The 125536-nt window shown below is 35.8% G+C and overlaps 4 protein-coding genes, 2 long non-coding RNA genes and 1 pseudogene across 14 annotated transcripts; 5 read left to right on the forward strand and 2 right to left on the reverse strand.

Annotated features, from left to right (window-relative positions):
• Positions 1-9612: 9612 nt before the first annotated feature.
• LOC113311073 lies at positions 9613-14973 on the forward strand (annotated as a pseudogene).
• A 10775-nt stretch (positions 14974-25748) lies between these two features.
• On the forward strand, positions 25749-30523 carry LOC113308850. The gene is made up of 3 exons (XR_003340132.1): positions 25749-26302; positions 28946-29105; positions 30275-30523. It is a non-coding gene; the product is annotated as an uncharacterized LOC113308850 (long non-coding RNA).
• Positions 30524-41128: 10605 nt separating this feature from the next.
• LOC113313755 (nucleoside diphosphate kinase-like) lies at positions 41129-42323 on the forward strand. Its single transcript, XM_026562545.1, has 4 exons — positions 41129-41189; positions 41337-41539; positions 41651-41915; positions 42087-42323. Exons 2-4 carry the CDS (start codon positions 41338-41340, stop codon positions 42295-42297), a joined length of 678 nt encoding a protein of 225 aa, XP_026418330.1. The 5' UTR covers positions 41129-41189; position 41337; the 3' UTR covers positions 42298-42323.
• A 625-nt stretch (positions 42324-42948) lies between these two features.
• Positions 42949-44939, reverse strand: LOC113313758. Of its 4 annotated transcripts, none has more exons than XR_003342020.1 (4): positions 44335-44935; positions 44014-44225; positions 43588-43735; positions 42949-43433 (listed from the first exon to the last, which is right to left on the reverse strand). XR_003342020.1 is itself a non-coding variant. In XM_026562548.1 (2 exons), exons 1-2 carry the CDS (start codon positions 44425-44427, stop codon positions 44112-44114), a joined length of 207 nt encoding a protein of 68 aa, XP_026418333.1. In that variant the 5' UTR covers positions 44428-44939; the 3' UTR covers positions 43773-44111. The 4 variants fall into 4 exon arrangements, 1 of the variants encoding a protein (XP_026418333.1); XR_003342021.1 differs by having other exon boundaries at positions 42949-43458; XR_003342019.1 differs by having other exon boundaries at positions 42949-43735.
• Positions 44096-47038, reverse strand: LOC113313756 (14 kDa zinc-binding protein-like). Of its 2 annotated transcripts, XM_026562547.1 has the most exons (6): positions 46898-47038; positions 46643-46759; positions 46278-46425; positions 45650-45767; positions 45454-45546; positions 44096-44225 (listed from the first exon to the last, which is right to left on the reverse strand). In XM_026562547.1, the coding sequence occupies exons 1-5, from the start codon at positions 46930-46932 to the stop codon at positions 45479-45481; spliced, it is 486 nt and encodes a 161-aa protein (XP_026418332.1). In that variant the 5' UTR covers positions 46933-47038; the 3' UTR covers positions 44096-44225; positions 45454-45478. The 2 variants fall into 2 exon arrangements, with proteins under 2 accessions (XP_026418332.1, XP_026418331.1); XM_026562546.1 differs by lacking the exon at positions 44096-44225 and having other exon boundaries at positions 44974-45546.
• Positions 47039-50818: 3780 nt separating this feature from the next.
• On the forward strand, positions 50819-55566 carry LOC113307770. 3 transcript variants are annotated; one of them, XR_003339317.1, is made up of 4 exons: positions 50819-51128; positions 53354-53526; positions 54680-54756; positions 55022-55566. It is a non-coding gene; the product is annotated as an uncharacterized LOC113307770 (long non-coding RNA). The 3 variants fall into 3 exon arrangements; XR_003339316.1 differs by lacking the exon at positions 53354-53526; XR_003339315.1 differs by lacking the exons at positions 53354-53526; positions 54680-54756.
• A 62679-nt stretch (positions 55567-118245) lies between these two features.
• On the forward strand, positions 118246-124032 carry LOC113314184. Of its 3 annotated transcripts, XM_026562954.1 has the most exons (10): positions 118246-118377; positions 118728-118765; positions 118880-119813; positions 119948-119978; positions 120704-121017; positions 121138-121274; positions 121716-121839; positions 121986-122364; positions 123394-123477; positions 123608-124032. In XM_026562954.1, coding segments are annotated over exons 1-4 (1005 nt in total). In that variant the 5' UTR covers positions 118246-118346; the 3' UTR covers positions 119950-119978; positions 120704-121017; positions 121138-121274; positions 121716-121839; positions 121986-122364; positions 123394-123477; positions 123608-124032. The 3 variants fall into 3 exon arrangements, with proteins under 3 accessions (XP_026418739.1, XP_026418738.1, XP_026418740.1); XM_026562953.1 differs by having other exon boundaries at positions 118880-119978; XM_026562955.1 differs by lacking the exons at positions 118246-118377; positions 118728-118765 and having other exon boundaries at positions 119715-119813.
• Positions 124033-125536: the final 1504 nt, after the last annotated feature.

Here is a 125536-nt window from a genome sequence, read left to right on the forward strand (position 1 = left end):
AATAATATAAAATTAAGGAAAGGAGTGTGGGGCGTGACCATTGGCAAACCGTCCATGCCTTGGTCCCAACCGGCCCCACAACCACGGTTCCTTATTATTTTATTATTATTATTATTATTATTATTATTATTATTATTATTATTATTATTATTATTGAAAACGTACCTCTGAGGGCTTTTATTAAAAATAGGGAAAAGAGTAACATTACAAGAAAAGTGTTGGTAACCTAGCTACAAGTTGGGCACCAACACCCTTTTGAATAACAATACCTAAACGATGAAAAAGAAAGCTGCCAGTGCCACAATTTGCGTCATTGTGAGAGAGACAGTTCTTTAACCTCTTTATAAAAGCCACAGTGTCCTCACTTAGTTCACCTAATGCAGTGAAAGCAAGGATATGAACGCCATAGCCATGAGACTCGCACTTCTCTAAATATTTGCTGCGTTTACGGAGAATCGCCCTAAAGAGAGCTTGACCCGGAGTGAAAGAACGAGTATCCCCAGTGAAGAGAGAAACGCTTGTGACGTCAAAGCATGTATCTCTGCCGTTTTCCTAGTTGTGTACCAATATGTCGGACGGTCTCAAAGCAGCATTCTCATCATAAAGAAAACCTAAGGCGACTTCTTTACGTGATGCGACACCGGCTTTGATACATATATCCATAAAAACGTCACGTACCAGATCGTGCCGGAATTTGAGTCCAACGTCGCTAGTACAATGTAGGGCATGGTCTCCAAATATGTCAATCACCTTATTACAACTTGAAAAATGACTGCCTTCGGGAAACAGCGGGATGCCAAGGCGGTAGATAAGAACACTTCTGAACTGACGGGGTCCAAGGGTTTGGTTCAAACCATCAATGGGTATGGCAAGTAAATAATCTTGGGCGTGCTTAAGCTTGTTACACTGCCATAACACACTGTCACGTACACTCAAATGAAAGGTTGTGGGTATCCGTTTCTTCACTGCTTCGAAGTATAAAACAGCCATAGAGTGCATAGAATGAGGGGTTGTATCTTCAAAGCTCTGTGAGGAAGAGGTAAGACCACAAACTTGGATGTAGGCTGCTAAGGCTTGCCGGTATGTTGGGATTGAGCTGGTATTAGAGGTGTCCTTCAGTATGACATCTTGTATGGTCCGAGTTTGAAACTGTGAAGCCAAGTAGCAGTAATTGCTGGTGTCATGCATCGTATACACGCCAAGACCTCCGTCTTTGATTGGAAGGGTAGCAATGCGGTATTGCAATGGACCAAAACCTGCCCCATCTGCAGTAATAAGTTGTCGCAAATACTGAAAGAGGTGATCTTCAAAGTGAGTCATAGCTTGCTGCAATGCTAAGGGGTTTGTTGTGCGCATAGTAAAGTATAATCTTGAGACCCTAGTACAATTGCGCAATAATAATAGTTCGCTTTGCGGATACTTGAGCTTCTTGACGACTGACATGAGGTTGATGGTTTTAGTAACTCTCTGCATCACCATTTCCTTGCAAAATTGTAAATCTAGGCTGACTGGACCACCTAAGAGTTTGACACCAGTTGAGGGGCGACCAATATTGTCCGGAAAAACGCCTGGAATTAAGCTCCGTGGGTCTGGTGTAGGCCAAAATAACTCGGTTTTGGTGATGTTGAGGTACCAAGCATGACGCATACAACTTACAACTAATTTTTTATGAATTCTGGTGTAGGCCATTTTTATTCTTATTATGATGTTTTTGTGTTTGTTTAGGTGTTTTTGGATAAATACACTTGTGTGGAAAAAGTTGCTCGAAAAGTGTTATTTGGACTCCAGGAGAAAATTACTAATGGCACCCTAGAAATGCACCGGAGGCACCCTAGAAATGCACCAGAGGCGTCCCACAAATGTGTTGGAAACACCCCAGAAAAAGTGTTAAAGGCACCCTAAAAATTGATAAAGGCACCCAGCTGACGGATAAGGGGCACCTTCATCCCCTTCGTTTGAATTAAATTTTTGGCAGGAAATTGTGACAGTTTGCTGCATAAATGTATGGACCATATTTGGAGAGATTTTTTCGGAGATTTTCAAAAGTATTGATTGGGAATGATTTGACACACCGAAATAGGATTGGTAACTGATTTTTGATCGACAAAATAGAAGATCTTCGTATATATTTGAGTCAACAGGGAAAGAATAATATCTCGAGAATATCTCGGATATTTGATGTTATCTGCAAGTTAATGCAGTATACGGAAGATAAAATCTCCTGGGATTCATATCTATCATTTTAGGGAAGTTTTGAAAGCTTTTGACAACTCTTCTACGCGTGGAAATAAAGAGAAATTACTGGGGATATTCTTTATTAACTGTGAGAATATTTGAGTATTAACTCGAGATATATTTAGCATGTTGAGTATAAAAGAAGTGCTTGGGGGGTCAGAGAAGTCGGGTCGAGAGTTGGGAGAAGAGAAGAAGAGCGTTGCAGATGAAGAAAAATTAATTCCATTTTCACCATTGTAAACACTTTTTGAGCAAATAAAAATTCTTTTGAGAGTGTCTATAAAATGAGGTGCTAAACCCAAACACTGGGACGATGGATAAAGCTGTGTTTCATCCATGTGGTAATTAAAATTAATTCTTTTATAATTATTTGCATAGAATTTAATTGTTTTATGAATTCTATTAATTATTTATTATTTAGTCTGATGTGGCATGCTTAGTTTTAATTACTTTTTATGCGTCATTCTTACAACTTACAACTAATGTTTTATGAATTCTATTATTGGAAAAGAATTAGAGTCACAATTTCTTTTGTTTGAGCCATTATTGCCTATAATTAAATTTTGAACCACTTGAATATGAAAAACAGCTGAATCCTTAGTCCCACTATCTCGCACTAGTGTTAATAATATTTTTGTATAAAAATTATTTATTTATTATTTAAAAAAAACTTTAATCTCTACAAGTCCGAGTGAACGACAACCTATTTATTACATCGAAAAATCTTGATTATGCAGCAATCAAAGAGAGCACGTCTACTAATTTCAAGAAAGCAACAAAGTTGAACAAAGATAAGAAGAACAAAAATAAGAAGAGGAAAAATCGTCAATCTCCACTGCAAGAGGATCCACAAAAAGGTAACATTAAAACTCAGACTTCGTATGTTACTAAACATTGTTGTTATTATGGTAATAAAGGGCATGTGGAATGAGGATGTAATATTCGTAAGATAAAAGATACACTTTCTTTTGTATTAAGAGAATTGGCTAAGTTTGCTCCCCGAAAGAACTCAGATCGAGATTGTCCAAAGTTTAGGCAAAAGAATTATTATAATGATAGTTCAAATTAGAATTATTATAATGATAGTTCAAATTTTGCCTATCACTCGACAAGGCCATCTCATAAAAGACCCGAATATATAAAGAGAGATGACTTTGTAAATGCTAAGACAAGATCTGATGTTCCAAATCGGAGTAAAAGTTGTTTCGCAAATTATTCAAAAGGAAATCTTCATAATGGTATGAAGGAGAAAGCTGCTCCTGCGAAACCCGACTCTAAATGGGTCCCAAAGTCCTCCATAGCCAAGAAGGGACCAAAAGTTAGTCACAAGAATTACTCTCAGCTGTTAATTGTTGGCGACAATAATTACAAGAGTTTTCTTGAAAGACTAAAGAAAGACATCATGTTTGATATCTTGTACTAGTAAATGTTGTGATAATGACACTCTTCATCACAAGTCAAAGAAGAAAAACAAGAGATGGAACAAGAGAAAACAAACCAAGCAAGAGGTCAAGAATGATGATTCTGTCTTGGTCACTCATGACGAATAAGACAAGGTTAAACTCAACACAACCTAGTTATGTTATAATGTGCATGCTCACCTTGGTGCTCAATCTTTTGAAAGGTGAGGAAGCAGATGAAACTGAGAACACGATCTTTCGGTTATTATATGACTAATTAACATTTTTAGGGAAATTTCTTTTCTTCTATACTCATGCTTTATCTATATATATTTGAGATTTTGATAGAAACAGTAATTTTGAGTTTATGATGTTGACATCTACTGATAATATATGTTTATCTCTTGTTTTTACGGTTAAAACGATCCAAAAATCACTGAATTCGGACATCGTATGAAAAAGTTATATCAAAAACAGTTTAGTGTTGTGATCCGTCACAAGTAACCCTTGGGAACCGATCCTAGTACCATGTCCTAGTGAGGGAACCGATCCTAGTACCATGTCCTAGTGTGGGAACCGATCCTAGTGATAGGTCCATAAGAAGGAGAGTAAAACTGTTTTGCACATAACTTCTTCGTCCGAACTCGGAATGACCTCATTCTTTTTATGTTGGTTTAGAAATTCAATAACCTACAAGATGAAGGTAATTGAAATACTTTATTTTATGTTTAATTTTTATGGTGTATTGCAAATTGATTTATGGGATGTTTGATTTCGATTTTATTACCTTAATATTCGATCTCATAATGTGTGAACCCTTATGGTTAGGGTGACTTTTTGGTTTAGCAGGATTAAGTTCTAGCCCATGTTGGTAGGCTTTATCAAAGGATCATTAGGGTTTCTGATTGAAACAATATGTGAAAAAGTAAAAATATGTGAAAAAGTCACAATATGTTGAATCGTTTGGTTTAGTATAAAAGCATATGTGTTTCAGGGTTTTTAACTTTTGCTTGTAATAGTGAAAAACCGGTTTTCAACCTTTCTTTGGTAAAGGTTGGTTATTGTCATTGTTTTGTTTTGCATAAGGATGACAACATAATAATACTTAGATACCAATTCTCCCTGGAAAAATATGCAAACATATTGGAGAAAAGGATGCGAAATTTGAGGTAACGAGTTTGTTAGTTAATTGTTTTACTTTTGAAGAAAAGCATGATTTTATTTCATATCCTTATTGCTTTTGCTTAACAAAATTTCGGTAATTGATTTTTTATTCCATTATTTGTGTATAGATGTATGTGTGATTCAATTGATTCCGGTTAAGAAAAACTATTATTATCTTGCTTTATTGTTTGATAATTGTTTAGGCTTACAAATTTTCGGTGCAATTGCGGTGCTTTATTGTCTATGTTGTTTCAATTGCTTCTGGTTGAGGTGAATAATTATACAAGTTGATTTAATTAGTTTGTATAAATTATTTATGGTTTAATGAAAGAAAAGGTTTTGGTATTGATTGGTACCAATAAGGGAAAGGACATTGGTGCTTAAACGTTTATCTAAGGAAAGAGTAAAATCATAGACTATAGGGGAGTAGCATATCATATGATGCTTGTGGTTATATGGACTACAAGGGAATAACAAATACGTGTGGATTGAAAATTTACCTATCTTACCTTTAGGGGGAGTATTAGCTTTGTTATTATAATGTCAACAACGACATTTATGGATTGAATGTATACAAGTTATTGTGCTGGTGAATTCGGAAATTAAGCGTATGTGTAATGAATTCTTGTAATTTATTTATCCATACGATGTAAGAGTTTTGTCACTAAAATTAACAAAGGGGGAGATTGTTAGAGCATATCTCGGTTGAACCCACCAAGCGTTGGTATGTCAAGTTGGTTTCCATATTTTAGTGAGCCAAAACTCATTTAAAAAGTCGCTTAATTATGTACTAGAGTCAACTTCGTATAGGTTAGCTCGAAACTATCAGGATATGAGACATTACAAGTACTGCAAATACTTGAAGAAGTGGAGAAGTAAGGAGCTACAACGACAACATCATCCTTCCACTTGAGGTTAGTGATATTTGACTTGAACTGTTTCATTCCCTAACATATCTTTCAAGTCGTGCATACTGAAAACATAACTGAGAAGCATGAATGATTATACTCTAGTTAGACATATTATTAAGGAATACACTACGAGGTTTATTGCTTAACCATTAAACTTTGTATATAAGACCTCGACATAATCGTTTGAATGCTATTCTGATTATGTATGGGTATAAGGTGAAGATTTCATCCTAGGAAATAATGTTTTACATTTGTTTAAAGGAAGTAAATTCATGAGCTTGTTTTGTGAATCGAAAGGGAAATCACTAGGCTTTGTTGGTATTGTTATTCATTGCATATATTTTGAACTACCAATATGTGTGATTAGTATAACCGTTCATGACTTGTTTATGTTCTTGGTAAAACTATTTGCAAAGGCCTGACTTTTGTATTGGTATGATTTTTATTAGTGAAACCGATCTTAAGTAATCACCTGAAATAGTATGATCGATTGAGTGTTATTGGTATGACCAACTCTAGGCAAAGGGGAACCGATCCTAGTAAGAGGTGCAAACGATCACAAGGGGGATCGATCCTTGTATGAGGTGCATCAAGTTTTTAGTAGAAAGGGGAACCGATCTTATGGACATGTGCAACACGTTTTTAGGCAAAGGGGAACCGATCAAATGTGCACCAAATACAAGTAATTACCATAAGTATGAGGGGAACCGATCCTAGTGCCTAGTCAACCAAACTTTTTGGAAAGCTTGTGTGACTATGCACAGTACCTACATGTAGGTAGAACCAAAACTTATTTTGGTAGAACCGTGAAACCCATGTTTGGTGATTGAGTGTTCTTGATCAATCACGTAGTTCTTGAAAGTCTGATGAGCCAATTCTAAACTTCTTTGGAAGTGTGGCAGATCGGTTTCAAGATTATAAGTATGAAAGAGGACTTACCAAGTAAAGATGTCGACATACTTTGAACATGTGCAGTAACACTTATCTTTAATTGTTCAAAGATATTCCTTAGTAGCTAAAGGAAAATCCCGGATCGAAAAATAAGTTGAGAATCTTTTAATTAAGGTTTTTAATTTTATTTTTGGAAATTAAAAAATTAGTAATGTGCATTTACTAGTTGGAGATTTTGTAAGAGATTTTCGGTCAATGTTTGGACAAAGCATTTCCAGGAATTATGGATACCGGATTTGGAATATATTGCATATCTTGAGAATATTTTCGGTTTTGGAAATTCCTTGGTGTCCAAATGAAACGCACCAAATACTAAACCTTCTTAGCTGATAGGATTACAACCTAATAAAACATCAAATCTAGATCATTGATTTCAAGAGCCATAACTACATAAGCTAACCCCCAAGAAAAAACTCATACACTCTGATACTTTAAATATAAAAATCTCTCAGGTGATATAAATATAATAATGTGTTGTTTTACAGAATCATAAAAGAAATATAAAATAAAAGATATGCAAAATGCATATATTTGATAAAGCTTTAAGCAACGTAAACGAATATCTTCGAGCGCACAATTTCTTCTGGTATCTGAAATCTGAAGTGGGAACGAGTGAGCACATCATCCCAAAGGGGTGCTCAATGGAAACATATAACCCTCATGTAATCACCAACATGCATCACGATTCTTCTAAAGAAAATATTGTAAACAAATTTACAAACAACATAGAGCAGAAGATTGCTTAAACTCACTTCCCAAGAGATTTGCGTCCATAATGGCAATATCCGTGAAAGATCCACCACCGGATGGATCTATGAGAAAATAATTAAACAACTTAAACATATGTTATCCCAACCTCGTCTCACTCAATAGAGAAGAAGATGCTAGGAATAACTCTATTCTCAAATGATAGTAGGAATCCAGGTACCGTAAGATATCAACGTGGATTGCATTATAGCAATGATCAGTATATTTATATTACCTGGCTAAATTGGGGCCTATAGCTAGATGACAAAAAAGGTCATTACAAATAACCTTCACACCACCCCTCATCAAAATAATTACCTAAGTACATATTTTACCCCTGATTAATTAACATTAGTTAATCATATTAGGGGTCAATTGTATTTTGGACGTGATATTAACTAATGTTAGAGAGTTCTTCAAAACATCAAACATTTATATCTTTTTTCGTAAACAGTACTAAGAATCGGTTTACGTTCATGCACTTGTAAACCGATTCTGGATTGGTGTTTCCAAATTAACAGAGGACATACATAATCGGTTAACGTTGTTATATGTATAATCCGATTTTACTATCAGGTTTTACATATTACATATGTAAACTTATTGTTTCCTTTCATACAATTTTTTTTCCATTCATTCCATTATTATTGTAGGATGCATTTAGCACATGCATCAAGGCTTTGAACCCCTAGACGACCCTAGTGGACGAGTTATAGTCTCATGAGAGTTTACATAGAGGTCTACCTACAAAACCTATACAAAAAATTCTAAAGCCATCAATCTTCCTACAAATACAATACACGATCCATGTAGTCCGGGTCATCCTCCAGGATTTTTTCTACCAAGAAGTGATAGCTTGCATCGAATGCGAATGCTTCCCCCTTTTCCTCCAAGTAGCGCGCTTTCACGACTTCGTGCTACAAAAACACAAAAACAAACTAACATTTGTTAGTGGTGTTTCATTGGAAGATAAAACAACATGGGTTACGTAAAACAAACCACAAAAATACTTAAAAATTGTTCAATGGACAAGTTGAAGGGGCGAGTGTTAAAAATCCGAGGTTGGATAGCCAAATAAGCAAGTATCGCATTTTCTATGACTAGGTGCCTATCATGGACTTGTTGAACACTTCTTCCATTAGGATTCCAAAATTCTTGGCTAAATTTGTTGTGTACCCTAGCCCAAAAGGTTACAAAATCCACCCTTACGGAGGACTGACGTCTAACTTGATTTTCCGCGTATCATGCTTTGGTGATTACCAAATCTTTGTTTGAATCAAATGATGCCATTTCTTGTATGTGAAGGTATGAAATGAGTAGTTGTGGAGTATATGGAGTGATGGGGAATAAAATGATCAATTTTGGGACAAATGGGGTCCAAGGGTGAGGTCACTATTTATATAGAAAGTCCCTAACGACTATTTTTTTTTTGAAAAAAATGAAATAATTTGGCATAATCGGTCTTCTAGAAGGTATATATAACCCGGTTGAATCTTAATGCCACCAGGAATCAGTCTTTTTTGTGACCAACATAAACCGACTAAAGACATGTAAAAAACATGAATTTTCACCGAAACTAATCGATTTATATATATATTCATATGTGACCCAATTCTAGCTTGAAAAATATACAGGAAAAATAGCTTGAACAATCAGTTTATATATATTCATATGTGACCCGATTCTAACTTGAAAAACATACAGGAAAAATAGATTGAACAATCGATTTATATATATATTCATGTGACCCGATTCTAGCTTGAAAAACATACAAGAAAAATAGCTTGCACAATCGGTTTATGTTGCCATATCGAGTAGACCGATTGTTGTAACACATAACTATAATTAAAACTTCAAGTGTATTAAGTTGAACAAACCTTAAAAGAGTGTTAAGAACTTAAAAGAGTTGAACAGAGATCATCCAAAATACAAACCTTAAAAGAGTGTAAAGAACTTAAAACAACCACAAGTCTTATAAACCTAAACTTTTAATATCTAAAACTTAAACATAAAAACTTAAAGTGCAGGAACACCAGCATCAGCACCAACATCAACACCGGCATCAACAGCAGCTACACCATGGGGATTAGACAAATGTATGGCTCAAACCAGGTTTCAAATTAAATACTCCGGTAAATAGTAATTTGTGGAGTGCCGTACTGCCCTCGTGGGCTTGCGCAGAAAATAAATTAAAAAAACAGAACCGAAAAGAAAAAGAATGTTAAACATACGATGAGTGATCGAAGCAAACCCAGAAAACCGAAAAAACAAGGGCGATCTTCTTTTTCTTCTCCATCATCTTCTTCCTCTTTCTCTTCTCTTCTTCCATTATCTTCATCATCTTCAGATGGAGAAAACTTAACCCTAAAGAACTCATCATTCTTGATATATCAATTAAATTCAAAAATGGGTAGAAAATCTCCTTGTCTTAAACCAACCCTAGTCACAATTCTTACCTTTGTAGCCTTATATGCATTCTTCAATACTTTTCTTACACCTATACAATCCCTTATCATTTGAATCATCATCTAATTCACCTTTCTCAATCTTGTCTTCCTCTTCTTCATTTAATTCTCCTCCTCCTGTTAAAGTTTATTCATACGATCTACCCAGAAAATTCAATTATGGTGTTGTTGAGAGTTATCTTAAAGCTCGTGATCCGTCCATTTCAATTCCTTTTGATGATGTTTCAAATCTTAAGTATCCAGGGAATCAACATTCTGCGGAATGGTGGTTGTTCTCTGATTTGATTAAGGAAGATCGGTATGGTTCTACGATTGTTAGGGTTTTGGATCCAGAAGATGCTGATTTGTTTTATGTAGCATTCTTTTCGTCTTTGAGTCTGGTTGCCAATCCAATTAGACCAGTTAGTGGTGTGAATGTGAATAGTAATGTCGGTGGTAGTGTTTACATTGATGAAGAAATGCAACAAAGTTTGATGGAATGGTTAGAAGAACAGATTTATTGGAAGAGGAATAATGGGTGGGATCATGTTTTTATATGTCAAGATCCAAATGCACTCTATAAAGTTATTGATAGGATTAAGAATGGGATTTTGTTAGTTTCAGATTTTGGAAGATTAACAAGGGATCAGGCTTCTTTGGTTAAAGATGTTATTTTACCTTATTCTCATCGGATTAATCCTTTTAAAGGTGAAACTGGTGTGGAGGGGAGGAATTCATTGCTCTTCTTCATGGGAAATCGGTATCGAAAGGAGGTAAACTGCTCTTCTTTTGACATTTGTTTTAGATGTTGCTGTTTATTTTTGAATTTAGGAAATTTAAGCTGTATTAGGCATTCCAGATTTCTGTTGGGGAATGGAAAGTTAACTTGAAACATTTGACAGCTAGAGGCGAACCAATTAAGCAACAAACTCTCTGAACAATTATAGTTTTTACAAACCTGTATTTGAAAAAAAATAATGTTTTTAGCTGTTTATTAGAGCTGCATTTGTTATTATTGTGGTTGTCTGGGCATGAAAAATGTGATATAGACTGAATGGATTCGTTCTGCAACCTATAATGTCATGCCAGTCACAGTCTTTCTATCTTGTATTAGCTTATATGTGTTGGTTTTCTTCTGGAATGGAAATAGAAAGAAAGTAGTATTCTGTTCATCGGAGAATGATATCCCGAGTTTCAACATACCAATGATCCTTGTGAAGTTGAAGTTTGTAAAATTGCTGTCTGTCGTAAACATGCCGAAGGTCTTGTGTGATGTACCAATTTAGACTGTCACATCCTTTTATACACCTTTCTTCTCTCTGGGGTAAATCTCTTATATTACTATGCTTTTTGTGCTACCATAGGTCTTACTTCCTTAGGAATTATATAATTGATTAATTTCTCAAAAGCCAAGCAATCATGTTCCTCTGTGTGATATTACGTTGAAACTGTGTCTTAGATGAGTATAAGGTGGCGAAATGTGTACATCCTGTTGGCACCTTTGCGTGTATAGGAAGCCCGTTCATTCATACTTGCAAATAACTTTGTGGAATTTCTTAAAAATGAAATGTATGCAATATATTCAGAAATAGCAAGAAAATAGTCGGAAGCTTCATTTCATGTATCACTTGTAAGAGCAGTCCTTCATCGTGGGGACTTACTGGTGTTGCATAGCATAGACCGCATAGTTATGTACATGCATGGTCTCTGTGATTCTTTACCAGCTGTTCACTTTGGTTTTATTTTCCTTTAGCTTTGGATATGTGATAAGCTTCTAGTATGCCATATTCAATATATGTATTTATTACACAAAATTTATGGACCACGTCTGTCTAGTTTATTTGTTATTGTAGATATTAATTATCTATGTGGACTAGTTTTCCGTAGACATATGTCTTCACAAGTGAACACTCGCGAATAATGACTTGCTTTATTAAATGGCCCTGGATGTCTTGATCCTCAACTGTTCAAATTATTTTTTTTGTAGAAGAATTTGTGATGTAGGTGTCCTGAGGTTGGATCTCTTTCATCTTTTAAAAGCATAGTTGTTAGAAATAGTGGAAGTTTGAATTACACGTTTTTTTGCTAGTACAGAACAATTACTTTGCTAGTGGCAAGGTTAGTGGAAGTATGTTTGGCCTCAATTATTTGGCAACAATGTGTGTATAGTAAATTTAATTGTAATTGCATCACTAGGAACATTCTTGTTATTTTACGGCTTTCTTGTGTATCTATCTTCCTCTATTTCTTTTTTTATTATTTCTTTTTTGCAATTTCACATTGTCTTTGGATCCATTTTCTTTGTCCGATCTCATTACCTGCGTTGGTACAGCTTCATTTATAAGTACGCCTTTCTGTGAAACAAACTTCTGATAGGGGTGTCGCTCTTGCTAAGCCTCATTGTAGTAGGGCTGCAGTCAGCATTATGTTAGCTAGTAATTGAGTTCTGTATGAAACTTGAAGAGAGGAGATATGTTTGAATTATCGCAAGCTTGGTGTCATGAACAACGCTCTTTCTGTTGTTTATTGTATGCCTGATCACTTTGCACGGCTGATCTGCACCTAACAGCCAAACAGGGAGCAATTTCTTCCTAGTAGTTCATTGAGTAATGGGCTTCTGTCACATGAATCCTCCTGGTTGGCATTCATTCTCAGGCCTCTTGCAGCATATAGGGTTTCTCACACTTTTTTCTGATGGATATTTAGAATGCATACAGTCATATTCATCTGCCGAAACTCATTTCTTTTAGGAATACTATCATTGCAGCTTTATTTTGTTGATTGACAGAGTTCGTACAGAGCTTCTTTGCGTGCTATGATATATACATATATATTGCCTCTTGAATATGCATAGCATAGGATCACATTTTGATCAAATGGAGTTATTGACATTTATTTGAATCCTGTTTTTAGAAACTGTTAGTCAGTTGACATAACTGAGTAGTAGCAAAGCATTATACTCTCTAGTCATGGGTGTTATATTTCGTACATTTAAAAAACTGCTAATGCTTATTTTATTTTAGGGTGGCAAAGTTCGTGACCTCCTTTTCCAAGTGCTTGAAAGTGAGGAAGATGTCATTATAAAACATGGTGCACAGTCCAGGGAAAGTCGACGTATGGCAACACAAGGGATGCATTCTTCAAAGTTCTGCTTACATCCTGCTGGAGATACACCCTCAGCCTGCAGACTGTTTGATGCCATAGTCAGCTTGTGCATTCCAGTGATTGTCAGTGACCAGATTGAGTTGCCCTTTGAAGATGCGATAGACTACTAAAAAATTGCTATCTTTGTAGACTCGGACACTGCAGTAAAACCAGGTCATCTAACTAAAATGTTAAGAAAAATAAGAACCGAGAAGATTCTGGAATACCAGCGAGAGCTTAAAGAGGTGAGCAGTTTTTTCATAGTTCTGGTTTGTTTATTGATGAATTATAATATGTCGGGGCATGCGTTATGTGTTAGTCCATTTTTCATAGTCACTAAAAGTTATTATAATCTTTAGCTCATAGTCACTAAAAGTTATTATAATCTTTAGCTGTTGCTACAATGACTTAAACTCGTTAATACCATCGCATATGCCATTTAAAATGTTGTCCTACCTTTTTGGAGTACCTTATATCATTAATTCTCGGACACTATGCTGTTAATACCGGCATTAGACTCATATGCACTTGGTTCACTTCATGCTCCTCAGCTTTGCAGTAGTTCTTATATTGATCACTTATTAATGTCGGTAACAGCATTGTTCATGTTCATAGCTTCAAAATATCATTAAACGTTTTTTAGGTGACCAAGTAACTCTAATCCTTGAGAGTCCGAGACATAGAAAGCCTGGGGCATTTTCGGTTCAAATAAATCCATGTTGTTGTTTAGAGCAAGGAAATAGATGTTGGTGGGCTTTACACTGGTGATTTGGCGACGGTCGCGAGGTAGTGGTTGTAGTTATGAAGATGGTGGTAATGTCTGTCCAGTCTCATTTCAGTTAGAGGGTCATACATCATAAGTAATTTTTGTGGGTCAGATGTTATTACTCACTGGGTTTCACAGGTTAATACCTATCTCGCAATAGTAAATTCGTCATGATCCTGCTAAATCTGGGGATCAGACAAGCTGCGTGTTAATAAGTGTTTATTTATACTTTTGTCTGTGTCAGAGTTCATATTTTTGTCTTCGCTGCAGTAGTGGAAACTGTAAACTGAGAGGTCTCAAGGGACCAATTTTTTAAAAAGTAAAATAAAGAGTGCTGAAAAGTTGTAGTTTGTCACAATGTTGAGTCAAGTTCAAGATATCCTGACAAAAAAGCTAATCAGATAATGGTGAGTTTGATTAATTTCCCTTGTTATGTGTTCCACAGGTAAAGAGATACTTTGAGTATGATGATCCAAATGGAACAGTGAATGAGATATGGCGCCAAGTTACTCTGAAGCTTCCCCTAGTAAAATTGATGATTAACCGTGACAAGCGTCTTGTAAGAAGGGAGCTAAGTGAACCAGAATGCTCCTGTCTTTGTTCCAACAAGACAGGGGCCCGACCCACATTTTGATATTTTTAAAAATCAATGAACAAGCACCTCACCTGTTTACTTAGTGTAGAGCTTTAAGTATAGTCATTCAATAGTAGCCGAAGTTCTAATCCTCTCTCGTTCCAATACATTATCATCAGATCAAGATTTGGAGCTTATTAGGTATCCAATGATACGAATACATAACCTTAATTCTTCTTCATCGAGCCACCAGAATATGCAGCACGTCCCTCATGTTTCTCATGTTTCGTTGCAGGGCATAATTGCAGTTTCCTTGGTTGATATACAACAAAATAAGGGTTCGTCTCTGTTTTCCCCCAGGCACTTCCATATAGATATTGAACGCACTCCTGTTTTCTTTTTAGTTTTTCGTTATAAAATAGATCTTTTACTTCCTGTATTATTAGTTTCCAGGTTTTTGTTAGTGTAATTTACAGCGAAGCAACAGATGGAGAATGAGATTGTTTGTTGTAATATAGTCTTTGTATAGGTTGGAGGATGAACCAAGATAAACGATAAGAATATAGATATTATTGATTTTGCATCAGTCTGTTAGTTGATTTTAGTCCATATTCAACCATTCAAGTTATATATCTCAGCTTCAGGTTGTCTTATGTCTCTTATTCTATTATGGCATTTCTATGGGAAATCAAATGTTTTGGTTATCTGGAACCCGTAGTTCACCAGCTCTTGCTTTTTAGATTTCCCAGTTGACTTACTTGCCAAAAAGAAAAGAAAGAAATCCCAATCTAGATAAAGTTTCTTTGTTGGGAAATACCAATATACTTTTTATATGATCTGTTAAAGATGTGTTTGTCACAGACTTATAGATGCAGCTTAGCTTCATTGCTATTAGCTGTTCAGCGAAGTCAGTCCCCTCGAAAAAATAGAAGAAATGATTGGAATTAAACTGAATAAGAGTTCACAAAAGATTCATCTTTTAGCAATTGAGCATAAATTATGCTTAAAGGATTGCCAGACCAAACTCTGGACAGAATATCTGCCACCTTATTCCACTCTTTAGACACAGCTATATCACCAAGAGTTAAACAATCTAAAGACATTCTTGATATCAAGAACTAAATTATGTAAACTCCCGTCAATGTTGAAGCTTTCATTATTCATTGCGTCCACCACCAGTTTTAGAGGCTAGTTCAAAGTGTGGACAGCCTCCACTTCTAAATCATTTGCCTATTGAGCCGCTTCCCATAAACCTCTGCTCTCTGCATCGATACGTAATCGATCAGTGGTACCTAGAGCTAGTACTGGTACGAAGATAGATTGAGAAAAACATAATGAAAAGCAAACAAGATATTACTGCTAAATTCTTCTTCTTATTGCTTGAAAAAAAAAACTCTATTACAATCAATAAGTGAGTGCTCTCTCTCCCGTTTTCTCTACTTCTCATATCAATGGTCTCTTTCCCTTTTCTAAGAGTTTATTCTAACATAAAGAAAGACTATGAGTTTTAGAACTCATCTAATTAGGAATCCTATCTAAGTTAGGAAACCTCAAACTTCTAGGTCAAGTAGTTAAACAAACACCCCTTCTAGTACCTTCTAGTACCTTCTAGATACTCTCTAGCCATAATATGGCTAAACTAAACCTAGGCTAGTAGTCAGCCCCGTCCGGCAGCCTTAGATGACCCTCTGCTACGATATTCCTGTATCATGGCTCCCTCATTTTAGGAAGCTGAAACTCTTGTGTAAGCTCTGAACTGAAGGTGCGGAAACTCGACCTCACCTTGTTCCTTTTTATACTACTTTGCTTTGCTTTGCTTGGTACTTGACCTGCACGTCCCACATGAAGCATGACACGGTCACCTCTTCTACTAGGCGTCACTTTTGTTTCGAAAATGTAATCTTCTTTGAGAGCTTCCTCTCGTTCTATCCACAAGTCTTGTATTGGTGGTAGCTTCATTTCTTGATCATCCTCTTCATTATGTAGTGGAGGTTCAAATAGCTTCGAGTATTCTGCATGAATGACATAATACATCTGTATATATGGTGGTAAATCTAACTGAAAAGCATTATCTCCAAATTGCTTCAGTATTCTGAAAGGTCCGTAACGTATAGGTTTAAGCTTCTTCCCTTCACCCTTAAGTTGTTTTTTCCTATACGTAAATATATTAAATCTCCCTTAGAAAAATTACAAGGACACGATGTTTATCATGCTTAGCCTTGTATTTAGCCTGAGATTTTTGTATTTGAGCCTCTACTAAAGCATGTATCTTACTTATCTTCTCAATAAATCTTTAAGCTCTAGTGTCTTCTGCTTCTATTGATACATTATCTTGAGAAGTGGAGAAACTCATATCAAATGGACTCTGCGGCAAATATCCTAGACAAACTTCAAAAGGAGACTTCAAAGTGGACCCTTGAAAGGCTCGATTAGAAGAAAATTATGTAAAGGGTAAACTATTATGCTTAGAGTGATATCCTCGTAGGAGATGAACTAATGTCCGATTCAACACTTCTGTTTGCCCATCTGTTTGGGGATGAAAAGCAGTGCTATGCTTGAGTCTTTTATCCATCAGACTCCATAATTTGGTCTATAATTGACCTAGAAATCGACTATCTCTGTCAGAGATTATAAAAGTAGGTAACCCAAAATGTTTTCAGACATGATGGAAAAATAATTTAGTTGCGCCCTCCCCTGTCACTGTCTTTTTACAAGGAATCAAGTTGATCATCTTGTTGAACCTATCGACTACAACAAATATGTAATCATCACCTGATTTTGTCATTGGTAATCCTCTTAAAAAATCCATTGAGATGATTTCTCATGGTCTGGTAGGAACTGGTAATGGCATGTACAATCCTCTCTTCCTATTAGACGGTTTTGAGGTATTGCATAACACGCATCCTCGAATATATTTGGAGACATCGAGGTGCATCTTTGGCCAGTACATATACCGCTTCAAATTTAGTAATTTTTTCTCTATGTACCAAAATGACCAGCTATACGAGAAGTATGTGCTTCTCTTATCCAATGAATTTTATCTCTACCGTTAGGTACATAAGGTTGTACCTTTGTACATTAATCCATCCGCTAAACGAAAATCACTTGAATGCCCTTGAATTAATTTCTTGTATGCATATCTGAAATCTTCATCTCCCTCATATCTTTGAACATATTCACTTGGTGACAATGGTTGAGACTGCATTGCTACGAATAAATCCATACTAGGGGGTGGTCTTGACAACATGTTTGCTAACTTATTTTGTACTCCTTGCTTGTACTTGATATGAATACCAAACTACTCTAAGTAAGATGCCCACTTCATGTGTCGAGCCTGCTGTAACTTAGATTGGGTCTAGAGATATTGTAAAGGTTAATGATCAGTATGAACCATAACTTGTTTCCCAAACAGATATGGTCTCCAATTCTTTATAGCTTGGTGCATAACATACAACTCTTTGTCATATGTAGGATAATTTTGAACTAGTCCTGTGAATATCTCTGAGTGATATGCTACTGGTTTCCCATCTTGGAATAACACTGCCGCTAAGGCATAGTTAGATGTATATGTTTCTACCTCGAAGGGCCTATGTAAATTAGGCAATGTCAAAACTGGTTCCTTTGAAATCTTCTTCTTCAATAATTGAAAAGTATCCTCATGCTTAGGTTCCCATTTAAATACTGCATTAGCTTTGGTTAAACCATGTAAGGGGGCTGCAATTTGAGAAAAGTGTGATCGTTGTCGTAGGCATCAAAAATAATTACACTTTCTTACTACTCAAAATATATAATGAAGTAAGGGCAAGAAAGGATCGTTCCCACAGAGAGGACTAAGGTTGTCAAGTTATTTCGGTTTCCTATAATAACAATTGGAGGATTTTTTGATTTATGTAAGGTAAATTAAACTAAAAGCAAAAGAAAGCAAGCAAATCAGAGATATGTGAAAGTATTGGTCAAAGATTTCGCTTTTCATTCACTAACACGTTCTTGTCTTAATAACTAGAATTGATATTTAATCTCTCATTATCAAAATTCCTATAATACCTAGTCGAAAGAATATCTCGCAATTTCCTGATTTCATCACACATACATGTAAAACGATGCAAGTATGAATTATACCAAAAGAATAACCTAACGCCTTGCGCTAATTAAGTTCAATTCCCATGGAGCATTAAGATTCATGAAATTAGGCTAATCAATGCAATTGAAATACATTGTGCAAGCAATTCGAACAAAGGTCATGGTTCACATATGATTACAAGGATATATCACTATAAGCTATAACCATATTTATATTACTTGTGTTCAAGGAGTATTGATGAGTGCCAAATATTGTATATTTTTATCCCTTTTTGTTGGCAATTAACTCATCTTTTGTGCATTAATTCTACATTTTATCCCATATTCTGTATTTTCATTGTTTTCAAGAATAAATATTTTTCTTAATTAATTTTGTATTTTTAGGTAATAAATGAAGTTTGGATGAATTGCGGAGCGGAAAAGAGCAGAAAAGTAGTAGAAAGCCGGAAGAAATTACGCAAGGAAGCCGCGAAGAATGGTGCGCACAAGTCCAAAGAGCTAGGAATGGGCTCAAGAAGGAAGAATTGTTCTTAAAGAAGATATGGGCTTGGCATACCCAAGGCCCAAAACCCTTACCCAAACCCATTTTCTATATCCATAACCGCCTCCATTCTCAGCCGTTAGATGGGACTACATCGAAATCCTACGGTCGCTCCTTCGTAGAGCATCAAAATCTGAAGTCTCTGCCAAACACCACAGCGCTTAAATTCCAAGCCTTCAGATTAGATTGTAGTTGAATCCAACGATCGCTTCTATGCCTGTGCATCAAAATTAGATACTCCCGATCTACACTACAGTACCTAACATCATATAACACCGTTGACTTCGTTGTGTTTCAAAATCCAACGATCGCAGCGATTCATCTCTCATCTCACCGTTAGATCTACCAACCATCTTCGCATCTCGCAGCTCAGAGTCACATAACATCAAAATTTGATGAAGCCGCTCAACACTCTAAAAACCTAATACCCATACCTCCAAATCGACCACTTCTTCTTCTTTTCTTTCTTTCTTCTTCACCCATCCCTGTTGCAAAACCACCACCACCTACCCTGCCACTGTCATCGCCACCACCTACTCCATAGCCACCTAAACACCACCAAACACCTAACCCTTCATCATTAGCACACTCTACACCTCCCTCAACAACCAATTTCACCTCCTCTCACGCCACAGAAATCCTAGGTGTGAAATAGGTGAAATAGGATGATGAGATGGAGATAATCAGAGGCATGGAGAGGAGCAGGAGACTAAGGAGAAGAATGGGTCGAAGTCAGTAGCGTGTAATCGCATCAATTTGGGTAAGAATTTACCAAACCCTAGTTCTGTCAATTTGGGTTTTTTTACATAAATCCTAATTAGGTTGAGATAGAGCATGGAGAAGATAAAGTGGGTGATATAGGGTAGGTAATTGAACCTAACTGTGATTTTCTGTCACCTTAGGTAGAACCCTAATGTCTACTGTTTTGGGAATTTTTGGGTGAAAAGGGTGTAAACCCTAATTATGTAATTGGGTATAAAAGGGGATATTGGGTGAGTGTTGGAATCATCTCTGGACTAGCCAGTGTATCCCCATGAGGGCTGGACTAGCCAGTTCCTCTTGGGTAGATTTTTCTTCCCTGTTTTGTATTTGTAGATTTAATTTTAATTCCAAATTCAGTTTTAGTTTATCTTGTTTCAATTCAGTTTGTTTTATGTTTTAATTCACATTTCATTCTAGTTCACATGTTAGTTTGTAGTTCTCTGTTTAGTAAATGTTTTTTTTTGTTGTTGTTATGTGAGCTCACATGTGTATGTGTATAGCTAGGCTGAGATGATGCCTTAAGTCACTGTTAGTGGTGGAATGTTAGGTTATAATTCATGTAAATAGAATTGATTGAGAAATGGAGGAAATTAGTGCTCAACTGTGCTTGTGATTGATTGTGCTGTCAAAAGACAGTCAATGCTAGGAGTAAACAGTTGAGCAAGCTTTTTATCTTTCCATTCCATTTATGTATGCCCTGGAACATAGGCAGGCTTGAACCTTCACCTAGCTCCATTAGGGACAGGGATTTAACATAGAATTACACTATCTGGCTAGGTCACAAGGTGGATTCATAACCTAATTGTGTTGTTTCTCTGTTTTGTATCTGTAGTTTTGCTCCCCTGCCATTGCCCTTGGCTTAGGCCTTGGTTTGAAACTGTCTTGATTTATCACTACCACATTGCCACTACCATGCCATTGTTAATATGCACATGTATATCACTGTTGTTTTATCATTGTATATATTGCCACATTGTATATAATGACAGTATCTCCATTGCCATTGTCCACTTTCCCTTTGCTATATTGCGCTGTTTTGCCCTGTTCTGCTTCCCTGCCCAGCCTGCATTACCCTACTGCTGCTGCTGTGCCTCTCTTCCTTTGCCTGTGCTGTCCACAGCACCAGTCCTCTCATGTCACTGCCCTGTAAATACCCTCTCATGTTGGCCTTGTACATACATTGTTTCACTTTGTTACTTCCTCACTGTCACTTTTTGTTTGCTCACTGTCTTTCTTTACCATTCTTGTTCACTGCTCTCTTGTTAATGCCCACTTTGCTCTCAGCTCTGTCACTTCTCTTCTTCTTTAAGCTCACTGTAAACTCTTAAGGTTAAAGACAGGCCCAGTTCACTGTGAAAGCCCAACTCAATCAAAGCTTAGCTCACATCAAAACCCCAGTTTAATTCATTTCAAAACCACTGAGCCCAAGAGCACTTCAAGATCATTGAGCCCAGTCTACAATTCTCTCCAAAGCCTAGTTTACTGATAGGCTAAAGCTAAAGCCCAGTTCATTCCCAAAGAACTCAAAGGCCCAAAGCACAATCATAACCCATTGGTTACCAAAATCCATTGGTACCCAAAGCCCAACAATAGCAATTTAGAGCCCAAAATAGCTAGAAAACTCCAAAACACACCCAGTCTCTGTGGATCGACCCGTACTTGCACGAGATACAACTGACGACCGTGCACTTGCGGTATTACTGTAGGCCCGCGTTTTTATTGCGCTTAATTTTCACACATATCCGGGCCCACCAAGTATCGCTCGACGATTAACCCTAAACTAGCTATATATATGAATATGAGTTCTACCAATTTGCAACTTGACAAAACAAATACTCAAATCATTTTGCAATACATCAATCACGCAACTATATTCGCAGAGAATCATAAACGACAAATTGAGACAAAACTAATTCATTAAATGAAAGAACCATGTTTGCAAAATCCAACTCAAACCTTAAACCAATAATAAAATTTTAGATCATGTTCATGGAGTTCATAACAAGAAGAAAAAGGAAATCTTTCATGTTTCTAAACCTTAGAAAAAAAGTAAAAGAAGAGATAATAGATAATCTTTGTGTAAAGAACGATTTCCTTTTTGTAGGCGTCTTGCAATTCCAACTTCCAAAACCTCATTCGACCGCTTCTCTTTGGCCCAATGCCATTACATATCTCTGCCAAAACAGGCACATTACTTGCTTAGCTTATCAGTCTTGTGGAACCGACAAGCAACTCCAGCACTTCCCTACCAGAACCACGGATATACTGGATCCCATTATTGGCCTAACCATTTTCTTGTGCGCACTCGGACTTAACCATGCCAAACTCCATCTGAACTACCACCAGTCTGCTGCCATCTTCGTAAAGCCTTTCTGCGATTTCATCTCTCAAGAAAACTACCCCTACATCAAACAAACAGCACCAACCCATGACAATCACCATCTCCTGTAGCTTTCTTGAACAAACACCATAGCTACAAACATCCACACAATCTCCAGTTTCATTACATCAATACCAGGGCCACAGTTAACTCCATCTGCTCATCTACTCGCAATGCAGCTGCGATTCATTTCCATTATTGGAACCATTAGCACTAGCTGAACCTTCAGTTCCATAACCACTTGCTTCATTCACCCATCTCTACCATCTCACAACATCAGTTACTTAATTCTGCAACATAACCTAGATACAACCTAGCAATTTCACCATTCTCCATAACTGTCTTCAAGCCACTAGGACCATCTGTAGCTCCAGTCACTGCCCATTGCAGTTCAGCTGCACTCATTTCCATTACTGCAAACACATCAGCAATTTAACCAACATCACCAGCTTCATCTACACCCACAACTTCAGGCCACTTCAACCATTCTCCATGAAGTGTTTGCCTTTGTTTTTGTTTGTCCAAAATGCATATTGAGTCGAGTTCATCTTAGAGATGGTATAATCTGGAAGTTTAAAGCTTGTCATATAGTGTATTAGGATTGCATTAGTTATATTCTTAATCATGACTGCTCTAGATGCTTCAGACATATTTATGCACTTCCACTTGGTGAGTCTAATTGTCATCTTATCAATTAGGGAAGAAAAAGAAATATTTTTGTTTCTGCCAACAAAAAAAGGGTAATTCTAAAGTATCTAGTCGTCTCACCTGCATTACACCACTTAAATCCTGACAGCATGAAGAACTCATATTCTTGCTAAAATAAACTGCAGATTTATGGAAATTAATTAGATGTCCAAAGCATGCACTAAACATCCATATTACTTCAAGGAATTGTTAGTCTGAGCTAGGTTAGCTTTGAAAAATAGCTAGATAATAAGTGATTCATCTTAAGAGAAGACTTAGAAATCTTCATACTTGTCAGCTGGCTTTTTGACACACATTGATTTAAGAATCTCGAGAATGCTTTCATTGCTAAGATGAAGAGGTAAGGACTTAAAGGGTTACCTTTTCGTATTCCTCTTATGAACTTGAGTTAGGGTACCATTAAGCATACTTTCGATTTTTATTGTGCCTGATACATTAGGAGATAAGCTGACAAAAATTTTCGCCAAATTCAAATTTCCTTAGGATTTTTATTAGAAACGCCCATTCCAATCTATCAAAGGCTTTCGACATATCAATTTTGAGAGCTAAGTGACTAGTTCGACCACCTTTTCTTTTTATGGCTTGAACCAGCTCTTGGACCAAGCAAATATTTTTCAAAGATTAATCTCCCCGGAACATAAGATGACAGCAGAGAAGGGATTGTATTCACCATATGCTTCTTAAGCCTTGAACCAATAATTTTTTAGATTATCGATTTGTATACCATATTACATAGTGCAATAGGTATGAAACCCTCTGGTTTACCAGCATTATTGGATTTAGGTATATGAGAGTAACTTTGGTATTTTTGAGCTTCTTGAGGACAAACCTGAGTGAAATAACACTTTAATCATCTATGTACATCATCCTTCACCACTTGCTATTGAGTCTGGTAAAATCTAGGCGGAAAACCATATGGACCTGCAGAAGTCCATTGATCCGTGGACATTAGAGCAACATAAATTTTTGGATATGCAGAGATGACAGTGAGTTCAATAATATCTTCTACCGAGATGCATCTTGGTATCTGTTGAAGAAATAATTTATTCTCCACTGGATTTGATCAAGTATTAATCTTTTAAAAGTGAGAGACTAGAAATTTGTTCGATTGAGTATCTTTCCTTGCACGAACTACCATCATTTAGGGCAATATTGATTGTTTTTCCTTCCACATAAACCAAAATACATCACATCATCATTTTTTGGTCACAATACATAACTTCTAGGATATTTTGATATGTGTAAAAAGTAATTTTTATTTCAATTATTGTTTGGAAAGCCTCACTTGATATTACTCTGATATTACATGGTTTAGGATCTCTCATCATTTATTAAGAACTTAATAATTTCTTCACAAGTTGGTGATTCCATAAATACATATTCTTGTTAGGATCAATAAATTAAAAAAAAATGTTCAACGTCTATCACCATTCTATAGTGTGAACTAAATTTGGCATAAATTGATAAGATGAAAATAAAAATATCTAAATAAACAATTTATCTAGATTAGACTGTATTATGATAACGAAAAATACATTATGAGATCTAAATAAATAAATAACCTCGTTAAACGGATACATTTTTTCGGTCATAACGCTATTTATTTATCAATATCCGACTACATTATAATAACGGAAAAAAATATTAATCCATGTCCTAAATTTAGATTTCAAATGAAAAAATTGTTTTGTGATCCAAAATCGACATCAAACCCAGCCAAATCTTATTGACACGATGAATTGAGATGACACGACAAATTGGGACTTGGATGGACCTGCTCAGGGTGGGTCCAGGGGTGTCCGAGTCCGAGGAGCATCAGTGGGGTAGGTATGTCCAAGAAGCATGCCTATATAACTGACATTTCACATTTTACTAGAAATCTCACGATCTAATCTCTTTGGGTATTCCGCCATTTCTGTACTGGTTGTGTTGTGAACTAGGGCTTCAATTACCGTCATCTCTCTGCATGATGAAACTCCATTTGCTGCAAGTCTCAATGAATTTCTATAGCAATGAGATAAGGAGAATTGGGTACAAATTTGCGGCTTGACTCATTAAGTTTATCTGAATGGTTCGTTTTGCTAATATGTAGATAAACCCTAACTCTGTTTTTTTTTAAGCATCTAACTTGTTTCTGTTGTAAGTTGCATGCATTTCCAGGGTTTTAAATTTCTGAAATTGATGTATCTTATCTGTGAATTTTTTGTGACATTTTTGCCCAATGATGGAAAAACTCATTTTCTTGAACAGTTGCATTGAGCTTTCATTATGAGCCTTGAATCACCACCACCGTCTCTTCTCTCTCTCTTCTCTCCTGCTTCTTCTCCTTTCCTTCTATCTCTCTTCATCTCTTCTTCTCCCTCCCTCTCTCTAGAAGGTCGGTGATGATAGACTTGTTATGAAAACTCTTTGCTAATACTGTGAATGATTTATTATAGCTATGAGATCTGAGGGCATCATTATTTATTTATCAGTTAACTTTGTTTTCTTCTTGCATTGAGAACCTATAAGTAAAAATGTCAGTAGAAAACTATATGTTTTATTGAGCTTTTAATTTTGTTTAATGGAGTTGAAATTACATGTATGTATGTATGTAAATAGATATGTGTTTACTCCCAGTAAACTTTATCTGCAACTTCTCATCCTTTTTTTTAAGCATTAGGATTTTTTTGTTTTCTGGTTAAATTGTATAAGATTGAGCTGAAACTCCATTTCCAACTAGACTGTGCACAATACTACAGTTTCATAGAATCTTTACTTCCTCTAGGAGAAATTTGTGTTTAAAATCCTCTTGAGATTTTCAGTGTATCCACTGTGTTATACTCTGTGCTTTAGGAAGGTTTTTTTGCACTCTATGTTTATTTACCATTTTGATGTCTTGTATTTATCTTTTTGCTTCTTCTAGTGCTGCACCTTTATTGCCCTATGATGGAAAACTCACATTGATGAGCAGTTGCAGGGATTTTCATTAAGAGATTTTACATTCTCCTCTTCCTCTTCTTCTTCTTCGTCATCATCATCATCATCTCATTCTTTGTTTATTATTATTGTTATTATTATTATGGCGAGATGTGTGAAGGCTCTTAATGATAACCTTAAGCTTACACTGAGCAATGAGTGTGTGATACTACACGATCTGAGGGCGTTAAAAATCGGATATCACTGTTACTTATCAAATCTCAGTTTGATTGGTTTGACCAGGCGTCCTAAGTTGTGGTTGAGATGTGTTACTCTCACACCATTGTTTGGTTGACATGTTAGTAGCATCTCGGAACTGATAAATATCTCTAGTCCTGTTCGTTCAAATGAATTAAGCAGTTAGTTCACTATGAGCATGAAGCTTGATTTTTCCTTTCAGTTTGTGATGTACAGAAGTGAACGTATAAGCTTGAAAAACGTATTAGCTGTCTGAGTACTCTGCCAAGATATGTCAAGACTCAAATTCAACGTATATGTGGAACAGATGCAGATCAAATAAATCTAATCAGGAAAAATGTAAGTGCTGGTATCACCACATAAACTTGTTACTAAGTTGTATATACTTTTAGTTTTTTTGATTAGCTTAAGAGAAATTTATATTTCAGATCTGTAACTTCTGGATGAATTTTGTCTTTGACAAAGTTCTTCATGCAATGTTTGTCTTAGTTAAGAGTCCTAAGACATTTTTGCTCAATGATGGAATACTCACTTTCTTAAACAGTTGCATGGAGTTTTCATCACAAGCCTTGAATCACCACAACTTCTCTCTCTCTCTTTCTCTCTCTCTCTCTCTCTCCCCTGAAGGTTGATGACAGGCTTGTTATGGAAACTCATTTGCTGATATACTGCGAATGATTTATTGTAGCTATGAGATCTGAGAGCATCAACTACATTGTCATTTCATAGATCTTCAATGATCTTGTTTAACTATTCAATTTATTTAATTGAATCGAGTCTTCATTTTCGGTGCGGTATGCTTTTTGTCTGTATGTGTCTATTTTGGATATGGAAGTAGTTTTTGTTTTATGAAAGATCTTTGACATGAACAGCCACGGTTTTGATCTGTCTTGTAAACTAGCTCTGTTAGCAAGCTGAGAAAACATTTTGTGTGGTTTTGATGTTCTGTTGAAATTTTGTTGGCAGTTAAGTTTTTCTAGGAAGGTATTATTTATTGCACCTGTGTATTTACCCTTATGGAAAGAACGAGGAAGTAGATGAGTAGATATGTGTTTACTCCCAATAAACTTTTACTGTATACTATAACAGGGTGTATAATAATTAAGTTCGGATTAAACATTGCATTCTTAAATTTGTTAGATTGCACCGTGTTTTTACCCGTATGGAAAGATCATGGAGGTAGATAAATAGTTTTGTTATCTTGTATATCCATGCACAAAATATGAGCAAATCATTGGCATGAAAACTTATAAACTACAATAAAATATGAGAGATGATGTGAATTTACATCGGAGAAGGCAAATATTATACTTGTATCGAGAGAAATTTAAAGATCTATGAATATATGCCTTCTCCAATACAAATTTACATTATCTCTCATTTTTTTTTATTATTGTTTACGATTTCCGATGCCAATGATTGGTTCTTATCTTGTGCATGGATGCACCAGATAACAACTCATAAATAAACTTTTAACTGTATATTACACTAACAAAGTATACAATAATGAAGTTCGGTTTAAACTTGCATTTAAGATTGAGTTGAAACTCGACCTCATACTATACTGTGTATAATTACAAAATATTTACTTCATTTAGGAGAATTTTGTGTTAATCTTGAGATTTTCAGTATATCCAGCATAAGTGTGTTCTACTAGTGCATTACATTTACCAAACTAGGGAAGGTTTCTACATTCCATGCTTGATTTACCATTTTGAAACTTTGATGTCTTATGTTTATCTTTTGCTTTTCTATTACTGCTCCTTTATTTTCACACACTACTTGGTAAACTTTGTAGCCCTATGATGGATATATCACATTGACGAGCAGTTGCCGGCTTTCCTCCTCCTCCTCCTCCTCGATTATTATTATCATTAGCATAAGAAGGCTCTTAATGACAATTTTTTGCTTAGACTGCCATTGAATGTCAGATGCTACACGATCTGAGGGCATTAAAAATTGGAAATCAGTGTACTCATCGAGTCTCAGTGTTACCTGTTTGTCATAGTCACATGCTTCTAGCATTTTATATCTCTTGTGCTGTTCATTCAAATGGATTAAGCTGTTTGTTCATTCTGATTATGAAGCTTGTTTTTCCTTTCAGTATTTTGTGTCTACAAAGTCCAAGTGACATGTGTCTAGTATGAAAAACAAATCAGCTGTCTGAGTGGGACTGCTAGTATTTCAAAGGACAGATTAAATTAACCGAATCAGGCCAAATGTACGAGCTTGCCTTGACGTAAGCTTGTTACTACGTAGTATCTAGTTTTAGGTTGATATTTGCTTAACAGAAATTTTGGATGAATTTTGTCTTTCACAAAGATCTGAATGCAATGGTCGACCTAGTTAAATCTTTGCTCAATGATGAAACAAAAACTCACTTTGTTGAACAGTTGCGTGGAGTTCTTTTATCGCAAGCCTTTCTTGAAGGTTGATCATAGGCTTGTTATGGAAACTCATTTGCTCAAGTATTCTGAATGATATATTACAGCCATAAGATTATAGCCATGAGATCTGAGGGCATTAACAACACTTTGTGTTTTATTGATCTTGAATGATCCGTTGGAACTATTTTCTTGCATTCTGGGAATTTTCATTACAAATGTAGATAAAAGATCATTTATTTCATTGGGCTTCCAGTTTTTTTTTTGTTTAATTAAATAAAGTCAGTATTTGAATGTTTTATGATTTTTGTTTGTACAAGCATTCTGGATATGGAAGTAGTTTTTATCTTATGAAAGATCTTTGGCATGAGCAGTCCCGGTTTTGATCTTTATCTTGTAAACTAGCTCTCTGTTAGCAAGCTAAGAAGTTCACACTTGGTGTGCTTCGGTGGTCCTTCGAAATGTTATTGGCAGTTTAAGTTTTTCTTTTGTATCTTTCCAAGGTTTTTGTGTTACCTGTTCATATTATGTTTACAACCTTACCTAGCTAACTAAGCGATTTTCTGTGCACAAATAATAGTTAATCTTATTGTATCAGGAAACTGTGATCTAAGATGTCAACTCCCATGGAACAAGAGGATTATGAGCAAAAGACCGGGTATTTGAGCTTAAGAACCGAAAAGGAAGATGTGATTTCAACATCATATCGTATCAACTCTGTAACTTCTTTTTGCAAGGATTTCAGATTTATATTGCAGGTTAGCTCTTGAATTATTTACTGTTCTTAATTTATTATCTTAGTTATCTAGTAATATACGATGCTCTTCATTGCACAATGATGGAAAACTGAGCGGCTGCATTGATTTTCATAACAAGCTTTTACATCATCATCATGTTGTTGTTGTTGTTCCCTATCTTTTATCCCCTACCTTTTCTTAAGATTCCATGATGGGAGGTGTAAAGGCCCATCTTTTATCCCACATCGGTCTACCCTCTAGTTTTGACCCTTGTTTCTTGAGTTAGAGACTTGCACCTTTGCTTGCTAGATGCGTGCACTCATCGCACGTTCTTGGCTGTGCAACATACCTTTGTGAATCTTTTAAGAATAAGGCTTAGCTTCATTTTCTATCATTACTGCAATTGTGAGAGGAGGTATGCTCATGATATCAAATCTTGAAATTAGTTCGGATCCTCTGAAGTTCATCTGTCTTCATGTCATATTACATGTTATTTAGGCAAGTTCCGCATTATAGCAACCATATATGCAGCAAGTTATCAAAGAATAGTTGTGTGTGTATACACAAGTAATAGAGCTAACTCTCATCAATTTGTCCTGTCCTTTTGTCTTGGATGACAATTAGCACTAATATTTTCTTCTTCCTTTTGTTGAGAGGAGAGAAAGAAAGATTGAAATTGAATGAATTGGACTAGAACGTTGTACATATCAAAAAATACTGATTAGATGATTTCACTAAAATACTGCCTGAAGTCAGTATGTTGGGAAACTGAAGTCAGTTCGGCAGCACTACCATGGAACCCAGGTCGAAAATTGTGAAAAATATGCATGTCTACGTAAAGACGGATGTGGCATGCGATTCGGTCTTTAGGGTACTGTAGCCTTTAGGGTTATTCTACTTTATTGTTCCCTTATTTCGGTGCAGGTTATAAGCATTGCGGGGTTTCGGTGTATAAACTATGCAGTATTTTCCATATTATTTGTATTTGTGTTTCTGAATACCAGCAAATTTGCATCTAAAAAAGAGTAAGGTAATGCGGCAAGGATCTTTTGACTTTTAAACACACCCTAAAAATAGAATTATTGCAACACAAACCTAATAAGGTGTAACATGCATTTATTTTGGTTATCACTACGTTTCTTTGAATTCACATTTGGTACTGAAAGTGATCCGTTTGTTTGGTTTTGTAGATATCAAGCAAGGGGAAGTGTAAGAGCTTGTTTCATCGAGCTGTAGTTGGGAACTTATGACAACAGGACCATCAAAAGAAATCAACATCACTTGATGGTACTCGTGTTTGGTTTAGTAGTGTTTAAGGAAGTTCACTTGCTTTTTTTATTAATTAACAATAAAACAACAAACGTGTGAGTGTGACGTGATGTTGGACTGGCAAGTAAGGGTTCAAAAATAAATGTGTGATCTCAGGATGGGAGCACTGGGAGGCTTTCCGCTTATAAATAAAGTAATATTGGAGTCAGATAGGGCTTATTAGTGTACAATGTATTTTTATGTGTTTTATGGCTGTATCTATCATCTTCTTTTCTTGTGTTCGACATAACGAGTCCTTTTCGACTCCCTCCACCAAAAACCCGAATTCATATGGTAAATACTGAGTTTGTGCCAGTTGGTAATAACATCTCATGGTTCCAAGTCATGGAACTCTCTACTTGTATCAAACCTGAAGGCCTCTTGAGATTTCTTTAACCGGTTGTGCAAATTTTCAACGCCCTGACTTGTTCGTGAACTGCTTGTTACCTAATCATAACCAAATGATTAAACAATTTACACATTTTTCAAGCTAATGCACTTTAATTATTCTCACTTTACTTTGTGTTGTGTCCTCGTAATCAAAAGTGCATCTTCCCAATTCTTCAATCAGTTTTAACTGTTACACTATTAATACCACTACACTATAAATAGCACAATAGTTAACTAGCACAGAATATAGTACAAATGAAATGAGCTTATCAACGAATTCGACGTGAACGCATCAGCAGACGACGTATGGGAAGTTTATTGCTCTCCGAATCTTCCTAAACTAGTTGTCGATTTACTTCCAGGTGTGTTTGAGAGGATAGATTTTGTGGAAGGAATTGGTGTTCTAGGTACTGTTCTTCGTCTTGTATATCCTCTAGGTCATACATGTACACGAATCAATCCTCTATGTTCAGTTCTTACTTATTTTAGTATCAGTTATACACTTTGCGCAGTATTAATAATGTGTGTCTGTATCGTCAGGAACGGTTCTGCTAACTTACAAGGAGAAGTTCGTGACGATAAATAAGAGCAAACGTTTGAAAGAGTGCAACAGATGGAAGGAGGATACTTAGACATGGGAGTATCATTCTACATGGATAGTTTCGAGATCATTGAGCAAGTCGGTTGTAATTCATGCACTATCAAATCGACTACCAAATATGAAACTAACGACGATGAACTTGCTAAGAAAGTTTCCCCTCTTATCAGTGTTGATTCACTTGTTAATATGGCTAGAGGCATCTCCAAATATGATCTTAAGAAACAGAACAGTCCTTCTAGCCATAAACATGACCCTAAGAAATAAGTGCATGAACATGGGCATCCCAGTGCCGATGAGGGCAAACATGTACATGGGCGTGACCGTTCATTCCGTCATTAAAACGATGTTATCGTTCGTATATCAGGTGATTTGAAACTGCAGCATGGGGACACTAAGGCTCCAATCTAAACCTTTTATTATTGCAAGGCTATATATGTGGTGCATACATTCACTATTTGGGCTTGTATTACGTATGAAGTAATAATAAATAATAAAATGAATGAATACCAGTTTGTTTTTCATTTTGATAATAAATAAAAAATCTTCATCTTATCTTATCTTATCTTAATATAAGAAAATAGGTATTTTTGGTAGATGATCCTCTAAATTATTTAGTTATCCTCATTTTTTCACATATTTATAGAATTACGGTTGTTTTAAAAATAAATCCAAAATTTTAAAACTTGATATCTTTCAAAATATATATCAGATTTTTATAAAATTTATATATTTGAAAAGCTCTTTCAATTATCTATCTAAGAGTACAAATAAGAATAATAAATTTATGTTTTACACAAAAAAATTCATTGCTTTTAAATTTAACATTATTGGATGAGTCAAATCTAAGCATGTGCATCGCACATGTGACCTTACTAGTACTAATATAAAGAAAAGAGCTATTTTTGGTAGGAGACCCCCTAACTTACTTAGTTATCCTTATTATTTACATATTTACATAAATACCATTGTTTTAAAAATATATCAAAATTTTTAAAAACTTAATATCTTTCAAAATATACATTGGATTTTTTAAAAATTTATATATTTGAAAAGTTTTTTCAATTATTCACCTAACGAGTACAAATAAGAATAATAAATTTTTGTTTTAGGAAAAAAGTTTCATGGTTTTTAAATTTAGTATTATTGGATGAGTAAAAACTCAAGCATGTGCTTCGCACATGTGTCCTTACTAGTGAACAAGAAAGAAATCAAAGAACTAATAAGGAAAGGATATATAACAATTAATACCATGACTGCCAGAAGGTTATTTAAGTTATTTGATTAGAAGAAAATATCCATTTAGGGAATATAAATATATCTTATGCTAATTTGACTGTCCTTGATTGGATATTTTCCGATTAATCATCCATGATATCTTTATTGAGATCTCTAACTCTTACGTTGATAAATGGTGGTCATACCAATTTTACCTCTTTAATACCTTATTAATTTAGCCTTAAATATACCAAATTTGGTATATAGATGTAGATAAAAGAGATCACATTTTACAAAAGCTCAAGCAAAAAGATGAATCAATCATTCTTACTACCCTCCTTCTTCATTGTTTTTCCTATTCTCAGCTTTCATAGTGTAAATGGTGATTTAATTAGCGATGTATGCAAGAATGCTTCGAAAAACACACGTCCAATCTTTGTGTTCAAAGTTGAATATGATTTTTGCGTCGCATCTCTGTAGGAAAACTCTAAGAGCAAAGATGTTGATCTTCGGGGACTCGGTGTAATATCAATCCAGACATGTCTACAAAATGCAATAATGGTCAACTTTTGAAAGACCGAAAAACGGAACTGGTTGCAAATCCATACATAAAGGGTTATTTGTATGGGGATCTTAACCGAAAGTATGATTGATTTCCCAAATTCTTCCAAAAATGGTCAATATTTTAAAATGTTCCAAAAATAGTGGTAGGGGATCTTCTGGGACATATATGGCCCCAACTTTTCAGAATTACCTTGTTATATTTGTAAATGGTTTACATCTCAATGTAAAGAAAACGGAAGTCTTTTGGCCTTCTATTGATTACGAAAGCACAGCTAATGGTGTTTTCCCAGCTGATATTGGTAGACCTTCTAACGGTGTCAAACTTTTGGGTGGACCTGTGAGTTTGGATCTGAACTTTATCAGTGATATGATGTTGAGCAGGGTGAATAAAACTGTTTAATTAATGACTGCTATCAAGAAACTCAGAGACCCCCAAAGTGAGATGATATTACTTCCCAATTGCACAGGAGTGTCTAGACTATAATTTGCAATGCGTACTACCAATCCTGCAGCCACCAGCCACTGACCTTTTTGATGATCATTTACTTAAGTATTTGAGACTACTAATCACGGGTGATGGTGTAGGATTTGGTCATTTACAATAGTGATTAGCTACCTTGCCTATAAAAGATGGTGGACTTGGAATTTACACCATGGCTGACACCAGCACTTACTGTTACCTTGCTTCTCAGAGTCAGACTACTTCGGTCCAGAAGGTTATCATTGGTAACTCATTCTCAACGGACAAAGGTTTTGTTTATCGATTTTCACTTCAGAGATTCATCCAGGTATGTGGATTACCTTTTACCCCTCCATACACTCCATGGCAGTCACTTATTTTGATGTGGTTAAGAAGCAAATCTCAGACCAATTTTCTATGTTTGCAAGAGATTCCATCTTGTGGCAGTGAAATCGTTTTAAGCATGATCTAGACTATTTATTGGTTGTACCCGTTAGTGGGTTCAATTAGTGCCTTGGACCTAGACAGTTCAAAATTGTGCTTTGTTATCGTCTTGGCATCCCACTTTTTGTTGAGAATGGTTTGTGCCCAAGTTGTAAAAAAACCATGGACATGTCTTGCGATCGCTTCATTGTGTTAAAGATATAGGCCATAAGTTTCGACATGATCTTGTTCGTGATGTAATCGCTGACATTTGTTACAAAGTTAGTGTGCCTGCGCGTAAGAAAGTTTCTCTCGGTTTTCTGACGGATGATGACAACGATTTGAAACCTGCTGATATTTTTGTGCTCAATTGGGAAAATGGACAAGATGTTTGGATTTCACAGGTGTCTTTCCCTCCACTGGTGAAGGAATTCACTCATTTGTCCCGGGAAAGCTATATCTAGTGCGGTTTCACGTAAACACACTAAATACTTGGACAAATGTATTTCTCATGCCCATGGTTTGAGAGTCTTAGCCTTCTCTACCTTAGGAGAATTTGGTGAGGATACTTTGTGTTTTTTCAAGCATCTGAAGAATTGTTTTAATTAGTAATGACGCTACTAGTGGTTTTGGTAGCTTTATTTTTTTATAGACTAGGAATTGTTATTCAAAAGGGTGTTGGTACCCATCTTGTTGCTAGGTTGCCAACCAAAAACTTTGTATGATTTTTCCATAAATAGTATTTTGATTTATTTTGATATTATAGTAAGTTTATTTTTGACTGAGACTCCACCATTTTTTTACTGATGCCACGTCGATGTGTAGACATTACATGTAAAAGATATGTAGACATCCAGAATTTAGGCATAATATTATGTTGGATAAGTGTAGTCATTCATGTTTCAAAATCTAGACATATATTCATAAAATATGTAGACATCAGTCTATAAATATGTGGACATCGGTCAAAATATATGGACATCAGGCTATAAACGTGTATAGACATCGGGCTATAAAGGATATTTTAGGTATTATGTAAAGTCATTCCTACTTTTGGAAGATTTTCAAAATCAATCGTACATTCCGAAGACTTTGACCAATAAAGGATATCTTAGGTATTATAGCATCCCACATGTGGTAATTTTCTCATTTTTTATATAAATATATTGGGATGCTATTCGTTATGTTCAAAAAGCTACTGCAAGTTTTAAAACTAAAGATTACAGTAGTGCAAGTATACAAATGAGTGCTGCCATGGATGCTTCAATTCTGTGTGAATATGAGTTTGAGGAAGTTCTTCTTGGTCTCGCTTTGCCTTCTCCATTGACCAAACAAAATGTTGATTTTTTTCAGTGGAATCTCTGTTGCCATTACTAATATGGTATAGTAATGTATCTGTTTCATGCACCTCCTGTACTGCGACATGCTACATATAGAGCTTATTTTAAATAAAGGAAAAGCTTTGAGGTATCACCTTCTGTAATTGACATTTAGAGTTAGCTGCACCCCGGTGTGGAAGTCTGTTTCCTTTGGCTTTTAAGGTTAGCTGGGGCCGAAACTTAAGTTACCGATTTTTTAGTCATAACTATATTTCCTAATCCTTTTCAATTTTTCGAAAAAATCTTATTTTTGGTCTCTTCTTCTAAACTCACTGTACGGTAGTAAACACCAACACCCAGACTCATCACCACATAATGGAATCATCATACTTTTCAGAACAGAGCCGGCCCTGAGTCTCAAAGGGTCATGTGCGAAAAAAAATTACAGGACCTTTTATAAGGTCAATTTTCATTTTTTGCGTGAACGGTAACTCTTTTTGTTAATGTCCAGCTACAAGAACAAGAATATCCGGAGGAAATTCAAAATATATGGTCATGGGTTATACAGATCTAAAGATGGGTAGGTGGTATTAAGAGCTATTACATTAACGAGCAGTTGCAGGGATTTTCATTAAGAGCTATTACATTCTCATATTCCTCTTCTTCTTCATCATCATCATTCTTCTTGTTTATTATTATTATTGTGGCGAGATGTGTGAAGGCTCTTAATGATAACCTTTAGCTTACACTGAGCAATGAGTGTCTGATACTACACGATCTGAGGGCATTAGAAATCGGATATCAGTGTTACTTATCGAGTCTCAGTTTGATTGGTTTGACTTAGTTACATAATGCGTTCTAAGTTGTGGTTGAGATGTGTTACGACTCACACCATCATTTGGTTGAAATGTTAGTAGTGTCTCGGAACTGATAAATATCTCTAGTGCTGTTCGTTCAAATGAATTAAGCAGTTAGTTCATTATGAGCATGCAGCTTGATTTTTTCCTTTCAGTGTTTTATGTCTACAGAATCCAAGTGACACGCGTGTAAGTTTGAAAAAACGTATCCGAGTACTCTGCCTAGGTATGCCCAGAAAGAGAATGGAAGTATATTAGTATTTCAAAGGGAAGATCAAACTCAACTTGTATGTGGAAGAGATGCAGATCAAATAAATCGAATCAGGCCAAATGTAAGCTCTTGTATCACCACATAAACTTGTCACTAAGTTGTACATAATTTTAGTTTTTAATTAGCTTAAGCGAAATTTATTTTTCAGATCTGTAAAATCTGGATGAATTTTGTCTTTGACAAAGTTCTGCATGTAATGTTTGACCTAGTTAAGAGTCTTTAGACACTTTTTTCTCAATGACGGAATACTCACTTTATTGAACAGTTGCATGGAGTTTTATTGAACAGTTGCATGGTGGTTGAACAGCCGCAACCACCATCTCTCATTCTGCCTATCTCTTTCTCTCTCCATCTTCGTCTATTCCTTCCTCTCTTTCTTGAAGGTTCATGACAGGCTTGTTATGGAAACTCATTTGCTGATATGCTGTGAATGATATATTATAGCTATGAGATCTGAGGGCATCAACTACACTGTCGTTTTATGGATCTTCAATGATGTTGTGGAACTATTCTCTTGCATTCTAAGAATCTAAAATACGAATATAAATTGAAGATTATTTAGTTCATTGGACATTTGATTGTGGTCATTTGATTGAATCAAGTCTTTATTCGAGTGCGGTATGCTTTTTGTCTGTATGTGTCTATATTGGATATGGAAGTAGTTTTTGTTTTATGAAAGATATTTGACATAAACAGCCACGGTTTTGATCTTTGTCTTGTAAACTAGCTCTGGTAGCAAGCTGAGAAGACATTTTGTGTGGTTTGACGTTCTGTTGAAATTTTATTGGCAGTTAAAGTTATTTTCTCAAGGAAGGAAGTTATTTTTATAGTTTCTTTACAAGTTTATCTAGCTAAGTACATCATTCTCTGTGCACAAATAACAGTTATTCCATTTCTATCAGGAAAACGAACTAGGATGTCAATTTTCATGGGACAAGAGGAGGATATTATGAGCAAAGAGTCAAAGACTGCGTATTTGAGCTAAAGACTCGATGAGGAAGATGTGATTCAACATCATCGGATGTAAAAATTGTCTGGAAGTGCAACGTTGTAAATCTTTTTTGCAAGGATTTCTGATGTCAATTGCAGGTTAGCTCTCTTAGTTATTCTTAATTTATCATCTCGTAATTTGTGTTCGTCTTCGTCTTCATTGCCGATGATGGAAAACTCACTTTGACTAGCTGTTGCGTGGGTGTTCATACAAGCTTTCACATCATCATCATCATGGTGGTTGTTCCCCATCTTTTATCCCCGTGTCAGTCTACCTTTTCTTAAGATTCCATGATGAGAGGTGTGAAGGCTTGCAGTAAAATGCGTTAGTTTCGACTATCAATGATATTTAAAGTTATTGATCTAAGGACACTACACTGTGGTATGAACTAGTTTTGATCCTTGTTTCTTGATTTAGAGACTGACACCTTTTCTCGCCAACTGCTAGCATCTGGCACTCATCCCACGTTCTCTAGCTGTGTAATATGCTTTTCTTTTTGTGTATGTGATGCTATGCTTTGTTTTTCCGAAGTGCAAGTGGATCTTAAAAACCCAAAAGAATAATCTTCTTCTACTGCAATATTGGATGTAGAAATCTTTGCCCGATAAGTTATATAATTACTGCATATTTAGAGTTAAGCTGATCATATCGGAATCTGATCTTGAAATGGGTTTTTATGCTCTGAAGTTCATCTTTCTTTATGGTCAGCTTACATACTATGTAGGCAATTGCAAAATAACACCAACCATATATGCAGCAATTTATCAAACTAACATGTAGTTGTCAGAGTATCAATTTCAGTAATATAGTTAACTCTCACCATCTTGTCCGTCCTTCTTGTCCTGCTTGATAATTAGTAGTAATATTTAATTAGTTCTTCCCTTTTGTTGTGAAGAGTGTGAAAGAAAAATTGTACTTGAAAGAAGTGAACTAGAGAACATTTTATATAAGTATTAAAAAAGATATTGATTATGCATCGGTTATCCAAGATATGCACATTAAGATTGTACTGCAATAAGCATTCCCAGTTAAGAATATAGATAGCATGTTCCATAGGGAATTTGAAGGCTGCAAATGCTGCTCCCGGTGAAAGTTTAGATGATTTTCTTGGACCGCTGCATGGAGCTTTCTATAACCACCACCATTCTCTCTCTAAAATGGTGGTGGCAAAAGGATTGTTATTAAAACTCTTTGCTAATACCGTGAATGGTTTATTATAGATATGAGATCCGAGGGCATCATTTATTTATATTATCAGCTGATGATTTGGAACTGTTCTCCAGCATTTAAGGCTTGTTCTCAAGAACCACTAGACTCAGCCTAAGAATCAAGTTGTAAAATTGTAGAAAACCAAATGTTTCATTTACTTTCACTTAATTGAGTTGAAACTACAAGTTTGTATGTATGTGTCTACTTGGTTATGTGCTCAAGGATAATATAGATTTCCATATTTCCATGAGTGTGAAATTCGTTAGATTGCACCGTGTATTTACACCCTTATGGAAAGAACAAGGAAATAGACGTGTCTTTACTCCCAATAGATTTTTACTGTATACTATAACAGAGTATACAATAATTAAGTTTGGATTAAACTTTGCATTCTTAAATTTGTTAGATCGCACTGTGTTTTTACCTGTATAGAAAGATCAAGGAAGAAGGTAAATAGTTTTGTCATCTTGCATATACATGCACAAGATAAGAACCAATCATTGGCATGGAAAATTATAAAAAACAATAAAAAATATGAGAGATAATGTGAATTTTCATTGGAGAAGACAAAATTACACTTGTATAGAGAGAAATTTAAAAAATCCATGAATATATGCCTTCTCTACATTATCTCTTTTTTTTTTTTATTTCTCATACCAATAGTTGACTCTGGTATGGATTCACCAGGTAACAAAACCCGTAAATAAACTTTTACTGTATATTATACTATAATAGAGTATTCCGTAATGAAGTTCGAATTAAACTTGCAGTAAGATGGAGTTGAAACTCGACCTCCTAATGTACTGTGTATAATTGCACTGAATATTTACTTCATTTAGGAGAATTTTGTGCTAATCCTCTTGAGATTTGCAGTGTATCCAGCATAAGTGTTTTCCACTTGTGCATTACATTTACCAAACTAGCCAACAAGGCAAGGTTTCGACACTCCATGTTTGATTTACCATTTTGAATCTTTGATGTCTTATATTTTATCTTTTGCTTCTTCCATTACTGTTCCTTTGTTTTCGCACACTATTTGGTAAACTTGCCCTATGATGGAAATATCACATTGATCAGCAGTTGCATGGCTTTCCATTAAGAGCTTTTACATTCTCCACTTCATAGTCATTATCGTCATCATCATCATCTTTCTTCTTCTCCTCAATTATTATTACTGTTATTATTATCATTAGCGAGAGATGTGTGAAAAGGCTCTTAATTTATAATCTAGTAATATATGATGCTCTTCATTGCGCAATGATGGAAAACTGAGCGGCTGCATTGGTTTACGTAACAAGCTTTTACATCCTCATGGTCATGTTGTTGTTGTTGTTCCCTATCCTTTATCCCCATATGGGTCTACCTTTTTCTTAATATTCCATGGTGGGAGGTTATAGGCATTGTGATTGTGGGGTTGTTATAACCAAGCATTAGTATAGCTGTGTATGAGCTACACAGTAGTTATCAAATTATTTGTATTTGTGTGTTCTTAATACCAGCAAATTTGCATCTGAAAAAAAAAAGGTTAATGTGAGGAAGATCTTTAACACACCTTAGAAGTAGAATCATTGCAGCGCAAGTTAATAAGGTGCCACACATGTTTGATTTTGGTTATCAGTACTTTTCTTTGGATTCACATTTGGTACTGAAAATGAGTATGAAGTTTATTCTTCTGTTTGTTTGGTTTTTGTAGATATCAAGCAAGGAGTGTGTTTCATCTAGCTGTAGTTATGAACTTATGACCATCAAAAGAAATCAACATCGATGTGTTTAGGTTAGTAGTGTTTAAAGAAGTCCACTTGCCTTTTCTATTAATTAACAGTAAAACAAATGTGGTGATGTTGGACTGGTAAGTAAGGGATCAAAAATAAATGTGGGAGGGAATGCTTTCCGCTCAAAAATAGTAAGTACAGTATCGGAGTTGACAGGGCTTGATGTATAATGTACTTTTATGTATTTTATGGCTGTTCTTTTCTTGTGTTTGATTCCCTCCACCAAAATCTTGATGTATAAAGCCATCTAAATAGTATATATATGCACTTTGTATATGTATGAAGTCTAAAAATAAATAATAAAATGAATATTTGGTTGTTTTGTTTTTATCAGTTGCCTTTTTAGCTAAACAGTGGCCACAAAATTTTCCTACCTATGCGTTGTGCTGGAACTGGACATTGTCAATCGATGGCGTGGCCGTGGACTAAGTTACAAAATTTTCTACAAACCTTTACGTAGACTATAATTACATGATGTTCAGCTGTGCTGCAAAATGTAGTGCTTCCAGACTGGTCCACTGGTCTTCGGTACTGCGTCATATCTTTTACCATCTGACCGATCTCCCGGCATTTGCTGCACCTAACTGAAACCCTCGTAACACTTTGTGACTCAATCATATACTCCTCTTCTTCTTTCGACAGAACAATGTATTCGGATGTTGGGTCGTACGGCCGTCGCGAATAATCTTCACATGCCAAGGGGACGAAGAATCATTCCTCACGAGGTAATCTCTGACTTAAGATATTTTAGGTTTGGTTTGGATTTGGTTTCAATGGGATTTAAAAGTTAAACCAGGTCTGCAAAAAGGGTTTTCTATGCTACTATGTCATCATGTGAATCTCATCATCTGATTTCTGATGTATATTTACAGGATGGCGTTTGTAGAGAAGAAAAATAGATTCAGATTCGCAGTACCGAAGAACAGTGAAAAAAGACATGGACAGATGGTAAAAGATATGACGCAGACGGAGGAGGATTGGACCTTTTTGTTGTGCTATCCCATTTCGGTTGCTTCGGATAGAATTGTTGGCGAGATCTTGACGGCAATTGAGGGGATCGGCTTGGACATCATGGGTAAGTATACCATTCATGTATATTTATTTATCTTTAATTTTTTAATTTTCATGCATGCTGTTTGCCGTGCATTCTCAATTCATAGTTATTTGATTCTGTTTGTGTTTTCAGGGATGAGATTAATGTGCGCATCAGAAAAATTTCTTACTACACACTTCGACAGGGATGGTAGAAACCCTTGTCCCGGTGATTCTACGCTGCATCTTCTTACTTGCTATCCATTTATTGCCATGATATTGGTAGGTGAAGGTGCTATTGAGAAGGCTCGTCAGCTTACATCAGAAGAATATGAATCATATTTTACCTGCGAAAAGGTTCTTCAGCTTACATCAGAAATATCAGTGACGAAAACACTTAACATTTGGGCGCCTGGCAGGTTATGTTCTTGACCACATTTAATATCTCTTATTTGGATTAGAATGTATAATTCTACTGCTTTCCTGTAGATAGTACTTTTAACTATTCAACACCACAATTTTTATCCAAAAATTTGGTGAAGTTGAGTCTTACTCTGACACAATGATGAATTGAACATTTTGTGTAACAGGCTACAAGCTTACACCAGTGATTCATTTAGAAGTGCAGTAAAAGATTATGAATTGTGGTTTGCTAGTGACTCTCTTTTCACCTGGAGAAAAGAAGTAGAGGCAAGTAAATACCTGGCATGTGCATTCCCTGATGGCACTTTATCTGGCCCAACAGACGATGTTAGGGAAAACATAGTGAAATTGGAGCACTATATTACCGTTCCACCGTAAGTTTCCGGTTCTACTCATTGTTTTATCTAAAAGAGGGTCGGTGATAGGGTGAGAGCAGTACCAAGATGGTTGACCGCTAGGGAAGTCCTCGTGCACCCTTTGTTGGGTTGAATACCAGCCATCTCCTTAGAAAAGGGCGAGAGCAGTACCAAGATGGGCAACTGTTCAGGATGCTATGTTGTAAAAGGCATCATGCGCGCTTGCCTAGGAAAAAAGGCGCCCAAAGCGCCAAAGAGTGACTAAATTTTGATTTTTGAGTTTTAAAATTTTTCCTCATGCCTAAGCGCAGGTTTACAACATAGTCGGGAAGCCCTTATGTATCCTTTCTATCCTACCCCATTTTTTTTTGGGAGTAGAGGCTTAGAAGAAGAAGCTGTTTTTTGGATTTGCTATGTTTTATATACTCTTAGTATGTTATTACAGGAATTTTGCCGACATTTACTACAAGGAAGATCTTACATTCGTCCTAATTAGGCCTCTGGCTTTCCAAAAACAACGTGTGGGTGAACTGTTATCCGTTATTGAGCGTAATTCATTTTACATAAAAGGTTTGCAAATGTCTTTGATTTCATCCAGTTTATTGTATGTCCAGGTTGATGTTTTTGAAATTTGAGGTCACAATTTGGTTTATACAATCCTTTTCTGTTAGGGTTAAGCTGGTAAGAAATTCTGAATTTCCTCACAGCGAGGCATGGCTTGCTTCGTCAAGTGGAGTTGATGAATATGAATTTGGTATTGGTATTGGTATTGCCATGCTTGTGCGTCATATTCTCCCACAGGTACAAATAGTGAACAATGGAGATGGTTGCATATGCACTGACGACAATACTGGGAAGATTAAAATTTGCAGGTACAATATGTTTTACTCTGGGAAAAATTGAGGGATACACTGTTGGTTAAGTACCTGCCTGTGTTTCTGGTTTTTCTGTGGACTTATTTATTTTATCTTATGTTTTTGGCCAGCCATACCACCAGATTTTGTAACATTATTATCATATGAGCCAGCCATCAATTTTTGTCGTAAGGACACCCCTTGGAGGAGGTAACCGATGAATGTTACTTCTGTTCTCCCTTGGTTCATTTCTCTGAATGGGGATGAAGCTGTTACTTTGTTCCGCAATGAAGACTATAATTTACTGCATGAATACCAAACCTTAATGGCTGTAGTACATCAGGGACAAATGTGGATTAACTTGGGATATGGAACATGTAGGAAACACAAAATGAAACGACAAACAAGATTACTAGGACTATTCCGAATAAAAATACTAATTCCGAACAAGATTTTACCTTGATGCTGAGGGGGCTGACAATAGCGTACCGCCACCACCACAACCCAAATGCTGTTAACTGGTATCCAAAGATTAATACGGGAATAGACGAATATGGAATTTCCCATTTATTCCAGATGTCCAACGCTAACAAATCAAAGACGGATCTGCATGTAAGGGAACAAGTAAAATTGTCTGTTGATGTACGTATACTCAGAACAGCATTTCCAGTAAAATTAAAACCGAACAGTAACATGACATCATTCACACTTGCATAAATCTGTCACCGGATGTCATATTGATACTGCAGCCAAAGATTGAAAACCTTCAATAACTGATCCATATGGTTATTCTACGCCATATGGTTCTCCTACGGCAACAACAAAAACAAAGAAAAACTCCACGAACTGAAAGTGTAAAATACACGGAGAGGTTAAGAACTCACAGCCACACAATTGCAAGCACAAACACACCAACGGAAGAAAATAATCAAGGGACTGCAAGATTGCAGAATGAGCTATAGTATTTTGTATGTGGTCATGACTAATTCCTTCTATTTTGTTTGTCAGCTTTTTTTCTGGCTCTTCTTTCCCTGGAACTCAATGAAGACTTGAATGCTCCATCATTTTCTGAATCTTCATAATCCTTGAAAGATTTCTGCATACATACAACATCCCAATTAATATACTTCACTATATTCTCTATACAGAACACTAATTTGCATTTTGAGAAGTAAAATGTAAGTATTCAACTCAGTATTTCATGCCTCGCGAATCTCATTAAAGCTCACTGCATAGAAAGTCACGGCGACTGCAACTATTCCTACTATTGGAATTGCTATCATTGGAATTTTATCCATTCCTCAATCCGAAATTCCTCCTTCCGTGAGCTTTCTGTGTTTTGGTGTACAACTTCTGAATTACTGGTTGTTTCAGCAACTTTTGTTCATCTCTGTGGTATTTCCTATATTTATTTCTATGGGAAAGAAGATAAGATTCTAAAATTTGGTATATACATGGGATAAGGAAGGACCATCAACTTATAATAGCACCACAAATAACGATTGGAGCAACCACCAAGCTCTAGTATAGCCATAAAACTGCAGAGAAATTTGTTTAGGAGTTGCTCAAGGGAGCTTCAGTCTACATTCCCCAAACCCTTTGAGGAGCAACACAAGGCTAATTTGAAGTAACGACAGGGTGGAGGGGGTATCCAGAGCAGAGCACGCTGCTGCTCCTAAAGTTACTGTAGGTCGCAGAAGAGTAGAGGAATGCCCAAAATCAGTGATTTAGGTAACAAAGGTTTACAGGATTGCCTGTTTTCTTTTGTTAATGCCATCACAATTTACTTACCAAAGAACTGGAACCAAGTACAGAACTATGTTTAGCCATCAGTCTAACATAGATAGCATTATGCTAAGCCCTAGGTAGTCGACGAGCCATTTGCTCCTGTCAGCTCATATGTGGAGATGCTTCATTGTCTCGTTTAATACACCACTAATGTAACAGAGCAGAAATCAAACTTGAGTCGATTCTGTGTAAAAGTGAGAAGGCCATTACCCTATCTTTTCCCTTACGAAAGAACCCAAAACGTTTCTCTATAACTAGTTGAAGAAAGTGTAGCAGAGCAGAAATCAAACTTGAGTCGATTCTGTGTAAAAGTGGGAAGGCATATACCATATCTTTCCCCTTACGAAAGAAACCAAAACGTTTCTCTATAACTAGTTGAAGAAAAATGTATCCCTCGTTGAAAAGCATTTTAATAGATTATTTGGAAATGAAAATCACTAAAAACGTTTGATCAGAACTGACAGTGACAAAAAAGAAGAAAATAAAAGAATACAGATAAGCACATTTTAATCTAAGAAGAAGTAAGATAAACGAGCCTAATATAGAAGTCCGCAAGGATGCTTAACCAGGTGGCCATTTCATTTGTCTTCCTCCAAGTACATGCAAGTGCAGATGATAAACAGATTGACCTGTGGAAGTAGATATATTCATGCCTCTGCAGGGAAAACACTGAACAACAAAGGGAATCCTATCAAAACTTAACAAATTTAAGAGGTGTGAATAAATACTTACAGCCACCAGGACCATTATTGACAACAACACGAAATCCGTCCAAGATGCCTTCCTTCTCTGCTACCATCTTTGCAGTATATAGAAGATGACCCAGTATCTCACTGTGCCTTGGTTCAGCCTATGGTAATGAGTAATAAGTAATGAGTATATAGGATGAGTAATGAGTATTACACAAGATATAAGGTACCCAAATTATCACAAAAATGAACGGTATATAGTAAGCAACTGTTCATTCATCAAAAGTCGACTCAAAACTGAAGAATGTTTTCTTGACAGGGTCAGCGGGAAGCATATTATCCCGTGTCAATGGAAGGTAAGCAGCAGTTCTGACCCTCATTATAACAGTATAAAATGAAACCCAAGACATAGTTTGTGGGAGTATTTTCAGGTGCACGAAACTTAAATGGCGCAAAAGGCACCGCAATATCCGACAGTCGGGACATAGAGGAAATTTAGTCAACACAGACATGATCCAAAAGCTAAAACATGAACGTTCTGATGCTCATTATACCATGGGAGGGAAAATTTCTTCCCAAATTAATATAAGTAAGATTAGGCTACAAACTACAAAGTACCATCCATGATATGAACTTGTGTGCTGACCAAGGAGAAAGGGAAAATAAAATACCTTTCCAAGCTTTGTTAGTCCATCCCTGAACTTGGGAATTACTATGACATGCACAGGTGCTTGCGGATTGATATCACGAAATGCCAACACCTTACCATCCTCGTACACTATGGTTGAAGGTATCTCCTTGGATATGATTTTGTCAAATCTGAAAAAAGGAAAATCGTGGAATTGACACAGTATCAATGCTTAATAGTTCAAAATTTGTTGAGCTAGCAGCTGTTTCTTCATCATTTGTACCACTTACACGACATAGCGATCTGAAAATTCACAACAACAACAACAAAAAAATCTCAATAATCTGGCCTGGTAGTCTACATGTTGAAATGGTGTTTCGATTGAGATAACAAAAATTGAGAGATTACCTGGTTCGAGTTCGTAAAGGAGGAAAAATTGTTTGAGTTGTTGCCGGGAATCCTCCGAAGACAATCGAATTCTTGGAAGAAGAAGACACGATAAGTTGTCGTAATGATCCAGAGTTCCTGTTAAAAAGAAGAAGAAGAAGAAGAAGAAGAAGAAGAAGAAGAAGAAGAAGAAGAATCATTCCCAAACAAATGAATACAAAAAAGTTATCAATTAACAAATAAATGAAAGGAAAAAAAAGAGAGCAAGAAGTTTACAGAAAGTGTGAAAAGGAGTTGATTTTCGCCGCCATGGAAATCGTCCTTTTGATTTTAAGTGAATAAGCGGAGATGAACACACTATCTACCAATTTCGTTCATTCCGACTCCTCAGGCCTCACTCTTAGTAAGGAAGACGACGAGATAGAAATTGGTCCAATTGGAGACCAAAGAGGTTACCTAAAACCCTTCGAGGCTGTTTCTTACTCGTGTCTGACTCCACCGTGACTTGATTAAGTCCTTGTTTGTTTTTTCGTGACTCACCTTAGGGGCCTGAATCCTATTGATATCACCTGACTCATCTGGATTTGAGACTGTGTTTTTTCTGAGTCAAATCAGACTCACTTGACTTAAAAGTACGTGAGTTAATGATTTGGTCTCCTGAACCAGGAGCAGTGTAGTTAATATTCGACGTATAGGCCGATATTATCGGTATTGGTGCTTGAGCGATACGAAAACTAGAATATATGGCGATACGAAATATGCCCAATAATATCGACCGATATACGCCGACACGAGTTAACCGAAATTTCCGGTACGAGGATATTTTAGCCATTATTGGTGAAGAATGGGGGTAGTTCGGTCTTTCGGGAGAAGGAAATCAATAAATCCTCAATTCAATTTTAGTTCTTCAGCGGGAAAAATCATCTACGGAATATGAATTTTAGAATCAACAAATTAAGACCTTGTTTGTTTGCAGCTTACTCGACGTCTGGGTCTGAGTCAATCCATGACTCGCTCCGAGTCAGCAGTCAGATCGTTTATTTTGTATTTTAAGTTAGATCTGACTCAGAACTAACTCCTCACTCGGACCCGTTTGAGTCAGCTAACAAAATATCCCCGACTCATGGGACCAAACCACTGATTCACTTATTCTTGAGTCAGTTGATTCAGATCTGACTCAAGACAAACATATTGAGTCAGATCCAGATGAGTCATGTGATTTCAGTCAGATCCTTAGATGAGTCAGGAGTAAAAAAACATGGTGTAAATTCTTTTCCAACTTGGGAATAGGGATTAACCATAATAGGTTATTAATCGTTTTTCTCAATTTGAGTTATTTTTGTCGACCTCATCTATCTGGAAGGAAGGATTTTTTGTTTTGATTAATCTTCTCCTGAAATTGATGGTAATTATTATATCTTAACATAAAATGTGTGAAAAAAATTTATAATAATTATAGGTATAAAATTTGAAACCGATAATGCACCGATATTTCAACGATAATATCCCAGATACAAAGTTGTATCAGTATATCGATCGCAGACGAGATACACCGGTATCCGATATTAACTATATTGGTCAGAAACATTTTATTTCCTGACTGAAATGGGTCCGAGCCAGGGGATAAGTCTGAGTCAGAACGTGAGTCAGATCTGACTCAAAATAAAAAGGAAAAAAACATTCTGACATTTGACTCGACCCGTGTCAATAGCCGAGTCAGATTCAAACGCCGAGTCAGCAAAAAACAAGCACACTTGTCTGGCTCAACAATTATTAAATTAAATAATAATAAGACTATGAAATCTTTTGAGTCAATTTGTGCAGTAGGTTATGGAAAACGAAAATTACCTTTTTACTCTAACGGATAGTTTTTGTTTGTTATCTCTTTAAAAAATCCATTTTTTTCAATCGAAATCTCCGAAAAGATCCATGACCTCTGAGTTATCTTTGGTTTGCGTTGAATCCTTAGCTTGAAGGAGAGTTTTTGTGGAAGGGGAGAATCATGATACCATTCAGTTCATATTAGTTTCAACTTGTAATCAATATTGTTTCATGGGAAATAAGGTTTTGTTTTGTTTTTTAGTTTTCTTTATTAAAAATGGTTTTATCAAGCAATTAGTTTGTATATCATCAATTCGATCCTCTTTATTATTATTTTTTTTTGCGCTATTTAAGTTGAATGATAATTTTTTTTCTTCTCTTTCTTTATCAAATCAAACGATTTTAGATTTTGGCTATTGCATAAAATTTTATTTTTAGAAGTACTTCATCTATTGCCTACATTTGTACTTCTAAATTAATAAATTAGATATATGCTTGCTTGGGTATTTAGATTGGTTTGCGCTTGTATAATGTTTTGTGTGGTTGTTTATGTTTTTTTTTAATCTTTCTTAATCTAAATTTCCATGAATTTTCTAAATGTGTTATGTTAGTCGGTAAACTCAACCGTATAGATTAGTGATTCTGACCTAATAGACATGATATATGATACAGGTTTTGGCTTTGTTGCTTCATTCCATGTGTTAAATCTTTAGCACACCAAGATCTATAAATATAGATCATTTTTAGAAACTAAAGTAATCATAGACTTAGAACCAAACTAATTAAATTACTACATAACCAAATAGTTTTCAATCATAACACATAATAGATTCAGAATTAGAGAGTTTAGCAGAATCATCATAATATAGAAACTCAACTAGGTAGGTACATGCAAACACAGTAAGAAGTTAGTTGTTAAACATACAAGTCGAAATTATACCTTTAAGCACACAAAATTAATAAAGATCTACCTAAACACATTTATTTAACATATTCTTAAAATATCTTTCTGAACCTTTGATTTAAAAGACTGATGATTCTTGAAGTCAGTCCATGCCATCTCCTTTATTACTCTTTTTTTTTCTCCGCCTGTTCATAGTGGCCCTTTCCTCTCTTTCGAAGGTACTTTACCTTTATCTTTCTTGCGTAAAAATAATCCATGCCTGACGGCATCTCACTGAGAAAAATAGATGTATATATAGGCCTAGTTTTTTCCAATTTTATCTGAATTCTAGCCTTGACACTCTTTTCCAATTGCTGCTTCTCCTCCTTTTTCATGTTGAAAAAATCTAAGGTTTTAGCCTTTTCTGGATGTAGAAAGGCTTTTGAATAAAAAATCCTCCATATAAAATAGTGAATTCAATGTAAATAATCATCTTTGCAGCGCATCACTTTAGTTGAAGAAATTTTAGCATCTTTAGGAATTGTATTGTGATTGCAAGGCATTTTTAGGGGTATTGTCTACTCTGTTTTGTCTTCACTCTGAATTTATCCTCTACAAAAAGCCTCCATAAATATGAAAGTTTCTACATTCATTTATTCCTTTGCATTTGTTGCATGTGACTTCTCTTCATATCCTTTCTATAACGGCATATATTTTTCAATTTCCCGGCTTTTGATTTCTTTTGGACTAGTGACAAACTCTTAGCTTTGAGGTTATTTGTCACCGTCTGTCACAGGCCTTCTGATAGGTGCCAAATATTGCATTATTTTCTTATCATTTTATTGGCACTTATCCCATTTTGCATACCATTAATTAGCTCTTTACAATGAATTTTGTATTTTACTCTCCTCAAGGATAAATACTTAATATTGTTTAATTTTGTATTTTTAGGTAATAAATAAAGACTAGTTGAGTTGCGGAGCGAAAAGAGCAAAGACAAGGGAGAAAGCCCGCGGAAACTCTAGCGGAAAAGAGGTGCAGAATGTGGTATGAAGTGGGCTTAAAAAGGAAGAAATTGTCCTTAAAGAAGAAGTAGGCTCAAGATTGTCTAAGCCCAAACCCATTTTCTAAACCCAAACCCATTTCCTAAAGCCTAAAATCCAAACCCAAACCCGCTTCCCTCTTTAGCCGTCAGATTGGATCCATTCCATCATCCAACGGTCGCATCATCATCCTTCATCAAACTTTGATGTTCCTGTATAACATCAGAGCAACTAACCCCGATCTTCGCCGTCAGTTTTGATGTATAACACATCCAACGGTCTCTACACATCCATTTCCATATCACCGTTGGATCAATCCATTATCTTCTTATCCTACGGATTCCCTTCACCGAACATAAACATTAGATGCTTCGCTCGACACCATAGTCTAAAAATCTTCCCCTCAACAAAACTCTAGCCAAACGTACCTTACCCCCAAAATCCCATCGACCAAAAACCAGTTTCTTCCCCTTCTTCTCTGCAGAAGCCATGCCTCCACCACCAACTCCGTCAACTACCGCCTCTCCACCACCACAACTCCCACCAAAAGCCATCATGGCTTCTAACAACTAAAACCCATCACCACTATCACATTCTCTATCTTCCTCAACAACTAATTTCACCCATTTTCACGCCATTGAACCCTAGGTGTGAAGTTGGTGAAACAGGTTGATGAGCTATAAGTAATTGGAGCAGGACATGGAGCGGGAAGAGTAATAGAGGCATGGGTTGGAGGTTTTGAGTGCTTTTCAGAAATTAGGTAAGATTAATTTTGATTTTTTTTGGAAACCTTAATTCTGATTTTGGGGCTTTTTAGGTTAGAATGGTTGTAAGTATAAAGGAAGTCTTGGGTCTTTTTTTTGGACAGTCTTGGATACCCAAGCTCAGAAATTTAGTAAAATTTTAAGTTCAATCTCAAATTCAATTTCATGTCACTGTTGCTTTAGATTTTAGGGTTAAGTTTCTATTTCATGTTGTGCTTTCATGTTCTTATCATAAATTTCATAAGAATTACATGCTAGTTCAGTAAATTTCATGTTTACACAATTCTGAAATCTTTCATTTTCCAGTTTCATGTTTAATTTCATGTTGCTGTTTCAATTTAATGATTAATGTATCTTTTAATTCCCAACTCCAAGTTGATGCTCTGTTAATTCTTGTTGCAATTTCATGTTCATGTTCCATGTTTCATGTTTCTGTTAAGGTTAGATGTTTAGTATATTATGTTTAGTTCTTGTTGCAATTTCATATATCAAACTATCTGTTTTAGTTTAGTTTATGTTTAGCTGTTTGATCCTTGTCCATGTCCTGATTTACATGCTCATGTTTAATTGATAGTTTCTTATTTTTAGTTCAAGTTCAGTTCACAATTGATATCCTATTTTGAGTCAAGGTACTATTAGTTAATGTTGCTAGTTAGTAACATCCTTTGATCATGTTCTAGCCTTTTCACTGAGGCTTACATGAAGCCTTAGATTCTTAAGCTACTGTATTGCTGGTTGTGTATGTTCTTGTAGGTTTTCATGCCTAAGATAAATAGGAGTACTTAGGCTCTAAACCAACATTAGGTTGACCTTTAACTAGCCAACTAGTGTTAGGCTTAGAGAGCTCTAGGTATGATCCTCTTTAGCCTATCTACTTGATCCCTGGAATAAATGCAAGCTAGAACTTACATCACTGTCCAATACCAATGGGACAAGGACCAAAAGAACTAGGATGCTGTAGTTAAGAACCATAGGTTGATTCAAGGCCTTAGTTCTTCCACAAAACACTTAATTTAGTTACCTTCCATCACTTCCCTTTAGAATTCAGCTAGGAACTCTTTAGGAAATCACTTAGAAAACAACATCTTGTACCCACCTTGTCCCTGTGGACAACGCCACTTGCTCACTCACTGCCTTTTGACCTTGTGCACTTGCAAGTATCATTTGAACATAGTTTAGGACTCTTTATCCTACACACCACCTTCTCTCTTAATAATTCAAAATCTTATTTTAACCTTGATTTATCGTCAGGATAGTATAGTTGACTCAGCTTGAATTTTCTTAAAAGTATGTTTTTTTTGTTTTCCTTCGTCATCTCTTATGATTTGTCTTGTCTGTAAGATGTAAAAGAGTATAGTCTTGTCTGCTAATTTTATTTTAAAATCCTTTCATACATCATTTATGATGATAAATGTTAAGTCTTTATCATCCCTGTTTTGCTTTGCTGGTCATTCTGATCATAAGAAGTTATATCCCCCAAAACCTAGTATAGTCATATATCTCCTTCTGTGGAATCCTTGTCATAGTACTTTTTTCACTAGTTTGAGTTTGAATTATCATATGATGTCGGCATAGGATTGGCCCTAAATTGGATAGTCTTTTTTGTCGAACTCTGGTTTGGCTCATGGGAGTTGGTACTATATCCCTTCGTATTATATCTTTTGACCCCTTTGGAAATATGCATCAAACTCAAATCATTTTTTCTATCCTTTTCTCATTTGTTTTTCTTCTATGTTTCTTAACTTCTTTCTTAATGGAAGATCAATTAAATCTTTATAGACATCCATGTGGTTTATCCTTAGATCGACGATATACCAACCATAGCAACAAAGGTTTATTACCATCTCCTTGGAAATTATACCACGCCCCCTCAAAGATCAGGTGTTGTTTAGGATGGATAGCCCTATCCGTGAAAATGATCATTTTTCCCTTTATCATAAAGTCATCATCTACAACTGTTTGCCAGATTAATTTTCTCATGAACTTGAGACAAGTATGTGGAAGTTCGTATCTCTAGATGAAGGAAATGACTCTACATCAAATAAATTTCGAGCACTTTAGCTTTCAATTGGTGTTTTCATTTTGTTAATAGTGTTAATGTGAATATCTTATTACTTACGCGTGGGTTCATATTATGAACATGCATATTGGATATATAACCATTTTCCCGCGTTGAACGGAGGTTTAATTTATAAAATCTAATAACGAAACATTTATTAAGGGGAAAACCCCTCAACAGGGGTAGCGAGGCTCAACAGAGATTGTGATCCCATTCCCAGCAAGGTTAGCGAGGCTCAACACCCATCGCGAACCAAAGTCTATTAGTTTGTCTTGGAAATTGCACCAAACCCCTCAAAGTTCAAATGTTGTTTAGGATAAATAGACAATCTTGAGGTAAGTCAGATGATTTCTAAGATGACCGTTTTTCCATTATCCGTGAAAATGATACTTTTGCCTTTTAGAATAAAATCATCATTTACAATTTTTTTCATAATAATTTTCTCATAAACCTAAGACAAGCATGTGTAAGTTCGTATATCTAGATGGAGGGAATCTGACTCTACTCCAAATAAGTTTCGAACACTTTAATTAAGTTCAGTTGGTGCTTTTATTTTTTTCATAGTATCAATGTGAATATCTAATTACTTACGCGTGGGTTTATATTATAGACATACATTGGTTGATATATAACCATTTTCCCGCGTTGAAGGGAGGTTTAATTTATGGAATCTATTAACGAAACAATCATTTAAGGGAAAAACCCTCAGCAACGGCAGCGAGGCTCAGCATAGGTAGCGAGCCCAGCAAGGTTAGCGAGGCATAACACCCATGTCGAACTTAAGCCTATTAGTTTGTGTTGGAAATTTCACCACGCCACTTCAAGGATCAAATGTTGTTTAGGATAGATAGTCAATCTTGAGGTACATCAGGTGATTTCTAAGGTGACTAGTTTTTCCTTCTTAGTAAAAATGATCATTTTAACCTTTATCATAAAATCATCATTTACAAATGTTTGCAAGATTAATTTTCTCATAAACCTAAGACAAGCTTGTGGAAGTTCGTATATCTAGATGGAGGGAATATGACTACTATAAATAAGTTTCGAACACTTTAATTAAGTTTAATTGGTGCATTTATTTTTTTTCATACTATTAATGTGGATATCTCATTACTTACAAGATGGTTCATATGATAGACATACATGGGCGGATATATAATCATTTTCCCGCGTTTAAGGGAGATTTATATTCTAGAATCCAATAACGAAACACTCATGTAAAGGAAAAACCCTCAGCAAGGGCAGCGAGGCTCTTCATAGGTAGCTATCCCAGCAAGGTTAGCGAGGCTCAACACTCGCCTCGAACCTAAGTCTATGTGTTTATCTTGGCAATTGAATCGCGCCTCTTCAAAGTTCAAGTGTTTTCTTGGATAGATAGTCAATTTATAGCTAAGTCAGATGATTTATAAGACGACCGTTTTTTCCTTATCCGTGAAAATTATCATTTTTCCCTTTATCATAAAATCACCATTTACAAATATTTGTCAGATTAAATTTCTCTAGAACTTGAGACAAGCCCGTGGAAGTTCGTATCTCTAGAAGGAGGAAATGCGAATCAACTCCAAGTGAGTTTTAAATACTATATTTAAGTTCTACTGGAGTTTTTTTTTTATGGTGGTAATGTGAATATCCCATTACCTACGCGTGGGTTAATATTTATATACATGTATGGGTGGATATATGATAGGTGCCAAATATTGCATTATTTCTGTATCATTTTATTAGCACTTATCCCATTTTGCATACCATAATTTCCCCTTTTGTAATGAATTATGTATTTTACTCTCCTCAAGGATAAATATTTTATTTTACTTGATTTTGCATTTTTAGGTAAGAAATAAAGACTAGATGAGTTGCAGAGCGAAAAGAGCAAAGACACGGAAAAAGCCGAAGGAAACTCTAGCGGAAAAGAAGTGAAGAATGTGGTATGGAAAAATCAAAGCCGAAGGAAACTTCACCACAACCACCACCACGAGTTCTCAAATCATCCAACAACTACACTCCATCATTCTCCTATCCCCTAGCCACTCATTACATCAACCCCTCAACCTATTCTTCCCACTGAAACCCTAGTTTTAGGGGTTGATGAAATAAGTGAGCTAGAAACGCAATTGGAGACATGGAAAAGCAGGAGAAGACGCAATACAAGCATGGGTCGAAGTCTGAAGTGGATTCAGAGAGTTGGTAAGGATTAATTTTAAAACACTAATTTACTATTTTTTGGGGATTTTTGGGGTTTTTGATTGCATGTATAAATAGGGTTCATGGGTGTTGATAAACTTTGTGCTTGGTTGAACCGAGTTACCCCCAATTTGGGATACTGTTAATTTTAATTTTTAGCAATCAATTTCAATTTTAGGGTTCTTCAAGTTCAATTTTCAATTTCAATCCATAGTTCTGTTTAATTTTCAATTTGAATCTCAGTTTAATGATCTGTTAATTTCATATTTCAATCTCAGTTTAGTTTAATGTTTCAATTTGATGCTCAATATTTTAATTTCAATGCCACTGATAGCTTTAGGTTTTGTTAATTCACTGATGCAATTTAGTTCAAACTTTTAATGTTAGTTTCACTGATAGTTGATGTCCCTTTAGGTTCATATCCAGTTAGTTTTAGGTTTAACTTTAGTTTCAATTGCAATTTCAATATCATTTCATGTTCACTGTTAGTTTAGGTTCTCAATTTCAATGTTCAGTTTCATGTTCACTGTTAGTGTTTAGGTTAGTCCTGTTAGTTAGTATTTCCATGCTTAGTTAGCTTATGTTAGTCTTATTTCCATGCTTATGTTAGGTCCTGTCTTCTTTTCAGTTTCAATTCCATGTTTATGTTTTATTTTTTCATGTTTTAGTTTTAGTTTTTGCTTGCTGTTTTGATTCAACATGTCATGTTAGTGTAATCTTCATTCACATACCATGTTCTGAATTCTATTGTCTGACAAACATAATAATTAAGAATTCCAACATGTTCTAGTACTTTGCTGAGGTTGGGAAGAACCCTTAAGTCCTAGGCTATGCACTGCTAGTGATAGATTGTATCTTGTAGGACTTTGATGATTAAGATTATTGGAAGTTATTAGGCTCTAGGCCAACATTGGATTGAACTTTAAGTAGCCAATTAATGTTAGGAATGGAGAACACTAGAGATTATTCCCTTAGTCTAATTTTATGATCCCTGGGACAAATGAAGGCTAGAACCTTCATCCCTTCCTAAGACCAAGGGGACAAGAGCAATAAAGAACTAGGATGCCTTAGTTTAGGAGTTAAGAGTGGATTCAAGGCCTTAGTATCTCCCAAATCTCTGTTTAGTTACGTTTTTAGCTTAGGAAATAGTTAGAAAACACTAGGAAAACAACATTTGCTCCCACCAAGTCCCTGTGGACATAAACCCCTTCTTATCTCACTTTCTACAACTACCATGTATACTTGCAGGTGAAGTTGTAGGTTCTTTTCTAAAACCTACCAAGTTTTTGGCGCCGCTGCCGGGGACGGCGCATTTGTTATTTTTTGTTTTTGCTTCATTGTTGTTTGCTTCTCCCTGCTCACTGTTGCTTCTTGGCTTGCAGGTACTGGCTGCTGCTGCTGCCCTTGCTTGCTGCCTCTGCCTTTGCCTTGCCCTGTTGCCAAGCCTGTTGCTGCCTTGAGCTGCTGGTGGGCTGTTGGTTGCTGCCTTGCTTGCCAGAGCTGCAACTGGGCTGTTGGAGCTGTTGAGAAAAGCCCAACTGGGCTGTGAGCTGTTGGAGTGAAGAAGGAAATGCCCAACTGGGATGTGAGCTGTTGGAGTGAAGAAGGAAAGGCCCAAATGGGCTAGAGCTGCTGTTGGAGTGAAAAAATTGAAACAAGCCCAACTGGGCTTATGCAATAAAACTAAAAGGGACCAAAGCCCAACTGGGCTTCCCTCCAAAAGGTAAGCCTGAACCCATTAGCCAAGCCCAACTGGGCCTCCCTTCTTTATTGTTATGGGCTTGTACCCTTATTTGGAATGTGGGCTTGTAACTTAATTTGGACTTTGGACTTTTGGGCTTGTAATCTTTATTGAACTGTGGGCTTTGTCTCACTAACTTTTGGGCTAGTTCAAAGTGTAGGTTTGTAAGTTTTGTTTTCAAACTGAATATTGTACTGTGGGCTGAGAACTAAAATTTTGAAACCCAACAAACTGTGGGCTGCTTCCAAAACTGTCTAGTGGGCCGAAAAACCAAACTTCCAAGCCCAACAGTGGGCCTAAAAATCAAAGTTTTAAAACCAATTTCTGGGCTTAACTCCACCAACTTTTGGGCTTTCCAAATTTGCAAAACCAGCAGTAGGCTCCAAACAACAACAGTGGGCCTACCTCAAACTTTTTTGAAAAAATAAAAATTTTAAAAACCCATTAAAAACCAAATTTTTCTCCCTCTTTAAAACCAAATTGCATTTCTCCCACCAATGTGGGCTTGCTCCTAATTTAAAAACCAAAGCATTCACCCACCAATGTGGGCTTGCTCCCAACTTTAAAACCAAAATTTTTCTCCCAAATTTTAAAACTAAAATTGCTCCCATCAAAAACCAAACAAATTTCTCCCTTTTAAAAACCAAATTGGGCTTTGTCCCTTCCCTTTTAAAATCCAAATTTTGGGCCTACCTTTTTCTCAAAGTGGAGCCTTGTTTCTCCTAGCAAATTGTGTGATTATTTCATAAACAAAACATGAATGGATTATGGTCTGCTTCGCGGAGTGGAAACAAAACAATTAGAGAACTTGCTTACGGGCCAGTCTCACATTGTGATCCTCCCCCATACCATAATGTCAATAGTTATAGGGATTATTATGATGAACCTTTTCAAGGTCATGAGCCTCAATTCGTTAACTTTAATGACTATTCACACATGTATCAACCTAGTCAAACTGAAATTTATGCATGTACTTTATGTGGTGGTTTAGACCACCTTGATGAATATTGTTATATCTTGCATGAATTTAGGCAATCTAGAGGATACCATGAAAATCCAATTTATGAAATGCCCACAAATTGTGAGGCTGGTAGTCATTGGGACCATAATCAATCCTTTGAGGGTTGCGATCAGTTTTTCATAAACCCTGATGACCATGCACACATGTACCAATCACCACAACTTGAACATGAAGAATTTTGTACTCCCATAAATTTCGAATCTATCATAGAAGATCTCACAATCAGTGAGCAATCTGTATCACGAACTCATGCATATTTAAATCAGATTTTGCTCCATTTACAAAAAGAGAAAATTCATGATGAGATGTTTGTCCCTAATGAAGTGTCTAGTCCCATTAATGTAAATGATGTTGAATATGAACCTAATTTAGAGGAACATGAGTTGACTAAAGACACCTCAACTGCTGATAGGGACCAATACGCATGTTACCATGATGATGATTATGATGATTATGATAATTATGATGATGTTATGATAGAAGAACATGTTTTTGCTGAAAATCTTGTGGAACCTTTTGGTTCAATTACATTTGGCTTCTCAGCCTCAACCTTCATGAATGTTGTTTCTTCTAATACTCATAACAATTCATATGATTTTGATGCTGATATGGGATTTGTACAATTGTTTTGTGAAGATAAGCATGACTTTGGGAAAATTGAATCTTCTGTAGACACTAATGTTCCTATGATTGAAAATGAATTTGATGTGTCTGATTCCATGCCTAAGTCACAGAATGTTGTTTCTTCCGATGTTGATTTGAGTACTTCGGACAATCATGATACCGATTTTGGTCTTTTTGTTTTGTTCGATGAATGTGAGCATGGTTTACCCATTTCACAGATTGAGATTATTCCATCCAACCCAGATTTAGTTTGTAATAAAAATTTTAAACCAACTTTTCTGAAAACTCCTAATCTAGGATTGGAACTGAGTGCCTCCCAAGTCCTCTTGGACTATTTTGCATCTAAATATAATACTTTTAAGGAGCCACAGTTGGATTATGCATGTTTTCCCATCCCGAAAAAAGTCCATTTTGAGTTAGACCTTCTGAATCCTGAACCTCTAAAATTGTTAGATTTTGTATTTAAAATTAAATATGTTGAAAAATATAGGTTTAGGGGTGATTCATTTGGTTTTTCACTCTCACTCCCATTTAAGTCCAATTTTAGTGTCTTGAAACTTTCTATATTTAAACACTTTGTTTTTTGGGTTGATCCTCAACTCTTTAGACTATATGTATATAGTGAAATTTTTGTGTATAATCCGGTAGGTAATTTTTAGTGGAATCTTCTATTTCTGTATATATTTTGCTACTCCATGGCGATCCCGGCTGAAATATGTTGGATTCTAACCATGAATAACAGGGTTCGATTCCTTCTCTCGTTAAATCAGGTATTCTCTTTCCTTTATCTAAAAACTCAACATTTTCTCCTGATATGTTAAAGTTATAATTATGTTTATATTTTGAAACATTGAGGACAATGTTTAGTTTAGGTTTAGGGGTGAAAAGTAGATATCTTGATAACATGCTATAATCGAAAAATATAGAACTCTTTCTTTTTGAAAAAAATCAAAAATCAAAAAAAAAATAGAAAATTGATAAAAACATAAAAATGGAGCTTATTTACCTTGAAATGTTGACTCTTTTGCAAATATGTATTATTTTTAGGATTCTTAGTCTAGATATTGAGGCATCCCTGATTCTAGCACAATTTACGTCGTGATAAGAAACTTGCACGCGCACGATCTACCAATACATGTATAGCCTAACCCTTTAGGTGTTCTATCGGAAGTTTTAGTTGCCAATCAATTTAGAATACTGAACGAAACTTGACTAGCTTGTTCTTTGGTTGGTTGGGATAGAAGGTGGAGGCTACATTAAGAAAGACAACCATTGAATTTAACTGGGTGCATCAAAAAGGGCTACCTCTTGCAAAGTGTCATGTAATTTTTTGTTTCTTTTTGTTTATGTATAAAAAGGGTTACTACCACATGTTAAAAAAAAATGCATATATTCAGAAAAAATACAAAAAAATCAAGTATTTATCAATTCCATTTGTGTCATGTAAAGAAAATAGTTCTCTCTTGTCCAAAAATAAAAGAGAGTAGTCAATGTAAATAAGAGTCATGTAAAGAGTCATTTTTTGTTTTAGTAAGCAAGGAAGGGTGTATGCCATTGATGCATAACGCGAATAATTGTGAAATACCTCCAACACATTCACAATTCTCGTAAAGCCGGACAGCTAGCTAGATTTCGACCTCGGTTCTTAGCCTAAAAAACTATCTCTTGGTGATTAGTAGTCATAACTTCCGATCTTTCATTACACATGTGTAGATACACTGTTATCACATGTCTTTATTTATTATCAGTGCTAGGATTGTGCATTTGATAGCTAGATTGGCATCTCCATTTTTCTGTGAGCTTCTACTATCTTGCACATGTCACATTTGATGGAATCTGAGCTTATATTTTTGCCTACAACTTTGTGGGTATGTTCTAAGCAAACCCTCACGAGACTTCACTCGTCCACTAGGGACACTTAGTGGTTCAAAAGGCTTATTGCATTCGCTAAATGCAATCGAGAAACCAACGACAGTGGTATAGTTAGGATTTCCTTAGTTTCTGTTTTACTTGAGGACAAGTAAAATTCAGGTTTAGGGGTATTTGATAGGTGCCAAATATTGCATTATTTCTGTATCATTTTATTGGCACCTATCCCATTTTCCATACCATAATTTCCCCTTTTGTAATGAATTCTGTATTTTACTCTCCTCAAGGATAAATATTTTATTTTACTTAATTTTGCATTTTTAGGTAATAAATAAAGACTAGATGAGTTGTGGAGCGAAAAGAGAAAAGACACGGAAAAAGCCGAAGGAAACTCTAGCGGAAAAGAAGTGAAGAATGTGGTATGGAACAATCAAAGATGAAAATGGGCTTAAAAAGGAAGAAATTATTCCTAAAGAAGAAGTGGGCCTCAAGATTGTCTAAGCCCAAACCCATTTCCTAAACCCAAACCCATTTCTTAAACCCAAAATCCAAACCCAAACCCGTTTTCTATCCCTTAACCGTCAGACTGGATTCATTCCATCATCCAACGGTCGCTCCATCAGAGTTCATCTAGATTTGATGTTTCTGTTTAACACTTTAGCACCTAACTCAATCTTGAATCGTCAGTTTTGATGTATCATACATCCAACGGTCAGTGCTCATCCATTCTCTTACCGCCGTTGGATCAGTCCCTCATCTTGTCATCCAACATCTTCTATCTACCGAATATCAAGATTTGATATCCCGTCTAACACTCTAGCATCTAGGGTTATATCTCACAAAACAAACAATCCCTAAACCTAAATCCATCGACCCCAACCCATCTTCTTCCCCTCTTCTTCACTGCCAGAACCATGTCCGCCATCTCCACCACCTGCTCCGTCACCAACTTCACCACAACCACCACCACGAGTTCTCAAATCATCCAACAACTACACTCCATCATTCTCCTATCCCCTAGCCACTCATTACATCAACCCCTCAACCTATTCTTCCCACTGAAACCCTAGTTTTAGGGGTTGATGAAATAAGTGAGCTAGAAACGCAATTGGAGACATGGAAAAGCAGGATAAGACGCAATACATGCATGGGTCGAAGTCTGAAGTGGATTCAGAGAGTTGGTAAGGATTAATTTTAAAACCCTAATTTACTGTTTTTTTGGGGATTTTTGGGGTTTTTGATTGCATGTATAAATAGGGTTCATGGGTGTTGATAAACTTTGTGCTTGGTTGAACCGAGTTACCCCCAATTTGGGATACTGTTAATTTTAATTTCTAGCAATCAATTTCAATTTTAGGGTTCTTCAAGTTCAATTTTCAATTTCAATCCATAGTTCTGTTTAATTTTCAATTTGAATCTCAGTTTAATGATCTGTTAATTTCATATTTCAATCTCAGTTAGTTTAATATTTCAATTTGATGCTCAATATTTTAATTTCAATGCCACTGATAGCTTTAGGTTTTGTTAATTCACTGATGCAATTTAGTTCAAACTTTTAATGTTAGTTTCACTGATAGTTAATGTCCCTTTAGGTTCATATCCAGTTAGTTTTAGGTTTAACTTTAGTTTCAATTGCAATTTCAATATCATTTCATGTTCACTGTTAGTTTAGGTTCTCAATTTCAATGTTCAGTTTCATGTTCACTGTTAGTGTTTAGGTTAGTCCTGTTAGTTAGTATTTCCATGCTTAGTTAGCTTATGTTAGTCTTATTTCCATGCTTATGTTAGGTCATGTCTTCTTTTCAGTTTCAATTCCATGTTTATGTTTTAATTTTTCATGTTTTAGTTTTAATTTTTGTTTGCTGTTTTGATTCAACATGTCCTGTTAGTGTAATCTTCATTCACATACCATGTTCTGAATTCTATTGTCTGACAAACATAATGATTCAGAATTCCAACATGTTATAGTACTTTGCTGAGGTTGAGAAGAAACCTTAAGTCCTAGGCTATGCACTGCTAGTGATAGATTGTATCTTGTAGGACTTTGATGATTAAGATTATTGGAAGTTACTAGGCTCTAGGCCAACATTGGATTGAACTTTAAGTAGCCAATTAATGTTAGGAATGGAGAACACTAGAGATTATTCCCTTAGTCTAATTTTATGATCTCTGGGACAAATGAAGGCTAGAACCTTCATCCCTGCCTAAGACCAAGGGGACAAGAGCAATAAAGAACTAGGATGCCTTAGTTCAGGAGTTAAGAGTGGATTCAAGGCCTTAGTCTCTCCCAAATCTCTGTTTAGTTAGGTTTTTAGCTTAGGAAATAGTTAGAAAACACTAGGAAAACAACATTTGCTCCCACCAAGTCCCTGTGGACACAAACCCCTTCTTATCTCACTTTCTACAACTACCCTGTATACTTGCAGGTGAAGTTGTAGGTTCTTTTCTAAAACCTACCAATATACCTCCATTTTCCCGTGTTGAAAGGAGGTTTAATTGAAGAATCCAATAACGAAACAATCATTTAAGGGAAAAACCTTCGTTAAGGGGAGCGAGGCTCAGCAGAGGTAACGGGCCCAACAAGGTTAACGAGATTCCGCACCCATATTGAACCTAAATCTATTCGTTTGTCTTGGAAATTGAACTGCACCTCCTCAAATTTCAAGTGTTATCTTTGATAGATAGTGATAAGAACCTATAATACATCATTTGATTATCAATTTCTTATGCTTTTCTTAGTTATTTCTCTTGTATTAGTAGGTATTATGCTTTGTTTTCATAATAGGTATTTTGGAGTCATGTAGCGTGAAAGAAGAGAAAAAGATGCTTAATTCCTTACTTAGAAACATTGAGTTTCGATCGAAGCACAGAAGGACAAAAGCTCAATTTCTTTCCAAACAAGAATTACTTGGGCAGACATGAGGATTACTCAGGGACAGCCACTTTAAATTGTGAACAATTGTTATATACAGATGCAAGTTACGTTTAGTGCCACCTCACTTCTTACAACTCAGATGCAACATGGGTCGAGTCTTTTTAGGCCCATATTTCAGAAACTTGGTCAGTTTCGGTATCCAATTTCTCATCGTTGGAATCCTGATCTTGGGCATACCAAAATCTTTCTAGGCATACAAAACAATAGTCCCATCTTGGGTGACCTTATAAAGGGTACCTATGGGTAGTTCAATTACCTATATACCCTTAATACAAAAATCTAAAATCAGTTTTCTAAAAAATCAAAATCAGTCTCCCATCTCTTCTTCTTCCTCTAGCCGAACTCTTCCCCCTCCTTGAAAAAAAAATTCATCATCGTGATTAATTGTCGATTCGTAAAAATTTGATCGTCAATTAAACTCAACCACATAATGACTCGTACAAAGAAAAACAGAGACTAGGCAAATCAAATCGTCTTCTAATCCATCAATTGAAGAAGAAGAACCAATTGGAGATGAAGGTGTAGAAACTGAAAATCAACCACCAATTGAACCAGAAATTGAACCAAATGCATCTCCAACTCTGGAAATGAGGATACGAAAGTAAGATTTAAAAACACAATCTCCTATTTGTTATTTTTCATCGACTAAATGACGGTTACAGTGTTAGGTTCGGCTCAAAATTGAGTTGAGTTTTTAGCCGCTTCAAGTGTATATGAACAGTTCGGCATGAAATTTCAAGCCGAACCTAGTCACAAATAGAGATGCACAGGGGTTCGGCGTATTCGATAATCATAATATGTGCCGAACCTAGTACATTTACGAGGTTCGGCTATTACGATATTCTCAATATGTGCCGAATCAATACCAGTATTTTAACCCAAAAAAATAATAAATTGATGTTCGGCTCATACGATTTTCGAAATATAAGCCGAACCAATAATTATTTTTTTTCCGGGCTATTCAGGATGTTGTTCGGCTTACTATGGAACTTCCATACAAGCCAAACTAGTGTCTAGCAAAGGGGTTGGAATTGAAAATTATAGGTTTGGCGCATGCAGTAAACAGATTCAGTGAGCCGAACAGTTCATTAATTGGTAGATTCGTCTCATAGATGTGAGCCGAACCTCAACCTGTTTCGCAGAACCATGATCCAAAAAATCATCTAAATAACCTTTATAATTATGAAAATTATCTTAATCACTAAACAAAATATTTAATCACTAATCAATATTACTAACACTAATATGTAAATGGCAGATTTGCCATTAAAAAAATTGGGTTAAGGGATTATCTGAATTTGCTATTTCATAACTTTTTTTTGTTTTTATTCAATATGCCTAGAAAGTTTTGGTATGCCCAAAATCAGGGTTCCATCGCTGCACCACCAAGCTATTTCGATCTCAAGTCCAACAAGCTCAGGTGTGTAGTCGTTGTTCACAATGGATAGATGCACATGGAGTTTTTAATAAAGATTGGTGAAGTTTTGGGTATTGTTTCACACCGAAGAAATATGGAGGAAGTAAACAATGTTGTTGTTCAAATTCAGAATGAAAGAGGAGATCAAGGAAGAGATAACTAGTCTATGAAGGATGTAGAAAGTTGGGTTCTTGCTAATTCGAGTGTACAACACGTTAAGAAAATACAGTGAAGATTTGATCAAGAGAATACAACCAAGACAGAGTGTTGATTCCATTAGAGATGAAGTTGTTTTCGATGTTATTTGTGTGAAGAACAGACTAGAAATGTATGTTTTAGAGCTTCGAATGAATGGGTTTGTGAAACTTCTTGCAGGGAAGAATATAATTTTTTTTTTAGAAATCAAGGTGGAGTTCATCTCTGAAGCACCAGTAAACTGCACACGAGATGTTCGTAAAAATGCCTGAACCACCAGAGTTTTGAACTAAGAAAGATGTGAAACTGAAGTGATGCACCATTATTCTCGTCCCTGAACCAAGTATTATTAACATCAAGTTATGGGTCATATGAGTCTAACTATATTCTGATCTCGAGTTGGCTTGAAACATTGGTACAAACTCATACAGGTTGGGTCAGTTCTGGCAACAAGAACTCGACCAGTTACAGCTTCAGTGGACTGTGCCATCTGCTGTCACGAATTGTCATAGTTACAATGTGTATTTTCCATAGGTTTGGACAGAATTTTAGAAACTAAGAAGAACATGGGGTATGTTGGGTGTTTCCAAAGAGTTTGAGGAGGATTCATAGCTAAGGTTTAGTTTGGCCGAGAAGTCGGCAAGAAAAGTAATTCTTTCCGTTGATATTGGAGATGAATACAGAAGATCCGAAATTATCCAGAGTTGTAAAAGATTAGGAAAGTATGGTTGTTATTGACTCTCAATTTCAAGTAGTTTGGAGCTATAAAAATAAGACCTAAAAGCTACAGAAACATCACATATCGCATACACACCTACCAGCTGCTCACTACCCTAGTTTCCGCGAGCTTTTGCTCGCTGAACTACCTTTGCATCTCCAGCAGCATACATTATTCCACCTTCATTACCACTTGCATACCACCAACACCACCTTTGCATCTCAACCACCTTTGCACCTACCATCAGATCACCATCTCCAGCGCACATGCAACAAGTTCGAGAAGTACTGCAGGACCACCAACAACCTCGTCAGCAGCACTCTCCACATCACCTCCATTATATGTTGTCTCATCTTCCTCCAACAATACATATCGCCACCACTTCCCTATCGAGCAAAGCGTCGGTTGAATTCCAGTACAATATCCACCAGCATTTCATAGTTCAATCCATACATCCCTGCAACAACTTACAACAAGATCACTCCACCATCAGCTCCGCGTAACATCATCACCTGCGCCAAGTCACATCCACAATATCCATTCCACCTAAGCTGCTATTTGGTTTGATAACTTGGTTTAGAATTCATTTTTTATGTGGTTTCATCTTTATCTGCTATGAACTCTATTGTTAAGTGTAGCTAAGCATATTTGATTAGGGATGATTTTGATGTCCGAAACATGAACTCCAATTGATATTTAAACTGCTTTGTTTTCTCGCAATTATTTCTTTATTGCTCATTCTTTACCGTGCCAATATCGTTATATGAATTATTTTTGGATCACTTAAGTTGTACATTGAATGGTCAATTCATAGTTCTATTGATAATTCAGAACTCTTCGACCTGTAATTGTCTAGAGACTCTTAATACAAGTAGTAATATAAGGTTATTGACGATGGTATTTTGTTAAGTAATCATATGTATTGAATGCCACTAGTAGATGAATTGAAATTTTGTATTTGTCATTAGGAATAACATATCTCACGGAACTGAATGCATTTGGTTGAGTTATATCTAGATAGCGTACTTCTAGATAGCTCGAATGAGTAGAATCCGGTAGTCAAGCGCTTCCATGTCCAATGAATTCATGAGATTGCTGGATATTTGAGCGTACTAAATATTCTAGGGTTATTAGTAACAAGGTACCTTGCAGAAACATAGTTATAAATCAAACGATTTCAAAGATGACCATTTTGCCCTTATTCGTGAAAATGATCATTTTTCCCTTTATCACAAAATCATCATTTACTGCTGTTTAGCAGATTTATTTTCTCATAAACTTGAGACAAGCCTGTGAAAGTTCGTATCTTTAGATGGAGGGAATCTGACTCTATTCAAAATAAGTTTCGAACACTTTAATTAAGTTCAGTTGGTGCTTTAATTTTTTTAATAGTGTTAATGTGAATATCCCATTACTTAATCATGCGTGAGTTCATATTATAGACATACATGGGTGGATATATAACCACTTTACCGTGTTGAAGGAAGTCTTATTTTTAGAATATAATAACAAAGCACTCATTTAAGGTAAAAACCCTCAAGAAGGTTAGCGAGGCTCTGCATAGGTAGCAATCCCAACCAGGTTAGCGAGGCTTAACACTCATCTCGGACCTAAGTTAATGTGTTTTTCTTGGAAATTGAATCGTTCCTCCTCAAATTTCAAGTGTTGTCTTGGATAGATAGTAAATCTACAGCTAAGTCATATGGTTTCTTAGATGATCGTTTTTCTCTTATACTTGAAATTGATTATTTTGCCATTTATCATAAAATCATCGTTTACAAAAATTCGCCAGATTAATTTTCTCATAAACCTGAGGCAAGAATGTGGATATTCGTACCTATAGATGGATGGAATCTAACTCTACTGCATATAATTTTCGAACACTTTAATTAAGTTCAATTGGTTCTTTTATTTTTTGATAGTATTAATGTGAATATGTTAATACTTAAGTGTGGGTTCATATTATAGACATATATGGGTGGATATACAACCATTTTACCGCGTTGAAAGGAGGTTTAAATTCTATAATCCAATAACGAAATAATCACTTAAGGGAAGAACCCTGAGGAAGGCCAGCGAGGCTCAACATAGCTGGCGATCCCAACAAGGTTAGCGAGGCTTAGGCACCCATCTCGAAGATAAGTATATTCTTTTGTCTTTGTAATTGCATCGGGCCTCTTGAAAGCAAGGTTAGCGAGGCTCAACACCCATCTCGAACCTAAGTCTATTCATTTATCTTGGCATTTGAACCGCGCCTCCTCAAAGTTCAAGTGTTGTCTTGGATAGATAGTCAATCTATAACTAAGTCGGATGGTTTATAAGATGAACGCTTTTCCATTATCTGTGAAAAATGATCATGTTTCCCTTTATTTATCGCAAAGTCAATATCTTCAACTGTTCGCTAGGTTAATTTTCTCATAAACCTGAGACAAGTTTTTGGAAGTTCGCATCTCTAGATGGAGGAAATGACTCTACTCCGTATAAGTTTCGAGTACTTTAGCTTTCAATTGGCGTTTTCATTTTGTTAATAATATTAATGTGAGTATCTCATTATTTACGCGTGAGTTCATATTATGAACATGCATATTGGATATATAACCATTTTCCCGCGTTGAAGGGAGGTTTAATTTCTATAATAATGAAACATTCATTAAGGGGAAAAACCCTCAGTAAGGGCATCGAGGCTTAGCAGAGATTGCGATCCCAGCAAGATTAGCGTGGCTCAGCACCCATATCGAACCAAAGTATATTAGTTTGTCTTGGAAATTGCACCAATCCCCCTCAAAGTTCAAATGTTGTTTAGGGTAGATAAACAATTTTGAAGTAAGTTAGATGATTTATAAGCTGACCGTTTTTTCTTATCCGTGAAAATGATAATTTTCCCTTTATCATAAAATCATCATTTACAAATTTTTGCCAGATTAATTTTCTCATAAACCTAAGACAAGCATGTGGAAGTCGTATATCTAGATGGAGGGATTCTAACTCTACACGAAATAAGTTTCGAACACTTTAATTAAGTTCCATTGGTGCTTTTATTTTTTTGTACTATTAATATAAATATCTTATTACTTATGAGATGGTTCATATGATAGACATACATGGGTAGATATAAAACCATTTTTACCATGTTGAAGGGAGGTTTAATTTCTAGAATCCAATAACGAGACAATCATTTAAGTGAAAAATCCCTCAGCAATGGCAGCGAGGCTCAACATAGGTAGCGATCCCATCAAGGTTACCGAGGCTTAATATTATCTCGAGCCTAAGTCTCTTTTTGGAGACAAAAGAGAAAAAAAGTTTGAGAAGAAGAAAGTGATGGCTCTTTTTAGGTTTCTCTTTTCTATACACGTATTTGTTAATAAAAACTAGGTAATTATTATTTACCACTGCTTTTTTAATAAGGAACACAATATTTTATAAACACACCCCCCTATTAAACTACATGCACCTCAAACACATTATATGATAGGAACACCAAATTTAGCAAGGATATAAACATATATATACAGCGCATAATGCACACATTTACCACGATTAAAATTCATCTTTATAATTTTCTTTTATTTTGGTAACCATATATATAATTAAAATTAAATATTTATTATTTATAAATTAAGTTTCAAATTACAGTTAAACAAAATGTTATGGATGGGTTTTATGCGTCAAACTAGTTTTATGAAAATTACGGGGTGTTACACTATTAACCCCTTAAAAAGAATTTTGTCCCGAAATTCAAAAACCAAAAATGTCGACTGTTACAACAACTATTTGCCAGATTGATTTTCTCAAGAACCTGAGACAAGCCGGTGGATCTTCGTATCTCTAGATGGACGAAATGTGACTTTACTTCAAATAAGTTTTGAATACTTTAGTCAAGTTCAAGTGTTGCTTTTTTTTATAGGGAGGTTTGATTTTTAGAATATATAACCATTTTCCAGCGTTGAAGGGAGGTTTAATTTGTAGAATCCAATAATAAAACACTTATTTAAGGGGAAAATCCTCAGCAACGGTAGCGAGGCTTAGCAGAGGTAACGAGCCCATCATGGTTAGCGAGGCTCCGTACCTATCTCGAACCTAAGTCTATTTTTTTTGTCTTGGAAATTGAACCACACCTCCTCAAAGTTCAAGCGTTGTCTTGGATAGATAGTCAATCTATAGTCAAGTCACATGATTTCAAAAATGACCATTTTACCCTTATCCGTGAAAATTATCATTTTTCCCTTTATCATAAAATCATCATTTATAATTGTTTGTAAAATTAATTTTCTCATAAACCTGAGACAAGCCTTTGGAAGTTTGTATATTTAGATGGAGGTAATCTCACTCTACTCAAAATAAGTTTCGAACACTTTAACTTTGTTAGTAGTGTTAACGTGAATATCTCATTACTTACGCATGGTTTCATATTATAAAACATACATGGGTAGATGTATATTCACTTTCTCACGTTGAAGGGAGGTTTAATTTATAGAATCCGATAACGAAACACTCATTTAATGGAAAAACCTTCAGCAACGGCAGCGAGGCTCAACATAGGTAGCGATCCCAAAAAGGTTAGCTTGGCTTAACACCCATCTCAAACCTAAGTCTATTAGTTTGCCTTGGCAATTGCACCACGCCCCCTCGAAGTTCAAATGTTGTTTAGGATAACTTGTCAATCTTGAGGTAAGTCAGATGATTTCTAAGGTTATCGTTTTTCCCTTATCCGTAAAAATGATCATTTTGCACTTTACCATAAAATCATCATTTACAACTGTTTGCCGGCTATTAATTTTCTCATAAACCTAAGACAAGCCTTTGGAACTTCGTATATCTAGATCGGGGGAATCTTAATCTACTCTAAATAAGTTTCCAACACTTAATTTAAATTCAATTGGTGTTTTTATTTTTTTCATAGTGTACATTAATGTGAATATCTCAGTACTTACGTGTGGGTTCATATTATAGACATACATGGGTGGATAACCATTTTCCCCCGTTGAAGGAAGGTTTATTTTCTAGAATTCAATAACGACACAATCATTTAAGTGAAAAACCCTCAGCAAGGGAAGCGAGGCTTTGCAGAGGTAGCAATCCCAACAAGCTTAGCATGGCTCAACACTCATCTCCAATCTAAGTATTTGCGTTTGCCTTGGAAATTGAACCGCGCATCCTCAAAGTTCAAGTATTGTCTTGGATAGATAGTCAATATATAGGTAAGTCAAATGATCTCTAAGATGGATGTATTTTCCTTATCCGTGAAAATGATCATTTTGCCTGTTATAATTAAATCACCCTTTACAAATATTTTCCAGATTAATTTCCCTAGAACCTGAGACAAGACCGTGGAAGTTCGTATATTTAGATGGAGCAAATACGACTCTATTCCAAATAACTTTCGAATACTTTAGTTAAGATTAACTAGTGCTTTTTCTGATGGTGGTAATGTGAATATCTCATTATCTGCGCGTGGATTAATATTTTTAGGCATATATGGGTGGATATAACCATTTTTCCGCCTTTAAGGGAGGTTTAATTTGTAGAATCCAGATGTTGTGCTGCAAGAAACTTTCAATAAGGTTGTGCTCCATCTATTCATTTTTCCGATCTTGTGTAGTTGTCTCATTTTAGTGGCTGTTTTATTTGGTTTTGATGATCCACAGTTGTTTCGACTATTGATCTACGATTTGGAATGTAATTAACCATTTATGGGTATTTGACGTTTGGATGAAGACTTTAAACTTAGCACTTCTTGGGAGGTAACCCATGCTCATGCAACGCGGTAACATCTTTCCTCAACTCTTTTTGCTTCAAGTGGTAACAATTTCTCCTTTCACATGATTTTAATTTCATCTTTAGAACGTTAAGGAAAATGTTATATTCAAGTTTGGGGGTATGGGAGAAACTTTTTTAGTTGCATTAAAAAATTCCAGAGCCTAGAAATTTATGAATATTAAAGATGACACTAACCAATCTAAGTTGATGGAAGCATCTTGGTTGTAGGAGTTGGGGAACCAATATGAGTAGATGGAAGCATCTAAATAGAGTCTATTCATAAAAGCACAGAGATCAAGTGTTAAATAACATGGTAGTTTCGTCATATCTCGTTGAGTAATTTTCACCTTATGTTTTCTTTTATTTATTTTAGAATATGTTTCTCTAAGTGATTTGGTGGGGCACATGTATCGATTTGTTACCACCGCTGGGATGAAGTAGAGTGATTGTGAAAATGAGAGGGTACCCAAATATACCTCAAGCTAAAACTTTTCCTTCCTATAAGTCCTTTCTCCGAAAGTGATTTTCTATGGACAGAGTCGAGATAATACAACTAATCGGTTCACACTTCGTGTGATTGTCTATGGATACGAGATCGAGACAATACAACAACGAAATATGTTTACTTGATACAAAGTTTCATACTTAACCAAACACAATAGGATTGCCTATCAAGTAAATAAAAATTAACGTTTGTGTAATTTACTTTAATTATAATAAAACAATTATAATGCGGAAATATAAAGTAAATGACACAACAAGATTTTGTTAAGGAGGAAAACCGCAAATGCAGAAAACCCCCGGGACCTTGTCCAGAATTGAGTACTCTCAGGATTAATCCGCTATACAAAATAAACCAACTTCGTATATTTGAGACCAAACAACTAAACCTATAGTTCACCTAGTTCAGTCTATATTCCCACGCCTCCAACTTATAAATAAGTCATGTACTTGGAACAATTCCTTTGGTTCGTATTCCAAACATCAAAGGAACAACAAATTTGTTTGGTATCAACTCTCTTCAGCCAAGTGATATGAGTCAGACAAATGCTCTTCTGTTTATCTCCAATAAACTCCTTCGTCGGGTCCTTAGATCTATCTTATGTTCAATTACCCAAGGTGATCATAAGATTTTGCAATCAATACCTTTAATCCCAAGGAACCGTCTTGATTACGATCTACTCAACTATTCTATCCAATCTACCACAAGGATAAACCGATTATAGTGAGATCCTATTTTTATCGAAACAAGTATTGTACACACCAAAGATTTGTATAACCAAGTCAGAAATATTTTATCTCTTCTTTGTCTTCAAATCTTCTTAGATCTTCAATAAACACCTGCACACAACTACTTGAATATCTTGTGATCAATCACGAATAGAACGGAGTATGTTAACAATGGATTATCACAAGATCGTTTTTAACACTAACAACAGTCTAAAGATCCCTGTCGAAACTTCGAACTAGTTTGAGTGAATCTTATATCAGAAGAGAAAAATTGTAAAGCATAAACAAACTCGGTGCAATCAAAGTTAAATCACCGTTAGTCAATCAAATCAATCAAAAATAAAAGATAAACCACAATTATCTAGTTTTTAATACTTTAGTTGAGTTCAACTGGAGTGTTTTTTTTATGATGGTAATGTGAATATCCCATTACATATGCATGGGTTAATATTTATAGACTTGTATGGGTGGATATACAACCATTTTCCCGTGATGAAGGGAGGTTTAATTTGAAGAATCCAATAACAAAACAATCATTTAAGGGAAAAACCTTCAACAAGGGCAGCGAGGCTCGGCAGAGGTAATGGGCCCAGCAAGGTTAGCGAGGCTCCTTACCCGTATTGAACCTAAATCTATTCGTTTGTCTTGGAAATTGAACCGCGCCTCCTCAAATTTCAAGTGTTGTCTTGGATAGATAGTGATAGGAACCTATAATACATCATTTGATTACCAATTTCTTATGCTTTTCTTAGTTGTTGTTTTTTTAGACATATTTGATATTTTAATATTGTGATTTCCAAATTCCAATTATTTTTTGGTTGGTAACCTAGCAACAATCTGGGCTCCAACTCTTCTTTGAATAGAAACGCCTAATCTATGAAAAATAAAACCACCCATGCCCCAACTAGCATCATTGCTAGTTAGGAAATTTTTTAGGCGCTTAAAGAAAACGAAAGTATCTTCTCCAAGTTCTCTTAAAGTAGAGAAAGCTAGAACACCAAGTTCATACCCATGTGACGCACACTTGTCCAAATGTTTTGTACGTTTTCATGAAACCGCACTAGAAATTGCTTTACTTGGGACAAAAAAGCGAACACCATCACCAGTAAATGGAGAGACACATGTGACATCCATACAAACATCTTGCCCATTATCCTAGTTAAAAACAAGGATATCAACAGGTTTTAAATCTATGTCATCATCCGTGCGGAGGCCAAGAGAAACCTCCTTACGAGCAGGCACACTAGCTTTGTAACAAATGTCATCAATAACATCACGAACAACATCATGTCGAGACTTATATCAAACATCTTTAGCACGGTGAAGCGATTGATCTCCAAATACGTCCATAGATTTGTTACAACTTGGACATAAACTATTCTCAAAAAATAGAGGGATACCAAGATGATAGAAACGCACAGCTCGGAATTGTCTTGGTCCAAGACACTGATTAAGCCCACTAATTGGTACAACTAGCAAATAATCTTGCGCATTATTTACTCTGTTGCACTTCCATAAGATGGAGTCTCTTACAGACATAAAAAATTGTTCTGGGATTTGTTTTTTAACTGCATCGAAATAAGTGACTGCCATGGAGTGCATGGAAGGGGGGAAGTATCATCGGCACAGTAGGTAGAAGGTAAACCACACACCTGGATGGGCATACATGAGGATTACTCATGGGATTGTTTATATTTTGTAGGTATTTTGGAGCCATGTAGCGTGAAAGAAGAGAAAAATATGCTCAATTCATTACTTAGAAACATTGAGTTTCAATCGAAGCACGGAAGGACAAAGGCTCCATTTCTACCCAAACAAGAATTACTGGGCAGACATGAGGATTACTCAGGGGTAGTCGCTTCAATTTTTCAACAGTTGATGTATACAAATACAAGTTACATTTAGGGCCACCTCACTTCTTACAACTCAGATGCAACATGGGTCGAGTCTTTTTAGGCCCCTATTTCAGAAACTTGGTCAGTTTCGGTATCCAATTTCTCATCGCTGCACCACCAAGCTATTTTGATCTCGTAACTGCACCATTCTGAATTCCAACAAGCTCAGGTGTGATGGGTCGTTGTTTAAAATGGCTAGATGCACATGGAGATTTTAGTAAAGATTGATGAAGTTCTGGGTATTGTTTCACACCGAAGAAACATGGAGAAAGTAAACTATGTGATTTTTCAAATTCAGAATGAAAAAGGATATCAAAGAGGGGATAACTAGTCTATGAAGGATGTAAAAAGTTGGGTTCTTGCTGATTCGAGTGTACAACACGTTAAGAAAATACAGTGAAGATTTGATCAATATAAGACAACCAAGACAGAGTGTTTATGCTATTAGAGATGAAGTTGTTTTCGATGTTATTTGTGTGAATAACAGAATAGAAATGAATGTTTTAGAGCTTCGAATGAATGGGTTTGTGAAACTGCTTGCAGGGAAGAAGATAGAATTTTTTTAGAAATCAAGGTGGAGTTCATCTCTGAAGCATCAGTAAACTGCACACAATATATTCTTTTGTTTAGTACGAGATGGCTGAACACCTCCCGTGGTGTGATAGGCGGTGTGTATAGGGCCCGGGTACAGATTCACCGCGACATGCTGATCCATGATTAGTGCCTAATTTATTCTGAATATATATCATTTATCCGATAATATGTTGCATACGAGGGAAGGCATGTTCTATACGTCATTCAAAACTTGATCGAAGAACCAGTGAAGTATATGTCTAATCGAAGTGGATACCAGACAAGTTGGTAATGGGACGGAGGCTAAAGTTTTTAGTCTGCACATATGTCTTTATCGAGCGTAGAAATGCCTGAACCACCAGAGTTTTGAACTAAGAAAGATATGGAACTGAAGTGATGCACCATTATTCTCGTCCCTGAACCAAGTATTATTAACATCAAGTTATGGGTCATATGAGTCTAACTATATTCTGATCTCGAGTTGGCTGGAAACATTGGTACAAACTCATACAGGTTGGGTCAGTTCTGGCAACAAGAACTCGACCAGTTACAGCTTCAGTGGACTGTGCCATCTGCTGTCACGAATTGTCATAGTTACAATGTGTATTTTCCATAGGTTTGGACAGAATTTTAGAAACTAAGAAGAACATGGGGTATGTTGGGTGTTTCCAAAGAGTTTGAGAAGGATTCATAGCTAAGGTTTAGTTTGGCCGAGAAGTCGGCAAGAAAAGTAATTCTTTCCGTTGATATTGGAGATGAATACAGAAGATCCGAAATTATCCAGAGTTGTAAAAGATTAGGAAAGTATGGTTGTTATTGACTCTCAATTTCAAGTAGTTTGGAGCTATAAAAATAAGACCTAAAAGCTACAGAAACATCACATATCTCATACACACCTACCAGCTGCTCACTACCCTAGTTTCCGCGAGCTTTTGCTCGCTGAACTACCTTTGCATCTCCAGCAGCATACATTATTCCACCTTCATTACCACTTGCATACCACCAACACCACCTTTGCATCTCAACCACCTTTGCACCTACCATCAGATCACCATCTCCAGCGCACATGCAACAAGTTCGAGAAGTACTGCAGGACCACCAACAACCTCGTCAGCAGCACTCTCCACATCACCTCCACTATATATAACCATTTTCCCGCGTTGAAGGGATGTTTAGTTTCTAGAAACTAATAACGAAACACTCATTTAAGGAAAAAACCCTCAGCAACGGCAGCGAGGCTCAACATAGGTGGCGAGCTCAGCAAGGTTACCGAGGCTTAATACCATCTCGAACCCAAGTCTCTTTTTGGAGACAAAAGAAAAAAAAAGTTTGATAAGAAGAAAGTGATGGTTCTTTTTAGGGTTTTATTTTCTATACACGTATTTGTTAATAAAAACTAGGTAATTATTATTTACCACTCCTGTTTTAATAAGGGACACGATATTTTATAAAACACCCCACTATTAAACTACATGCACCTGAAACACATAATATGATAATAACACCAAATTTAGCAAGGATATAAACATATATATACACCGCAGAATGCACACATTTACTATGATTAAAATTCATCTTTATAATTTTATTTATTTTTGGTAACCATATATATAATTAAAAATAAATATTTATTATTTATAATTAAGTTTCAAATTACAGTCTAAACGAAATATTATATATGGGTTTTATCCGTCAAACTCGTTTTAATAAAATTACGGGGTGTTACACTATTAACCCCTTATAAAGAGTTTTGTCCCGAAATTCAAAAACCAAAAATGCCGAGTGTTACAACAACCATTTTCCAGATTAATTTTCTCAAAAACCTGAGACAAGCCAGTGGATCTTCGTATCTCTAGATGGACGAAATGTGACTCTACTTCAAATAAGTTTTGAATACTCTAGTTAAGTTCAAGTGTTGCTTTTTTTATTATAGGGAGGTTTTATTTTTAGAATATATAACTATTTTTCAGCGTTGGAGGGAGGTTTAATTTGTAGAATCCAATAATAAAACACTTATTTAAGGGGAAAACCCTCAGCAACGGTAGCGAGGCTTAGCAGAGGTAACGAGCCCATCATGGTTAGCGAGGCTCCGTACCTATCTCGAACCTAAGTCTATTCTTTTTGTCTTGGAAATTGAACCGCGCCTCCTCAAAGTTCAAGCGTTTTCTTGGATAGATAGTCAATCTATAGTCAAGTCACATGATTTCAAAAATGACCATTTTACCCTTATCCGTGAAAATTATCATTTTTCCCTTTATCATAAAATCATCATTTATAACTGTTTTCCAAATTAATTTTCTCATATATCTGAGACAAGCCTTTGGAAGTTTGTATCTTTATATGGAGGGAATCTAACTCTACTCAAAATAAATTTCGAACACTTCAATTTTTTTAGTAGTGTTAACGTGAATATCTCATTACTTACGCGTGGTTTCATATTATAAACATACATGGGTGGATATATAATCACTTTCCCACATTGAAGGGAGGTTTAATTTATAGAATCCAATAACGAAATACTCATTTAATGGAAAAACCTTCAGCAACGGCAGCGATGCTCAGCATAGGTAGCGAGCCCAACATGGTTAACGAGGTTTAACACCCATCTCGAACTTAAGTCTATTAGTTTGTATTGGAAATTGCACCACGCCCCCTCAAAGTCTAAATGTTGTTTAGGATAGATTGTCAATTTTTCCCTTATTCGTAAAAATGATCATTTTTCCCTTTATCATAAAATCATCATTCACAACTGTTTGTCAGCTATTAAGTTACTCATAAAATTAAGACAAGCATGTGGAACTTCGTATATCTAGATGGAGGGAATATGACTCTACTCTAAATAAATTTCCAACACTTTATTTAAACTCAATTGGTATTTTTATTTTTTCATAGTGTACGTTAATGTGAATATCTCAGTACTTACGTGTGGGTTCATATCATAGACATACATGGGTAGATATAACCATTTTCCCTCGTTGAAGGGAGGTTTATTTTTTATAATCCAATAACGACACAATCATTTAAGTGAAAAACCCTCAGCAAGGGAAGTGAGGCTCTGCATAGGTAGCAATCCCAGCAAGGTTAGCGAGGCTCAACACTGATCTCCAATCTAAGTATATGTGTTTTCCTTGGCAATTGAACTGCGCATCCTCAAAGTTCAAGTATTGTCTTGGATAGATAGTCAATCTATAGCTAAGTCAAATGGTTTCTAAGATGGATGTCTTTACCTTATCCGTGAAAATGATCATTTTTCCCTTTATCATAAAATCACCGTTTACAAATATTTGCCAGATTAATTTCTCTAGAACCTGAGACAAGCCCGTGGAAGTTCGTATATCTAGATGGAGGAAATACGAATCTATTCCGAATAATTTTCGAATACTTTAGTTAAGATCAACTGGTGCTTTTTTTGATATGGTAATGTGAATATCTCATTATCTGCGCCTGGGTTAATATTTATAGGCATATATGGGTGGATACAACCATTTTTCCGCCTTTAAGGGAGGTTCAATTTGTAGAATCCATATGTTGTGCTGCAAGAAACTTTTGATATGGTTGTGCTCCCGTCTATTCATTTTTATGATCTTGTGCAGTTGTCTCATTTTAGTGGCTGTTTTATTTGGTTTTGATGATCCACGGTTGTTTCGACTATTATTATACGATTTGAAAGGTAATTAACCATTTATGGGTATTTGACGTTTGGCTGAAGACTTTAAATTTAGCACTTCTTGGGAGGTAACCCATTCTCATGAAACACAATAACATCTTTCCTCAACTCTTTTTGCTTCAAGTGGTAACAGTTTTTCTTTACTAAACCGATTGTACAAATACAATCGCTTCATTCGATAAGACCAAAATAAAGATAACTCTATTTTTCTCATCAGGTTCTAATTATCCATATAACTTAGACCTTTAAGTTTTAAACAAGCCAAATACTAGGTTAGTTAACTATTATTTCTTGTTAAGGCATTCAATTAGACTTGAATAACCGAAACCTCCACTTTGATAAATATAACTAAGATCAGAATTAACTTAGTTTCTCTTATCTGGAATTGAATTGGACTAAACAATTCATCCAATAAACATTTTATTTTTTTAAGCCATATATAATTCATACAAGTCAAAGAAATCAACTTGTATAATTGTTCACCTCAACCGGAAGCAATTGAAACAACATAAACATTAAGGAACTACAATTGCACCGAAATTTTGTAAGCCTAAACAATTGATACCACACAATAAAGCAAGATAACAATAATTTTTCTTAACCGGAACCAATTGAATCACACACACATCCATACACACATAATGGAATAAAAACATCAACTGTACCAAAATTTTGTTAAGCAAAAGCAAAAAGATATAAGCAATAACATTAGGCTTTTCTTAAACATGAAAACAATTAACTAACAAGATTATTACCTCAATTTCGCATCCAACTTCTCCAATATGACCGCATCTTCTTCTTCCAGGGAGAATTGATATTGAAATACCATTATGTTGTCATCTTTATGCAAAAAAAAAAGAATAACAACAACCAACCTTTACCTTAGAAAGGTTGAAAATCGGTTTTTAACTATTGCAAGTAAAAGTTGAAAACCAGCGAAACACATATTCTTTTATGCTAAACCAAACCGATTCAACATATTGTGACTTTTTCACATATTGTTTCTATCAGAACCCCTCATGATCCTTTGAAAAAACCTACCAGCATGGGCTAGAACTTAATCCCGCTAAATCAAAAAGTCACCCAAACCATAAGGGTTCACAACATATTATGAGATCGAATATAAAGGTTACTGAAATCAAACATCTCATAAACATACATACCAATAAATAAAGCATTCAAGCACAGGCTAGGTATATCAAAAACTATCACAAAAAAAATTATAAATCAAATAACTTTATCCATAATAAACTCAATACAATCAATGAAAGAAATCAAAAATTGTTTCTATTTTCTCAACTGATCTTTCAAATATCATCTTCAATTTTATCAAATTTTTCAGGATCTTCATCAACAGTATCTCGATTGATATCTCGGATTCTGCACACAGTACCTTGATTATGTTCACATGCTAAAGCATTAACCTTTTAATTAATTTTTCGAGCGTACTCCCTGTTACCGATTCCAAGTTTAATCAGCTTTCTTTGGTTACGAATAACAGTTCTTAGTAGTGCTTCCTGTCTATGATGAGTCTCTATGGTACTGAGGAGGACCCGACAAAGATTGATAATATCAATCTTAGTATCCAAACCATTTTGGATAAGGAGATTAGTGAAATCATCCTTCTCATTTTTTGTATCTTCAAAACCAGATTTCTTGAAGGTATCATCAAGATGAACTGTTTCCTTAGAAGTCATTCCACTCAAGGATTTCAGAGTATTTGCTTGAGATTTGGTTTGGAATACATCCTTTCGTATAAGTTTTCATACATGCTGAGTACATATACTTTTAATACCTTTAACACATACCAAACTTAGATATCATCCTTAAATAAATAATTCTGATCATATTTGAAAAGATTTTCGCATCTAATGTGTTACTCAATTTTCTCCAAAAAAGAAAGAGTTTATACTCAAGATCGGTAATAAAGTTTACTTCAAATAACTACTCAAATCCATTTACACGAGTTATTGTAAGATAAATTTTTTACACATAAGGATAATTAGCATACTTAAGGTGGATCGTGTATTCTCTCTATGTTGAATAAGAGATATTAGAAGGATTCTGATGGCCAGGTATATGTGCTTCCTTATATCTCAAGATTGGGCAAGATAAGGATGCACAGTCTAATGCGTTTAAGCATTAGGATGAGGATCTACCTCATCAAGTACCTTTTAAAGTGATACTTTCTTATTTTCTTTAGGAGTATCATCATATTCCTTTTCTTGGGTTTTGAACCTATCCTCTTGATTAGGAAAATTCTGAGATGCAATATCTTCAATTATATCATGATCCCATGATGGAATGTTCTCTGAACTAGAACCCGTCTGATCAAGATTTTCCATTCGACAAATTGCTAGTGTCTCTTGTTCAAGAGATTCTATATGTCCTTTTAAGGTATCCATTCGTTGTTGGAAATAATTTCTAAACACTTGTCAAGATATACCCTCTGACATGTTCTTGTAAGAAGGTCTTCAATAAGAACCTTATTTATTATTTGTGTATGCTCCAACGAATGAGTAAGAATTTCACATTCTGCAGCCTGCTGATGAACTTTATTGCATAAACTCAATTTTTGTTCCTCGCAATCAATCAACTTGTTTTGAAGGCAGAGTGTATCTCTGTTTCCTTCACAGATTCTTACATTCATTTGAACAATAAGTTCTATGACATCATCTAGACAGTCAATGGTTTTTCCTTTTTCTGAAAAGTTTCGACATGTTTGAAGAATCTTTCCATCATCTTACTAAATTCAGAACTTGGGAAGACTAGTGAATCAAATCTCTTTTCAGACGATTTTTCACCCAGGATTAGAGTCGGATCAGAAATACGTTTCTTGAGTTTCGAACTCATTCTTTTCTGATCAGTGACCTGATGAACAATCGAGTCATTCGTCATTGACTTTGTTTTTTTCTTTTTCGAAAAGACTTTCGAGACCAATTTCCAATGACCTTCTCTGATATGTTATTCTCATTATCTTGACATATGTTAACTGAGTTCTTCATAAGTTTAACTTTGATTTTCTTATTTTGACTCATTTCTTATAGGATGGATCGCACCAAACACAGATTGTTAGATCTTTTCATTTTTGCCTGCTCTGATACCATTTAAAAAGGCGAGGGTACCCAAATATACCTCAAAATAAAACTTTTCCTTCCTATAAGTCCTTTATCCGAAAGTGGTTGTCTATAAAGAAAGTCGAGACAATACAACTGATCGGTTCACACTTCGTGTGATTGTCTATGGATACGAGATCGATATAATGCAACAACGAAGTATGTTTACTTGATACAAAGGTTCGGACTTAACCAAACAAAATATGATTGCTTATCAAGTAAATAGGAATAAACGTCTGTGTAATTTACTTTAATTATAATAAAAAAATTATAATGCGGAAATATAAAGTAAAAGACACAGCAAGATTTTGTTAACGAGGAAAACCGCAAATGCAGAAAACCTCGGGACTAAGCCGCTATACAAAAATAAACCAACTTCGTATAGTTGAGACCAAGCAACTGAACATACAGTTCACCTAGTTCCGTCTGTATTCCCATGGCTCCAACTTATAAATAAGTCATGTACTTGGAACAATTTCTTTGGTTCATATTCAAAACATTAAAGGAACAACAAATCTATTTGGTATCAACTCTCTTCAACCAAGTGATATGACTCGGACAATGGCTCTTATGTTTATCTCCAATAAACTCCTTTGTCAGGTCCTTATACCTATCTTATGTTCAATTACCCAAGGTAATCATAAGATTTTGCAATCAATATCTTTAATCCCAAGGAACCGTATTGATATCGATCTACTCAACTATTCTATCCAATCTACCACAAGGATAAATCGAAGTGATATCCTCTTTTTACCGAAACAAGTATTGTGCATACCAAAGATTTATATAACCAAGACAAAAATCTTCTATCTCTTCTTTGTCTTCAAATCTTCTTAGATCTGCAATAAACACCTGCACACAAGTACTTGAATATCTTGTGATCGATCATGTATATAACAGAGTGTGTTAAAAATGGATTATCACAAGATCGTCTTTAACACTAACAACAGTCTAAAGATCCCTGTCGAAACTAAGAAATAGTTTGAGTGAATCTTATATTAGAAGAGAAGATTCTCAAGCATAAACAAATTCGGTTGACTAGGTACTAGGATCGGTTCCCCACATATATATGGTATATAACTTATATGTGTTTCACATTTCCATAGGATAGGTTCCCCTTTTCCTAAAAACGTGTTGCACATGTCCATAGGATCGGTTCCCATTTCTGCTATAAACCTTGTTGCACCCCATACAAGGATCGATTCCCCTTTGTGATGTGTTGCACCTCTTACTAGGATTGGTTACCCTTTACCCAGAGTTGGTCTTACACACACAAACTCGATCATACCATCAGGTGATTACTTAAGATCAGTTTCACTAATAAAAGGACTTATGTGAATAATTTTACCAAGAACACAAACAAGTCATGAGCGGTTATACTAATCACACATATTGGTCGTTCATAAGATATGCAATGAATAACAACCCCAATAACGCTTGTCGATTTCCTTTAGGATTCACAAACCAAGTTCATGAACTTACTTCCTTAAAACACATGTAAAACATTGTTCATAGGATGGAATCCTCACCTCATACCCATACATAATCACAATAACATTCAAACGATTATGTCGATGTCTTATCTACAAAGTTTAATGGTTAAGCAATAAACCTCGTATTGTATTCCTTAATACTATGTCTATCTAGAGTGTTCATGCTTCGCAGTTTTGTTTTCAATATGCACGACTTGAAAGATACGTTACTGAATGAAACAGTTCAAGTCAAATATCACTAGCCTCAAGTGGAAGGATGATGTTATGTTTGTATCTACTTACTTCTTCACTTCTTCAAGTCTTCTCAATACTTGTAATGTATCAAATCCTAATACTTTCAAACTAACCTATACGAAGTTGACTCTACATTTAATCAAGCGACTCTTAAATGAGTTTTGGTTCACTAAAATATGACAACCAAACTTGACATACCAACACTTGGTGGGTTCAACCGAGCTATGCTCTAACAGATTGGGTTACTTTATGAAATAAAGAGAAATAAAATTGAGACCAGACCATCAGACCAACCAGAATAAATTTCTCAATAAAATCGGCTACTGGTTCTCTTGTATATGCCAGCTGAGTTGATCTAGAATTAGGATTACCAATCACTGGTTTCCTTGTATATGTCAGTTGTGTTTATATTAGTCAAACACGTATCTCAGTCCATTAGGATAGGTTCATCATGTAATGACCCGTCCCTCCATCGATACTGTCCCCACTTAGCCACTGCGGTTATCCAGCAGTGTGAGGTTTTCAACGGGCATCGCTGCGGTAATTCAGCAGAAACTTCCCATCCCTGGATTACTCCCGCCCGAGCACGCTTAACTGCAGAGTTTTCTGCCAACTCTGAAGCCAATTATGCTGAAAAGGCCTCGGTGTTAAGAAAGGAAAACTCATTACTCATATTCCACTTGGCAAACCACCGCCAAATATTGGGGTATTACTGGTGGGTTTTATAAACAACCTACAAATTGACCTGCAAGTATACAGGGTCAATTGTAGCTAGTGATGGGAAGAAAGGGTTTGTCCACAGGGACTTGGAGGGAGCTATGGTTGTTTTCCAGCTTCTCTAGAAGCTTCCTAAGCTAACATGGAGCTGAATGGAGGCAGTAAACAGTAGCATGCAAGGGCCTTTGAATCCACTTCTTGATCCTAAGCTAAGGTAGTACCTAATCAAATCATTGTTCTTGTTTCATTTCAGGGAAGATCATAATGGATGATTTTCTTGACTAATCTTTACTCACTTGCCCCTAGCATCAGCTGTCTTCTTACAGCACAGCTGATCACATGCTTGTTGTTCAAGAAGCTATCTATCACCCTAAGACAGTTAAACACAGTCCTTCAAATGGACTGAATTCTTAGCTACCATCATTCTTTCACCCCTAGAATCAGTTGTCTTCTTACAGCACAACTGATCACAGATGCATTCACTCAAGTAGATATTATCAGTCCTATTAAATTTAAGCACTACAAGAACAGTTAACATGATCATGGAATATCCTAGCATACAATTCAAGAGTATCATCTAACCCCTAGCATATGAAATTAGAACATATTGAAACTAATTAACAACTGGAATTGAAGTTGAACTAAAAACATTGAACTGAAATTAAAATTGGAATTAAACTGAAATTAACAGGACATTGAAATTAAACTGAAATTAACCCAATTAGGGGGTATCTCGGCTAACCAAGAACACCCCGAAATTGCTCTACACACTTTCTATTTATAGCATACAAAATACCCAATTTTTGGTGAACCCTAATTTTGAAATTAGGGTTTTGAAAATCCGAAATTTACTCACCAACTCTCTGATTTCGCCTTGACCCATGTTCCTTCTCTTCTTCTTCTGCTTTTCCCATGCTCTAATTACAACTCTATTCCGACCTAATTTATCAATTTCACCTCTAGGGTTTCTGACATGGGTGAAGCGTGAAATTGAGAGATTAGGAGGCCATAGAGTTGGTGAAAGTGGTAATAATGATGGGGTAGTGATGGGTTAGTGATTTGAGAGCTCGAGTGGTGGTGGTTGAAGCGGCAGGAAGTTGGTGGCGGAGCAGGTGGTGGCAGAATTTTCTCTGCAGACGGAGGTGAGGGAAGATGGAGTCGATGGAGAAGAGATTAGGTGCTGTTTGGTTTAGGGTATAGTGTTCGGTCACTATGGTGTGTAGCGGGATCATCGAGTTCGATGTTTGGCGAATCTCGACCGTGGGATGTGGAGATGAAAGATCAATCTGACGGTGAGATGAAGTGGATCCTGCAGAGACCGTTGGATTATACAATACAACAAAATTAACGACACCAGATGGAGTTAGGTGTTGTAGTGTTAAGCGGAAGTATCGAGATTTGATGCACAGGCAAAGAAGCGACCGTTGGATGATGAGATGGATCCAATCTAACGGCTGAGAATGGAGGCGGGTATGGATATAGAAAATGGGTTTGGGTTTTGGGCCTTGGGTATGCCAAGCCCATATCTTCTTTAAGAACAATTCTTCCTTCTTGAGCCCATTCCTAGCTTTTTGGTCTTGTGCGCACCATTCTTTGCGGCTTCCTTGCGTAATTTCTTCCGGCTTTTCACTACTCTTCAGCTCTTTTCCGCTCCGCAAGTCATTCAGACTTTATTTATTACCTAAAAATGCAAAATTAAGTAAGAAAAATATTTATTCTTGAAAACAATGAAAATACAGAATATGGGATAAAATGTAGAATTAATGCACAAAAGATGAGTTAAAAGCCAAGAAAAATATATAGAAATATGCACTTTTTTAGCACTCATCAATTACAATACCACCACCTTAAATTGGAGCCTTCCTCGGCTCCTGAATATATTTTCAAGCCCAGATCTCCGAAGTTCCCTGCCCCTCATGAGACAAGCACCTGGAACAACCCCGTTCGGCGTACCTTTTCACCCTCGGAAGGTGACCCGTCGTCGGCTCTGATACCATTTGTAATGACCCGTCCCTCCACCGATACTGTCCCCACTTAGCCACTGCGGTTATCCAGCAATGTGAGGTTTTCAATGGGCATCCTTGCGGTAATCCAGCAGAAACTTCCCGGATGGTCACCTATCCCTGGATTACACATCATGGCAGTGGCCTTCAGAAATATATGGGAAACACCGTTCACCTTAGTCAACATCTAAAACCATCTACATTTTTCTCTATATTCATCGTCTTAATTTATCCATGTGATTCGTTGACTCTAGATATTGTGTCCATAGTACGACTATTTGAGTAGAGCTCTGTCATTTATATATGAAATTTAGTATGTGAGTGCAAACTCGTGTACAACAATTGGAATTTTGCATCAGGGTACTTTCTCTTGTAGTCAATGAGAGTATGCCAACCAAGGAGGTTCTTTAGTGGTATTCCTAGGTTCTGCATAGATAACTATGATATGGAGTAACGGTTTTGTGGGTACGCCTCTTGTAAACCCTGTCGACACTATAACTCGGCCACTACGTCCACCTAGGGGTTTAAAGGCTTGTAGCACACACTAAGTGCAATCGCGATGCCTGCAACAGTGAGTTAGGATTTTATTTTAAATTTTCTCAGGACTAGCAAATAATAAGTTCGGGGGTATTTCATAGACGCATTTGTGTGTCTATTTTCATCTCGATTTTCTATATTGTTAGTACCCATTTTTGTACTTGTTATGGTGTTTTGTGTATTTGTAGGTATCTTCGGGAAATAAACATTTTTGGAAAATTCGGCTCGAAATGTTGCTAAACGCACCTCCGGAGGACATATGATAAAGGGACTCCCATTTTAGATAAGGGGCACCCCATAGACAGTTGCTATCGGAACCCCTACCCTGAATAGGGGCGACCACCTTTCTTCCCAAATCCAAATTTCAAATTTGGTGAGAAAATAATGCAGACACATGCAGAATTATGGATGAAGTTTTGGACGTGATTTAATGATATTCAATTGTTGATTTTTATGGATTGAACCTGTTAAAGATCTACAATGATGTTGTAGGTGTTTTGATGGGCTGGATTTGGCTAGATACTCGGGTTGATGCAAAACAGAGGAGTGAGTTTACACGGATCCCTGCATGATTTATTTTTGGAATTCTAGGGAGACTAAAGGCAAGTTATTCTTTCCAAAGATACGTATCTATCTAAGGAAGAGTTTGGAAGGAGTTGGAAAGCTCATAAACGTGTGAACAATTAAGGGAAGGAATTATTCCCGTAAATTTATAGGGAAGAAAAAGAAGAAATTTAATCGATATCTTGAGGTTGTTGTAGTGTATAAAAGGCATTGTCGAGTTCCAGGGGAGGTTAGGCAAGTTTGTGCAAAGTTTTGGGAAGTCTGGAAGTACACATAGCCGAGAAATAAAAGTTGCAGAGAAGTTCCTCATCACCAGCAGAACGAAGAAGAAGAAGATAGAAAAACTGTTAGCTAGTCTTTCATATATCTGTAACAGTTTTCCAACAATTATTTTTGTTATGGTTTTCTCTGTAATATTGGGTTATGTAACAGTGGTTTCTGTAACAATTTTAATTGTTACAAAATCGTTGCTTTATACTTTTTCTCTCTTTTAATCAACTTTTGAGCTATGAACCAATATTATGAGCAATTGATTAATGTGAGGAGATAAACCCCTTAGCTAAGGCGATGGAGGAGCCATTTTTCCATGAAAAGTGGTATATTTCTATTTTAATTAATTCTTGCAATTTCTTTTATGATTATTTGCATGGAACTAATATTGGAAAATTAATTTTTATTGAATAATTGTGATTCGTTTTGATGGAGCATGTTTAGTTTAAGACTTTTGATGTTTCATGCTTGATATTTACAATTGTTACTTCGAAAATCTACTAGTGGCGATAAATTAGAATCACTTTAAACGCAAAGAGTTGCATGAATATTGATTATATTGAATGACTTAATTGGTCAATGGTGGAATCGTTAGTCTCAGTGCTTTTTATAATTTTGATACAACTTTATTTGAGTTTCTATTTCAATTTGAGTCGAAACCAAATCTTCACAAGTTCGAGTTGAACGAATCTTTCTTACCACTTTACAACAACATTAAAATATTACATCATGTAGATGTTTAATCAGAAAGGAAAGTATCCTAATTAGGTTAAATCTCTTATGATTGTTCGTTTAAAGACTTTTGTGGGATCAAGAAGCTTTACGAGTACCATTGGTGGGAAACTAGATTAACTAATAGTTGTTGAAACTTTGATTGCACCTAGTTTGTTTATGCTTCTATAGAACTGTTGTTAGATCTAAAGACACCTTGTGATAATCCATTGTCAACAGACTCCGTTATGTGTGTGATTGATCACAAGAGATTCAAGTGGTGTTGTGCAGATTATTGAAGATTAAAGAATATTTGAAGACGAAGAAGATTCCTTATTAATTTTAGTATCTTGTGAATTGTGTGCACAAACCTCGATCGGCTGTGATCCAACTGGAATTCGATTTATTCTATTGATTAGTTGATTGAGATCAACATTCTCTATATTTGTCTTTGAGATTTATTTTGACTAAGTGTGAATCTATAATTAACTAATTAGGTAGTTAAAGTTAGACTGATCTAACCAGACAAAAGATTATAGATTAAACAGAAGATCCTTTATCAAACAACTCATCAATATCTTATAGCAAGATTGATTAGAGTGGTTACCAAGCAGATTGTTCGTTTGTTGTTTGGAATACGATCCAAAGGACTTGCTATTCACGTGCATGACTCTAGAAGTCGAATGCGCAGGGATACTGAGGGAACTATGTATCTAGGGGTAGTATGCTTGGTCTCAACTCTATGAAGTTGGTATTAGATTTTGTATAACGTCTTAATTCTGAGAGTATTCAAAATTGGACTAGGTCCCGACGTTTTTCTGCATTTGCGGTTTCCTCGTTAACAAAATCTTGTTATGTCTTTTACTTTGATTTCTATACTGTAATTTTTTATTATAATAAAGTAAAATACACGTATACGTTTACTCCGTATTACTTGATAGCGAACCTATGGAGTTTGGTTAATACCGAACATATTATCAAGTAACACACTTTGTTGTCGTATTGTCTCGATTTTGTATACATAGTCAAACACACAAGTTATCTTGTTGTTGTATTGTCTCGATATCGTATCCATAGACAATCACACGAAGTGTGAACCGAATTGTAGCACTGTCTCGACTCTGTCCATAAACGATCACATTTGGTAGAGGACTTATAGGTTGATAAATAAAAGAATGTGGTGTATCTGGGTACCCTAGTATTTCCACATACATGTTGGATATATAACCATTTTACCACGTTGAAGGGAGGTTTATTTTCTAAAATCCAATACGAAACACTTATTTAAGGGAAAAACCTCAGCAAGGGAAGCGAGGTTTTGCATAGGTAGAAATCCGAGCAAGGTTAGTGAGGCTCAACACTCATCTCAAACCTAAGTATATGCGTTTGTCTCGGAAATTGAAACGCGCCTCCTCAAAGTTCAAGTGTTGTCTTGGATAGATAGTCAATTTATAGTTAACTAAGATGATTTATAAGATGACCATTTTTCCTTTTATCATAAAATCACCATTTAAAAATATTTGCTAGATTAATTTTCTCTAGAACCTGAACAAGCCCGTGGAAGTTTATATCTCTTGATGGAAAAATGTGACTCTACTCCAAATAAGTTTCAAATACTTTAGTTAAGTTCAACTGGTGTTTTTTTTGTAGTGGTAATGTGATATCTCATTATCTACGCGTGGGTTAGTATTTATAGACATATATGGGTGGATATACAACCATTTTTTGCATTGAAGTGAGGTTTAATTTGTAAAATCCAATAATGAAACACTCATTTATAGAAAAAATCCTCAGCAAGGGCAGCAAGGCTCAGCAGAGGTAACGATCCCAACAAGGTTAGCGAGGCTCTGCACCTATATCGAACCTAATTTTATACGTTTATTTTGGAAATTGAACCACGCCTCTTCAAAGTTGAAGTGTTGCCTTGGATAGATAGTCAATCTATAGCTAAGTCAGATGGTTTCAAGATGACCGGTTTTCCCTTATACTTGAAATTGATTATTTTTCCAGTTATTATAAAATCATCGTTTACAAATGTTTGCCAGATTATTTTTCTCATTAGCCTGAAACAAGCTTGTGGATATCCGTATCTCTAGATGAAGGGAATCCGGATCTACTACAAATAAGTTCAATTAGAGCTTTTTTTTAATAGTATTAATGTAAATATCTCATTACTTACGCGTGGGTTTATATTACAAACATATATGGGTGGATATACAAGCATTTTTCCACGTAGAATGGAGGTTTAAATTCTACAATCAAATACCGAAACACTTATTGAAGGAAATAACCCGAGAAAGGCCAGCGAAGCTCAGCATGGGTAGCGACCCCACAAGGTTAGCGAGGCTTAACACCCATCTCGAACCTAAGTCTATTCATTTGTCTTTCCAATTATATCGCGCCTCCTAAAAACAAGGTTAGAGAGGCTCAACATCCATCTCGAACCTAAGTCTATTCATTTGTCTTGGCATTTAAACTGCGCCTCCTTAAAGTTCAAGTGTTATTTTGGATAGATAGTCAATCTATAACTAAGTCAGATAGTTTCTAAGATGATCGTTTTACCCTCATCCTTGAAAATGATAATTTTTCCCTTTATCAAAAAATCATGACTTACAACTGTTTTCCAGATTAATTATCTCATATAGCTGAGATAATCCAGTGGAAGTTCGTATCTCTAGATGGAGGGAACCAAAATCTACTTCAAATAAGTTTTAGACACTTTAATTAATTTCAATTGGTGCTTTATTTTCTAATATTATTAATGTTAATATCCCATTACTTATGTGTGGGTTCATATTATAGACATATATGGGTGAATTTACAACCATTATTCCTCGTGAAGGGAGATTTGATTTATAGATTCCAATTACAAAACACTCATTCAAGGGAAACACCCTTAGAAAGGGCAGCAAGGTTCGGATAGGTAGCAAGGTTAGCGAGGCTCAACACCCATCTCAAACCTAAATCAATTGGTTTGTCTTGGAAAACGATATGCGCCTCCTCAAAGTTCAAGTGTTGTGTTGGATAAGTAGTCAATCTATGGCTAAGTCAGATGGTTTCTAAGATGACTGTATATGCGTGGCTTCGAGATGGATGAATATCTCATTACTTACGTGTGGGTTCATTTATAGACATACATAGGTAGATATGTAACAATTTTCCCGCGCTGAAAGGAGGTTTAATTTCTATAATCCAATAATGAAACACTCGTTCAAAGAATAAAAAAAAAAACCCAGTAAGGGCAACGAGGCTCAACAGAGGAAGCGATCCCAACAAGGTTAGCGAGTCTCATCACCCATCTCGAACCCAAGTCTATTCGTTTGTCTTGGAAGTTGAACCGCGCCTCCTCAAAGTTCACGTGTTGTTTTTGGTAGATAGTCAATCTATAACTTGTCAGATGATTTCTAAGACAAACATTTTTCCCTTACCCGTGAAAATGATCATTTTTCTCTTTGTCGATAGTGATTTTTAGTTCAGGGCTAAAAATGTAAAGTTCCATATCTACGTGCCTTAATTTTGTAAAGAAGTAAAGCCAGGAAAATCCAATGAGTGCTTATGCCTTTTTCTTTACATGTGTATAGATATATTTATGAACTTTTCCCGACCGAATTCAGAAAATATACGTATGATTACACGATTTGTTTTTACTATATGAGTCAGTATCTACATGTATGAAATTATTAGAATAATGTCAGTGCATGTTGCAATAATCTCAAGTATTCTATAAATTTTATTATATTAAAATTCGAGCTCCTGGTTGCACTATTCACTACTGCAGAGCCTGCTGAGTATCTATTTTATGTGGTGTTCCCAGTTGAACTCTTAATACTGACTTGACGCTTAATGTTCACTCTTAGATGAGTAGCATCAATCTCCAGAAATGACTGGATTAAGATATGCATGAAGGTACCTGATCAGAAGCGCGCAACATGTGCCAATAAGACCAGAGTTGTGCTACTCGCAAGAGTGAAAATTAGTAATTTTGTCTTAACGTACAAAAATTCACCTAAATTGATTAATTTTGTGTCAATTAACAAAATTCATTTTTAACCTAATTTTGTGTCAACTCGCAAAATTAATTTTTTGCGTTAAAATGGAGCATGCATGATAGCTTGATCTCTATTAGTCGAGACTAAACCTAGGCAATCTAGGAATTGTCCCATCATAGAGCCAGTAGGAGCAAAATAATAATATAAGTTAGCGAGGCTCAACACCCATCTCGAACCTAAGCTTGGAAATTGAATCACACATGCTCAATGTTCAAGTGTTTTCTTGGATAAATAGTCAATCTATATCTAAGTCGTATGGTTTCTAAGATAACCTTTTTTTCCCGTATCCTTGAAAATGATTATTTTTCCCGTTATCATAAAATCATTGTTTACAACTGTTTGCCAAATTAATTTTCTCATAAACCTGAGATAAGCCAGCGGAAGTTCGTATCTCTAGATGAAGAGAATCTGACTCTACTACAAATAAGTTCCGAGCACTTTAATTAAGTTCAATTGGTTCTTTTATTTTTTAATAGTGTTAATGAAAATATCTTATTACTTACGTGTGGTTTCATATTATAGGACATACAACCATCTTCCCGCATTGAATGGAGGATTAATTTCTAGATTCCAATTAGAAAACACTATGTTAAGGGAAACTCCCTCGGCAAGGGCAGTGAGGCTCAGTATAGGTAGCTAGGCTCAACACCCATCTTGAACCTGAATCCTTTCGTTTGTCTTGCAAATTGAACCGTACCACCTCAAAGTTCAATTATTGTCTTGGATAGATAGTCAATCTATAACTAAGTCAGATGATTTCAAAGACGACTATTTTTCCCTTATCTGTGAAAAAGATCATTTTCCCTCTGTGATTGTTAAAAATGGAATGAACCTGTTCTGTCAGGGGTATTTTCGTAAATTTAAAATCAAGATAAATTTTATGCACCTGTTCCGCCAGGGGTATTTTTGCAATTGTGGAATCATCGAAAAATTTGATGCATTTTCCATCAGGGCTATTTATGTAAATTTTAAATCAAGGAAAATTTTATGCGCTTGTTTTAGTAGGGGTATTTTCATAATTTTTCATAATCTTGCAACCTAAATTCCGTAATAGGTTGCAGTTTCATCGAATCTGATATTTGACACGTCAAACCTCACCTGGACGATAACATCGGGTCTGTATACGGTAATCTTGCAACCTGAGTTCAATAATAGGTTTCAGTTTCATCGAATATGATGTATTTGGAACCTCAAACCTCACCTGCACGAGAACATCGGGTTTGTATACGGTAATCTTGCAACCTGGGTTCAATAATAGGTTGCAGTTTCATCCAGTCTGATATATTTAAAACCTCAAACCTCACCTGGACGAGAACATCGGGTTTGTACATGGTAATCTTGCAACCTGAGTTTCATAATAGGTTCCAGTTTCATCCAGTATGATATATTTGACACATCAAACCTCACCTGGACGAGAACATCGGGTCTGTATACAATAATCTTGCAACCTGGTAGGCTTGGAAAGATTACCTACAATTACTAACTGCAAGTGCACCATGTCACAATGCAAAACAGGGCAAGCACAGGTCGATCCTCAGGGACAAGGAGGGTGTAAATCGAAGCTATGATCTTTACTACAACTGATTCAAATGGAGAGTAACACAAAGGGGTGTTTTGTTTTCCAATACGGCTAGAATGTGGGTTGTGTAACACAAAATGGAAAACAAGAATGAAGGCACTAGGATTTTCAAATCCACCAATAACTCATACTATGTATTCAACTGATTATACTACTCTTGTCCTTGTAAGAGATAAGGGTGAAGATTCAAGTTTGCCATATATCTAAGGTGTTTCTCCAATAGATATTTCAATCGCAACTAAGGTATTAATCTGGAGCACTAATTGTCTAATTAAGCACAACTAGTCAAAGAATTAACAATAGTCTATCAAGCATGAGTTGCAGCACAATCAACATAATTTTATCATAACTACAATGGATGCCTGACATACATTGTGAGAGCAAAGTATTGAAGCACTGAGATTAAATCTATCATAAAACATTTTAAGCATTCAAGAGTAACACATATAGCATGAATAACATAGAAGAAAGCTAGGGCTTCATCTGAACCCTAGTAAAATGGAATTAGAACATGATGAACACAATACTGAAATCAAAATTAAACTACTACAGCTTGGTGCACCGGATAATCCGGGCATGCCTTTACATCACAAACCCACTTCTATTTATACACCACCTTCGCCATAAATTGGGTTTTTAATATCTCAACAGTTACATCAGAAGTTAGGGATTGAAATTAGGTATTTGAGATGTCACTCACTCACCAAATACACTGAGATGTACTCCACAGCCTTCAAACCATGCTGCTAGACTTTAGGCTTTCCATTCCTACATCAATGACTTTCAACCTATTTCTCCAATTTCACGCAAATGGCTACAACAAGAATACATGGGTGAAAAATTGAAAATCAGTGAAGCAAGAACGCAAGAAAAACAAAGAAACAACACAACGCCGCTACCGAGTCCCCGGCAGCGGCGCCAAAAACTTGGTATGGTTTTAAAGAAGACCTACAACTTCACCTGCAAGTATACAGGGTCAGTTGTAGTGAGTGAGGTAAGAAGGGTTGTCCTCAGGGACTTGGAGGGTGATGGTGTTGTTTTCTATGCTGATCCTAAGGGTAGAGAGATGCGAGTGTAAACAGAGAGAATGAGGGAACTAAGGTTATCAAATCCACCTCTAACCTACACTTTGCATTAAACTGATTACACTACTCTTGTCCTTATAACAGATAAGGGGTAAGATTCTAGTCTTCCCTACATCTAAGGTGTTTCCCCACTAGAAAGATTAATCACAACTAAAGCGTTTATCCAAAGTACTAACTGTCTAGGTAAATCACAACTAGTCTAAGGATCAATGATAATCTGATTCAGCATGAGTTGTAGCTTTATCAACATAGTATGAGCCTAACTACAATGAATACATGGCATACATTGTGAGAGTAACATGCTGATGTACTAGGTTAATTCTTTCATGAGCATTTTTAACAATCAAGAGCAATACTATCAGAATGCAATGCACAGTAGCAGATTAGAGTTTCATTGAAACCTTAGCACACAAATTAAAACATGCTAAACATAGAACAAGTAACTAAACATGCACTGTTGTGTATATGGAATTGAAATTGAAAAGTAAAAGCTCTAAATTTAACCTACAGACGCACTGGATAGCCTAGGCATGGCTAATTTCACAACCCATATCATCTATTTATACATACAATTATCTAACCCTAAAATCCCCAATTTCTGAAATTAGGGTTTCCCAAAAATTGAAATTGACTTTTACCTAATCTTTGAGAACACTCAAGAGCTTAGACTCATGCCTCTATTTCTTCTATTGCGTCTCTTTCTGCTTCCAATTCATCCATTGATGGCTTCTAACTACTCTATCCAATTTCACACACAAACTGTTAGGTTTTGGGCGACGTGTGAAATTGAAAAGGCTAGTTGGAAGGACATCTTAACACAAAGGAGATGGTCTTCGGGTAGTTGGTGATTGAGTGGAAGTGGTTGTGGTGGTGGTTGAGGCGGGGACAGAGTTGGTGGTGGTGGTTCTGCTGTGAAGAGAAGGAAAGGGGGAAGAAGAAGATGGGTTCGATAGTTTTTGGGTTAAGGTGTGTTTGTTTTGTGGGATATAGACTTATGTGTTTGAGTGTTGAGCGAGATCATCAAATCTTGATGATTTGTAAGCGGAATCCGTAGGATGAGAGGGTGATGGAATGATCCAACGGCGCTATCTAAATGGGTGTGTAGAGACCGTTGGATGATGTAATACATCACAACTGACGGTCCAAGATGAAGTTAGGTACTAAAATGTTAGACAGGGACATCAAATCTCGAAGAACACTGATGAAGCGACAGTTGGATGATGGAATGGATCCAATCTGACGGCTAAGGAGAGAAACGGGTTTGGGTTGGATTTTAGGCTATGGAAATGGGTTTGAGTTTGGGAAATGAGTTTGGGCTTGGGATAATCTGAGCCCACTTCTTCTTTGAGAACAATTTCTTCCTTTTTAAGCCCATTTCTATCCTTGAGTCTTCCATACCACATTTTGCACTTCTTTTCCGCTATAGTTTCTACCGGCTTTCTCCCGTGTCTTTTCTCTTTCGGCTTCGCAACTCATCTAGTCTTTATTTATCACCTAAAAATACAAAATTAAACAAGATTAAGTAATTATCCTTGAGGAGAGTAAAATACAGAATTCATTGAAAAAGACGAATTAATGGTATGCAAAATGGGATAAGTGCCAATAAAATGATAAGAAATAATGCAATATTTGGCACCTATCAAATACCCCTAAACCTGAATTTTACTTGTCCTCAAGTAAAACAGAAACTAAGGAAATCCTAACTATACCACTGTCGTTGGTTTCTCGATTGCATTTAGCGAATGCAATAAGCCTTTTGAACCACTAAGTGTCCCTAGTGGACGAGTTGAAGTCTCGTGAGGGTTTGCTTAGAAAATACCCACAAAGTTCTAAGCCAAAATATAAGCTCAGATTCCATCAAATGTGACATGTGCAAGACAATAAAAGCTCACAGCAAAATGGAGATGTCAATCTAGCTATCAAAGGCACAATCCTAGCACTGATAACAAATAAAGACATGTGATAAGAGTGTAAAGTGTATCTACACATGTGTAAAGAAAGATCGGAAGTTATGACTACTAATCACCAAGAGATAGTGAACCGAGGTCGAAGCCAAGCTAGCTGTCCGGATTTACGAGAATTGTGAATGTGTTGGAGGTATTTCACAAATACTCGCGTTATACATCAATGGCATACACCCTTTCTTGCTTATTACAACAAAACAATAAAAGATGACTCTTTACATGACTCTTATTTACATTGACTACTCTCTTTTATTTTTGGAACAAGAGAGAACTATTGTCTTTACATGACACAAATGGAATTTGATAAATACTTGATATTTTTGTATTTTTCTGAATATATACATCAATTTTTTTTAGCTGATTTTTACAACATGGTAACACTTTTGATACATAGACAACAAGAAACAAAAATTACATGACTCTAGCAATAGGTATCCCTTTTTGATGCACTCAGTTAAATTCAATGGTTGTTTTTCTTAATGTAACCTCCACCTTCTATCCCAACCAACCAAAGAACAAGCTAGTCAAGACTCGTTCAGTATTCTAAAGTGATTGGCAATCGTGACTTCCGATAGAACACCTAAAGGTTTAGGCTGTACATGTATTGGTAGATCGTGCATGTGCGAATTTCTTATCACGATGTAAATTGTGCTAGAATCAGGGGTGCCTCAATATCTAGACTAAGAATCCTAAAAATTACATATTTGCACAAGAGTCAACATTTCAAGGTAAATGAGCTCCATTTTTATGTTTTTATCATTTTATATTTTTTTATTTTGATTTTTGATTTTTCTTTTTCAAAAATAAAGAGTTCTGATTTTTCGATTATAGCATGTTATCAGGATATCTACTTTTCACCCCTAAACCTAAACTAAAAATTGTCCTCAATGTTTCAAAAGATAAACATAATTATAACTTTAACATATCAGGAGAACATGTTGAGTTTTGAGAGAAAGGAAAGAGAATACCCGATTTGACGAAAGAAAGAATCGAACTCCATTATTCATGGTTAGAATCCAACATATTTCAGCCGCGATCACCATGGAGTAGCAAAATTTATACAAAAATATAAGATTCCACTAAAAATTACCTATCGGATTATATACAAAAATTCCACTATATACATATAGTCTAAAGAGTTGAGGATCAACCCAAAAGACAAAGTGTTGAAACATAGACAGTCTCAAAACACTAAAATTGGACTTAAATGGGAGTGAGAGTGAAAAACCAAATGAATCACCCCTAAACCTGTATTTTTCAACAGATTTACTGTTAAGCACAAAATCTAGCAATTTTAGGGGTTCAGGATTCACAAGGTCTAACTCAAAATGGACTTTTTTCTGGATGGGCATAGAAATGTATTCCAATTGTGGCTCCTTAAAGGTATTATATTTAGATGCAAAATAGTCCAAGAGGACTTGGGAGGCACACAGTTCCAATCCTAGATTAGGAATTTTCAGAAAAGTTGGTTTAAAATTTTTGTTACAAACCAAATCTAGGTTGGGTGGAATAATCTCAATCTGTGACTTAGGCAAGAAAGCAGGCACTTCTAAGTTATTTTCATGGATAAGATCAATAGTACCAACACATACTTTACCTAAATAAGAAATAGGTAAATCATGCTCACATTCATCGAACAAAATATGAAGACCTAAATCGGTATCATGATTGTCCGAAGTACTCAAATCAACATCAGAAGAAACAACATATTGTGACTTAGTCAGGGAATCAGACACATCAAATTCGTTTTCATGCATATTAACATTAGTGTCTACAGAAGATTCAACTTTTCCTATGTCATGTTCATCTTCACAGAACAATTGTACAAACCCCATATCATTATCAAAATCATAGGAATTGCAATGAGTAGAAGAAACAACATTCATGAAGGTCGAGGCCGAGAAGCCATATGTCATTGAACCAAAAGGTTCCACAATATTTTCAGAATTAAGATGTTCTTCTAACATAACATCATCATAATCATAATCATCATAGTCATCATCATGGTAACATGCATACTGGTCCCTATCAGCAGTTGTGGTGTCCTTAGTCAATTCATGTTCTTCTAAATTAGGTTCATATTCAACATCACTATCATGAATGGGACTAGACACTTCATTAGGGAGAACAAACATCTTAGCATGCTTTTCCTTCCATTCCATTTCTACATTTTCTAAATGAATCATATTCATCTTCAATATCATATTAAGTTGTTCAATAGAAGGGGAATCTTCAATAGTGAGCCTCCTAAGTTCATAAGGATATTCAGCACGAGGTTCATTATAGAAGGGAGATTCAGAGGAATTGCTATATGGATGATCATGCATGGCTTGTATCATGGGAGTACAAAATTGTTCATTTTGTGGTGATTGGTACATGTGTGCATGGTCATTAGGGTTTATAAAAGACTGATCGCAACCCTCAAAGGATTGATTATGGTCCCAATGACTACCAGCCTCACAATTTGTGGGCATTTCATAATTTGGATTTTCATGGTATCCTCTAGATTGCCTAAATTCATGCAAAATTTCACAGTATTTCATCAAGATGGTCTAAACCACCACATAAGGTACATGCATAGATTTCAGGTTGTCTAGGTTGATACATGTGTAAATAGTCATTAGGGTTCGCAAATTGAGGCTCATGACCTTAAAAAGGTCCATAATTATAATCCCTATAACTATTGACATCATGGTTTGTGGGAGGTTCATAATGTGAATTTTGCCCGTAAGCAAGTTCTCTAATTGATTTAGTCATATCCCCATTTGCAGACCAAAATCCATTCATCTTTAGATTTAGGGCCGAAGTGATGCTTTTAAATGGATGGCAATAAAATCAATGATGCCCATCAAACAAGTTATACAAACAAAGCAAGCCCATAATTTAAAGAAAAAGAATAAGCCCAAAGTTTGTTTTTTTTAATGGGTTTAATAAAAAAAATATTTGGTTTTAATATGGGAGAAAAATTTTGGTTATTGGGAGCAAATTTGGTTTCAAAAATTTAGGAGAAAATTTTTTGGTTTTAAAGTTGGGAGAAAGCCCACATTGGTGGGAGAAATTTTTGGTTTTGCTGGGTTTTGAAACTTTGGTTTCAAATTCGAAAGAGATTTGAGCAAGACCCACTGTTTAGGAAACCCAAAAATTTGGTTTTAAAACTTTAAATTTGGTAGGCCCACTGTTGGGTTTGGAAATGGGCTTCAAAAAGTTTGAACTTTCAAATTTTGTAAGCCCAGCAGTTTGGTTTTGTTATGAAGCCCAACAGTTAAAACTACAAGCCCAGCTGTTGGGTTTTTGAGTGTTGGAATTAGTTTGAAACTACAAGCCCATTTAATTCAAACAAACCACAAACAACTTAATTACAAGCCCAATCAGAAATCGTCTTTCAACACAAGCCCACAGTCCAAACTAAAGTTACAAGCCCAGAATCAATACAATACAAGCCCAAAAGTTTTAAGAACACAAGCCCACAAGACAGTAAAGAAGGCCCAGTTGGGCTTTGCTAATGGGTTCAGGCTTACCTTTTTGGAGGGAAGCCCAGTTGGGATTTTATCCCTTTTAGTTGCCCAGCCCAGTTGGGCTTTGGTTCAATTGTTTCAGCTTGCAAATAACCCAGCAGAACAAGCTTCAGCAACTTGCAGACCCAGCTTTCAGACCCAACAACAGCTTGTTTCAGCCCAACAGCAGCAGCTTGAAGCCCGCAACTCTAATGCAGCAACAGGCCTTGGCTCAGCAGCAACATATGCAGGAAGATGAACTAGCTAACTATGAGATGACAGTGCAAGTTGAGAGTGCAGGAATGCAGGAATGAACTAATGATGCAGGAAGTATGAGAATGCACTGTTGAGAATGCATTGTTGTAAGTTCAGAATGCAAGTTGAGAGAGCAATTTATGATGTAATGGATGCAAGTTAAGTGACTATGCATATAAGGCAATGAGGCAAGTTGAGAGTGAGATATTTAAACAACAGCAAAGATAAAACAAGCTAGATGAAATATGCAAGCTAGATGCAACTAATAGCTACAACAAAATTTAAATAAGACAATGCTTAACAGTTAACAGTTAACAGTGAGAAGGCTTAACAATTATACTAAGTTACTCTACAAGACAATGAGTAAACATAGTGGAACTAGAATTGATTGCAAACACGGTTGAAAGAAATGGGCTTACAGGGTTGAGCAAGATGGATATGCACAAGCTAATAGTAAGTGACAGAATGAAAGAGAATTGAAAATGTACAAAAAAAAAATGAATAAGAAACTATAGCTAAACTATATTAGTAACAACAGGAAAACACAAAACTAAACACATATATACATGGTGAAAAATTGAAAATCAGTGAAGCAAGAATGCAAGAAAAACAAAGAAACAACACAGCGCCGCTACCGAGTCCCCGGCAGCGGCGCCAAAAACTTGGTATGGTTTTAAAGAAGACCTACAACTTCACCTGCAAGTATACAGGGTCAGTTGTAGTGAGTGAGGTAAGAAGGGTTGTCCTCAGGGACTTGGAGGGTGATGGTGTTGTTTTCTATGCTGATCCTAAGGGTAGGGAGATGCAAGGAGTGTAAACAGAGAGAATGAGGGAACTAAGGTTATCAAATCCACCTCTAACCTACACTTTGCATTGAAATGATTACACTACTCTTGTCCTTATAACAGATAAGGGGTAAGATTCTAGTCTGCCCTACATCTAAGGTGTTTCCCCACTAGAAAGATTAATCACAACTAAAGCATTTATCCAAAGTACTAACTGTCTAGGTAAAGCACAACTAGTCTAAGGATCAATGATAATCTGATTCAGCATGAGTTGTAACTTTATCAACATAGTATGAGCCTAACTACAATGCATACATGGCATACATTGTGAGAGTAACATGCTGATGTACTAGGTTAATTCTTTCATGAGCATTTTTAACAATCAAGAGCAATGCTATCAGAGTACAATGCACAGTAGCAGATTAGAACAAGTAACCTTAGCACACAAATTAAAACATGCTAAACATAGAACAAGTAACTAAACATGCACTGTTGTGTATATGGAATTGAAATTGAAAAGTAAAAGCTCTAAATTTAACCTACAAACGCACTGGCTAGCCCAGGCATGGCTAATTTCACAACCCATGGCATCTATTTATACATACAATTATCTAACCCTAAAATCCCCAATTTCGGAAATTAGGGTTTCCCAAAAATTGAAATTGACTCTTACCTAATCTCTGAGAACACTCAAGAGCTTCGACCCATGCCTCTATTTCTTCTATTGCATCTCTTTCTGCTTCCAATTCATCCATTGATGCCCTATAACTACTCTATCCAATTTCACACACAAACTGTTAGGGTTTGGGCGACGTGTGAAATTGAAAAGGCTAGTTGGAAGGACATCTTAACACAAACTAAGATTGAGTGGAAGTGGTTGTGGTGGTGGTGGTGGTTGAGGCGGGGACAGAGTTGGTGGTGGTGGTTCTGCTGTGAAGAGAAGAAATGGGGAAGAAGAAGATGGGTTCGACAGTTTTTGGGTTAAGGTGTGTTTGTTTTGTGGGATATAGACTTATGTGTTTGAGTGTTGAGCGGGATCATCAAATCTTGACGATTTGTGAGGGTAATCCGTCGGATGAGAGGGTGATTAAATGATCAAACGGCGGTATGGAAATGGGTGTGGAGTGATTGTTGGATGATGTAATACATGAAAACGGACGGTCCAAGATGGAGTTAGGTACTATGATGTTATACAGGGACATCAAAGCTCGATGAACCCTGATGAAAAGACCGTTGGATGATGGAATGGATCCAATCTGACGGCTACGGAGAGAAACGGGTTTGGGCTTGGATTTTAGGCTATGGAAATGGGTTTGAGTTTGGGAAATGAGTTTGGGCTTGGGATAAGCTGAGCCCACTTCTTCTTTGAGAACAATTTCTTCCTTTTTAAGCCCACTTCTATCCTTGAGTCTTCCATACCACATTCTGCATTTCTATTCCGCTAGAGTTTCCGCCGGCTTTCTCCCGTATCTTTGCTCTTTCGGCTCCGCAACTCATCTAGTCTTTATTTATCACCTAAAAATACAAAATTAAACAATATTAAGTAATTATCCTTGAGGAGAGTAAAATACAGAATTCATTGAAAAAAGTGAATTAATGGTATGCAAAATGGGATAAGTGCCAATAAAATGATAAGAAATAATGCAATATTTGGCACCTATCACAGATTCCATGAAAGTGATACCTGCATTTCAGATTAAGCTCACAGCCAAATGGATATGTCAATATAGCTTTCAAAGGCACAATTCTAGCACTGGAACAACTAAAGACATATGATAAGAGTGTAAAGTGTATCTACACATGTTTAGAATGATCAGAAGTTGTGACTGCCAATCGTTAAGAGATAGTTTTTAGGCTAAGAACTGAACTCAAAGCCAAGCTAGTTGTCCGGTTTTACGAGAATTGTGAAGTTCACCTAAGAGTTGGTGATATTTCAGCTTACCCGCGTTGTACATCGATGGATACACCCTCCTTGCATATTACAAGACCATTTACAACACAAAATAACAAAGAACATTGACTGCATATTTACATTGACTACTCTCATTTTGAGGCAAGAGAGATACTTTAACATTTTTACTGAAGTAGAACATAATAAACACTGAGTACTTTTTTTTTAATCAAAATTTCAACAAAATTTTCATCTGACTTTGCAATAACAAGAGATATAAACACAGAATGACACAACAACTTTACACAAAAGATCAAAAATATATTACATGGCACTTTTAGCAAGAGATAGCACTTTTCGATGCACCCGGTCAAATTCAATGGTTGCTTTTCTTAACGTATCCTCCAACTTCTATCCCAGCCAACCAAAGAACAAGCTAGTCAAGTCTCATTCAGTATTCTAGATGATTGGCAGTCTACTTAACCGATAAAACACCTGCCCGAGGCTATACATGTATTTGTAGATCGTGCATGTGCAAATTTCTTATCAACATGTGAATTGTGCTAGAATCAGGGGTGCCTCATCATATAGACTAAGAATCATAAGATATTATATATGCAGACATCATAAATCATGGTAGATGAGCACAACAATTTTTTTTTTCTTTTTAATTAATTTTTTTTTAAACATGGCAGAGTTCAATTTCAGTTATAGCACGGTGACAGTCACGTGGTATCTACTCTATACCCCCAAACCTAAACTAAACATTGTCCTCGATGTTTCAAAAGATGAACAAAATTATACTGCAACATACCAACAGAACCATGCTGAGTAGAGAAAAGGGAAAGAGATTACCGGATGTCGACGAAAGCAAATTTTGAACTTCATTATTCAAGGCTAGAATCCAATATTTTTCAGCTGAGAGTCACATTGTATTAGCACATTTATATACAAAAGGGACATAAGATTCAACTGAGACATTACCTACTGGATTATATACAAGAGAATTTCACCATACACCAACAATCTAAAGAGTTGAGGATCAACCCAAAAGACGAAGTGTAAAGATTTCAACAGCTTCACACAATTATAATAGGATAGAAATGCAAGTGAGGCTGCAAAACAAAATGAGCTACCCCCAAACCTGGATTTTACACTGGATATACTATTGGATACAAAATCTTGCAGTTTTGGAGGTTCATCATGCACAAGGTCTAACTCGAAATGAACTTTTCTAGGGATGGGCAGACATGCATATTCCAACTGTGGCTTCTCAAAGGTATTGTGTTTAGATGCAAAATAGTCCAAGAGGACTTGGGAGGCACACATCTAAAAGCCTAGATTAGGTATTCTCATAAAAGTTGGTTTGACAATATTGTGACAAACCAAATCTAGGTTGGGTGTAAGGCCATCAGACTGTGACTTAGGCAGGAAGATAGGCACATAATTATTAGTCACATAAATATCTCCTAATTCATCTGCAAGTGTCGCATCATGCTCACAGTCATCAAACAAATTAGCAAGTCCAAATTCAGAATCGTCAACATCATTAAAAGATTTATTCTCATGCATCGGCAAATCAGGAGAAACATCACAATGTGACCCAGGCAGAGAATCAGACACATCAATTATATTTTCATGCATAAGATCATTAGTGTCAACAGAAGATTCAACATTACCTAAGTCAGACACAAGATGTGTGTCATGTTCTTTTTTACAGGTCAGTTGCACGGGCCCAAGATCGGTATCAACATCACATGTATATGGAATACTAGAAGAAACATCATTCATAAAGGTCAAGGCAAAGAAGCCTAATGTATTTGAACCCAAAGGTTCCACAATATTTTTAGCATATACATGTTCTTCTAACATAACATCATCATCATCATCATAACAAGAATGTCATTCTCTATTCAAAACTATAGTGTCTATAGTCCAATCATTTACCTCTAGATTAGGTTCATGTTCAATATCACTAGCATGAGTAGGACTATAAACACTATTTTCAACATTTACCTCATTAGGAATAACAAATATCTCATCATGAAATTCCTCCCCTCCCTCCTTTTGTACATGAAGCAAAATCTGATCTAAATATGCATGAATTTTTTTCATGGAAGGAGAGTCTTCAACATTATGTATCCTCATAACATATAGGTTTTCAATACATGGTTGCGCATAAGGGTCACAACAGAAAGGAATTTCAGAAGCAATGCCATAGGGTTTATCATGCAATAATTTCAATTCAAACCTAGCATTATTTTGTTTGATGAGTATGAGATTTTCTTCCACAGATTGCCTACAAGAGGTTAGAAAAGTATAAAATTGTTCAACTTCCCACTGTGGTGAGTGATACATGTGTGCATGGTCATTGGGATCTATAAAATACTGATCGCAAACTTCGAAAGGTTGATTATGGTCCCAATGACTACCAGCATCACAATCTGTGGGCATTCCATATTTTGGATTTTCATGGCCTTCTCTAGACTGCCTAAAATCATGCAAAATATAGCAATTCTCAACAAGATGGTCTAAGCTACCACATAAGGTACAAGCATAGATTTCAGATTGCCTAGGTGAATTAGATGCGGCAAATTTCTCATGTATTTGTATTTCTAAAGCACTGATTTGAGCCTCTAACTGATCCAAAAGTGATGATTGTGTGAGCTGGGTATTGTCAAGATGTTCATTTTCACTCAATGGTGGATGATACATGTGTGAATAATTATTAAGGTCCACGTGTTGAGGCTGAGGACTATGACAATGTCCATAACAATCCCTATAACTATTGACATCATGGTCTGTGGGGGGCTCATATCGTGAAGCATGCATGTAAGCAAGTTCTCTAATGGATTCGTTTTCATCCCCAGTTGCAGACCAAACCCTGACATGATCCTTCTCTAGTGACAGACTGAGTTGTCGGGGATAGGACAGTCACAAGGTTTAACAGGGATCAATTCAGCTAGCAGGTATGTTACCCAGCTACTACAGGATCATGCACTTTGTTGCATAGTTTGATAAGGTTATGCAAAGCAACTGTTCAGCGAGCATTTATGGCAATTAGTCAAGGAAGAGAAACAATCAACCTGTTCTGGTCATCAGACGACTAAGAAATGTGCTAGGTCACGGAAACCTAAAGATAATTCATGCACTCAGGGCCAAAATGCTGTCGAGACTAGATGGTTTACAGACCAACTACACAACAAATTCAGTAGGTGAATAAACCAGGGAAGCAAAGCTTGCAGAAATGGAATAGATACACAGAAGTATCCATACAGACACCAAAAGTTGTATTAATTAGACAAGCATCAATGTGCAAAGTAAGGTCTTATGTGAAAGGGTATCTAGACTATGCAAGCATGTATGAAGTTCTCAAAAGTTCGGAGATCGACTGTTGGACAATGAAGTTTAAGATTTCAGCAAGCAAAGAGTTGAATCACAGATTCATGAGAAAATTCCAGATATTTACATGGATTTTGACACAGGTCAGTAAACCATATTTCATTAGTCATCCACGGTATATCACTCATACATTTAACAAAAATGGAAAGTTTAAAGAGCGATACCACTGACACAGGATCAAAACCAAGATGCTCAGATTTTGCTTTGATCATTTTTCTTCTCCTCCTTGGGTTTGTATTTCAGTTTCTCAAGTACCTGATTTTCTCAAAAGAAGTCATCAGTTCCCAGAATTGTGCAGGAAGAACAAATCAACATGCATGTATCAATGACAGTTAACAAGTAGAGTTGCAGGACATATGCTGTGAAATACACTGATGTATCAACTGAGAACTGATCTTTACCCAGTTAAAAACTGGAACATGACAGAATGGAACAAAAATATGGACAAGTGTTGCTATAAACAGGCTTCAATTGGGAAAGGAGAAAGAAAAAATATGGGATGCAGGGATGCTTAATATAATACAGTATAATAGAAATTCTAAGGTGAAGTTTACTAACAGAACTAAATGGTTATTTTTACAGATGCTAACCTACAGATGCGAATATGAAAGAAAATTGCAAAATCTGAGTTAACACAGCAATAAGAAATTTCAAACAAAAGTGAATGACCGCTTCACAACACCTAGTACTACTCAGGAATAACTAGCACAGATAAGGGTTTTAACAATCTAGCATGGATGTTGCAATGCAGCTGAGATGGAACAAATCAGGCTTGCAGATTCGAGATTTTAAGTACAAGTGACAGTGGTTATGAGCTACTTTATACAGCTACAGGACTATCCACATGGAAGCTAAACATGAAATGCAGTTACATATATGACTGGGATGCAAGAATGATAGGGTGGATATATTACAGGGAATGAAAGTATAAACTAACAATTAACCCAAAAAAACTAGATTGTGCAAATGCTTAACCTACAAATACAGATTACATGAGAACGCTTCAAAAGCTAAGTTACGACAAAATATTTACAACTATTGAAACCATTTGAGTATACTGGGGAGTCACACATGCAATGTCTTATAAACTAAAAGAGTGAAAAGCAATAGAAGATCTAACAAATATACAACTCAACTACAAAATGCCACTAGCTACAGATGTAGACAGATCAAACTAGAAACGATATGATACAATGATGCAGTCATGAAAGCTAAAGTTATAGTATGCTAAAAATCTACAGCAGGAGATGACTGAAAGCTTGAAATGAAATAAGACACTAAGTTATTCTACAAGACACTGATGCTGGTATGAGAATGCACTTAAAACAGAATGCAATGATAGAAAGAAAAATTACAGCTGAAATGCTACAGAATGCAACTAATATGAAATGCAATTAACTAGGTTATACTATAGCAGTAAAATTTAAACAAGCATATATACAGCCTAAACTGAAAACTAGTAAAATAAAGATGCAGAAATTAAAAACTACAGCTGATACTTAGAAACAGAATGCAGATTGTAAGCACAACTGGACTAAAATAAACTGTAGTACGCAGCGAAGCTACAGAATTACAAGCAAATGTTGCGAGATGAGTCTAGTTGCATATGCAGATGACTCACACTAGATATGAGATGAACTAATGATGCAGACTAGCTTAAAAGAAAACCAAAAGATGCTGAATATATACACAAATGGATTAATGTTTAAATAACTACAAATGCAACTAACTTCAGGAAAATTTGACAATGATGCAGTTAACCCAAAAACAAGATGCAGATTATGAGAATGACTGAGTGTTAAAATTATAGCTACAACTACAGAACTAAGATGTTACTAAGTTACAACTACATATTATAAATATAAGTGGTGCTAAAACATGTGATAAAATCTAAGGTTACAGTATTGATAAACAAACTACGCTAATGTTAGCACTACGGAGAACTGATGAAAAATATATTTAGATGGATCAAAACAACTAAGTTATAACAATGACAACAATGAAACAGATGGAGATTTCCAGATGGCTAAATATTACAGATGAAAAGTATGCTACAGAACTGATGCTAGATGACTGAAACTTAAAAACTATAACTAACAATTGCAGAATGATTGAATGTTACAGCTAGATGCAAGGACAGTTTTACATATGCAAAATATATGATGATGCAGGAGATAGAAAGAATTAAAACTACAACTAACACTAATCTAACACATATATATAAATAGTAAACTAAAAATCAGTAAAAAGGAACTTTTAGATGACCCACACTGCCACTGAGTCCCCGGCAGCGGCACCAAAAACTTGGTAGGCTTAGAAAGATTTCCTACAATTACTAACTGCAAGTGCACGGTGTCACAATGCAACACAGGGCAAGCACATGTCGATCCTCAGGGACAAGGTGAGTGTAAGTCGAAGCTATGATCTTTACTACAACTGATTCAGATGGAGAGTAACACAAAGGGGTGTTTTGTTTGCCGATACAGCTAGAATGCGGGTTATGTAACAAAAAACGGAAAACAAGAATGAAGGCACTAGGATTTTCAAATCCACCACTAACTCATACTATGTATTCAACTGATTATACTACTCTTGTCCTTGTAACAGATAAGGGTGAAGATTCAAGTCTGCCCTATATCTAAGGTGTTTCTCCAATAGATAGTTCAATCGCAACTAAGGTATTAATCCGGAGCACTAATTATCTAATTAAGCACAACTAGTCAAAGGATTAACAGTAGTCTATCAAGCATGAGTTTCATCACAATCAACACAATTTTATCCTAACTACAATGAATGGCTGACATACATTGTGAGAGCAAAGTATTGAAGCACTGAGATTAAATCTATCATAAAATATTTTAAGCATTCAAGAGTAACACATATAGCATGAATAACGTAGAAGAAAGCTAGGGATTCATATGAACCATAGTAAAATGGAATTAGAACATGATGAACAAAATACTGAAATCAAAATTAAACTACTACAGCTTGGTGCACCGGCTAATCCGGACATGCCTTTACATAAATAACCCACTTCTATTTATACACCACCTACGCCCTAAATAAGGTTTTTAATATCTCAACAATTACAACAGAAATTAGGGACTGAAATTAGGTATTTGAGATGTCACTCACTCACCAAATACACTGAGATGTACTCCACATCCTTCAAACCATGCTGCCAGACTTTAGGCTTTCCATCCTACATCAATAAATTTCAACCTATTTCTTCAATTTCATGCAAACGGCTACAACAAGTATACATGGGTGAAAATGATGAAATTGGGTGATTGACATCAGAGATTGAGAAGCAAGGTGGTAAGGATTTTACAACAGAAGTATGGTGAGGGAAAGATTGTTGTTGTACAATAGAGACTTGGTGATATCGATGGTTTGAGAAGATGGGAGGTATGGGTTTTTGCAGAAGAGAAGATGAGAACGATGAACAAGGGAGTGTTTGGCTTCTGTTTGATTAGGAGAGGAATAGCAGATGCTCAGGTGTTTGGCGGAAGTAGAAAATGTCGATGTCTCGAGTGTAGATTCCTTTGGATGCCAATCATCTATATCGAATCTGACGGCTCAGGGTTGAGACGGGCTTTGGTCTTGGTCTTTTATCTCTTGTAGGCCCATGTATTCTTCAAAGCCAATATCTCAAGCCCACTTCTAATTTTGAGTTGTGAAAACAGCATTCTTCACTGCTTTCTAGCGCGAGTCTTAGTGGTCTCTCTTCCATTGCCACCAATTCTATGCTCTTCTAGTTTCTCCATTTATCCAAGCTTTATTTACTACCTAAAAACACAAAATTAATAAAGACAAATATTTATTTACTCGAAAACAATAAAATACAAGATTTGGTATAAAACAAGACATTAAAGCACTTGAGATATGATAAAAGATAACAAAATAATTTATAAATATGCAATATTAGGCACCGATCACAACCTGAGTTCAATAATAGGTTGCAGTTTCATCCAGTCTGATATATTTGACACCTCAAACCTCACCTGGACAAGAACATCGGGTTTGTATTCGGTAATCTTGCAACCTGAGTTCAATAATAAGTTTCAGTTTCATCGAATATGATATATTTGACACCTAAAACCTCACCTGCATGAGAACATCGGGTCTGTATACGGTAATCTTGCAACCTTAGTTCAATAATAGGTTGCGATTTCATCCAATCTGATATATTTGACACCACAAACCTCATCTGGACGAGAACATCGGGTATGTATGTATATGGTAATCTTGCAAACTTAGTATGCCTTGTTTTGTTTCCCATATGTGTTTGACCAAATTTTGACCAACTTGACCTCGATCCAGACGTCTTTGAACCAGATATTTTGAGAGAAAACAAATCTCTCCTCCATTATTGTACTCTTCTCTCTTGTTCGAAAAAGTAAGGTTTCAATTTTGGGTCTCAAATTTCGTTTCCTCTCAAATCCCTACTCTGATACATCTTTTAGATTTCAATTCCCTCTCAAATTTGAGAAAACTTTTCTAATTACCTCTCAAATTTGAGAAACCCTTTCTTATCCCCTCTCACATTTCATTTCCCCCCTTCTCAAATTTTCAGAATGATTTCAAATTTAACCCTTCTCTATAAACAGAGGGACATTAAGATCTTAATTTCTTTCCCTTCATTCTCACCATCCTCCTTCGCGATTCTCACGTATATCCCTTTCTTCTTCCGTACCTCTTACCTCGCATACATCTTTGTACCTAGTTCATTCTCCAGAGGTAATCTATGTAGCTTTTACTTTCAAATATATATTTCAAATAAGAGTTTCTTTTATGTTGGTTGGTATCTCCTTCATAGATTTACTTGTATGTTGTTATTTTCTGCTTTGCAATTCTTAGTATTTGGTTGTTATCTCTTTCCATAGATTACAACCAAACTCAGGGTTTCTACATGGTTATGAAGTTTTTCTTCATATGTTGTTCTTATTACTTTAAAATTATACCTTTGTTGGTTGTAATATACTTCTATAGATTTCGACCATAATTTGGGGTTTTGTATTTTCGTTCACTGCTAGGTTTGCTCTTATTTTAGTTCAAATGCCTAATATGTTGTTTGTTGTTTGGTTTGTTTGGTATGAAAATGTTGTCAAATCAGGATTTTCACTCTTCAGATCATGTTTTGTCTACCAATGAAACTAGTTTTGCATCCGATGTTCGTAGTAATTCATATGATGGTGGTTATGAAAATGGTTCTCTATCTCATGAAGTTTCTCTCTCTCATGATGAAACTCAATCTGATTCAGACTTGAAGGAGACACAAATTCCTCCCAGACTCTTGGTGGAAATAGATGAATGTGGAAGACCATTTGGTGAATATGCATCAAAGTTTGCAACTCGTGCAGGGGAACTCATTCGAGTTCACTATTCAATTGACTACAAAGATTGGATGCTCATTCATGCAGCCTTCAAGGACCAAGTCTGGAACCTTCTCATGGTAACTTATTATCTCCAATGCATTTCATTTTATGGTTTGCTCTACTTGTACATATCAGTTTTTATAGACCAACTACCTAGATATTGTTTAAGGCTGACAAAAATACTTCTTTGTTTCAGGACTAATTTTATTTCACATATGATGATTCTCTTGTCAGGACATTTGTCCAAACAATATTTCCCCAAAAGTTTCGTTCATTCAAATGGGAGTTACTCCTCAACATTTTGAAAAATCTTGAGACTCGGGATGAGATGGATGCAGCATGCCCTTATGGTGTTAATGATGACGTTTGGAAATGATTTTTGCATAATTAGTACCAGTCTGGCATGCCAACAAATCCCACAGAGTTGTAAGTACTTTCTAACCTAGTGGTCTTAACATTAAATTCTCAAACTATTTTATCTGGACAACCCTTACTGGCCATATTGATTGTACAGGCCAAAAAAGAAGGTAAGTTTATTGATTGCCGTGGTGAGAGCTGGATGCTGGATCATGTATGGAAAAATGGAGTTATACATCCAAGTGCATTTGAAGTGTATGTGAGTATTGGACCACCATATGGTATTCAGAGTTCAAATAAATTTAATTGTGTACATTTTGGTTCTTTTGGATTTCAGGAAAAGGTGAAGGCTGTCATTGGAAAAGAGAAAGGATGAATCCGAAGCTGGTTTTCTGGCTGTTGTAGATATTACCAATGATCCAGTTACTAAATTTTTTGGTGAAGAATCTAATCGAAGTTATTACTGAGGATTTTAATCGACTATTACCAAAAAACAATCACTATAAGGAAATTTTGGTTCTTCAATAGCCGCGAGTGCAAAAGACAATTCATTTATTCTAGCTGGTAATGAAGGCAGGATGGACAGGATCCAAGAGGCGTTAAGCGTTCTCTCAAAGGTGAGATTCAATCTGTAATTCATTTACGTCCTTAATTTTTATAGTTAGAGATTATAATTTTTTAATTAACTATTGAATTGAGCGGGTTGGTTTTGGTTATAGGCAGTTTTCAGTTTCATGGCAAGCCAACAGAACAATTCCAATTGTCAAAGTAGAGAACACACAAGTCCCTGATATACATTCTCCGATCATTCAACCTGCTGCTGCTGCTAATACTATATCTGCTGAAGGAAAGCCTCAAGTTCGTCTTGTTAACATAAAAAGGGAGAGAGTCGCAACAGGTTATGTGGTTATCAGCTTGCATGGAGAAATATGTCACGGTGTGAGTGTTAATCATGACGAGAGGAAGGTATGAATTGAGGGTGTTCTTGATGTGTACTATCTTGTACCTGATGCTCCTCAAGACCCGGACAAATGCTTCACATTGGCTGATTATGTATCAGGTGGATTTATAATATGGCTTGCAAACCGGTTGGTTTTGCAACCGGTAGATTAAGAAATTTGGAACTTATATTTTGGTGCATCTTTCCTTACTTTTTATACATATGTTGTTTCTAATATTTTATCGTATTCTTTTGATTTAGTCACTCTTTAGTTAGAGTGTAACTCTAAAAGCTTTTTAAGTCTTGCCTGCAAAATGGTTGGTCTTGCAAGATCTAGACTAAGGTTTGAAATCTAGTTTTTTGTGCAACTTTCCTTATGCTAATATATACATACTGTTGCTTATATTTTGTGGAGTCTTTTTTCTCTCTCTATCTAGAGTGTACCACATAAAAGTTCCTTTCAGTTTTCTGTCACTTTAAACATTTATTAAAAATACACTTCTCTGAATATATCGGGTTGTTTTCCTTTGTGTATATCTATATATGCATGTCTTTTATTTACTTGCTTTTATTCGTCCCCCCCCCCTTTTAGCTCCGCCATTTTAAATGTCGGTCCCTAACCCGGGTAAAGGAGAAGGGAAGAGGGGCAACCTTGTATCCTCTTCTGATATTTCATATTGTTTTTTTTTTGTCTGTTTTCAGGAACTTTGGTGTGGACATGAATGTTGATATAGAAGTTTATCAGTTGTGTTTCTTTTATATATGCAAATTCCATGAGTATGGGATACCGCAGGTTGACTTTTTAATCTCAGGTTTGTTACCCATACCTATTATGATATCTTCAAATATGTCATTTTCTTATTCATCTGCCATGCATCTGACCTATAATTATTTGTTTTGCAAGGTTGCATGGATTCTAACACCCGAAGCTGGAGATTACTTACTATGGATAAAGTTGGCAAGTTATTTTAATCTCAGGTTTGTTTCATTACCTATTATGATCTATTCAAGCTACATATGTTCATTCTTTTCAAGTATGTATGTTACATGATTTCTGCCAAAAGGTAAAAACTTACTACCATCGAGTTTTCGGAGTGGAGATGTTATGGTCGTTAGGTTTGTTGTAATTGAAGGAGATAAATGCAGCTAACCTGACGAGTAAAACATTCTCCTCTCTAATTTTACTGGTGATGAACTATTATAATTATTAGTTTCCTTGTTATCATTCACTACCTCCGGCTGATACACTTACATGCTACAATTCTCTTTTTGTTTTGTGAGGTTTCACTGATGCTAACACCTGAAGTTGGAGAATACCTATTGCAAAGAGTTGACAAGTCATTGTAATCTCAGGTTTGTTTGCTTTACCTATTGTGATCCCTTTGAGTATGTGTTTCACATGATTCCCGCTAAAAGGCACAACTTACCACCGTAATTACAGTTGGTGGGTAAACTCTTGACACATTAGAGTTTCTTGCATTACTTACTGAAAATTTGGTTGACTGATGATACCATTATCTTTGTTTTTCGAGAATTCATTGATGCGAACACCTGAAGCGGATCAGTCCCATTATGTGGGGGTCAATCATGAAGCTGGTTAAACAAGCGAGACAGTGTTGGCCTTGCAAAGTTGTACCAAGCGAGGAAAAGAACTTGTACCAAGCGAGACATTATTTTCTCTACTTCTATTAATTGGTGAGTAAAGTCTTGCTATACTAGTGAATTGTTTGTTTTCATCTTAATTTAACATATGAAACCATGTATATAAATTCCCAGTGACATGTCAGTCAAATATAAACTTTTGATGCTTGGGTTGCCATGTTCATATAAAAACAATGAGAATGTATGCATTAAAAACTTGCTTATATTAGAAACTGCTAAAACACACAACCTTGTCATTTTCTTATAACAGAGGGAACCATGTATGTTTTTTTTCCTCAAGCAATTGTTTCACTCACATATACTTAGGTATCTGAATGAACGATGAGACAAATCTTGGTTCAATTGGTTGGTCTATAATGAGAATGTATGTATTGCAAAATGACAATGAACATGTAAGTGAATTTTCGAAATTACTGAATGAATATTTCTCTCCTATGAAAGTTGTTTCTAATTTGAGTTTCTGTTTCATTTTTGTTGTTTTTTCAAGATACTGGAATCGATGGCAATAGCTGATGCCATGATCTATTCAAGGCGACTCTGATGTCAAAGGACGAGTTCTTTTGGCTGATCATGAATAACTTTTTTCAGCCAAGGTATAATGCAGAAAAACACTTTTATATTTTGAAACTGATGAAAAACACAACCCTTGTCATTTGATTATAACCATATAGGGAACCATGTATTTTTTTAGAATTAAGAAGTTCTTTCAATGTAAGAATGACAATTGTATATACTTACGTATGTGAATGACTTAGGAGACAAAACTTGGTTCAATTGATTGGTTGTATGGATTTGTGAATGAATGAATTTCTTATATTGCTACAATGATAATGTATGTATTGTGGAATGAGAAATGAATTATGGGTTTCAAATTCAGTATTTCAGGTTCAGAAATGAATTAAATGCAGCTTCAGAAACTAATTGTATTGCAACTTCAGAAATGGGTTGCATTGCGTTGCAGGGTCCAATTATGGGAGCTTATTTATAACAGTAAAAAAACGTTTTTTTTTTAAAACTATTTTTTTTACCAACGTCGAATCAACGTTATAAAATCTGTTAGTAATTAGCACACCTGACAAATTCATTACTGTTGCAATCAATCGTCAACGTCTAAATCCGTTAGTCTATATATTCCACGCGATAGACACGTGGCAGACGGTAAACGTTACAGTCAGTGGTACGATTTGAATCGTTACAACAAGCTATTATATCCAAAATGTTACAATCAAACATCAACGTTTGGAGCCGTTACAGTCAGTGTTACGATTCGAATAGTTACAACAAGATGTTATATCCAAAATGTTACAATCAAACATCAACGTTTGAAGCCGTTACTTTAGATGTTAGAACCAATTGACACATGTCGTATGACAGCCGTTACACTGAGTTATCACAGTTTTCAATCTTACAATAACTGTTAAATCCAATCCGTTACAATCAATTAAACAACGATTAAAATCGTTGATGTAGCTATTACAAAGAAGGATATGAGGCAATAAGTCAATTGTTACACACAAAGTCGTCGTTACAGTATCTGTTGCACCGAACTGTTACATAATAACTGTTATGATATGCACAATAACGACTATCTGTCACAACAAAATGACATCAGATAAATCTTGTGCTGACTAGATAACCATTGGTGTATTTACTCCAACGAATGAAACCGTTATTTAATAAAATTTTATTGTAACAAATTAACTGTTGATAAAATATTGTAACATTAATAATAACGACACTTTTCCAACATTTTTTTTGACGTTACAATATATAGATACTAACGTTTTTTCAACGTTACAAATTCCATGATTTCGTGTAGTGTCAGATGATTTCTAAGATGATTGTATTCCCCAAACTAATCATTTTTCCCTTTATCATTAATTCATCATGTACAATTGTTAACCAGACTAATTTTCTCATGAACCTAAGATAAGTCGTTGGAAATTCGTATCTTTGGACGGAGGAAATGTGACTCTACTCCGAAAAAAATCGAGCACTTTAGCTAATTTCAATTGGCGTTTTCATTTTATTAATAGTGTTAATGTGAATATCTCATTACTCACGCGTGGGATCATATTATAGAATATATGGGTGGATATATAACCATTTTACCGCGTTAACGGGAGATATAATTTTAAAAATTGAATAACGAAACACTCATTTAAGGAAAAAATCCTCGGCAATGGCAGCGAGGATCAGGAAGGTTAGCGAGAGGCTCAGCACCATCTCGAACCTAAGTCTATTAGTTTGTCTTGGTAATTACACCATACCCGCTGAAAGTTCAAGTGTTGTCTAGGATAGATAGTCAATCTTAAGCTACGTTAGATGATTTCTAAGATGACCTTTTTACCCTTATCCGTGAAAATGACCATTTTACTCTTTATAATAAAATCATCATTTACAACTGTTTGCCAGATTAATTTTCTCATTAACGTGAGACAAGCTTGTGGAAGTCGGTATCTCCACATGGATGAAGTGTGACTCTACTAAAAAAAAAATCGAACACTTTAGCTAATTTTAATAGGTATTTTTTATTTTCTTAATATTAATGTGAATATCTCGTTACTTACCCTTGGGTTTATATTATAGAAATACAATTGGTGAATATATAACCATTTTCCCGCGTTGAAGAGAGGTTTAATTTCTTTAATAAGGAAAATGATAATAATAAAACGCTTTCCGCTCGTCTAAGAAAACCTTATAGAAAGTGAAAACCGTAGAACTTTCTAAAGAGCGAAGAAGAGAGCATACTATAAAATTTCTCTTCACTTACTATAGAAAACTTATCCCCTTTCTATTACGGGTTTGATATTCTCAGTGTTAAGTGGTCTTTTCGTCGATTAGAGATGGGAAAGAAAAAGAGGGGAAATTCTGAGGGTAAGCACTCTCTCTCTCTCTCTCTCTCTCTCGTATTCTCAAAATTTCTAGGTTTTTTTTCTTCTTCTTTCAATTATAGTTTCTAGGGTTTTTGTTTAGTAATTCTGGAGCAAAATCTTTTGATATAGGCCATTTATTTTGCTACAGAGAAATTTAAGAACTCCCTAATCACATTCAGGTGTGATGAAGCCTTTGGTTTCTGTGCCTTTCAAACACTTTTGTAGTCTAACGGATGCTATATCTAGCTTGAAGGAGATTAGGTTAATTTGTTGGTGTTGTTGTTGTTAAACGTCGGAACATTCTTCCGCTGGAATTAATGATTCATTCTTTGATGCTTTGAATTGTTTCAGGTGCTGGTACTTCTTCTGGTACTCAGACTGGCAATCAAGTAAGTTACTTCGTCTCTCCCTTTATCACTGAATATTATTACATTTTGATTGTTGATAGTGATAAACGCGATGTCATTGACACCTTTTAACCTTTCATTGGTGTTTTTTTGTAGGATAATACTGAGGAGAATGATGATCAAAAGCTTTTGGAATTGTTGGGAGGTATATCATTTGTTAACAAACCATTGATAATCCTTTCTCTATGGGATACATCTAGATTAGAGAGGAAATGGTATAGTATTGTAAGAGGGGTTAATAGAAGTCTATTGATAGAAGATGTCGCAAGCTTTGATAACTCAAATCTATCTGCTGTATCTACTTCCATCATTTCAGATACTTATATTCTACACTGTCATGGTGGTGCTAGTAAAGATGGCATAGCACAAAAACAAAACTTGTCATATGATATTCTAAAGAAGGAATGGTCAACATCCCATGATCTTAAATTTGCTGGCTGTGGTCATATTTCGTTTGCTTCAAAACTTGGGGGTAGTTGTCTTATAGGAGGTAGTGGAAGTATTACATCCGGAGAACATTTTGCTTTGTCTAAAGGAGGATATTTAAGTACAGCAGTTGGTGTGATTCATGGATTACCAGCGAATTCATCTGTCTCTTCATTTGCTTACCACGTGAAAAAAGATGAGCTATACTTATGGACTGAGGGAGCACGTTATTATACGTATTATACCGCGTCAAATAAATGGATTGATGGATCTTCTTCGAATTCGATGTTCTCAAAAAGTCCTCAGAATATTCAGTCGTATTTTATTGGTAACAATATGATATCCGTGTTAGAGGATGAAATATGGTTGTATGATTTGAAAGATGGCGAGTGGTCTAAAGGTATAAAATTACCCATTCCTCCAAAAACCGAAGAGAAGATACATCTCTGTCTTGTGGACTCGAGTCTTTATGTGCACTGTATGCATGCAAAATGGGGAAACTCAACTGTTTTATGTATTCAGTTGAGCACGGAAAGATCTCGTTACTTAACGGTGCACTGTTTAACGTGTTGGAGAATTCAAGATTATCAACCGCTTCCCCTCTGTGAGTATTCTCTTACCTTACTTATTATATTAATGGACTTACATTCTTTTTTTTACTAGGAACGTGTTGGGGAATTCAAGTCAATTTTACTAGAAAAGAATCACCTTACATTTTTTTTTTCCTTTCTACTCGAGAAATCTGGGGAGTCAAAAGGACAAAGCTAAGGTAAATTTCCAAAACTCATGCGTTTTATATTATTTTGCCATGCCTGGGTTGCACATGTATGGGTAACCATGGTCTAACTCATCCGATATATTATAAGTGGAATATACACAATGAATATTATGCAAGTGTAACAGTAGTATGGGGTATTATTTGCTTACTGTCAACTTATTATCCACTCATCTGTATATTAGTCATGCTAAATTCACTCTCACGTTAACTTCCAATGTGCATAGGAGCCTTATAAGGAACTTTACTCAGTACTTTAAAGTTAAGTACTCCTAGAAAATATTTAAGGGTGCCTGTTCACTGAGGCATGGTCTCTGCTGCCACCTTCTCTGACCTTGCTGATAAGCTATTAAAAAGAATGCATAGCTGAAAAGCTAAATCCTAAGACTTTTCTGGTGGTACTACCTTACTTAAGCTGTTTCAGTACCAATCACGAATCATGTTACGTCTGTTTTGAAACTTTTTGTTAATGTAGCTAAGTTTTTTGAACAAGTATAAAAAAGACTTTCTCTGGCAAAGCAGAAACGGTGGTCGTAAGATGCATAGTGTTGATTGGATTCAGGTCTGCTAACCGGGTTTAGGAATTATATATTTAAGTTTGAAAGATTAGTATTCTTGGGTAAATTGGTTTGGAGTGTCACTTTAGATCACTTAAGCATTTGAAGTAATGATAGGTGATGTTATTAATGCTAATATCAATTGTCTTTCTGTTTGGTTAGGTGAAAGAACTGCATTATCGCACGAAGAATAGTGTATCCAACCAGATACCTTGGAAGTTGGCGGAAGATGGTGATTACCGCCAAAGTTTAGGCCTCATACTTGGGAATAAGATGCCGCACTGTATTAGCTACAGTGGTATACTTACGAATTTGATGCCTAGCAATGGTGCTCGAGCATGCATGCACGCAGGGTGGAGTACTTGTTTGAAAGACGTTCTTAGTAGCTTCAGCACTGAGCAATTATGGGTGGAAACCCTCTCTAGCAAGTGGCCTGGCAAATTGGAAATGGGTCAAATGTTGGTTGCAATTATACTGTGAGTAATTTAGTTATTTGATTGTGTAAAACTAGTATTTTTTTTTTCTTTTGCCATGTAAACTTTTGACTAGAAAATATTAGTTAGTGTTTGTATTAAACTTTGATACCAATATTGCAGAAGAGTGACGAATTCATTAGTGGGTTTTAAAGAGCAAGGCTTATATATTAAAAGTATAAATGCTGAGAAGATCGTGTTCCATGAGTACGACAAGAATTATAGGTATCCCGAGCTAAAGGATTGCGAAATTTTGACAGGTACACACTGCAAGGTTTTTTTTCTTTTTTTTTTTTTTGGAAAAGGAACTTAGATCAAACAGCCTAGTTAGGAGTTGATAATATCAGTTGATAGTAAGTTGGTTCTTTGTGAGGTAATCGAGATGGTGGCACCTTGCCTTTAGCATACCGCAGCTCCTAGTTCCGGAAATTCCATGTTGTCTATTGGGGATGAGGTATAGAGACCAAACCAGACAGAAATCCAGTTGTCTATCCTTGCATGACCGCATGAGCTAATTGCATACTAAACCATACTGCCCGAATAAAACTGTACCCACAATTTTAGTTAATTCTTAGTTATCTGTTCATGATATTTCTCTTTTGAATAAAAGACATTTGTAAACCCAGAAATCAGCGTTGTACTTTTGTTGTGTTACAAAATAGTAATAAAAAGTTACTCACACCTTATGTTGCTGGTTTCAGACGAAGAGTCTCAGGACACATGATTTGTATCTTTAGCAGAACTTATTGAGTCAATCAAGGGGTTTATCCCAGGCAGGATGGGGCCAAATATCACTTCATTTCTGAAATGCTTACGCGGGAACAGGTAGAAATTTGTCTATCTATAACGTATAAATAAATGAATTTTGTTGTGTATCTTTCGTTACATATAATACTATTAATTGTTTTAACCATCTATTGTCTATGATTGTCGTATGACTCATATCACTAATTTACTTTTAATGTTTTTAGCTCTTATTGTAAGAAAATGATGGACGAAAAGAAATGGAGACACCTTCTTGCCCATCCAAATTTCATGGACCCAGAAGAAAAAGTTGATAACTTAGTCGCAATAAGATACAGCCTACGTGGATCCATGGGTAAAAATTGTAAAATTACAATGGCCGAACTTGGGTGGAATCCAGTGGCAGCCCCAATTTCTGACTGGGAACATTTGGTTACAGAAGCTAGTACTCCATATTGCATCCGTCAACACTTTTATGATGCACATGCTGGGAGAGTGAAAGATGTAGGTGGAAGGCCTGTAATTACAAACTATGATACAAAAAATCCATTGGATCTCATCAAATTCTTGAGAGATACATATGAGCACGTCAACGATATTGCACAGGTATATTAGCAATTGACTCATTTAATGATTTTTATCTTGATTTTTTTTCCTGGCATAGCGCTCCCAAAATTTCCAGACTAGAGATTCATTCTATGACCATATATACATACATCATGAACCATAGGAGAGGTAATTCTTTAGAGACTTCAAACATCAGTCATCGAATTGATTCCAAGTATTACTGAAAATGTTTAAAAAACAATGTTACAAGTTGTTTCTTAACTCATTACTGTTGAATAACACTCTATTAACATAGCAAAAAGAAAACAACTATGCTAATGTACATTCTTGAATTCCATGATTGTCACTGTAAGATGCATCACTTCCTGCCTGAACAACCAAACCCACAACTTTCCTCCATGCAATTAGTTTTACACTAAGATAAATCACAAAGCACACTACCGAAATGCTGCGGTAACTAGAGTCCGATGAATGGCCTGATGATTAACGTATGTTAGGGCTCATTACACTTTCGTTATTCGGATTATGATCACAAATAGTCAATTGGGGAGGTCTTGATGTACCTGTCACAAAATATCAGTATCAGCATCTCTGGTTAACAAAGCTCCGAATTATTAGGTTGCAACACATGATAAAAGTCCGTTGATAAATTTTGGCTTTGCATACACCCAACTGAACTTTTCGGAAAGTGATAGATTAAACTATCTTAACATCCTAGGTTGCATTATGATGGCAATGCTGTGTCTTGACGCCTGCTCAAGGCAAGTTCAAGTCGAGATGCAGCAATTCAGTTGCAAATTGTGGATAATGCAACTGACCTGGTTTGCTGATTCTTGGAGTGATTTACTTGGTATAACCTCCGGAATGGGAAGACCACCCTAGATCGATCCAAATACTCACACCCCAACTCAGCAGGATTTCTGCTGAACGAAGTCAACAGATACAATTCTTCACACCAATACTGACAATTAAGTAAAAACAGTCACATTCGGAACACAGCCCTGCATTTGGATTTAATGTTTAGAAAGTTTAAAGTACTAATGTCTTTGATATGATTAAATCATGCAGGGTTGGCAGATTTCAAAAAGAAGATTCGGAAGTTGGATTGATACTGTGGCCCCTGGGCTGCTTCCTGTGCACTTCGAAAAGCATGTAAGTGGATATTTCGATTTAATGATCGTATATATATTTACGTTGATTGATTAACATGTTTGTAAATACATAGATCACCATGCAGATTATTTAATAGTTTGTTTTGTTAAACAATATTCTTATACTACAGGGTAGTCTTAGGGATCGGTATGAGACAGTAGAAAGTACTTGGAACTGAATTGAAGATGTTTGGATTTATTGCTATGCTCGAGGCCAAACATTCTTGAGCAAACCAATGCAAAGCTACTGGACAAAGAGTCCTCTTGTATCCTCAAAAAGACCAAATACAAGAAACTCAATGAAATGTGTAGGATGAAAACAGAAAATGAAGAACTTGTTTTATCTTCCTTGTGAAACAGAGTCTCTGCTTACTTGAGAAACTCCTTAGTTTCCATGTTTTGTTTTATTTATTCAGAATATTCGAATCACGGGCCTTTTCATGGTTGCTTGATAGAGTTCCCAGTCCAAACTTTGTTTTGTCTATATTAGTTTGTGGATTTGTAAGGTAAAGATCTTTATTGGACCTTTTATAAGATAAAGATCATTCTAAAGTCAGTTTATTTGGAGGATGAGTTTGCTTTCCAATTCTTCTCGAAATTTTGGGGTTTGTTTCATTTTTTTCCCGTAAAGTTAACCAAGCAGCATGGTGAGCTGCTTCGTAGAGTACTCCGCAGTACAGATTTCAGTTTGACTTTATCCTGCATTGCTTACATTTAAAGACCCAAGACAGTGTTCTAAAAAAGTTCCACTTGTGTCTCAAAGGTGGTGATATTCGAGATATTTGCTGGTTTCCTCCGCTTTAAGATCATTTATGCCGGAACTTTGTGTCTTCCATGTTAACATTGCAATTCCTCCTTTTCCTTCGCTTCTGCCATCTATACTTCTTATTCCGGCTTTGAAGGTCCTTGGTCCTTCAATTTGTCCTAAAGTATTATACCCTGCCATTTTTAGTGCTGAAGTAAACTTGCAATGAACCATTATGGTGCTTTTCAGTACTGTTGTTTTTGTCTGCAGGTTAGTGACTTGAGCTAAAGATGGTTTTCTATACATGATCTGGTCTTTGGGTTCTTTGGGTTTTGAGGTGTTTTTTTTGATATGGTTAAGTGTAATTGTTCTTGCTGGTGATGCAGTTCCATTTTAAAAAATTTGAAGGCAATGAGCCTTGTGTATGAACCAACACACTATTTCCATCCCATACTGTCCACCGGACTGCTGTGGTTACCATAAACCCAAGATTATATCCATTGTTTTGCTCTCATGCCTATACTTCCCGTCATGCTGCAGTTACTTCGTGCACTGCGTGTAGTCATGAATTTATGATATTTCCGGTTATTAAAGTAAGCTGTCTGATAATGAGCCATGACGTGAGTACCTAATTCTATGTCTTGGTGAAGTCGCAGTTTCGATTTATCATGAACTGCGCTCCATTTTCTTCTTTTAAATCTTTATTAGCTATACTAATTGTAAGACTTTCATATGAAACAACATCTTACAGGGAGCACCACTTTTAAGTGCAACAGTGAGATTCAACTAACCAATTTTTGCTTATTTGGTTGTTTTTTCTGAGAAGATAAGCCACTAGATCAGTGAGGAAAATGTTATTTGTAACTTTCGTCAGTGTCTACCCGTCGTAAATTAGTAATGGGTTTGTTAAGACATGTCAGTGAGTTATCTTGGCGAACCATGATTTTGGGCATACTGAAATCTTATTAAGCATACATAATAAAGACAAAAAAAAGATGTGAAATATCAAAATCAGAAGTCCCTTAACCAATTTTTTAAACGGAAAATCTACACTTTACGTACTAGTGTTAGTAAACTGGATTAGTGATTAAAATTTTTGTTTAGTGATTAAGATAATTTTCAGAATTATAAAGGTTTGGTAATGAAAAAATTTGGGGAAAAAAAATCTAAGTTTTTATTGAGAAGGAGAGAAGGAACGGAGAAAGTGAGAAAATTTTCTTTTTGATTCAATGGAAGATGAGGAGGGTCATCATTCATCTAAAAAACTTAGGAAAATCCAGATTTTACACAAACTCAAACTAAAGCTCAAACTCAA

The sequence above is a fragment of the Papaver somniferum genome, chromosome 9, assembly GCF_003573695.1.
Source record: "Papaver somniferum cultivar HN1 chromosome 9, ASM357369v1, whole genome shotgun sequence".
Classification (NCBI taxonomy): domain Eukaryota; kingdom Viridiplantae; phylum Streptophyta; class Magnoliopsida; order Ranunculales; family Papaveraceae; genus Papaver; species Papaver somniferum.

Bases quoted from the DNA above. Each gene is read 5' to 3' on its own strand.
- LOC113313755 (XM_026562545.1), top strand. From the start codon at position 41,338: ATGGCGTTTGTAGAGAAGAAAAATAGATTCAGATTCGCAGTACCGAAG. The intron at 41,540-41,650 runs GTAAGTATACCA...TTGTGTTTTCAG, and splicing joins GATCGGCTTGGACATCATGG to GGATGAGATTAATGTGCGCA. The intron at 41,916-42,086 runs GTTATGTTCTTG...TTTGTGTAACAG, and splicing joins AACATTTGGGCGCCTGGCAG to GCTACAAGCTTACACCAGTG.
- LOC113313758 (XM_026562548.1), bottom strand. From the start codon at position 44,427: ATGGATAAAATTCCAATGATAGCAATTCCAATAGTAGGAATAGTTGCA. The intron at 44,226-44,334 runs GCATGAAATACT...GTATGTATGCAG, and splicing joins GCTTTAATGAGATTCGCGAG to AAATCTTTCAAGGATTATGA.
- LOC113313756 (XM_026562547.1), bottom strand. From the start codon at position 46,932: ATGGCGGCGAAAATCAACTCCTTTTCACACTTTCT. The intron at 46,760-46,897 runs GTAAACTTCTTG...TCTTTTTAACAG, and splicing joins AACTCCTTTTCACACTTTCT to GAACTCTGGATCATTACGAC. The intron at 45,547-45,649 runs GTAAGTATTTAT...CTACTTCCACAG, and splicing joins CAATAATGGTCCTGGTGGCT to GTCAATCTGTTTATCATCTG.
- LOC113314184 (XM_026562953.1), top strand. From the start codon at position 118,347: ATGGGAAAGAAAAAGAGGGGAAATTCTGAGG. The intron at 118,378-118,727 runs GTAAGCACTCTC...GAATTGTTTCAG, and splicing joins AAAGAGGGGAAATTCTGAGG to GTGCTGGTACTTCTTCTGGT. The intron at 118,766-118,879 runs GTAAGTTACTTC...GTTTTTTTGTAG, and splicing joins GTACTCAGACTGGCAATCAA to GATAATACTGAGGAGAATGA.